At 43.6% G+C, this 105777-nt stretch overlaps 7 protein-coding genes across 10 annotated transcripts; 5 read left to right on the top strand and 2 right to left on the bottom strand.

The window, feature by feature from the left end:
* The first annotated feature begins 3597 nt into the window (after nucleotides 1-3597).
* On the top strand, nucleotides 3598-19032 carry s1pr2 (sphingosine-1-phosphate receptor 2). Its single transcript, XM_070848445.1, has 2 exons — nucleotides 3598-3755; nucleotides 15828-19032. Exon 2 carries the CDS (start codon nucleotides 15960-15962, stop codon nucleotides 17073-17075), a length of 1116 nt encoding a protein of 371 aa, XP_070704546.1. The 5' UTR covers nucleotides 3598-3755; nucleotides 15828-15959; the 3' UTR covers nucleotides 17076-19032.
* A 1531-nt stretch (nucleotides 19033-20563) lies between these two features.
* Nucleotides 20564-33871, top strand: dnmt1 (DNA (cytosine-5-)-methyltransferase 1). The gene is made up of 34 exons (XM_070847513.1): nucleotides 20564-20749; nucleotides 21194-21230; nucleotides 21850-21957; nucleotides 22050-22290; nucleotides 22394-22466; nucleotides 22552-22636; nucleotides 22739-22779; nucleotides 22858-22912; nucleotides 23015-23098; nucleotides 23740-23849; nucleotides 23940-24058; nucleotides 24161-24253; nucleotides 24356-24507; nucleotides 24765-24952; nucleotides 26626-26809; nucleotides 26935-27032; nucleotides 27328-27475; nucleotides 27562-27677; nucleotides 27760-27961; nucleotides 28280-28413; nucleotides 28502-28681; nucleotides 28776-29000; nucleotides 29090-29282; nucleotides 29627-29717; nucleotides 29815-29955; nucleotides 30080-30362; nucleotides 30469-30610; nucleotides 31522-31688; nucleotides 31807-31984; nucleotides 32095-32290; nucleotides 32386-32549; nucleotides 32683-32799; nucleotides 33408-33501; nucleotides 33585-33871. The coding sequence occupies exons 1-34, from the start codon at nucleotides 20703-20705 to the stop codon at nucleotides 33617-33619; spliced, it is 4521 nt and encodes a 1506-aa protein (XP_070703614.1). The 5' UTR covers nucleotides 20564-20702; the 3' UTR covers nucleotides 33620-33871.
* A 567-nt stretch (nucleotides 33872-34438) lies between these two features.
* eif3g (eukaryotic translation initiation factor 3, subunit G) lies at nucleotides 34439-37476 on the bottom strand. Of its 2 annotated transcripts, none has more exons than XM_070847659.1 (10): nucleotides 37395-37476; nucleotides 37258-37304; nucleotides 36546-36634; nucleotides 36194-36253; nucleotides 35995-36099; nucleotides 35289-35484; nucleotides 35081-35197; nucleotides 34853-34989; nucleotides 34634-34740; nucleotides 34439-34549 (listed from the first exon to the last, which is right to left on the bottom strand). In XM_070847659.1, exons 1-10 carry the CDS (start codon nucleotides 37415-37417, stop codon nucleotides 34534-34536), a joined length of 897 nt encoding a protein of 298 aa, XP_070703760.1. In that variant the 5' UTR covers nucleotides 37418-37476; the 3' UTR covers nucleotides 34439-34533. The 2 variants fall into 2 exon arrangements, with proteins under 2 accessions (XP_070703760.1, XP_070703761.1); XM_070847660.1 differs by having other exon boundaries at nucleotides 35087-35197.
* A 649-nt stretch (nucleotides 37477-38125) lies between these two features.
* On the bottom strand, nucleotides 38126-47492 carry LOC139216386 (suppressor of SWI4 1 homolog). Its single transcript, XM_070847479.1, has 13 exons — nucleotides 47315-47492; nucleotides 46855-47025; nucleotides 45851-45952; nucleotides 45697-45747; nucleotides 45347-45517; nucleotides 45056-45132; nucleotides 43920-44027; nucleotides 43523-43646; nucleotides 43364-43442; nucleotides 43035-43164; nucleotides 42785-42942; nucleotides 41763-42173; nucleotides 38126-39809 (listed from the first exon to the last, which is right to left on the bottom strand). Exons 1-13 carry the CDS (start codon nucleotides 47327-47329, stop codon nucleotides 38869-38871), a joined length of 2538 nt encoding a protein of 845 aa, XP_070703580.1. The 5' UTR covers nucleotides 47330-47492; the 3' UTR covers nucleotides 38126-38868.
* Nucleotides 47493-50830: 3338 nt separating this feature from the next.
* angptl6 (angiopoietin-like 6) lies at nucleotides 50831-53976 on the top strand. Its single transcript, XM_070848124.1, has 6 exons — nucleotides 50831-51301; nucleotides 51399-51536; nucleotides 51633-51834; nucleotides 52576-52769; nucleotides 53327-53597; nucleotides 53690-53976. Exons 1-6 carry the CDS (start codon nucleotides 50831-50833, stop codon nucleotides 53872-53874), a joined length of 1461 nt encoding a protein of 486 aa, XP_070704225.1. The 3' UTR covers nucleotides 53875-53976.
* Nucleotides 53977-54940: 964 nt separating this feature from the next.
* On the top strand, nucleotides 54941-64321 carry LOC139216723 (intercellular adhesion molecule 1). Its single transcript, XM_070847940.1, has 10 exons — nucleotides 54941-55095; nucleotides 56538-56834; nucleotides 56923-57249; nucleotides 57357-57662; nucleotides 57766-58020; nucleotides 58746-59072; nucleotides 60266-60502; nucleotides 60641-60865; nucleotides 61917-62180; nucleotides 62295-64321. Exons 1-10 carry the CDS (start codon nucleotides 55044-55046, stop codon nucleotides 62480-62482), a joined length of 2478 nt encoding a protein of 825 aa, XP_070704041.1. The 5' UTR covers nucleotides 54941-55043; the 3' UTR covers nucleotides 62483-64321.
* On the top strand, nucleotides 63337-80063 carry trip10a (thyroid hormone receptor interactor 10a). 3 transcript variants are annotated; one of them, XM_070847941.1, is made up of 15 exons: nucleotides 63337-63474; nucleotides 69050-69165; nucleotides 69719-69775; nucleotides 70059-70206; nucleotides 71223-71285; nucleotides 71699-71803; nucleotides 71887-72015; nucleotides 72256-72402; nucleotides 72533-72721; nucleotides 75558-75722; nucleotides 76654-76763; nucleotides 77018-77150; nucleotides 77666-77754; nucleotides 77831-77964; nucleotides 78540-80063. In XM_070847941.1, exons 1-15 carry the CDS (start codon nucleotides 63451-63453, stop codon nucleotides 78689-78691), a joined length of 1761 nt encoding a protein of 586 aa, XP_070704042.1. In that variant the 5' UTR covers nucleotides 63337-63450; the 3' UTR covers nucleotides 78692-80063. The 3 variants fall into 3 exon arrangements, with proteins under 3 accessions (XP_070704042.1, XP_070704044.1, XP_070704043.1); XM_070847943.1 differs by lacking the exon at nucleotides 75558-75722; XM_070847942.1 differs by lacking the exons at nucleotides 63337-63474; nucleotides 69050-69165 and adding an exon at nucleotides 69479-69542.
* Nucleotides 80064-105777: the final 25714 nt, after the last annotated feature.

The following is a 105777-nucleotide window of genomic DNA, read 5'->3' as shown; positions in this document are numbered from 1 at the left end:
GTATACAGAGTATTTAAAAGGAACCACAACATTAAAATGCTCTGACACGTTAGTGGTAAAACAGAGTAATTAAGCTTTCTATAATAATAAATAAAGTCATTCTGCTTACTGTTTACTTCACATGTTGCTGATCTTGAATAGAAGGATCTGAGAACATCCTTCACCTCCCTTTGACTTCACATTTGTTGTTGCTGTGCTTTTCCACACTTTTGCGGGGGATAAACAAACGAGACGCATTGTGTTAATTAGCTAATCTTCGAGGTGCTGACGGACAGATGTTATGTGACTGATTTCAGTAAACTGAGTTAATTGGCTGCTGCCTGACAGATGTGACATTATCAATCATGTCATCAACTCTTTGTGTTAAAAGTAACTCAAAATGTGTTATTGCCAAAATATTGCTCCTTGTTGAATGCACTTTGTCTATTCATGTCTGTGGATTTCCTAAATTCAGATCTTTAAAGGCCATTTTCTTTCACTTTTAGCCAAAAATCTCCACTTTGGCAACACGTTCATCCACCAAACGTCCCAGTTTTATTCATATATCATTCACAGCTTAAAGACTGGAAGGGAGATGAAATCTCAGTCACTAAATTCAACAACAAATTCCAACTTTCTACCTGATTTATTCCATTCAAGTTGTAGCAGCGGCTCATGAAACAATCTCATCCCACTGAGTTTATTTTGAGGGGCGTTGTGTGGCGCACATCCACCCGCACATGCTGTAATCCTCCTTGGGGGGGGGTGGTGGTGGTGTTGGTGGAGGGGGGTGGGTACAGGAGGTTGCTAATAACAGCTGCCAGATGTGCAGAGTCCCCCGAGCTTGTGCACATTCTCACAGACAAAGGAATGCTTGTGAGGAGCCTCAAACAGGAAGTGAGGTCAGGGCTCTTGACCCCTCCCCTAAAAGCTGAGTGGGAGACACAGCAGTGGGGCAGCTTCGGCTCCTGAAAAAGTCCCATCATAAACCCCGCTGATGGAGAGAAGTCAGTCCATAAAGCCCGTCTGCTACACACCCATCACACGCTGCTCAGACAACCTGCTGCACAAAGTGAGCAGGAGAACCTCTGCGGGTGAGCCGTTAAACCGCTACAGGATCATTGCAGGTTGACCAGAAGTATTGCAGTACTCACAAGTTGTTCTGCTTTTTATTTTTTTTTACTTTCCAATGAGTACTTTCCACATACCAGCTGCTGCTGCTGCTGCTGCTCTGCTGCTGCGGGGGCGGCAGGGATGAGTGCAGTGAGAGGGGATTGCACAAGCTTGAGCCTTTCTCCCCCAGTAAACCATCAGCAGACACGACATGAGTCAAAGCTGTTGAAACTGGTTTGCAGAGATCAGAGAAGTCAGGGAAGTGTGTTGGCGTGTTTCCATTGGGGATGTCTTATTGATTCAGGTAGATGTGTGACGAGCAGCGAGGTGCCGTCCCCGTGAGAGGGGGCTCAAAGATAAAAGCCTGCATATGTACGTTTCTGCTTCCTGGTCTTTGGACTGAGACACTACAGGCAGAAACATGAGGCTTTCATTCACTTTCTGCTTCCATAACATGTCTTCTTTCAGACAAGTGAGGAAAAAAAACATCCAATCTGCACATTTCAGTGTTTATCTTAGTGCACTTTGCCTTTTTGTGTCAGTAGAGTTTCCAAAATACGTCTCTTTAAAGGCTGTTTCTTTTTTCTATCAGCCAGAAATCAGATCCTGATTTATCTAAGATTTTTTTCCTAAAAACATGGCAGAGATGGGGTTTTTTTATTATTATGGCTGTTGACAGTATTTTCTGATAACAATCTGCTGTAACAGTCTTTGGCTCAACAAGATGAAACAAGAATTTTTTAATCTGGTTTTATCCGATGTTCAGATTCCTGTTCTGGAAATAAACGCAAATTGGAGCACATTTGTTTGTTTGTTTGTATGTGAGGAGACAATTCACATTAATCATGTTAACGTCACAGATTTAGTCTTACAGGCTCATTTTATAAACGTTGAGGGTGTTTGGTGCCATATGACGCATTGTCAGGTTTAATGTTAAAGAATCAATCAGGAATCAATCTGCAATCTGTCTTCATGTTATCGAGAGACGGCGTTAAAGAGGAAAACAACCACGGCGGACAGCGAGGTGGACTCAGGGGGGTTTCTGTGGGCGGGACAATCGACCTGCTGAAGGGCTGGAGGAGGTCACATGATCAACAGATCCCCTTGTGACATCATCAAAGGAGCCAAATCTAAACGAAGCGTTTTCACACACATTAACTGTGAGATAAGGAGACAAAGACTGAGGATGGTCTCTTCTCTACGCTGTGGGGTCACAATGGGAACACATGCTTATGTTATGTGTTTTGGGGACCTTTAAAAGACAACATACAAGCAAGAGCACATACGAACAAACAAAGGCACATAAACACAGACAGGATTTACATAAATGACTTTCACAGTGATATCTATTAGTTTGCCCTTAAGAGGAAAAGAACATGTCATAACATAAATCTGTGAATCATCTCACTCATCAGACTTTCATTTCCAATCTCACGACCATCTGCGTTTTCATTTCTCAAGCACTAACTGACAATTTCTGAAAAAAAGAAACAGGATAAACCTCTTTTATTACCAGAAGCCGAGGAGCTCCTAGATGTTTAGTAAGACGACTAAAACATACTATAACAACATTATCACAGACACATGACATCATAGCCGCTTGGGATGACTTGGCTTTCAGCGTAATGATTGTGAAGACATTATTACCTCCTCTGGGGCTGCACAGGGGCTGTTTGAGTGGAGCCAGCAGCTGCCCCACTGTGTGTCTGATGACTAACGAGCCCTGACTTACCTTCACCTCACCCTGCTCACTGCACCTATTCCCAAAAAAAAAAAAAAAACTAGAGCAATGACTCACCTGCAGCACCAAATACAACAATACAGTCTGGAGGAGAAATATCACAGGAGTAGAAGCAGGTTTGTTTGTTTGTCATGCGCCTTTAACGCTGGAGAGTGTGTCTATTTCAGTCTTTCAAGCTACAGATATGCATTTGGTCACTGGGAAACTGGGTTGAAAAGTGTGGACTGTGGTTCATGCAGGGAGAGGAAGTGAAGAGGTGGAACATCTGGACTTCATTTGTGCGCTCCGGAGTGGAGAAAAGCTCCAGAAATAGTCTTTTTTTTTGTAAAAAGAAAAAACTATTTTCCATATTAATTGCTCTCCATAAACCCGCATCATGGTTATATTTTGACACTGAGCGAATCGTGAAGCTTTACGGTCATATGACGTTTCCATACACTGTGTCGATCGTGTGTGTGTGTGGGTGTGTGTTTCTATGAGTGTGTGACCGCGTATTGTGTGCGCGCCTCCCTGACGCTCCACAGCCCCGTGGAGCTGTTGTTCCCAGAGAGCCGGAGGACAATCAGGCGGACTGCCGGACCAGAGCGGCGAAAGAGAAAGTGTGGTCTCTAATCTCTTTTTTTTTAAAAAAAAGTCTTCTCTTGCTTCCTCATTTTGTTTTTTTTGAGGGGTGGGGGATCTTCGCGCTTTTTGGTGATCTGTGGACGCTTTCCCCGGTGGCGCACACACCGGGATGGATTTACCACTGACCAGACAAGGCACGCCACCAAAGTTTTGATTGTCACCGCAGCCCCTCGACCCCGGAGCAGGGGCCCTCTGACGCAGCGCTTGGTGGAGAGACTGGGGGCCACATGTGAGGACGTTTGGAGACAAATATTTGTCGGAGCGTCTTTTCGCTGCTCTCCACCGTGTCTCTCATGGGGTAAGCACTGGCACCTTCTCAAACTGTTGTCAGCGTGACAGTCTGCATGTGCAGCAGCGGCATGACAAAAGGATCCGACGCGGCTCTCATTGTAAAATACAGTTTAAGGCGAAATGAGTAGATTTTTACGCGGTGGAAACAGAAAACACTTCCCTCGCGTGTGTAACCTCACTCCAGTGATTCACCCATGTGCGTCAGTTGTGAAATGAAAGTTTCCACTGACGATTAAATTCTCGAAATGTGCCATTTACTCTCAAAACACCTCTGACAGTGGGTTTTCCCACATGAGGTAACTTTTCACAGTGCAGCTCCCACAGTGGGTTTGAGGATCCGGCGTGACAGCTGCGATGTTCAAACACGTTACGTTTTTAATGAGTAACACTGTGTGGTGTTAAATATTAACACACAGGGCTACAGCTGTCGATCATACAAGTGTGTGTGTGTGTGTGTGTGAGAGAGAGAGAGAGAGAGAGAGTTGGTGGGGGTGTGGGGTGTGTGTGTGTGGGGGGTCACTGCAGTTTTCTGTATCATACACAGTCTGTATAGCTGTTGTTGGAGGCGCGTCCTCACAGGGGTTCCACACACACACACACACACACACACACACACACACACACACACACTGAGTTCCTCGGAGCCGTTGCACAGCCTGCTGTGCCCCCCCCCCCTGCTCTGACCCCTCCGATGCTGTTGAGGCTTGTTCATCCGTCACTCTAAGGAAGGCATTGTATTGAAAGGATGTATTAATAAGACAAAAGAGCCCATTATCCCCGTGTACCGGAGTTAATCTCGTGGGGTTGGTGATGTTCTCCCAGAGGAAGGAAGCACTGAGCCTTAATGAGAAAGGCCTTAGCAGACCACTGTATGCAGTTGTCAGAGATTTAATGATAATATCACATACGGTCGTATTAAAACACGATAACCGTGTTTGTCTCCTCAGGACTTCAGTCTGCGCCTTCTGTTTCAGGCCTTGTTGCATTTCCACATCCCCTTTATGAGGCCGCACTGACCGAGCAGCATGTTGTTTCCTCAAGTCAGAAGTGTAATTGCCGCAGAGAGGGATGCATAGGTGTCAGCGGTCCGGCCGCGTGGCATCCTGTGGTGGGAGAATCCTCAAATCACAGTGAGATAAGATGATAAAGGTGGAGGAGCTGATGTTTATTACACAGATAACAGCCCCCATCCATCTTCCTCTATCCTGTGCTTGGTCTGTTTCAGTCTACACGGCGTTGTGCTCATTAGTGGGCCGTCTGAGACTGCAAAGGCTGATTGTGGGATTATCTCAAGCCTCAGCTGAGGTTGCAGACTGAGAAACCGAAATCTCAAATGCGTGCGGATGCTGCAAAGCCTGTTAAATTAAGACTAGCAAACATCTCGCTGTGATAACATCAGGGGCAGGGGGTGAAGAGGAAGCACGCTCAGCAGCATTAGGAGAGGACTGTCGAGTGTTGAAGGCCCTGTCAGCAGCTTCATTGACGCTGGTGTTGTGTGAGGCCAGCTTGGTTTGTTTGGGGAGCGAACATCCACTTATGGACTCAGGTGCTGCTCCCAGCATGCCTTGGACCGGCTGAAGACGGGGCACGATACAGCCGGCCGGCCGTCTGCGTTTGCCCCATGTGACCACATGGCTCAATGCACCACGCCAGGCTGCCAGGCTCCTTCACACACTCCGCCATCCTCGGCCTGGGCGACAGTAACCCCAGGGTGCCCCGAACGGCGTCGACTTATTGGCCAGACGCTTTCACAGACGTGGAGCACACATGGTGTTAGTCTTACCAGCCTCTATAGAGGAGCTTTAAAATCTTTTATGTTCAGGCTCAGGCAGGCTGGCTCAGACCAGCAGCCCATGACATCATGAGTTCAGGATCTGCGTGCTGCCGACCCCGCTCGCTCGCTCGCTCGCTCGCTGCTCTCTGTGGCCCAGTTCTCCTGCTGTAATCGGACCCTTCTCAATGGGGACCGCTGGGGATAGCGTGAGAAATGACGACAGATAGATGAGGTGGATAAATAAATAGATGCATAAGTGCATGCACGGATAAATAAATGAATGGTAATCAGCGGTGGGAACTGGATTTGTGGGACTTTTTTTTTTTTTTAATGGAACAGGTCGCTAGGGGGTTGAATGTGGGGATGGGCGGTGGGTGGCGTCGATCCCTGACGGATGCTCGGGTTTCAGCTCAGGCCTGAGAGCAGCTCCCTTATAGGAAGCAGCAAGGGGGCTTTTCTTTAGGGAGCCCGACTTCTCTTTTGTTATCTACACTCACCACTTTATTCAGCCAGACAACACTGAGAGATCAGAGCCGCGACCTGCCGGAGGCACCCGGTCTCTTACCTGGTTAAGCGAAACCAGTCAGAGGTCAATACATAACTTTCAGAAAAGAATAGGAACTTTGGCAGATCGTAGGAGACAATGCATGGACACAATGCGTTTGCTTTTGGGCTCTTCTCTTTGATGTTAATAGAGTCCTGTGGACAGCCATCTGGGCTCTACAGGCTCGGAGTTCTTGCTGGTACTCCCCCTTAGCCTGAAAAACACTTTCCTTGGGTGTGGCAGCTGGAGCAAAATAAACGCCTTCTGTTCACGAGCTGCTGGAGCACAAGTCACAACACACAGCTGACAGCATGTAGCTTTATGATTCACAGCCAAGAGCTGGGAGTGTCTGAGATCAGAGAAATAAATATGGCGCCCTCTGCTTTCTGCCGTTTCGTAAACATAATGGAGACTAGGATGTCATTAAAGCCTTTGTTTGCTCTTCGTTGGCAGGTAGAGGAGCACACATGCACTCTCACTCGCTCCGTCTGCCTCTCCTTCTCAAAACAACCTTTCTGAGTTGCACCAAGATGCTGTCATTGCTGTTCTGATTATTACATAAACATTTACATAAGCTGATATTTGGTGGAGACAGAAGAAAAGGGGGCCGTGGCTATTTTAGGAAGGTGTTTCAACCTATGAAAGAATGCATTAGCTTTAAGGGCTCCTGTTACATTCCTTTTCCACATGAGGGACTTGGACAAACTATAAGACCCCCCCCCCCCCATGACCAGGCGCTGATGCTTGTAGCAGCATGCCAGGATTTCCTGACACTTTCTGGGGTGGGGATGAGGCTCTTCTTCTGCCAGATGCCACGCTTGGACCAACCGTTACTCCAAAATGATGCCAGAAACAGAGCTGCAGACCTCTGACAGGCATTTTTCACTGTGCAGCGTCGCTCCGCAGACAAGAACATCACACGTCTTTCAGAGACAATGACATGTAGATTGTATACAAGGTTTCTGGTTACCGCTGTGGCTTTGGATGGGATCAGCGGCACTTTGCAACCTCTCGGTAGGTTGCTCAGTGTGATTTATGAACTGGATGGGAAGAACGCTGTACTAGTGGCAGGCTTAATCAGTGTGGTCATGTCGTGGTTTTCCTGATTTCTGGTCATTCTCAGCGCTAGCTCGAGTGCAATCTCAGAGAGCAGGTAACCATGAAGATGCTGTGGTTTTGGAGGCCTCCTCCTCCTCCTCCTCCTCCTCCTTCTCCTCCTCCTCCTCCTCCTCTCTTCTTCTCTCTTGGACGCCTTTGTTATCCCGTCAGCTTTGTTTGTGCAGCTGGAAAACTCAACAGGAATACTTCAACACCCCACCTCCCCAGATGCAGAAGTAAGCTGGAGGACAGTTTTCTTGGATTTTGAGTTGCCTCATGCTGCCACAGCGAGAGTCTGCAGAAGTCATTCATTTTCTTTGGAAATGAAAGTTAACTTGGTCTGTCCTCCTGATCAGCCCTTTCAGATTTTCTAATGACTGACAGACTTTCAAAATAAGCCAAATAGCCAAATCTGATGGTCTGTTTTGTTAGAGAGAGTCATTAAGATTGTTTATCCTGCGAAGGCCTCAGTTTCAGTCGTTCCCGGCTTAAAGACGTGATGGAATTAACCTCCAGCCAAACACAAGCTGGGTCACGATGGAGGCCAGACCGTTCCTCCGCAGAGTGGAAGTGGAATCTGTTTACTTTAAACGAATATGACAACTGCTCAAACATGTCCGCTGCAGATGAGCCTCGTCTAGGTCAAAGTCAAGTAGCTGTTGTCTCGTTGCCTCTGAAGAGCCGAACACCACAGCAGCACTCGCTCTCCCCCCCTTTGGCAAGACGTTCTGCTGAAACCTTGCGTTCGGCTCAGTAAAGCTGCATAAAAGGCCAACTTTACTGTGGGGCCTTTTTCTTTTTTAAAATTTTTACTTGTGTAATGCTGCCAGGAAGTAAAACAGACATAGTATCCCTCCAGAAGTCTGTAACGTTATATGCCCCTGGGTCTCTTTCCATGCACGCATTCACTGGTCCTTAAATGCAGGTTGTAACTTTACTGGGTCTGCACAAATATTTTTTACAGTTTAAGATACGATGTCCTCATCCAGAGAGGCCAATTTATGTTGACATCACATGAGTTTAGTGAGAAATAAATTCGCTTTTCAAGGCAAAAAAAATATTAAATTGTGTAAAATACGGAGGAATAACTGTGGACTGTGTGGACACAACAACCTTCCCTCTCCAGGCAACCGTGTTTTCTCCAAAAACAGAGCTGCGTTTAATGGATCTGTGTTTGCCAGAGGAGTCTGGAGTGGTTTTCCTGTGCAGGGCCATGAGGACAGATGGAGGGCCTTCATCAATTTATCATCCTATCAGTGGGTACCAGGCAATCTTTGTGCCCCTATGAGTTGTAGATGCTATCATTTTCCATTGTGCAGTGCTTCGCTCTGTAGCCAGAGTCTTCTCTGCTGCTGTGTCTTTGACTTCGGCACGCTGTCCCGTGACTGTTTGCGATGGTGCTGAAAAAAATCACTGCAAAATCAGTATCACAGTCACAGCAGTCCTCCGTGCTGCTGCCACAACATACGCAATTGTGTGGATATAAGTTGTCATGTCTCATGTTCATTGGCACGCCACGCAACAAATAATCACAAGCTCTCTCACGGCAACCTCGCAGTTTCCCAACGCAGCAACAGAACATGAGAAGGGGTGGAGTTCAAGGTCTAGCAACAGAGTAGAATAGGAGCAGGGAGCCAGGACAAAGGAGACCTAAAAGAGGGTTCAAAGCCATTCATTAGTGGAGACCTCATTGTAAACACAAGAACATGGGAAGGTGTGAGAGGGGCAGAGGGGCTGAAACTTGAATCAAGCCTTCAGACCTGAGGTTTCTGATGCAGGCCAGCCAAAACCTGATCTAGCTTATCTTCCTGTATCACAGCAGCCAGTGTACATGTGCCCTGTGTCTGTATAAAGAGCACCATGTGGTTAACACTAACCTACTGATACAAAAGCAAACCTGACAGATTCACTGCTGTGCATTTTTACTTGTGGTGTACCGCTTGTTCGTGTCCGTGTAAAGGTTAAATTCTGAGAAAAGTTCACTGCGCTTTCATCACATCACATCAATGTTTGCACCGACGAGAGGATTTAGGATACAGACACAGTTGTGAGAAAGTAGTTCCTCTGTGCAGAGCTCCAGCGCTTTCTGAATCGAGAGCTGATTGCACAGTATGAGCTGTAATGAAGTCTTTAATAGGGGACTATAAGAACATGTCTGCCCCAGATGTGTGCTAAATAAATCCTTCTTGATGTGCATTTAATCACCTCTTTGTGGCCTTGTCTTTTGATCTCTGCGGTGAAGTTTAAAATATACGAGCGGAGGAGGGGGTGTTAGAGTGAGGACCAAGTGGCTCTGCAAATCAGGGGAGCAGCATGAAAGGGAAATATGCAAAAGAGAGCGATATAAAAACATGAATAATTTGGAAGCCAGTTACTTGAGTTGACAGGAATGGTCCGAGGGTGAAGGTATTACAGTAATTGCCTCTCAGGCGCCACTATTGGAGATCCCCCACCCCCAGCGGGGCAGACTGGGGGGGTGAGGGGGTTGTCGTCTGCCGGTCATGTGGGTTACGGCTCCTCAGGCTGTATGATGCCCTTCTTTACGCTGCTCTTTGTCTCCAGCTCCTCTCGCTGCCTCTCTAAGAGCCACAGCACACAAGCAGCTGCCTTAAATAACACATTGCAAAGTTGCAGAAACGAATAGACTGCAGAGAGGAACAGAAAACGAGACAAGTCGCGTCAGAACAGGAAAAAAAAAGCCACTTTTCGCTCCTGAGTGAACTGTGTTGACAGACTGGACCCCTCAGAAAAGGCTGAACCCAAACTGTCAAACTGTTTGACGAGCCAAAGGGTAATCCCTAATTATATGATGAAGCCTCGTGTATTGGGGACACACACTCCCCTAATATCAAGCAGCTTATACGCGGTTTTAATGAAGCATGACTGTGTTAGCATAATAACAGACAAAGACAGACAGACAGGTTTGCTTTTGGAGCTAAAATTAAACCTCAAACAGAGTGAAAAAACAAGAGCAAACTGCTCAGTCTGTCAGTGGAAAGGAACCGTTTTGCTCTTTGCCTCTCATCTACAGCGGTGATGAAGGTATTTTGACACGGATGCAAACTTCTGATATGTACTTCTGTATTTTTTCAGTCACAAAAAAGGATGTGATTCGTGTGCGTCTGCGACACAGATTACCAAGTTACGGTCGGTTCTTTGCCAAGTTTTTTTTTTTCTGTTACATTTGTTCCCCTAGTTGAGTTCCTCTGTGAGATACTGCAGGCCTCCATCTCATATCTCTCAGTCCGTTCTGTCTCTTGACTGTGCAAGTTACAGCGAGACACTGACACGGGCTTTCTTCTTTCTTGTTTGCTCGCCTTCTTCCCCTTAAAGCCCCCAGTTTTTATTTTCCTGGTGATTCTTTGAGCTGCCTGTGTTCCAAAACAACAGATCCGACCACTTATTTGCTTGTTTTTCACTCATCCATCTTCGGCCCACGCTTTTGTCCCGAGTGCAGGGCTACCAGTGTGTTAAATCACTGCCACAAAGTGCGTCAGTCTCAGGATTTTACTACTTTAATTTGAATTGTTTGGGAAATATCTGTAAATATCTGCTCAAGTAGTGAAGAAATAACAAAAGTGGCTGTATGATTACTGCTTGTTGTGTATTTAGTGCTTTGAATGTCTAGTAGTAGCTTGAGTCCTGAGGTCTTGAAGTAAATGTATTTCCATGCTACTGCTTTGCACCGCAGTGGGGAGGGGTATTTAACCTAGGCTGAGGTTGCTGAAGCTTTGGTGCAAAGTTTGAGCTCAAGCATGTACGTTTTTAAAATGTCGTCCTCGTGTGAGGAGGGTATCTTCATCATCACTGTGTAGGGCATCAGTTTTATCAGCGGGCTTGTCAGCAGCGTGACAGGCTAACTGAGATAACAGCGACAGCTTAAGATGAGCTCAGCCAGTCATGACTAAGGACAGAAGAGCTGCAAGTTTATTTTGACCTTGTTGCTGCTTATGAAGAGTCATCTAGTCTGCCGTGGCCAAGGTCGTCTGAAGGACCAGAACGCAGAATCCTCTTCATTGCAGCTACTGTGCTGCTGGAAACATTTACGCTTTTTCCTGATCGACTGCAGACAATCAATAGTGCTGCTGTGCCGATGTGAGTAGATCTCACTCACACAGCCCTGGTGCCCAGGGACGGACAGAGCAGCAGAGAGACGCTGCAGCCTCCCTCCCTCCGTGCTCCATGCTGCATCCCTGTGCTTTCTGTGGCTGCACAGCATGACCGCTTGAAGCTGCTCGACGCACAAAAGGCCGGCCGTAACGGGCCCACGCGTGCAGTGGTGAGCGACGGCTTAGAGGAGCGCCGAGCTGTCGGTGTAAAGACAAGAACGCACAGCGTGCCACAACTGATAAAGTTTAAGAAACAGAACAGTATAGAGAGCAACTGTGGGAGTTCTGTGAGCCACCGTCTTTCGGTTCAGTCATTTCCTTAGAATTGAAGCTCCTGTGGTAGCAGTGGTGAAACTTTGCGGTGGTAATAGTTTTTCTCCTGCCTGTCTGACATGTCAACACTTGACTGGGGAAATGTTCTGCACTGCTGTGCTCAGCATCTGGAATTTACCTCCTAGGAGTCATGGCTCTTCTTCTTTACCCGTCACTGTGTGCAGTCACACACACCCCTTAGTTTAGACTATATCCTCTTTTTTGTCTTTGTGTTTTTTTTTCTTTGTGTTTTTTGCCCTTGAAACCTGATTTTGTATTTATTTTTTGCTGTTGAGATCACAGTCTCCAACACTGCAGTGCCTCACACACAGCTTCTCTCTCCCTGAAATGCTTAAATGAGAACGAGAGTCATCATGGTTGACAGAGACGGCACCATTAACGGCTGTGAATCTAAACAGGAAAGCACAACTCACAGCTGCAGATGCTTTCTGTGTATACGTGATGGATCACCTTGTGGCTGTTCTTAAAAACCCGAGAGGAGATAAAATGTATTCCAGAAGAAAGGCCTGGTGTCTCATAGAGGGAGGAGGAAGTCATTAAATCTCCTTAAAATGGAAAATGTACATGATTAACGTTTTCATATCAGAGCCCAAAACAAAGAAGACCTTTCTGCTGTAGTCTCATGCTGCTTGGCCAAACAGAGGCCAGACCCGTGCTGTGTTGCCACTACAGCGGCTTGTGAGCAGGGAGCGTGAAAAGTAAACGGAGAAAGACGTGCTACAGGAAACATCAGACCACAAACTGCTTAGCAGCAAAACACGATCAGTTATTCCTCCAGGTAAACAAATAATATACACATTTCAATGCAAAGCAAGATAAGATGCAAATGCAAACTGTCCAAGCGCAGGGTTAGTCGCTGCCCTAGTCAGAATCAAAATGTTTGAGGGAGGTTGTAAGTGAAAGCGTGTGTGCGTAATGGAAATGCGGACATGCATGCTGTGTCAAAGGTGAGGAGCTCTGTTTTTCTTTGAAGTGCTGTCCCCCAGAGAAAGTGGAGCCAGGTTTAAGTGGAGTGTTTCAGGTAGCAGGTGGTGTCGTGGGCCTGCGTCGCCTTGGTTTTCGGAGAGCAGACGCTCTGCTAATTGGGGCTTATCAGGTGTTTCTGGGAAAAAACACCTGAGGCTTTTGTGCAGCCGTCAGTCCCATGAGGAAGACTGGATCTCTGTGTCTTGTTAGGTAAGGGAGGACACAAGAGTCAGCTTTCAGCAGCAGCCATCGCTCCCTTTTGAATCGTTTTTTGGATGTTGGGAGAATCAAGGCTCAGCTGTATATGCATCTGTTTGCAACTGCGTTTTCAGCATGTTTGCTCTGCTGTGTGCGGTTATGAAAAGTAGGCGTAGGTGTGAAAACCTTTAATACGCTTTAGGACACTGTTTTTATATGATGCCACAAAAGATTTGGTGATGAACTCAGACACTCTGATAAGATATCCTGTCTCAGGTGTCAAGTGGGACTTTCTTTGTCTATTTGGCGCTCGTTTTTATTCTCCTGTCTGCATTTGTTTCTTTCATCACTTTGTCTAACTGTCTGAGCTTCACTGTGAAATCCAGTCAGGATATTATGTTATTTATCTTTCTGTAACTTCTTTACATCACAGGATATGACATTTGTGCATGAAACCACAGAAATGCAACATTATCCACCAGTTCTGCTTCAGAAGTACTTAAAATAAACGTATTTACAACCTCTTATATTCTTTTATGTATGCAATTTATGGAACAACTGTACGCAACTGTTTTTATTTAGATATTTATTCATAAATGAAGAACTCAATGTTATGTCAAATTGAAATATTTTAAGTTTCACTGGAGAATTTGTATACGTTGTCCAAAGTAACACTTCAAAAGTCAAACTTTCTAGAGTTTGTGTCGCCGTTCCCTTGTGCTAGTAGTCTTGACAATGTGTTGTGTCTAGTGAGGAAATGTGATGAGATGTCTGGGTCGAACACAGGGCACAACTTTGGTCACAGGGAGGGAGGGAGGGAGCGACCAATCGCCGTGGAAACACCTGAAAAGCACACGGCAGGGAGAGGGGCGGGGCCGCGGTGAGGCGGAAACCAGCCCGTCAGGTTTCCCACACACATACAGCGAAATCCCTCGATGACAGACGCAGAGGACAGGAGGTGACAGGGCGACTGTCTACACGACACGGAAGAGAAGTGTCCAGAGAAAACAAGGCGGAGCTGAGAGAAAAACTGAGATGAGGCAAACCAGCAGGTTTCACTCATAGATGGGTGGAAACTGTGGGCACACAGAGATGATCTATATCGGCTTTTCCATTATTAAAATCATTATGGCCTGCAATAATGTAACCTAATGTAATTACACTGGTGCAGCTGGCACATGTGCTCAGCCTCCAGCCCCCTATTTGTGTCTATTAATGGAGTTAGAAAGGACTGGGGGAGGCAGGCTGTCCTGATACCGCAGGTCTGATAAGGCAGTGCTCAGCTGTAAATACATTTCTGCTATGATACATTTGCAGCAGCCAAATGGAAGTGTGCTGTCCCATTATGAAGGCTGAAGGGCAATGCTCTCCACACTGAAGGAGACTATTGTTCTTTGTTCCTGCTTGAGGAAACTGTGCTGGTTGTTGCTGGCAGCCAATAGCAGCTGTGTATGTGTGTGTGTGTCGAAGCGGCGTGTATGCAGGGGAATGCTTTGCTACACGGTGAAGACAGATTTCTGTGCACGTGCAGAGTAAAAGTCTGCGTGGCGCAACACGTCACACGGATGAATTTGGGTCCGTGGACGTCACGGTGATGTCTCGGATTCCTGCCTTTGTGTCCAGATGCCGTTCCACATGCATGCTCTCCGCCTGGCTTTGTCTCGTCCCCTCTCCATCCATCAGCCTCTCGGGTTTTGAGCCGAACAGAGAGGAGGTTCAGCCCCAGTTTCCACCAAAGGTTTCCAGTTCAGAGCTGCTGCAGCCGCTCAGACGAGCCGTGGAAGCATCAGTGTTCAATTACCTCTGGAGCTGCTCTGCAAACGGATCTTGTTACTTCTGACAGGTTTCAGACACCAGCTCCACCTCTAATTAGATTTCCAGAGCCTCCAACTTTCCTTTGTTTTCAGCATTGTAGCTACAGGCCTTTTTATTTCTTGTTTTGGTTTGTTTATAGGTTTCTCCTTGAAAAGAGTCATTTGAAGCCACCTGGTTCACAAGGTTTTTGTTAACTGTTTTGGTTGCATCATGATAAAACTTGAGGTCAAAGGTTAAGCTTGTTTGTGGCAGTGGACACACAAGAGCCCATAAAGCAGCATAAGACACAATATCATCATTATTCTGACCAGGCCTCAATATCAAACACACAATGTAGATACTCTGTAGTTTACTGAATACATAAAATTGCAATATATCATATGCAAATGGTGCATGATTCGCTTTTTTTCCCCCATAAACCCGGTGACTCCCCCACCTTTCTCCTCTCCGGTATCTATTTGATTTGCTGTCAGCGTTTGTGAACAGGTTTGAAAAGTGGGGGCGGGTGAGGGTGAAGAAGTCTGGCTGATCCACGAGATATGCCGAAGCTTCAAGAGGTAGCTCACTGGAGTGGAATGGTTCGCTTCCCACAACAATGCCGTGTGTTGACAGCCGAGTGCTCGGACAGGGTTGGAGGAATGTCCCGTTCAGACTGCGAGCGCAGCCCTTTGTCTCTGCCTCACAGAGTATTTAACCTTCTACCTGAAGATGAGCTCTGCCTGCACAGGTTCACCATCCAAAAAAGGTCTTTTGTTGTTTTTTTTGGGTTCCGTTTAACAGTGTGCACTCCTGTGAGTCACTGGATTATTACTTTCCACTCCTTTGAGACGGCAACAAGCTGCAACTGTTACCTGCGTGGGTGCAGTTTAGGATGTGACACGTGGCCACAGCGCAGTGTGTTCACTCACTCACTACATTCATTTATGCCACACGATTGTTGGGCTTTTTTAATGTAAATCTAAAGAGAGAGCAGCTCGAGGTCATTTCATAATAAAGGGTGTCCGTTTTGAAGCTCCCTGCACTCTTTAGCTTTTCTCTGATTACAACAGTCGTCTTTAAGAAAACTCTGGGTTTCTGCTGCACAGTCTGAGAAGCAGGTTGTTGCCTGGTTACGATGTTTTGCTAGAGGACTTTTTTGTGCAAACTGTGTGTTTGCTTTTGTCAGGCAGTTTATTTCATCAGTGCAACAAAATTTCCCTTGTCAGTAACCCAGGCTTTCTCTTCCTTTCTGTGTGTCTGCAGGTGACCCACATAGAGCTCCTTAGACGTCACTGTGGGACAGGCGGTCTCCCTCCCAGCCTGGGCCCTCTTCCTGTCCTTCCCTTAAAGGCAATGATTATCGGCTTGGACCCTCTGCACCGCTCCGCTGTGTGAATGAATCTTTGCCGTAAAGCCGCCGTGCTCTGCCACCCTGTCACCATGAAGAGCAAGTATTCCCAGTACTCCAACCGGAGTCTGATCCACTCCTACTACGCCTTTGCTAAGAACATGACGTCCCAGGAGCTGGACAGACATATTGAGAGTAAAAAACAGCTCACCACCCTCAACATTGTCATTGTGGTCCTCTGCACCATCATCATCCTGGAGAACCTGCTGGTCCTAATTGCTGTTTGCCGCAACAAGAAGTTCCACTCTGCTATGTTTTTCTTCATTGGCAACCTGGCGTTCTCTGACCTGCTGGCAGGCTCGGCCTACATCGCCAACATTTTCCTATCAGGGTCAAAGACCTTTGAGCTGGCGCCTGTGCAGTGGTTCATCCGGGAGGGCACGGCGTTCATCGCTCTGGCAGCGTCAGTCTTCAGCTTGCTGGCGATAGCTATAGAGCGCTACATCGCCATCACCAAGGTCAAGGTGTATGGCTCCACCAAAACGTGCCGCATGTTTCTTTTGATAGGAGCTTGCTGGGTGACCTCCATCCTGCTCGGAGGACTTCCCATCATCGGCTGGAACTGCATCTACAACCTCCCTGAATGCTCAGCTGTGTTGCCTCTCTATTCAAAGAAATACATCCTCTTTGTCTTCTCCATTTTCAGCCTCATACTGAGCTCCATTGTCATCCTCTATGTGAAGATCTATTTGATTGTACGCTCCAGCCACCAGGAAGCAACCAACTCACCAGCCTATGCCCTTTTGAAGACTGTCACCATAGTGCTGGGCGTCTTCATCATGTGCTGGCTGCCCGCTTTCACCATCCTCCTCCTAGATTCATCCTGCAGGATACAATTCTGCCCCATCCTCTCCAAAGCGGACATCTTTTTTGGCTTCGCCACTCTGAACTCAGCACTTAACCCAGTGATCTACACGCTGCGCAGCAAGGACATGAGAAAGGAGTTCCTGCGTGTGCTGTGCTGCTGGGGGGTGCTGCACAGTGGGCGGCCCACTGACCGGTGTCTGGTCCCTCTAAAGAGCTCCAGCTCTCTGGAACACTGCACCAACAAACACGAATACCAGACCACTCCCATCATGCAAGACTGCACCACCTGTGTCTGATAAGGTGCACACACCTGAGTGCTTCTGTGTGTGTGTGTGTGTGTGAGAGAGAGAGAGAGAGAGAGAGAGAGAGAGAGAGAGAGAGAGCATGTGTGTGTGTGTATGAGACCAAATAGAGAAGTGGAGAGGATGTGGTGAGATGGATAGATGTTAAAAATAAGCCAGCACACTCCTGGCAAGGCTGCGACGCGTCTGTCTGTCTGTCGAGACGCATTCTGCAATGCAGACTTTTCCTTATTTCAATCAAGAGTGTGTGACTTCACAATCAGCATTCAATCGATTCACCCACGCAGCAGGTGTAGAAGCACAATGTTTCGAGAGGGAACCAATCTCGCTGGTGAAAACTTTCAGAAATGTGAAAACAGCTTTTCCATGGGTACTCTCATTAATTCATATGGAGGTGCAAACCATTCTCATGTATATGATTGTCATCTTGCTTTTGTTTTTCTTCCTAAACTTATAAACTCCTATTAAAAGCCAAAAAATAGAAACATAACATTCATAATATCATAGTTATGGTGAGTTGTTTTGGGCCTTTCAAGAACTGCATCATTGCAAAGCTTTCTTCAGAGACTGTTCTCCTTTGTGAGGTTTAACCGCTGATCCATCACTCGCTCTTCACAGAGCAGTGGTCATCCTCACTCAGCACTGCACTCCACAGAAGCCAAATTACCGTGAGTTACCCTCAACAAAACCAGGGCTATATATTCCCTATATAACCTTGCTTAAACCATTTGATTAACTACAAAAAAAACGTACATAATCTGCATACATTTAATGCATGAAATTCTAATTTATTTGTAAGCGCTGATGTGTATGATATATTCCAGCTCCGGCTTCCATCACTAACACCCCTCCCTCATTTGTCCTCATAATCTGTCCCTCTAGCTTTTACTGTTGTCTTATGTATCTTAACAGTTTCCGTCGAGGAAGGCCTAATCAGAAAGCACATTTCCTGAAGTGAGTTGGCACTGATGAATCTCACTCGGTGACAGCTGTTCACCAGCTTGACCGGCGGCCCAAAGTCCTGACAGTGTTGTAGCAGCGTAGCATCAATGTGCCGACTCTGTTTGTGCCTTCCTCTTGGGGAATCAGGCTGAATGTATGTATGAAGTGTTTGGGGCAGGCGCTCCATTGTTTGACAGTATTATTGATTGTCATTTTGAATTACCATTGACGGGCAGAGAGTGGGATGAACGGGTTAGGCCACTCTCACTGTGAAGTCTTTAAAAAGCACCACGAACAAGAATTAGTTTTAAACATCCTGGTTTCATTTGCTAGCCATATGCCTCGTGCAGCTCACGTCGTAAACAGGTCTCATCTTTCAAAAGACCCCTCGCCTCCCCGACAAACTAGGAGAAGATCCGGTTTCAGATGCACCGGGGGCTGGGGGGGGGGGTCTGCCCTCCTGGGAGGTCAGCTTCATCCTCATTCTCTGACATCCTACAACACCAAACTTCCTCCTGCCATAGGAAGTCCTGTTTTTCATTGTCCGGTTCCTGTTGTTCAGGGTTAGACTAACCTTCTTCCTGTAGACACAAATTTAAAACTCTTCTCTCCCTCAGTGTTTTTTTTTTTTCTTGAAATATTGACAGTTTTTTACGTTTAGATGGCCAAGTAAAGATGGTGAAAAGCACTTTGGCAGCTTCAGTGATGTTTCCCCCAGTTTGTCTTCGGATGGAGAGGCGTTTTAACCTGTGTACCTATCACTTCATTTTGTTGCCTATGATTTTTTTTTAAAAAAGAAATACATAAATAAATATGTATGTTTGTAAGTATGTATGTATCTTTGTACAGTATGTATAATTTGTGTTGTATGAAATGTCTCGTGTGCAATAGCCTTGTGTGTCCAGTAGCACGCTGCCTGTGTTAAATCGGTACAATCTGAAACACTAATGTAGGTACATAAACGTTTTGTTAATTACATTCCCTTTTTATAAAATAAATGAAATGCTGAACGAACCTCAAAAAAATACTGAGTGTTTGAGTTTATTTCTGAGCTGTAAACAGATTTAATTGCAGCTACAGTTTATCTGCAGGTCCTGAGATGCCCCGCTGGTGCGCCAACACGTGAGAAGTATTCAAAAGTGCAGCATTTAATCCAAACATGCTCTGACAAGGTCAGAGGAACACTAGCTTCAACATGAAAGCCCCAAAATGTACATGCAAATGCTTCTTTGTCATTAATCACAGCTCTCTTACCTAATAAAATTGTTAAACTGCTTGAAGGCTAAAGCAAGACAGACGATGATGGGAAGCTGGGCAGGGGCAGGGAGGGTGAACACGGGGTGTGGAGAAGGAGAATGTCTATTTGTAAGAGAGTTTGTCTGAGAGAAGCATAAAGAAAGGTCCCAGGAGAGGTTTTCGGGTAAGGGGGAGCCTTGGGTTGAGGGGAGAGGCTGACTTATAGTGGCCTTGGGAGAGTTGGGCCTGTTTCCTGTCAGACGTCCAGGATTCCTGGGTGGGAACATTGGCTGAATCAGCCCCAGGAGGCTGCGCTGCTGGGATGTCTGCCAAGTCTTTCCAGTGCCCTGCAGGATATGACACCAGACTCAGAAACCTGTAGGTGAAGTTGTGTGCACAAAAACATTGAAGTCAGCACACTAAACACAAAAAAGATGTGGGTTTGTCCATGCAACACAGAACATTTGGAATATTTTTACAATTTATAGGCCTGCAACAGAAGTAAACATGCACATAAAAACAACACACTCGGATCATATATATACACAACACACATCGATAAAGCAGCCTAAAACTGATCACTGCTTATGTGAGCAAAGTGTTGGCACAGGTGGGATCTGCATGATTTGGCTGCATGACTCCTATTTTCAGGTTATCAATGACGTGGCGCCCCCTTGTGGTGAAATAGGCGCATAGCTGTTCATTTGAAAGGATTGTTTTATCAATGTTCTTCTTTTTTTTAAACTGCAAGTCAACCAAATAAAGTCACAGAAGCCACATACATTTACATCTACAACAGAGAGAGGAGACAGGATCTGGATCATAAACACACATCACAGTAAACAAGGAGATTGTATCATTTGCAGCTGCTGGCATCCACAAACAGAACTACTCTTTCATTCACTGCAACCACAGTGGCTCCCATTGAGTGCCTCCATTCAAAAGTGCAGATACAAAAACCTGGAAATGTAGATATTGATTGCTAATATTGCTTATTGGTAAACAACAGTTTGCTTCCGCTTGGTCAGATGTCTACAACATCTGGCGAACAGCGCGGGGAGGTCGAGTGAGCTCTTCGTGTCAGACAAATTATCAATTTAAATAAAGATAACCATACAACTATCATACGTGTGTTTTATAAACCGTATTTTAAGCGGAAATGTGGTTTCTCGTTCAAACAACGCATTCAGTAGTGCTATAACACATCCCACATTTTGAGTGTTTCCCCCGTGGATCACCGCAGTGGTACAGTCCACAACACCCGGGTTTCCGCGCGAAAAGACGGCCCGCGCGCCCGAATCGCTTATAGCATCCATTGCAAGAAACAGCACGCGAGGGGCAGTCGCTGTGGTAACCACCGGCGGGTTTAAACACGGTTTTAACGGGATTTTAAGGCGGTTTTATCTCTTTTCTCTTTTACGTTTAGCTAGCTGCTAGTCTGCCATGCCATCCAGGACTTCCCTGTGTCTGCCAGAGGATGTCAGGAAAAGGTAACGTTAGTAACGTGAATGCTAATAAACGTCCCTGAAGATGTTAGCCTGCTCGGCTCAGTCCCATGACAGCGACACCCGGGTTTAACTAGCTGCTCCAGGCGCGTCCTGGTGGTCGTGAGCTGGGCCGCTCACTTTACCTTTTACCTGTACTAGCAGCTGCAGCTAGCGTTAGCTTGTTGTCACTTGACAGTCGGGGCTGACGCCGCATACAGAGTTAACGCTAGCCCCCCTCCCTCCCTGTTAGCATCTTAGCCTGTCAATGGATGGAGCAGCGTGTGAGATTTGGCGCCACTCAGGAAGTTTTGCTGCCTCCTCCGCTGCTATCTCTCTGACACACTGCTTTAATTGCCACTGCCTCGGTGGGATAATGTGCTCGCTGATTGTTTGCTGTCATTGGTTCACTTAACGGTACCGCTGATTTGACATGTTCGCTGTTTGCAGGCTGCAGGTGCTGGATGAGGATGGATTTTCAGACGAGGTGGGTGCTGCTGGATCAACTCACTGCACTTCACAGCCTGCAAGTGATCCCCATAACGAGATGTGCCCCCTCCAGCTGCTTACTAATTACTGAGGCTCTTGGCTGTCCAGGCTGGGGGCCCCAAACACCAAAGAACATGCATCCATAAGCATGAGAGTAACGTTAGATTGTCAATATACTTTTTTAAAACTCCATTATCAATTGAATTTCACTTATCTAAAATCTATGATATTGTCTAGTTCAGTTATAATGACTAAGTGTCACAGCATGCATTAAAGAGTGCTGCTCTCTGAATGCCCCACAAGATATAAAATTAATTCAGCTTTAATGTCTGTTTAATTAAACAGTTAATCCCCAAAGTGCCATGATATTGTCAGTTTAAGTCTTGCTGCTGTCATCTTTTATGTAGTGCATGTAACTTCAGACACGTAATGTAAATTATTGTCAAGGATTTATTGGCTGGAGTAGCAAGTGTCCTTAAATGCAACACTCAAAAATCAAACATCATCATCATGATTTTACTGTAGCCTTTTTCTCTGTTTGACTTTCAAAATTCTCCCAAAATTGTGCCCAAGTTTCTTTTCTAGCTGGATCATCTTTTCTTAAAATGTGATTCCAGGATCATGTGAAGGAGAAGCTCAAGTTGGTGCAGGACTTCCTGCATGTCGACGCTCAGGACCAGCTGACCAGCCTGGAGGAAAAGATGAAGAGCTCAGAGATCTCAATGGTAGGTGCCCGTGCCACTATTAATCCTGGATTTTTATCGCTCATTATTTCTCCCGTCACGTGTGTGTGATGTGCGCTGTGTGCTTCCCTCAGGAGGTCTACATCTCTAAAGTAAAGGCCCTGCTGGGAAAAGAGCTTCATCTTGAAAACGGTTCACATGTTGATGGCGTGGAGCAGAATGGAAAGACAAACGGCTTCACGAACGGTTCCCACAAAGACGAGGACGGTGAAGACGTGACCATGGACGTACAGGAGGAAGAGGAGGCTGTCAAGTCACCAACTGCCCCCAAAGGGAAGGGTGGACGCAGGAGCAAGGCAAATCCTGACCCCAAAAGTAAGTTTTAGACGATTTCTCACTGTTTATCATGTAAAGGCTGCATTTCAAGATGATCCACAAGTGAAATGTTTTAAAGCAACAGTGTCTGTTCTCTCTGTAGAGTCTCCAGCCAGTACCAGGGTCACAAGAAACAGTGGAAAACAGCCAACCATCATGTCAATGTTCTCTAAAGTGTGCGTATGACCTTTTGTCAAGTTTTACATGTACACGCGTCTGTATCCTGTGTTTTTTTTTTCTTAAAGTAAATTTGTCTTGCAGTCAAAAGCGCAAGTCTGAAGACTTGAATGAAGAAGCTGCAAATGGACAAACTGAAGTGAAGAAGGAGGAAGACCAGGCCGAGGAGGTGAGGCATTTTCATGTGCCAGCGATGTTAGAACATCAAGAGTTGGTGCGATTTTTCAATGTCTGGTGTGTAACATCGGTCATACTTTGAAATCTGTTGTAGTCTCGGGAGGAGAAGCGTCTCAAAGTGGACTCCGATGAAAAGTAAGTCTCTTGCGGTCTAAACATTAATGATGGCGATGGAGCTCACAAGTGAACAAACTAATCCTTCTCTTTATGCAGTGCTGCGCCAGAAGAATCGAAAAGTGAGATTATTAAGCCGGTTTCTGCTGCAAAGGTAAAATATCTGGTGGTTCGGCTCAGTGTTGTAGCTTTATAATGTTTTGTCAGCATCAGTGCTTCGTACTAACAAACCTGGATAATCTTTCTTCTTCTTCAGACTCCTCCCCCCAAATGTCCAGACTGCAGACAATACCTGGATGACTCTGACCTCAAGTTCTTCCAAGGGGATCCTGATAATGCGGTAAGAACCTGTCAAGTTTGTCATTAAAAAGGTGTATTTATTGTGTATGATTGTTCTCAGTATTGTTTTACAGGATAACTCCAGTTTTAAACACTGGGCCCTATTTTTCCATGTTGGTTCCAAACTTTTGGAATTAGTTCAGTAGATTATGACTGATGGGCTTAGATTGTTATTTGAAGAGTTGGACAACATCACAGAAAGGACCTGTAAGATCCATTTTGATTAACTAAGAATAACCATTATATATCGCTCTGAAAGCCACCAGACTCCTCAGACAAGAGTGGCAATTTTAATCTGGACTTGCTGGCATACCGCTGTCTCAATCAGTTACTTTTATTTTTTTTATAGTCTTATTGCGTTAATGGTTCCTTCGGTTGCAACACTCTGTAACACAACACAAGCAGCCGCAGGAGACCAGCTACACTCGTGCTCTGCAGGGTAAAATTACTGTTTTTGTCAATGGAGTCAAGTGGATTTAAAAAGCACGCTACAGTGGCCGTTTCTTGTAAAACAAAACAGACCTTACAGATCTATATCTGTAGGGATCCTTTCTGGAGCCTAGGTTTAAATATAGCAGAGTTATTCTTGTATATTGCAGTGTTTTGTTTAGTGTCATGATGTCTGACTCTGCTCTTCGTCAGCTGGATGAACCAGAGATGTTAACAGATGAGCGCCTCTCGCTGTTTGACTCGAATGAAGATGGATTTGAGAGCTATGAGGATCTGCCACAGCACAAGATTACAAACTTCAGGTGTGCGACTCTCCATCAGTCCTCATTGTTTTCTGTGACTCCTGCCTTTTTATGGGCTTTAGTTACAGATGTAGTTCTGATGTCTTGCAGTGTTTATGACAAGCGTGGCCACCTTTGTCCCTTTGACTCGGGCCTGATTGAGAAGAACGTGGAGCTCTACTTCAGCTGTGTTGTCAAACCCATCTATGATGACAACCCTTGCTTGGATGGTATGGTGCACACATTTGAAAAACATTGCTTGTACATGTGTTTTTGTTTTTGTCTCGCTATCTGAAAATCTTATGATTACTGTGTGGGTTATTTTTCTTCAGGTGGCGTTCCTGCCAAGAAGCTTGGACCCATCAACGCCTGGTGGATCACCGGTTTTGATGGTGGCGAAAAGGCTTTAATTGGCTTCACTACAGGTAGCAACATTAAGACTTCTGCCCCATGTCTTACTTTATTTTACCACCTTTTATGCAGCATGATGTACTAATCCTTTTTTTTTTTTTTTTATCGTTATCCAGCTTTTGCTGATTACATCCTGATGCAGTCCAGTGAGGAGTACGCAGCCATCTTTGCACTGATGCAGGAGAAGATCTACATGAGCAAGATTGTGGTGGAATTTCTCCAGAAGAATCGAGACGCTACTTATGAGGACCTTCTCAACAAGATCGAGGTAAAGATTTGTATGAATGGAAAAAGCTTGTAAAGTAAACGTGTAACCTTTTGCTGGTTGGAGCCTCTGGCATGAAGAGAGGACACGTTAGTTTGCATATTTGAGGCTCTGCTGCCTTTTGATGGACGCCTTTCATTGTCTTTGACACTTTACCGATTAATGAATAGTCTTTACAATACTTGGAAAGTGTTGAGCCTTATGTGCAGGTCTTTAGCACGGCACACATTACCAGGAACTTCTGTTTCCCCTACCTGCAGACAACTGTGCCTCCTGCCGGGCTGAACTTCAACTGCTTCACCGAGGACACGCTGCTGCGCCACGCCCAGTTTGTGGTGGAGCAGGTGGAGAGCTATGACGAGGCCGGCGACTCGGACGAGCAGCCCATCATTGTCACGCCCTGCATGAGAGACCTGATCAAGCTTGCAGGAGTCACTCTGGGGAAGAGGTACAGCTGAAATTATGATGACTTGGATCCTTCTTACTGCGAAACTATGCCAAAGATCTCCAGAGCGCTGGCTTTCATTACGCAGCCTTTAAGGGAACAGTATGCAGGATTAGACTCCATATAAAAGTCAACTCCTCACTAACAATTAACATTGGGAAGAATGGTGTCTTTTAAATATAAACCTGCACATTCTTGGCCCTCCAGGGCAGTTAATCTGCTCTAATGTTGTCAATTTATTGTACCACACATGTAAATTTTCCATATCTACTGTCAAAAACAAACATGAGCAGCACACATGCTTCATGTTTACCTTAAATGAAACCTCCACATCCACCCACTTTTCTAGCTGCAGCTCCTTCCCAACACAAATGCCTCAGGATTTTGAAGTTATCCATTTTTCTTTTCATTTTTTTTGCTTATATTCCTGTATTTCTGCTCCTCGCTCCTTGTTCTCCCTAATGTCTAACGTTCCTTTGACATTTCCTAACGCAGCATGCTGCTGTACTGGTAGGTAGGCCTTGTTGTGAATGCATCCTGAGCTTTGTGGTGTGTTGGTGTGAAGCATTTACAAGCGCTATGGACCAAAAGAGCATTACACCAGAGTTCACGCTGGAAATTTTTATATTTTGGCTTTACAATGTGGTTTAATTTAGTTTGCCTGGCATTTTTATAATAATTCTGGCCTCATAACACAGTAACCAGTAGAGATTAAATGTAAAAACAAAGTTAAGGATTATCGTGTTTCACTTCATTCAATAGTAATGAAATTCTGTTCTTGTTCAAACATACAAAATTGCTTTTTTTTATGCTGCAGTTTTCATTACTTGAGATATTTTTAAAAAAGGTGCAATATAAAGTCCAGTTGGCTGGAGTGACTTTAGAGGCTAACTAGTAGATGAGGGAAGTCGTTTTCCAGTTCAAACTTGATCTTCATGCAGATTTTTTTATTTATTTATTTATTTTCCTCCAAGAAAAATCAGTTGAAGTGTTGAACTTCAGTGTCTTCTCAGGGGTTTTCTCACTGAGCTTAATGCATGCTACAATAAGACCTGGGCTGAACGGTCCTTTCACACCAACAAGTTTGAACGTGGGACATCCAAACTGCTACAATCACTGATGACACAAATATGCATTATGTAGATAAACTGCCCTGTTTGATGCTGATTTTATGACTCTTAAACTTGAGCTTAATGTATTATTCCCTGCATTAATTACATTAATACAAAAAGTTACACCCCGGCTTTCTGTAGGAGAGGGTTCTCTTTGTAACATTATTTTTAATGAGGCAAACGGCACGTCACAGACCAGTTCATCCTGTCTGAATCATTAGAGCAGCCCTAATTATGATTTACAGGACAGGGGAAAGAAACACATTTGTTGCCAGATGAGACCAAAGCGTTAAGAGACTAAACCTGTAATTGTAACTCTGCGCAGGCTGTTACGTTTGGCAAGAACTTAATTGGCCAGTTGTGTCTAACGGGAACTCTGCATCGTACATCTTTACTGTGTCTGTTTGGTTTTGTTTGCTTGTTTCTTATGTTGCATGGCCTGATGCTGTGGTGTGTTGACGGCCAGGGGCTTCATAGTGCCATCGCTCCACATATCATCAGGTGTTTTCGCCAAGCCAAAAGGGAACGCCCCCCCTCTGAACACAAACTTTACTCTATTGACAGGAGAGCCGCCAGAAGACAGGCCATCCGCCACCCGACAAAGATCGAGAAGGACAGCAAGGGGCCGACTAAAGCGACCACCACCAAGCTGGTGCACCAGATCTTTGACGCCTTCTTTGCTGATCAGATAGAGCAGAATGACAAAGAGAGTGGTGGAATCAAAAGACAGCGCTGTGGTGTCTGTGAGGTGAGCGGCCGTGAAAACAAAGCTCCGCTGTCAAAATACTAATTCAACAGGGTCTGGTGTGCGTCTGATTTGCCTCCTTTTGTTACTGTTAACAGTCGACGTCTGTTTTCTTTGTCTGTCTGCAGGTTTGCCAATCTCCTGACTGTGGCAAGTGTGTAGCTTGCAAGGACATGATAAAATTTGGAGGCAGTGGTAAAAGCAAGCAGGCTTGTAAGCAGAGGAGGTGAGTGTGTGCAGAGTAACGACCTCTGTACAGGGAGGACAGTCCTCTGGATGTATGTTAGCAATGGTTTTGCGCTTGGTGTCAGTTTAGTTGCTTGCTGTGTATTGAACACCTGCAAATGGAGCGTAACTGATACTGATGTATCGGTACCTTTTATTAGTGCTGGATTGTCAATCCAGATCAATGGATGAGGAAAAATGTTTGTTTCAGAAACTTTCAAGAATTATTCTTTTATGTAGTGTTACACTTGTCTGGTCCTTTAATTCCTCTTCTGTGAACACACAACTCTGTTTAGATGCCCAAACCTTGCTGTTAAGGAGGCTGAAGATGATGAGAACATCGAAGAGGAAGATGTTCCAGTGGAGAAGGCCAAAAAGGTTTCTCATGCTAAGAGGAAGAAGCAGTCCCAGTGCAAACTGACGTGGATCGGAGAGTCTGTTCAGGTACTTGTTTTTCCTCGTCCGTGGTTGTTACAAACATGAGTCATGCATGAGTTTGTTAGTTATTTTTTCCCTCCAACTCTGCTCAGACTGAGGGGAAGAAGCAGTACTACAGGAAGGTCTGTGTGAACGATGAGGTGCTGGAGGTGGGCGACTACGTCTCGGTTTCATCAGAGGATCCGAGCATTCCCCTCGATCTGGCAAGGTGTGACGTTTTTAGACTCTTAGACTCTTTTAGACTCTGTCGCTGTGGCTCGTATAAATCTAACAATGTGTTTCCTGCTCAGGATCACATCGCTGTGGGAGGACAACAATGGAAAGATGTTCCACGCTCACTGGTTCCGGCGTGGGATTCACACGGTGCTGGGAGAGTCCTCTGATCCGCTGGAGCTCGTCATCGTGGATGAGTGTGAAGACATGCACCTCAACTACGTGCAAGGCAAAGTTAACGTCACGTATAAGGCTCCATCTAACAACTGGTTTATGGAGGTGAGTTAAGTGGCATCCTGTTAACCTATACATACTTGTAGGGTTTATATGAAGTCTTGAAGGTCGGGAAATGCTTTAATTTTTTGTTGTCAAGGTTTGAGTATATGCAGATTCAAGCACTTTACATGTATTTCATTTACTCACATTTAAAACTTGGTAACCATTAAATAATCCTATACAGGTATCTTATGTTTCAGTTGTGACAATCAAGATGTGGAGATAAATTTCCAAACTCTTTGAGCCTTTTATTGCTTTAGTTACTTAAATGCTTGAATTTTACTCTTAAAGCCTTGTGAACCATGACTTCTTGTATTTCAGGGTGGCATGGATGTTGACCTGAAGGTGATCGAGGATGATGGGAAGAGTTTCTTCTATCAGTTCTGGTACGACACAGAGTTTGCTCGCTTTGAGACGCCTCCCAAGACCACTCAGTCAGAGGACAACAAGTTCAGGTACACACCGTCCCCACATTTATACTGCACACATGATCGTTCTTCTTTTTTTAACCATGTGGAAATGTTCCTTTTGTTTTGCTTCCAGGTTCTGTGGCAGCTGTGTTAGGACCACAGGGAGAGAGGAACAGGAAATTCCCTGTGTGTTGGAACCCCTGGTGGACAAAGACCACGACTCCAAGGCTCTGTATGCTGTGGCCTGCTATAAGCGGGGGCAGTTCAAGGTGGGAGACAGTGTCTACCTGCCCCCTGAGGCTTTTAATTTCAGGTGAGTGAAGAGATTCAAAATTTTTAATGTACTCAAACTTTTACAATAAAGAAAACTGTGCATGAGACTCGGTGCTTCTGTTTCTGGGTCTCAGCGTGAAGCCAGCCAGTCCAGTGAAACGCTCCCACAGGAAAGAGGATGTGGACGAGGAGCTGTATCCAGAATATTACAGGAAGTCCTCCGACTACATCAAAGGGTCAAACCTGGACGCTCCAGAGCCCTTCCGCATCGGACGCATCAAGGAGATCTTCTGTCTCAGGCGCAGCAACGGAAAACCTGACCTGTCAGAGGTCAAACTGCGACTCTACAAGTTCTACAGGTAAAGAAAACATCACAAATGAAACCAGTTGTCACTCAGAATGTAAAAATCTTGTTCAGAAATAACTTTTGTCTCGCTTTCATTCCCAGACCTGAGAATACTCACAAAGGTGTCAAAGCCAGTTACCACACAGACATCAATCAGCTGTACTGGAGTGATGAAGAAGTGACCGTCAGCATGACCGAGGTGCTCGGCCGCTGTCAAGTAGAATACGGAGAAGACCTGAACGAGTCGGTCCAGGACTATTCCAGCGGTGGACCTGACCGCTTCTATTTCCTGGAGGTACAGTAGTTAATGCTTTGGCATCTGCAGTAACTTCAGAGACTGTGGCTCTGTTTTCCTCCATATACAATCAAATGTACATGAATTCACAAAATATGTTAGACAAACATCTCTGCAGCTTGCACAAGCAAGTCCCATGTTCCCGTTTTATTCTGGTTATTTCCCTTTAAATTCTCATAAATACCAATGAAAGAATATTCCTGGAATTTTGCAACCCTAGTAGTAATGTACATCAAGCGTATGAAAAATCTACAATCTTTACAATTCAATAATATCTTAATAAGCAAAATGCCCACACTTGAACAAATCAGCATGTTTATTCTTACACATTCTTCCCCTCACAGGCCTATAATGCAAAATCAAAGGGCTTTGAAGACCCTCCAAATCACGCTCGCTCTGCTGTTCATAAAGGCAAAGGAAAGGGCAAAGGAAAAGGTGAAAATACAGACATACAATAACAACACTACTTTTATATAAAATCAGTTTTAAGCTCTCCAAAATGCTAATGCAATGATCCCATTATTCTTCTAAGGTAAAGGCAAAGGAAAGGCGTCTGCTGCACAGGAAGCACAGGACTCTCAGAACGAACCACAGAGTGTTAAAGTGCCCAAATATCGCACACTGGATGTGTTCTCCGGGTGCGGCGGACTTTCTGAAGGCTTCCACCAGGCTGGTAAGGCTTCGCTCTGCTTGGGAAATACATTTTAAATCCACAATAGATTTTATAGTACGAGCAGCTGCAGCTTTATCTTTGGGTGCAGTGCTGTAATCGTGACTGACCGCCGGGTTGCCTTCAGGTATCTCTGAGACTCTGTGGGCCATCGAGATGTGGGAGCCTGCAGCACAGGCCTTCAGGCTCAACAACCCCGGCACCACAGTGTTCACCGAGGACTGCAACGTCCTGCTGAAGCTGGTCATGTCTGGAGAGAAGACCAATTCCCTCGGCCAGAAGCTGCCTCAGAAGGGCGACGTGGAGATGCTGTGTGGAGGGCCTCCGTGCCAAGGGTTCAGTGGGATGAACCGCTTCAACTCTCGCACTTACTCTGCCTTCAAGAACTCACTGGTGGTCTCTTATCTCAGGTCGGTGTCTGAGAGCACGCTCTCATCTCGACACATGGGTTCACTTTAAACATGTTTCAAGTTCCCTGCAGCACGTTTTTTAAAACGTTTTTCTCTTCTTTTGCAGTTACTGTGATTACTACAGACCCAAGTTCTTCCTGCTGGAGAATGTGAGGAACTTTGTGTCGTTCAAAAACTCCATGGTGCTGAAGCTGACTCTACGCTGTCTGGTGCGCATGGGCTACCAGTGCACTTTTGGTGTCCTTCAGGTGGGTCTGATGCTGATGTCTGGGTGATATTTATTCCAAAGTGTGGTTTTTAAGCTTGGGATCAGGGTTACTGGCATTTTACCTCTGCACGTGTGAAGTTCAAGCCTCATCAGCAAGTAAAAATGCCCGGCAAAACATTTAAAGCCATGCGCTTCCTCCTGTAAAGTGTTTATATTCTCCCATTGTGAGCTTTTAGCAGCAGACTGGATAAAAGAAGTGGACGTAGCTTTTGTGTCTGAGAGGAGCCATAAACCTGCTTTCTTTCTAATGTCCAGCAGGGGGCGACACCACTGCCTCCAAACAGAAGTCTGATTCTATGAAAATGAGTTGACTTCTCACTCAATGTATTTCCTCCATACTCATTTTCCTAATGAGTTTATGGTCTTACTTGAGTCTTCCTCAATACAGAATGATGTTAATTTGGTAAACTGTGTAGAGTAAAATAGACAATAAAGCAGGGTGTGCTTTAGGGCGGGACTCCCTTGTACTTTCAGAGGCTCATTTTGCAAAGGCCCCCTCATCTGGTTAGTTACAAAGTGGCAACAGCTATAATGACAGACTCAAGGCTTTAAAGCAGCAGTCCTCAGACCAGCTGATGTCTCTGTGGCCATGTGCAGTCAAATTTGGAGAAAACATGGGGAGGGGGAAATGCAAATTATTTCAAAATCTGACCTTTACAAGTTCTTTAGGTTATAATTCCTACCTCCCATGTGATGTACATGCCTGTTCATTTATATTTAGAGCACGTTTCCTCCTGCAGCCCCGTGTCGGAGGTTGTATTTCCTTATGAGCTGTTTAACCACACCCCCTCAGATTGTTTAGTAAGAAATAGTCACGTGCTGGTGTTTTTATGTTGTCTGAAGTCGGCTTTACTAGACCACTAACATGCTCACCGCTGCCCCACTCATCAGGCTGGTCAGTACGGTGTTGCCCAGACCCGCCGCAGGGCAATCATCCTGGCTGCTGCTCCTGGGGAGGAGCTGCCTCGTTATCCTGAGCCTCTGCATGTGTTTGCTCCCAGAGCTTGCTCTCTGAGTGTGGCGGTGGACGACAAGAAATACGTCAGTAACGTCACACGGTAATGAAAACGTCCTCTGCTGTACTTTTTTTATCGGTCTGTAACTCTCAAACCTGCACAGCTCAACTAGAAAATGTAGTGAAATTACACTGAGGCATCGTTCTGATCTGTTCAACAGAGGAAATGGAGGAATCTACAGAACCATCACTGTCAGAGACACCATGTCTGACCTGCCAGAGATTCGCAACGGTGCAGCCGCGTTGGAGATTTCCTACAACGGGGAGCCTCAGTCCTGGTTCCAGAGGCAGATCAGAGGCACGCAGTATCAGCCAATCCTCAGAGATCATATCTGCAAGGTGAGCTGGATCACACCTGCTTTCTGTTGTCAATAGCACAGTATTGCAACATTACATCAGCCCGACAAGTCGACCACGGAGTCTATAACAAAAGGTCTCTGCGCCCTCAGGACATGAGCGCCCTGGTTGAGGGTCGGATGCGCCACATCCCGTTGGCTCCAGGCTCCGACTGGAGGGACCTGCCCAACATCGAGGTCCGGCTGAGAGACGGCACCATGACCAAGAAACTGCGTTACACCCACCCTGACAAAAAGAACGGCCGCAGCAGCACTGGTGCACTCAGGGGTGTTTGCACTTGTGCAGGAGGTGTGTAGCTCGAGTTTTCTACTCGAATGAAGTGACAGAGCTCACATGTCTAATGTGGAGACATCTGAGGTTGTGTGTGTGTGTGTGTGTTTCAGGGAAGCCATGCGACCCTGCGGACAGGCAGTTTAACACCCTGATCCCGTGGTGTCTGCCCCACACTGGAAACCGCCACAATCACTGGGCCGGACTCTACGGCAGGCTGGAGTGGGACGGCTTCTTCAGCACCACCGTCACCAACCCTGAGCCCATGGGCAAGCAGGTACATCAACATGGACAAAACCACTAACGGTCAAAATGTTTCTAGGGCCCATCTTTGCTACCATACTGTGAAACTGCCCTTCTGTTAAAACTCCGATGGGATTGGATTTTAATCGGAGTGTTTTTACTTGCAGGGCCGCGTGCTGCATCCTGAGCAGCACCGAGTGGTCAGCGTGAGGGAGTGTGCGCGCTCTCAGGGATTCCCCGACACCTACCGCTTCTTTGGAAACATCCTGGACAAACACAGACAGGTAACATCCCAGGTGTTTGGGGGGGGGGTGTTAGTGCTGTTTCACTACCTGCACTCACAGCAGTCAGATGTCAGATTCTCCACTATGTTCACTGTCTTTAAATGTTTCTGACGGTGATTATATTCTCCAAAGAAATTAGTTGAGACTAAAAATAGACTTTACTGTACTTGGCTTCATCAAGTGTCTTTTTTTTTTTTTTTTTTTAAATCTTTTGAATTTTATAGGTATCAAAGTATATCCACTAAAATAGAACAATCTGAGTCTGTCAGTGGCAAAAAGAATGATATACTAAGTGTAACAACTCCATTGACAAAATCGGCAGGTCTCCCACTGCACTGACCAGTTAGTGTGATTGTTGTGGTTTTGAGTTGTTTGTTCAGATCCAACAGTGTTTTTGTCAGTTTGGTGACTTTTAACCGAGCAATGTAATGGCTGGTTTTGGTTAAACAAAAGATCTTCCAGGCCAAACTATGAAGGAATCTTTTCCATAATGTTGTCAGAAACATGACAAGCATTTGTAGCTCATCAGCTGTCCAGATGACACTTATTGTTAAACTGTCAGCTTTTTGCCATCACAGACCATCATGTAATTTCTTCCTGATTTTCAGGTTGGAAACGCTGTGCCCCCCCCACTCTCCAGGGCCATCGGCCTGGAGATAAAGAAGTGCGTCATGGAGAGAATGAAGGAAGAACAGGCATCAGGTGACTCACAGCTCTAATTACACTTTTCCTGACACTCAACACTTGATCAGATTCTCACACAGATGTATTTTTTCCTCCCACAGAGATCAAACAGGAGAAGATGGAGGTCTCTGACTAGTCCCTGGTTCCTTTCCCAGCAAGAATCGGTTCCACAAATCCTGACGCCGACGCGCCAGGCAATCATTTCTTTTAAATAAGCTGGCTTTCAACTGTGTCACGTGGCCACGGACATTCTGTGCAGTGCCATTCCATGTTTGAGTTTTAAATGTGCTTTTAATCATGTTGTTGGTGGGAATTGTTAACCCCATGTGGGAAAATTGTATGTAGTTTTTATATGTGTAATGTTTCAAATAAAGCTCTTATGAAATTATTTGACACGATGTGCTGAAATTGGCTCTGAGGTGGTAGTTTAGTATTTAAGGGCTGCCATTTCTATTTCACCTGGTCACACAGCTGGATTTAAACAAAGCAAAGACTTAAACTGCTGTTCAAATTGGAGATATGAGCTATTTCTTCAGTATCTTAATGCTGTTGGGCAGAACTGCTTCCAAAGGCTTTTTTTTTTTTTTTTTGCAAACATCTTGGTGAGACATTAGTCTCTTTGTGATCACTGAGCAATTTAGCTTCCTAATGGGTTTTTTCAGACTAGTAGAATGAAAACATCACTTTTCATAATCAGTTGACTAAAGTTGTAAAAGACATTTTGCATCCTGGAAACACTTTTTTTTTTTTTAGCTAAATGCTAAAAGATATCTGCTCAGGTACTGTTGAGGTTTAGCACTTAGCACTAAAATGTGGTTTGGCCAGAATTCAATGAGTCGTTCCTGCGTTTAGCAGTCTACTTTATCTCAGTTGGCACTTAACAGGATTTAAAAAGTCATCTAATATAAATAAAAAATTGTCTAAAGCTACACGAACTGAGAAACTGACAAGGAAATTGTAGCAACATGTTTGTCTTTATTTAGGTAACTGCCATATTTAACCACAACTATAAATTCTGGCATCATCCTCTGGTATATTCTGGTCGACTCCTCAGTTGTTTGACGGCCTGCAAAGAGAATTAAATACAGTTGGCAGCAAGAACTTAATACATTTTAAAAAAAGCTTCAACACTTAACCGACAGTCACTCACTTGGCCCATTCAACGTTGAGAATAAGATGATCATATCCAAATCCTGACACTCCTGCGATGGCTCTCGCTGCGTCCTCCCGGCGGTGGAAACTGATGAAGGCAAATCCCTGCAGGACACATGCATGATCGGTATTAACGGATGAGACAACCAGACCTTGTTGTGCTTCCTCCTTTCCTTTATTCATGCCTTAAACTGAAGCATTAAAGCCGAGCACTGACCTTTGACTGTCCCGTGTTCTTGTCCTTGGCCAGATAGATCCTGGAAATGGAGCCAAATGGTCTGAAGAGCTCCTGCAGGTCCGTCTCACGGGTGTCCTCAGACAGGTTGGTCACACGGATGGTGGCGTTGTCGTCAGCTGTGAGGTACAAACAAATATTTAGCCACGGTCTTGCTGCTGTACAGTTAATTCATGTGTAGTGCGTAGAGGAAGAAGGATGGCAACTTACACCCACCTCTGCGGTTGGGCTGCATGGACTCCCCTCTCCTCGTCCCTCCATCCCTCAGGCTGGGGGGCACATACTTCCCAGTCTTGCTCTGTGCCGGCTGAGCAGGTTCTGGTTCCGCTGGTGACAGAGAGGAAAAGCAGACAACACGTCTAACAGCAGATCACGAATAAACAAAATGCGATGATGATGCGTGGTGTGCCGATGGTACCAGAGCCAGCAGGCTTCTCCTTGTCTGCGGTGGAAAGGCCGAGCTGCTCAGCCAGCTCCTTCTGCATGGGGCCCAGGGTGTCCTTGTACGGACAGCGGGTGGTCCAGTGGTCGCCTTTGCAAATACGACAAGACACAATCTTCTGTCCTTTCAGTTTGTTCATAGGATCCTCATCCTGGTCTTGAGCATTCAAGTCCTGCAAGAGGAAAGACGAGATACTAAGTCACAGGCCACACCGAGTAAAGTACCGACCAATAACACAGTTGAAAGAATAACTTATTCTTAAAACTAGACCCCATTTCCTTTTTTTTTTAGGGTTAGGGTTTTTTTTTTTACTTATTCTGGATAAATATAAACACATTTGGCATTGGTCCGGTAGATCGCCTCTGTCGGCAGCAAACAGACTATCTGAGACAGCGTTAACTCCCATGTAAAATTACTGTTTTTGTCAGTGGAGTCTGGTGTGTGTGCAGAGAGCGACATAACGGCTGTTTGTGGTTAAACCAAAAGGATCTTCCAGGTCCGTCTCTGTAGGGATCCTTTATATAATCAAGCACTTTTAGTGGCTCTTGTAGCTCGTTCACCTACTGGACCAATTCCAAAGGCTTTTGTTTTATCCTATAAATAGTGTTTGCGTGCATTACACAGACTGCTTAACAACAGTGAACAGCAGCACAGAATGTTAAAGCTGAAGATGGATGCTCACCTCTTTGCTGGAAATGAATGTCATGAAGACATCGTCACTGACGGTGGTCGTGGCGACATTAGGACCCGGTGCATCAAACTCCGAGTTGCCAAATTTCTTCCAGTTCTGTAATGAGAGAGCAAAACAACAAATGACACCCGATTCACCCAAGTCTTGTTCATTTCAAAGTGCTTGAGCTTAGTTCAATTTAAAAGCAGACCTTTCTCCTGGCAACTGCTTTAGAGGCTTTTCTTGTCTCGATCTTGAAGGTCCGCACGATCTGGAGGAGAAAAATGCAAAAACTTTAACTACCAACAATCAACACGTAGAAAAGCATTCAGACCATTCAAAGCTGGTGTTGCCACCTTATGGGTTTTTTTAGTGGTCAAATTTATCAATGAATATTCATTTCAAGAGTGGCAGAGAACCGATGATGCATAAATCTATTGCTTTTGGGGTTTTACAGGCTCAGAGGCAACTGATGTTTAATGAGATTCTCTCAGTGCCTCTGTATTAATGTTGTTCTCATAGCTCGGGACAGTGAAGGTGCATCATAATAACATTCAGCGTACCTTGAACTTCTTTCCATCTTCATCTATTTTATATTCCGTGATAGTTTTAATGTTTCCTTTGATGGTTTCCTTGGGGGGTGGTAGTGTGCCTGACAAAAGAAAACACAGTTAAAGAGGAGCAAGCTAGAAAAGCAACATAAACTGTTCTTCCTGCCTCGTTTCTTGGAGGGTTTTCATTGTGTAGATGTGATGTTTAAACACTAAAAACGTTGGTAGAAAGAAGTTAATTTGGCCACCAAACCTTTTTACTGTCAACACTGTCAACAGGACAGCCCCAGTGATTAGCATCTCTAGGTCACATCTCCAGGTCTGAATTGATCAACTACTCACTTCACAGCTTGCAAGTGTGAAAACAGAAGCATCTAAGTTTCCTACACAATAGATCATTGTTATAATTAATAATTTATTATGTTTGAGGCTGATTAGAGTCAGTAGCTTGTTAGCTCTTAGCTAACACCACTGATCATAGCACACGTCGACTTAACACATTTCCATTCATAAAACCCTCAGTTTATGTCAGACACTCAAACGCATGGCTGGCCTCTTTTACAACATTAAATATCCAAAACATCACAGGTGAGTATATATTTCTAGCTCCAGTAATTCGCTCGACAACCACGTGGAAGTGGAAGCCGCCTAGCCGGCCCCCTCCTCCGGGCACCAGGCTACAGGAGACGTGCTAGCTTCTTCAGCTAACAAGTTAGCTCCTCACCTTCGTCTACTTCTTCCTCGACTTGGTCGGCCCAGCTGGGCTTGGAGCTGGAGGGGAGACATTAATGTGGGATATTAGATCGATAACATGCCCGCAAATACAAGCAGAACGTGTTAAATGTTTACAGAGACACTCACTCGTCGTATTCAGTCGACGGCATCCTCTTAGCTAGCTTAGCTTCAGGACCGCAGAGACCGGAAAAGCCCGAGCAGAGCCGAGGCGCCACCAAGCACATTTCCGGGACACAAACTTCACACTAAAAGCACGACGTTTGTTTAGCTTTCACAATAAGAGTCATGTATTCTGTGTCTTAGCATTGGTTTCAAACTAAATTTTACTGGTGAGAGGATGAAAATAATGTGTAATCTATAATATTTTCGCTTTGTATTACTGTCATTGTAGATTACAGAGTTAACATCATCGTGTATGTATGACGTTATTGTATAATTTGCCATTTTAAATGTATCTGCTGTATCTCTGCAATTAATAAAGTATTCTATCTATCTAACGTTTGATGTTTGACATATGAGGACGTAGGAGAAAGGCAAAGTGACGGAGTCAGTGGTAACAGTGTTTATGCATCAGAGCACATTCATGTTTCCTCACATTTCTAAAAAAAACAACAACAAAAAAACAGAAGTGAGAAAAGCTTTGTTGCCACACTTGACTTTTCAAGACGATAGGTCATTTTAGGTCTCGCTTTTTCAAATCTTATTTGATCGTGTCCTATCGAATATGATTATGTTTGTGCTTTCATAGACAAAATATATGATGTTATATGATTTTTGTGACAGTGAGGAAGAGCAAAATACCGGTGATTACACACCCTCTACCCAAATGTGGATATTGGATCATAATCAAAGCTTAGTCAATGGAAATACAGTGATTTATTGTATTTATTTTGTTACACCTTCGCAGAGAGAGCATGTACAATACAGAAAAGTCAGACAACGGACAAAAACATCAAACAAGAGAAGTGCACAGTCCATCTCAGGCTAAAGTTATTTAACATTTCCTTCAGGGCAGTTTTTTAAAAAATATCCTTAAAAGTATTCAAATGAAACAGTGTTTTTAGGTAATGGCACTTTGCAGCTCATTCAGTGCCCTAGAAGAAAGCCCTGCATGCACTCTGGGGACATTTAAAAGGATGTGGTGAGCAGATCTAGTGCTTTAGCCGCTGGAGATAAAAGCAGGTACTTCTCCTAACAATGTCCTGACATTAAATAGCAACACGTGGATTTTTCTCCTCTGATACCCAGACGACCATCCTGAGGATTCATATAAGAGAGTAACACAGGGTGATGCACAGAAACCAGCTTTTTAAAGTAGGGATCAAGTTGCATGCATGTAAATGACGTCACTCTAATGCAAACTCAAGGCCTCAAAACCAAAATTGTGGTGCACAAACCAACGGGTGACACTGCAACGGCTTCTCACATCCAGTTTGTGATGCAGACTGGCTCAGACAGGAAGTTCATCAGAAGCGTGTACAATTCAAAGCACACAACAGCAGTGAGGGAATCTTTATCACAGGCAGTTATGTTTCTACTATAGAAACTACTACTACTAGAAATCAGATCCAGTTTTACAGCATGAAACAATGCAGAGGCTCTACTTCCCCGTCAATCTCCTGCTGTTGTCTTCGGGGCTCTTCCCACAACAAGCCACTCTTATGCTGTCAAACACGGCCATGTAGAGGACCGGATGGATGCACATGTTCAGAGTTGCCAGCCCCTTGGACACTTGGTACATTTTGTAGACCCAGCAGACGGTGTTGTGGGGATTGTGGACTTTCAGATGCAGGTGATAGTTCTGGAAGACGTGGTAAGGCACGAAGGAAATGGCGTACAGCACCAGCACCGATGAGACCAGCAGGGCCACCTTGCGTTTCTCCAGCGTGGTTATACTCTTATTTTTCCACACCACCCAAATGACCACACAGTAGGACGTTAAGGTGACCAGGAAGGGAACGAGACACCCGAACACAGCCAGAAACATTTTATAAGTAACATGAGGGCTTTCGTCCCTGTGAGTCCTGACACAGAAGGACACGCACAGAGTGCTGGTGTCCGTGTCACAAGTGGAGGCAAAGTTCAACACGGGGCAGGAAATGACTCCTACAATGATCCAGATGATGACACTGATGACCTTGGCGTGGGCAGGCCTTACATAGGATCTGGTGAAGAAGGGACAGGCGAGGGCCACGCATCGGTTCACGCTTATGGCCATGATGAAGAAGATGCTCGCGTGCAGGTTGCAGGTGAAAAGGAACCTTTCGATTTTACACGCAGCGTTTCCAAACACCCAGTGTTTGTCCCGTGAGTAGTAGACGATGAGCAGAGGCAGGGTCAGGATGTACAGCAGGTCGCTGATCACCAGGTTACAAGACAGGACGACTCCCGTGTGCCAGTTTCTTCTCTCTCTGGCCAACAGCAGCCACAAGGCGAACAGGTTTCCTGCCAGGGCCACAATGAACTCAACTCCGTACACCGAGGGCAGCAGGGCTTTCTGAAAGCTCTCACACTCAGAGAAATTGTGGGTCATCCTGCTTCCTGCTTAGGGTTATTTTATTATGCAACTGCTTCCACACAGTTTGTACTGTCCAACACCTGCAAATCAAAGTAGGTTGATTCAAAAAATTCCATAATTTTGAGCAAAAGTCGTAATTTTCTTTCTGTAGTTTTTAACGGGAAGTTAAGAACCCCCTCCAGAGAAAGCATCGTTTAAAGAGGTTAAAGAGTTTAAAGAGTTTAAAGAGTTTAAAGAATGTGCCCTCACTATGCAGAAAAACAGAAATCAAAATGTGTCCACTTACCGACCGGAAGATTCACAGCACACTGAGCTGTCTCAACCTCAGAGCTCATGTGTTGCATCTGCACAGAAAGTGTGAAAAGTCACTAAATCACCTCGGCAAATTATCTCAACACAAAGCCGAAAGTCACTTCCTCTTACTCTCTGCCTGCATTGCACAACCCGAAGAAGGAAAACTCGTGCCATGCGTGCGTTAAACACACATCGGCTATCAGCAGCCCCTGGTTTCACAGAACTGATTAAGTGCATCATTATCAGGCATGTTGATGTATTTTATAGATCAGATGAGGACGGTGGTGATGCTGCTGCTTATCAGAAGTCATTTCAGAGAACCAGCGAAGGCCTTTTTATCTCATTTAAAAATCAAACAGTATCAGAAGTGTAATAACACCATGCTGGCCTCATATTCTACTCCTTAATTACACAAGGACCTCAAGCCTTCTCTTCATGACTGAGGGAGTGATGACTAAGTACATTTACTCCAGTACTGTGCTTAAGTACAGTTTCATGGTTACTGTACTTTGAGTATTTCCATTTTAAGCAACTATATATTTAATTTCAACATCTCAGAGGGAAATGTTGCACTTGCTACTCAGCTGCATTCATTTGAAGGCTTCAGTTACTTATCAGATAAAGATTTGACACAACAGATTTAAACTACAACACGTTGATTAAACCAGTGCTTTCCAGCTCTTTTGGCTTTTGACGTCATACAAAAAGCAGTGTGTGTAGACGGGGTCCTCTTCCAGACGTCTTGTATGTATTTTCAAACATATTTCAGATTTGAAATGACTGATACATAAACTTTTGGAGTGAGTCCAGTAGATTGACTCCACTCACAGCAAAGAATAGCGTCTGACAACATCATGTAATTGATTCCTACAAAAGATAGACCAACTAGAAACAGCCTTAACAGGCGATTCAAACCCACCAGACTCCACTGACAAAAACAGTAATTTAACCTCACTGAACGCAGGAGCGGCTGGTCTACTGCTGCCTTGATTGGTCAGTTTGTGTTATGCACACTAACCAATCGAGTTTGTGTTGTACAAACTAACCCTCAAAACACCAAAGGTAACATGATAACACAAAGACTGAGACAGCGGTAGACCAGCAACTCCCATGTAAAATTATCGTTTTTGTCAATGGAGGCTGGTGGCTTTGAACTGAGTGATATATTGGCTGCTTGTGGTTTAAGAAAATGGATCTTCCAGGTCCGTCTCTGTAATGTTGTCAAACATTAATGAGCCTGTCTTTGTCAAAACAAAAACAGTAGTCCTACTTTGATCAGGATTACATTACAGCCACTGAAGCTTATTCTCCGCCTGCTCTCATCATTTCAAATTCTAAACACATAAAGACAGGCCCCAGGCTTCAAAACAGCAGAGTTCTCCTTTAAATTCCAATTAGAGAAGTAAAGCCGTTCACAGGAAAGTTCATCCTAAGCAACCGACCGCTCTGACAGGAATAAAGTCATCCACTAAATCTCAAACATCATTTATTGAACACATACATTTCAGTGAAAATAAAGTGAAAGTGTGAAAATAAAGCACTTTTGCTCTCTTCTGTCCCTCTGCTGATTTTCAGCAATTACCAGCCTTGCAGGCGTTGATGGCGAATGGATCCCTGCTGCCATCTGGTGCAGCAGCAGAACAACACATTCAGTGTCCAGGAGGCAGGAGGAGGAGTTCAGCCTTTTCCCTTCCTCTGTTTAAAGCCTTTCTTTGCTCCTGCACTCTTCTTGAAGCCCGGCTTTCCTTTCTGACCTTTAGGTTTGAATGAATTGTCCTTGTTTTTCTTTCCAAATGTTTTATTTCCCTCAAATTTCTTCTTCCCACCAAATTTCTTCTCCCTATCTCCAGCTTTCTTTCCTCCTACCGTCTTTCCTCCTGCCATTATTTTCTTTCTAAACGGTTTCTCTCCATCCCTGGAGTTTTTCCATCCTTTTCCTGCTTTGTCTCCGTGCCGTCCTTCTGGAGCTTTTCTCTTTGGCGATTTGGATTCTCTGTCTTGTCTTGGCGGTTTGCCGGGGGACATCTTCCTCTTCTTGGCAGGTCGATGAGCCTTTTCTGAGCCCCATCTCTTCTTGGCAGCAGGGAACATGTCTGCATGAATTAAAAAAAAAAAAAAGCAAAAGTCTCCTTTGATGAATGAATTCAAAACCAGACCCAGGAGGTCGGGTTGGACCAGCATTTGTCAATTTGAGACATTCTGGCCAATTAAGAAGTCGGCTGCACCAGCAACCTGTGCCAACGCCACTAAATCTAACTTTTCTTTTTTTTTTTTAAAAAGAAATAAAAAAATATGACAAAGTGTTTAATGTAATGTTACATTTGTTTTAGGAGCCACAAGTGTCTGAGTAAAGTTAGTGATCCTTGTTTTTAGCATCTGGTGTGTGTACACAGCGTTTAATGTCTGGTCCAATAAAACCAGAGAATTAAATCACTGAAGCTGACAGACAGACAGACAGACAGACCAGAGGGACGGAGCTCTGAATGAGTTATCCGAGGCTAAAAACAAAGACAGACGCCAGCTGGTAACTTTAGCTTTCCTGCTCTGGGCCTTATTTCTTTACATATTCAATATCATCTTTTATTTTGATATCAAACTTTAGAAGAAGAAAGGTGAATAGTAGTTCAGTATGTTCCACTGTGGAGCAGCTCGCTCACATACGACACCTAGTGGTAAACTCCGGTATTACATGAGTTGTAGTCACCTTCATCTGGCTCCTCGCCAACCGCCTGCCTGTAGTACTCCGCCTCATCGTCAGATTCAACAGCAGCCGGCTGGTCGCCCTGCGTCCCGGGATCCTCCACGTCGCTGTCCTCCTCGGCCTCAGCGTGCTTCCTCTTTATGCCATCCAGACTCTTCTTCCTGTTCGGAGGGACAACAGCTGTTTCATGCTTCAACCAAATGAAAACGTGCTCATGGCAGGAGGAGTCAAACGATCCACAAGAGCAAATTACTTGTTCTCCTCTCGTTTCACTTTCTTCTGGGCAACGTTCTGCTCCTGCTGTTTCCGACGACCATCTTTCTCCTTCAGCTGGGCCTCCTTCCTGTCCAGGATCTCCTGGATTTCCTCCTCCGTCTTGGAGACTGGCAAACAGAGAACATGTCGACTTACAATTAAAAAGTGATCTGCACCAGGCAGAGCTACATTAAAAGCTAATCTTTTGGGGTGTATCAGTAAGCGTTTACTTTTAGAGAGAAATCAGAGAATTCATACAGATTTTTTCATCACGTACACCAGAATATATCAGGCAGAGAGATAGATGGTGGAGAGGCGTGCACTCACTGATGCTGTGATAGAGGACGCTTCCTTCTCCCATTCCCTCTTGAATCTTCATCAGCTGCAGAGTCATGCGAGGGCCGATCTGAGGTGAAACAGTGCAACAACTCAGGTGCCATCGAAGCATCGCCCTCACATTTTCTTTTTAAAAAACTGCACCCTCACCTCGGTCAGGCGGACGGCACTCTGTTGGGACGCCATGTTGCCTCGGCCAGAGTAGACCTGTGGCAGTTCAGTGATGTTGTGCTCCCCGTCCTGCTCTGCTTCGCTTTCTGAGAGGTTCGCCCCCCTGAGGGTTGAAAGACAGCACAAATAGTCCATCACGTACTACAGCGAGCGTTCAGAAGCAGAGCGGTTCGCCTGGCTGACTGGTTTACTTGCTCTTGATTTATTGATTTGGTCATTCTTCCTTGATTTGGGTCCAACGTGAGCAAACAGGCTACATTTATTATAGATATTATATTTGCCATGTTGTGCTGTAGCCTACAGACAGCAGGCTAAAATGTTTTTCTGTTTCTATGTCTGATGCACTGAAAGAGTTGTACCGTCCCGAGAACCTTACTTCATCAGCAGCTCACTGATGTCCTCCAACTTGCTCATGTTGGGGAACTTCTCCTGCATCAGCTTCTTGACTCCGCGGCTCATGCCGACAGGGACGACCTTCAGGCTGCTGCAGGTTGGGAACAAGATCATGTGGGTCAGTGGGAAGTTTAAAAAATTATATATCTCTGACTTAAATCTGGTTACAGCATGGAGGCTCATCAGTGCGTTTACTTTGAACAAACATCACTGAACAGTCAAGTCACAAAGCGTCATCATCTGAGCCTCATGCATAGTTTTTACAAACAGTTGAAGATGAACAAGAAGAAAATCCTTTTCAAGCATGTAAAAAAGCTTTTGTACAGTTTAAGAGTAACATTCAAGTCCTTTCACTAAGTTCCAGGTAACTGATGTCCACACTCATGGATCATCACATCTACATTTTTACTGTAAATGCAACTGTAAAAAATAAAGTCCAGATTTTCTTTTCACCTGTTGGACTTTTGTCTCACAATAAACTGTTCGTTTCCTTTCAAATATCAAGAGAGTTCTGGTTTACATGAGTTTGGATAAAACCGATCATTTTCATCATCTATTAATCCACTGCTTATTCTCCCGATAGAATATCTTGGTCTAGGAAATGTCTTTCCGTTTCCCAGAGCTGAAGATGACGTCTGCAAACGTCTTGTTTCGTTTGACTGAAAGTCCAAAACTCGAAGACATTCAATCTACAACAATATTTAAAAAAAGAAAAGCAGCAAGTCTTTATTTTAGAAGCTGAAACCAGCTGTTTTGGCTTTTTTTAAAAAATTGCTCCAGATTAATTTTCTACCAATAAACTAATCAAGTGATCGACTAATTGTTTCAGCTGTGGATGAAACACCAGATTAGGAGAATAAATTAATTCAAACATATTGCTCACTGTTGAAATGAAGCATTTTCTAAACGTTCAATGACTCGTATGAAGCTACAAGTCACAGCTGTTCACGTCAATCATTTTAATCACTGTGGTGTGTGTGTGTGTGTGTGTGTGTGTTTATCGTACTTTGTCACCAGACGGCAGCTGTGCAGCTCTTTTCTAACCTCCTAAATATTCACACTAGCAAACACAGAGAAGACGACGACTATCTGAATGTTGACCAGATGTTTTTAACTTACTAATGTCGAAATTCTATTTCCTGGGTCGCTGGGTTGTAGTTCAGCAGCACACACCTCTTGATGTTGTTGAGGCTTACCTGGAAAACAACAACATCCTCTTTTGTTTTTTTTTGTTTCACTACAACTGAACATTAAACGTTTTAAAATGCAGAATGACTTCAAGGATTCAGAGATCAGAAAGCGTTTACTTTTCAGAAATCTTCACAGATTATCTCAGCAGACTATACTTTCATCATTTCACCCAGAGTCCACTAAAGTGAGAGTACGGTAGCTCTGCTGGATGACGCCTACCTTGTGCACGTTAATGGAAGGAAACATGTTCTGAAACATGGTGGCCATGAGCTTGATGTGCATGCCGTCAGACCCAAAGTTATTAAGGATGAGCAGTGGGTGATGTGTGAACTGCTGGTCGTGCATCCTGTGCTTCTTCAGGGATGAAACCACATCTTTGACGAGGGAGTACTGCAAGAAAATAAAGAGTCCTCGTAAATTTATGGGAAAAAAGGTTAGGATTTATAACAAGAGTTTGGCAGTTTGGGCACATCAGCGCGTTTACTTTGAAATCATCACTAACAGTCACATGTTAAAATGTCATCACCTGCACCCATCGATCTGTTTCATGTTTGAGTTCATATATTTACCTTGAGCACCTTGAAATTGAGCATGGGCCCTTTGGGGAGTCGAGCAAGTCTCTGAAAGCACAGCAAACACGTTCTTAGATGAATACTGGAACAAGTGAACCTGCGAGTCCTCCATAGCAGAGAACGGTGTGGTTATGGCGTGATGTGGTCTCACCATGTTGATGCTGCTGGGAGTCTTGCTGAAAATCATGAAGTGTGTCACTCCCAGTGGTCCTGCGACGGCCACGAAGTCTTTCAGGACATTCTTTTTCCTGATCTGGTAGAAAAACAAACAGGTCAGACATCACAATGTATAGCAACACTTGATATTTTACTAAAACTACTGAACGTAAATCATTTAAAGCAACTAAGAGAGTTGACAAAACACTTATTCCTTAAAGGATAACTCTGGCATTTTCAAATCTGCTCCCCATTTTTTACATATTTAGGCTCAAAATGACTGGGAGTTACACAAACGTTTGGAATTGGTTCAGTAAATCGCCTCAACCAGCAGCATCAATAGCTGTAATGGTTGCAATGTGATCCTTTGTGCTTGTTTTTGCGACTGACAGGCTCAGATTATTATTCTAAGTGTCTGACAGCATTAAACAAAGGATCCCTAAAAGGACAGACCTTTAACTCAAAACAGCTTTTATATAAATATGTTCAAAACCACCAGACTCCTTTGAGAAAAACAGTAATTTTACATGATAGCTGCTGTCGCAGACGCTGACATGTATTTGTTTGTGATTGACTGTGTGACTCTGGTGTTTTAAAAAGGTTAGTTCAGAACCAAAACAATATTTGTGTAACACTAATAATACAAACAATCTAACCACCTGAGGCTGCAGTAGAACAGCCAGTTCTGCAAAGTAAAATTACAGTTTTTGTCAATGGAGTCTGGTGGGTTTGAATATCACGATACAAAAGCCCTTTCTGGTTAAACAAAAAGGATCTTACAGGTTTGTCTCTGTAGGAATAACAATCTGAGACTGTGAGGAGCAAAAACAAGCACTTTTACTGGACATAAATTGAGATTTACGAATCCCTCGAGTCATTTTGAAGCCAGAATATGTAAAAACAGAGTCCAGTCACCCTTTAAAACAAGCAGCATGGCCTCATCCAGCAGTTAACTTGAGGTGTGTGCGGTCAGATCAGCTTTCAGTGTCACACACGGACCTTGAGGGACTCCGCGGTGTACGGCTCCATCACCCTCCGCATGTCATCGATGAGCTGAGCCACGTTTCTCCCGACCTGACCCCGGTGGAACACGAAGGAGTGCGGCACGGACCCGTAGGTCTCCTCGGCCACATGGTTGGCGTTCGCTCGGGACTTCTTCTGGTTCTTGGTCTGTAAACACAATATTCACCACCATGAAGAAGAAAAAAAAAAAGCTGCGTAGTTTTGCAACAAATTAAAGCTCAGCTAGCCTTTTTAAGCTAATTAGCCTAATTAAGCTAACGCAACAGGACGTTACCAACATACTATTACACACAAATTCTCCACCAGATGCGGTTCAACTACAGGTTTACCATTTAATATACGGAACAACATTTAAATTCTTGCAGAGCCACCTGAATAACAAGGTTAAACAAGCTAATTCTCTGCAGATGAAGCTAACCTGCTAGCCGGGACTCACCTTTGATTTGCCCATTTTTCAGCGTGAGTTCAGTCAACAAACTAGCATGAAGTTTACACACACTGTATTTACACTTCCCGCACAAAATACGTTCATTATGGACGTAAAATTTAAGTTAAACAGTTTCAAACTCGACTACGAAGTCAACACAGCGTCTTCCACATGGTTCCACGACGGGGTGTCACACTCAAATGTGTCCGTGTTGCTCACATGTCTGGGAATAGTTCCGGGGTGGAAAAAAGTAACGACCTACCTCTACTCAAGTAGATGTGCTTGTCTTTTACTTACTTTTTTAGTTGTATTTCACTTCACTACATTAATCAGACAGCTTAATAAGTTCATTTTCATGCTTATAATTCAAGATCTAGTAAACTATAACAACTATAACAATACAAACTAAGCAAGTTATAACAATCTAAAATTTAAATAAAGGGTCTAAATACATATAAGTGAGCATAATAATAGTAATACAAAATATAAGACAAGAAAAACATGTATTTATTATATACGCACATTGTTAGGTAGAGTAATTACAGGTGAAAAGGAGCACAGATGAGGAGTATTTCCTTTGACTGCTCCATTGTGACCACTAGAGGTCCGCAAACACACGTGACTGTAACCCTCCTGCAGACTAACCAACATGGAGGAACAAACCTCCTCTGACGCTGCAGGTAAAACCTAGTGATGTTACCATTATCAAAGAAAAACAATGAACAGTAAATGTGTTTGCATTAGGCTGCAAGCTCGAGTAAAGACTTTATGCAGGTGTGGCAGCAGAGAGAGAAGTAACACTGGAACATTTGTTTTATTTTAGTGAACAGGGGGAATTGAAAGTGTTCACACAGTGTTGCCACACTTTGGCAGTAGTGATGGGGATTTCGGCTCTTTTTAGAGATCCAGTTCTTTTGGCTTGGCTCCCTAAAAAGAGCCGGTTCTTTCGGCTCCCAAGTGGCTCCTCAGATTTTTTTTTTGCTTCAATAAATTCACCAAATTATGTGTAAAATGAATTACTAATGTAAAAAAAAACACATTATATAGAATATTTATTGTTTACATTGCTTTATTAATTTTAAATTATTTAATTTTACTGGGGTCATGGAGCTCTGGGCTGCAGGTCTTGGTGTCTGTGGTGTTGTCCTGGATGATGCTGTAGACATTGTAGGAGCTGTAGACACACTGGCACCTTCATTAACAGCAGCTTCCCTTGCTTGTCTTTCCTCCTCTAACTGAATTGATGGGTGAACAGTATACACATGCCTGTGCAGGTTGTTTGTGGAGCCTGATATGACATTTTAATGGTGCAAAGTCTGCACTCTGCACTCGAACTATCAATTATTTTAAAATGTGTCCAAATTTTTCTACATTTTCTGTCGCTCATGTTTCTCACCTGTCCTGCCTGCAGTCTGACTATGTAGCAGTGCTCTCTCGCTCTCTCGCTCTCTTGTCTCTCCCTCACTCCAGTTCATGTGCTCACTGTACTGTGTGTCTGCAGAGATAAACTCCTTTAAACTTTCTGTTTAAATAGACAAACGAGGCATATCCAGAGCAGAAATCTGAATATTGGATAAAGCCAGGTTCAAAGCTCTTGTTTTATTTTGTTGACATATGAGAGCCAAATGTTTTTACTGAGGAAACATTGCAAACAGTTTTTATATCACTCCATAAATCAGAAAATACTGCCAACAGCCATTAAAGAACTAATTTCCCCATGTTTTTAGGGATAAAGTGTCACATAATTCAGGATATATTAACAACCCCCCCTGTAAAAACCTTTAGAGGGGAATAAAAGTTTGGTGTATAGAAGTCCTTTTGAAATAGATTAAAAAAGATTTATGGCCCAGAGTGAGAAAAAAAACCAACTAATTTTGAGAAAACAGCCTCAAAGATATGAATTTAGCAGAAATCCAGAGATGCAAACAGACAACGTTTAGTGAGATAAAGAACTGAATGTGTGTTCTGGATGTTTTCTTTCCTCTAGTAAAAGATGTTTTTGCAGCCTCACATAAAAGATGAACACATGTGAGGCCTCAGCAGAATATTAGTCCCCATAATAACATTTGTTTTTTGTTTGTCTGCCTGTTTGAAGTTTTGTAAGATGTAGAAACGACTCCTCAGCGTTTGAACAGCACCAGTTCTGTGGGGGCCGGAGCATGTCGGTGGCAGAGGGAGGAGGAATGCTGGGATTCCTTCTCCGAGCTCAACAACTGGGCGGCGGCGTCACTTGGATGGTTTGTAATTAGTTGTCTCCTTCCTCAGAGATCCTGAGACTGAACCCCGGGAGAGGAGGAGGAGGTCGTCCAGCCGCCTTCAGAGCCATTTAGTTTGGAGGAAGCGGCGTCTTCATGAGACTCTTGAAGATGTGATTTTCTTTTTTTAATGCATCGGTCTTTCGTTGACACCTGAGCATCCTGGGAGCTGCACACAAGAACAAAGACGTCCTGAACACATCTCAGCCGTTTCGGTGAGTTCTGAGCTGTGAGGGTCCACATGATGGTCCAGATCTACACTTCACTCTGCTGCCCCCCCCCCATATGAGCCAGAGCCTGCTGCAGGATCAGTGACGTCCTTTAAATCACTTCTCTAAACATGTCTTGTTAAAAAAAACCTTTATTTATTCTAGCACATTGTTTTATTGCCAATTGTTTTGTCTGTTTTATTGTTGTTGGGGCTTTTATTCCTTTTTATTTCTGTGTTTTAGTCCTGAAACATTTTAATCCTGGTTCAACCATGTGAAGCACTTCAGAAAAGTGCTGTTTATTATTATTATTATTATTATTATTATCATTACATTATTAAGAATGGTCAAAGAAACATAGTCAGATCGATGTTATAATATTATTATTTATTTGTTTATTGCATTAACGTGCTCATCACCTTATTGTTGCAGCTGGTAAAGGTGAAGCTTATTTTAATTACTTTACATAAGTGGTATTGATGTCATATCACTATTGATTTGTTGATTATATCTTGTATTATCAGTCTAAGTATGCAGAGTGACTTGTGGTTGTCTTCGAGTAAAAACTACAATATTTCTCTTAATTAAGATACAAGTGGTGTTTAAGATACGTTTAATGTCGACTCAAATGCACTTACCTTATATATTAACATTAATTTGACGGAAAAATGTATTCTTTAGGTCAGAATGAAGAATTTGTTCAGAGACGTATACATTTGCTGCCAGTGGAGGTCATAGAGGAGTTTGTTGTGTCAGACGTCAATATTGACCCGTTTGGATTCATGTGTTTATGGTGTTGACCCTGGTTGTTGCGGTGGGATGGGGGGGCTGGCTCCTCTGTTGACCGTGACATGGAGGTGTGTTGATTCTGGCCGGTTGGTGTTAACTGTTGTCCCCTCCAGTGTTGACCTGGTGGTAAATACCAGCCGGGGGAGAAAAGTGTGTGGAAACATCTGGCCAGCAGTCACACAGGGTTTCTTTAAATACAAAGTTAATGATCAGGTGTTATTAACTCCTCCTCTCCTCGTCCACCAGGGCGTCCTCAGAGGTCGAACACATTCATGGAGAAGGTGCTCACACTCAGTCTGACTCTTTTCTTGACGCTCTGTCTGGACGTCCCGCAAGCTGGAGGACGGAAGGAGGCCTCCAATGAGGAGAACACTCAGAAACGCTCGTCGAGATCTTCGGATGCAAAGGGAGGTCGTTGCTCCTACACCTTCATCGTTCCGCAGCAAAAACTCACCGGCGCGCTGTGCTTGAACACCCAGTCTGCTGCTGCCAACCGCTCTGAGGTGGCAGCGCTGCAGGCGGAGCTCCGGCGGCAGCAGGAGCAGCTGGAGAGGCTCCGGGGCCAACTGGAGCAGGAGGGGTCCCTCGCCATGGAGGTGAGAGCCCTGCGCAAAGAGAGCAACAGCATGAATTCTCGCATCACTCAGCTCTATGCCCAGCTGCTGCAGGAGGTCATACACAAGAAGGACCAGGCTCTGGAGCAGCGGAGGGTGGAGAACCTCCTGCTGAATGCTACAACACAGGTGAGTGGAGAGCTTGTTGATTCAAACCATCATCATTACCAAACTCATCCCTGTGTCTGCTCTGGGTGTGTGGTGGTGGTGGTGGGGGTCATCTCAGGCGCTGCAGGTGTCCAGTAACTACAGGGAGCTGGAGAGGAAGTACGGAGCCCTCACCTCCATGATGAGCTCGCAGAACCACTTCATAGCTCGTCTGGAGAAGCAGTGCCAGTGCAGCGACTCCACCCCGTCCTCCCTGGTAGGGAACAAACTCTGGTCCCCGTGCTGCAAAGTCACTCCGGCTCTTCACACAGGGACTGAGGGTGGTGTGTTGTTTCTGTCTCCGTCTGCACAGGTGACGACAGAGCCCCCAAAAAGCCAGCCTAACGTGCATCCAAATTACAGCACTGACGCCAACGAAATGACCAATGATGTTCAAAGGGACCAAAGTGCTTCTTCAGTGCAGCAGGAAAACACAGTTCACTCCCTCCCCAGCACTACAGCCAACACCCCTACAGACCCTCCGTTCATTAGTTTCCCTGTCACAAGGACTCCAGGTACATGTCTTTAAATGTTGTCTCATAGCAGAAGCACCTGATTCGACTTAAACCGGCGTGTAAAAGCGTATAAATCTTCTGTCAGAGTTGTTTAGCTGTTTAGATAACAGAAGCCGCTGGAGTCAGTGACCTGCTGGTAGCAGCTCTATCTCTCTGGGAACGCCTAAACAATGTGAGAAACAGCAGCCGTTATCAGAACAGAGACGACTTGTGCGTAATGAAGACACTCGCACACTTGCACAACTGGAGTGTGCAAATTACAAAGTGGAGGACTTGAGCAGCCAGTCAGCAAAGAAGCAAAGCGACTCCTTCTTCCTAAAAGGGGCTGATGAAAAACCGCACGTTGCCACATCTCGTCCGTTAAAATATGACTCATGTGAGTGTTGTCAGCGAGGACCATTAGGCATTATCACTTAGCATGTATACATTTCCTCCACACGGATTCCTACGCTCATCTTATCTCTGTGGCATGAGACACTGACCATGTGTGGGAACATTTCTTCAGGTTTAAATAAAGATAAGCTGGAGCTGCTGTGGATCTGTGATCTTCCTGACACTAAAACAAACCAGCACTCTTTTGTGTTTTCTAAATTTGCCACTACAGATTTTACGCTTCTGTAAAAGCTGCAGCCTCAGGAGTCAGTAATGAAAAATTATATCCTCTATTATTATTATTATTATTATTATATCCCTCACATACTTATAACATAACTTATACTGTACGTCCTTCTCGTGTCTCAGGGCCGTGGCGGGACTGCCAACATGCGCTGGAATCGGGTGAGACCACCAGTGGGATCTACCTGCTGCGCCCACAGAGCGCCAACCGCCTCCTGCAGGCCTGGTGTGAGCAGGGTCGGGATCAGGGAGGCTGGACGGTCATCCAGAGGAGACAGGATGGGTCGGTCAACTTCTTCCGAACTTGGGAGCAGTATAAGGTGATTCCCCACAACTACAGGTGTCCATGTGCTAACTCTAATATCTTTAAACCTGGGGCCTATTTTCTTTTCTTTTTTGTTTTTTTTAATACCTGTTTTGCGTTCAAAATGTCTGGTAGGTACAAAATGTTTAGGAACTGGACCAGTATATCACCTCTGCTGGCAGCCAAGACCAGGCAGTGTACGGGGCAACGTAATCCTTCAAGCAACTGGGCCTGATCGAAGTACATCTACTAAAAGTGCTTGTTTTTGCCACTGACAGTCTCTGACAATATTCTGAAAAGGATCCAAACAGACCTTTAAGATCCTTTTGGTTTAATCAGAAATAGCGCCAGATCCCATTGACAAAAACAGTAATTTTACCTTAAATGGCTACAGTCTAAAGCTAAATACCAAGCGGGAAAGTGAGAGGATCAATTGTGAAAATATTTCAGTGTGGACCAAAGTGGTGGAAGAACAAAAACACCTGGAGGTGTTGCTAAACATGGAGCAATTCATGGAAAACAACATAAAAAGACTTTATTCTCAGATTAAACTGCTGTGTCGGTATTTTACAGCAAGGCTTTGGGAACCTAGACGGAGAGTACTGGCTGGGCCTGGAGCACCTCTACTGGTTGACCAAACAGGCCCAGTATAAGCTGCGGGTGGCTCTGGAGGACTGGCAGGGCCGGCAGGTGTTTGCCGAGTATGACAGCTTCAGCCTGGAACCGGAGACTGACTGGTACCGGCTGCGTTTAGGACAGTACCACGGCACCGCGGGGGACTCCCTGTCGTGGCACAACAACAAGGCGTTCACCACCCTGGATCGAGACAAGGACAGCTACACGGGTCTGCTCCCCCTCTGGTCCTGTTTGTCAGCTCTCTGTTGGTCTGTTTCTGTTAGTAACACTCTCCCTCCTCCTCCTCCTCTTCCTCCTCAGGTAACTGCGCTCATTACCAAAAAGGAGGCTGGTGGTACCACATGTGCGCCCACTCCAACCTGAACGGCGTGTGGTACCGGGGCGGACACTATCGCAGCCGCTACCAGGATGGAGTCTACTGGGCAGAGTTCCACGGAGGGTCCTACTCTCTCAAACGAGTCTCCATGATGATCAAACCCACATAACACACGGACCGGTTTAATGGACAGGAAGAGATGATGAACTCACGTAGACGTATGCAGAGATGATACATCAGTGTGAAACCTGTACAGCAGCCATTCACTTTCTTCTGGGGAGTTTTTACATGAATTAATGTTCTTTTCCATGTTTACTGACATTAATGCATCTACTATTATTATCTCGAATAGGTAAATGAGTAAACTTAAACACATGTTAAATACTTTGGAGGCAAGTAAATGCATTTAGGCTGCATTATCTAATTTTGTATTTGTACTTTGTTAATCCAGAAGTGCATTTAGCAATAAATCCATCTATAAAGAGAAATAATTAGAATAAAATAACATAAGTAGAGCACATCACAGTGTTGCAAACAAAACTGCAGCAACAACATGCCAACATTATTAATCCACAGTGACAGCAGTTGGAATAAAAACGCCACAGAAACTCAAAACAATCAAAGAATACAGTTTGTATAAGTGCAGTTAACAGCTCTGGGTTTCCCTCCCATCACTAACAATACCCACATTTTAAAAGATTATATGAATATAGATACTAAAGAGCTTCCTCATGTGGCGCAAAAGTGCACTGCAGAAATAAATGCTGAAATTAAAGACATAAAAAGAAGTAGTGGAAATGTATTTGGTGACCAGATCAAATCTTCTGCTGCTGTACGGTGTCGAGTCTTTACACGGCTCGTCAGTGATGTATAATGTTTGTGAATCATCAGATTGTGACATGAGCTGAGATCACATGTTTCCACATTGTGTTGCCATTTCCTGACAAAATTTGAATTTGCCCAATTTGCAATGTGCTTTTAAATAAAATGATGCCAAGTTAGCTCCTGTATGACCTTTTCTTTTTTCAAAATACTTAAGAAAAAGTGAAGACATATGGAATTATTGCACAAAATATGGGAGGAGGGGAGTAAATGGTGCACAGTGGCTCATACTGAGCTGGTTGTGGTGTCATATTTCCGTTTTACAGACAGTTTCCTGTTCAACGAGGTGATAAATTTCCTTTGCACAGTGTCTTTCTTTTCCCTCCTAACCACATGTAGCTGTTGGTAGCAGGTCGCCATCGTCAGGATTAATCTCACTCGAGCTGGACTTCTTCTGGAGGGTCCTGAAACTGAGCTCAGCTCGTCCATCCTCGTTCGTCCTCGTGCTGCTCTGACATGCTGCTTCTCAGGATGCTGGGCGCTCTGGTGCTCATGTTTGCACTGCGTGGTGAGTGATAATGATGCTCTGTAACGGATCTTAAATGTTATAAATTATTTCATTCATTATTTTGTTATCTATTCTTTATCTTTTTATTAATCTGGCTTGGGATAAAAAAGTTTTAAAAACTCTTGCTTGCTTCTAGTTTCTATATCTCCACATGCTGTCTGTGCTAGGAACTGTCAAAAGAAACTGAAAAATATATACTAGGTAATTATATTTCATACAATAAATAATTTCCTTTTAGTGAGATTATTCATAGTTGAGAGGTAGACAAGAAAGATGTGTGTAGCATTTGACTTTTTAGCAGAATAAACATGAACCAGAATGTTAGAAATGGGAGGGTGAGGTGTTATAATGTTTGTGGTTCAAACTTCCATTGCATTTCGTGTGACTTGTGTAAACCGCGCTGTACAGAGGATACGTTGGGTGGAGTCCATTTTGAAAATAAAAAGTATTACAAACGTTCTCATAGTCCCTCATAGTGTGAACACAGCACACATGGTGCACAGACATGAAACAGAAACTCTGCCTGAAAAGTACTTAAAAACATTTCTACATATGAGCTGTGCTGTTTTATCACAAACCTTTAGTTTGACCGTTTCAATATAATTCATATTATATATTTTATTATATATATATATATATACATCTTGTTTGTTATGTTTAAAATTGGAATTTTCCTGCAAGTAACAAAGTACATTTCTGAGGTACTTGTACTTTACTGGAGTATTTCCATGTGTACTACATCACTTGTCAGAGGGAAAGACTTCACAAGCTGGCCATCAGTATGTAAAGTAATTAAATCAATAAATTAAAGTGATGAATACATTAATGCACCAATAATCCAATAATGTAATTTATATCATTCTTGATCATGAGTTTTACTTTTGGTACTTTAAGAATATTTTGATGCTAATACTTGTTGTACTTCTTTGACTGCAGGACTTTTGCCTGTAAGCAGGTATTTCTACACTGTGGAGTTACTGCTTTTAGTCAAGTGAAAGATCAGAGTACTTCCTCCACCACTGGTATCCTCTGAACACTTTATTCCTCAGCTATGAGGCTCTACGTGCATAATGTGTCTTCCTTTTTATCAAAGTTATCATGATCACAATGACACAGTGACTTTGCACTGAAACATTACAAACTGCAGTGAGCAAGAATTCAGCCTTACACACTTCAAACTAACTGAGTTACAAAATGTCTCACATGGTTAAATTAAAAACATTTAAGAGCACGAGGTGAATCACGTCAGACAGTTAAAATGATACAGAATAAAGGAATATAATACCCAGTAATAAAGATAAGAACAATAACGATAATAATAAAATTGAAGACATGTTGGCAGCGTTGATAAAAGATGGTCAGTGATGTGCACACAGCAGCCACCAGAGTGCAGCAAAGTCTCCTGTTACAGTCCAGTAACAATATCACCTTTGGTCCATCAGCAGACTCAGGCAGCTCGTGCCCCCCTGAGCTCAACCCCCTCACCCTGGACGTCCCTATGGTGATTGGAAGACATGGAGAGGATGTCTTGGTAAACTGCACCAGCACAGAGGAGGATCATGATGGGATATACTGGAGCATTAGAAACACAACAGGGACGTATGACACTGGCATTGAAGATGAGAAGAGATTTAACTTATTGCTGTTGTCTCTGTCAGACTGGAATTTAACAGCTGAGTGCAAAATAAAGCTGAGAAGCTCTTATGAATGCAGCGAAAACCTTGAAATCATCGTATATGGTGAGTGGAATTTCAAATGAATATAATACATTGGAAGAAAGATCAAAAACATCTAAATAACTCCATCATGTTGTTTTTGTTTTGACAGAGAATCCAGTCGTTAACACGTTTCCTGTACGCCATGAGAGCTCAGTGGTGGAAGGGTCACTGTACGAGCTGCAGTGTGATGTCCTCGAAGCTGCTCCTGTTCAGAACATCACTGTGAGGTGGTACAAGGACAACAACATCATCCAAACAGACTTTTTCTACAACCACACAGAAAAAGCACCAAAGGAAGTGTCCTCTACTCTGATAGTCAACATGAGCAGAGGAGACAGCGGAGCTCAGCTGAGATGTGAAGCTCAGCTGGACTTTGGGCTGAATCACCCTCCACTTCCTGTTGATTTTGCTGAGCAGCGCCTGGTTCCTGTGCACTGTAAGTAGCCACCCTGTGTTTCCAGACTAACAGAACTTATTTTTTGCATCTCTCATCATTGATTTTTAAATATTTGAATGGATAAAACCCTGTGTTTGCCTCTTCAGACGCTCCTGAGCTCAAGAACCAAGCGGTTGACTTTATCCATGTGAACGAGGGGGATGATGTCAGTCTGAGCTGTGGAGCCGAGGGGAGGCCGCCTCCTGTCTTTCAATGGGCCTGTGATGGGGTGAATGTGTCGCAGGACACAGATAATGTCAACGTCACATTTGTGAGCGCCAACACAACCTGCAGCTGCAACGCCACCAACTATGTGGGAAGCATAGTCAAGCAAATCCATATTAGTGTCACAAAAACAACCAGGATGGCGGCCCCTGCAGCCATGACGACGCCTAAGGCATCAACACCAAGAGGTATACGCACTGTACATTAGTTTAGATATAGAATATGTTTCATTTATGTCTATTGTGCACCTAAATGCAGCTCTGATTGAATATGCTTGCTTTTGAACCGCAGATTGCCCCTTAACACTGACACCTGCTGAAATCATGGTGAGGTTTGGAGATCCGGTTTCAATCAACTGCAGCACATCAGCTGCAGATGCTGCTGGAATGGGCTGGGAGGCTGTGATCGGAGGCAAAGCGTTAGAAACTTCTCGTTCTGTCACCTGGATGGTTGAAAAAGTGGAAGACTGGACCCTAAAACCTGAATGCTACATTAATCTGGAAGATGGTCGCCAGTGCACTGTGATACCAACCATCACTCTTTACAGTGAGTACAAGTGTGTGGACGTCTGTCTTCATCAGGAGAGGATCATCCTGCAAAGGGTGTAACACGAGGACGTAAAGTAATGGCACTGAAACGGTGCACATGTGGAAGAGGTGTGTTACAGACACACCCCTGATACCCACACTGAAAAGAACACATAGTCTATTTAAAGCCGCGTTAAAGGCATTAAGGTTAATCACGCACAAATAATCAGGACAGGCGTATCAAAATATTTAAGAGATCTCTTGACATTTGAATGAAAGTGAGATTACGCTATACATTGTGACAGAGAGGAAGCCGGGGGTGGATTAGTGAGGCCCAAGGGCACAGGGGGGTCTAAACCAGACCAACTTCTTTATCATTTTTAATCAAAGATCAAGAGCTTAGTTTGTCATGTCAGCAACAGAGCCACAAAATAATCCCAGTGAAAAACTGAAGGAGCAGACAAAGTCTCCATCGTGATTCATTTGTTAATATCAGAGGTGGCTCACACTTCTCTTAAATGTGACTGAAACCAGAGTATTTATGTCTCATTATGGTGCTGGTGGGGTAAAACGCTAAAACACTAAAGGCTGCTCATGCTTTGTGAATCCTTGAAGCAAAGATCTGAATATGCTTGTTGATACTAACGCTGCTGTTGATGTGCAGCTCTTTACAACAGTGGTCACAATTTGAGGAATATCTGTACATTCGTCTTTTCCTACTCTTTCCCTTTGCTTCACCTACAGAGACTCCCGACACCGTGTCGGTGTCTACGGTGAATCCCGGCCCGATGGTGCAGGGCACAGAGTACCTGCTGACCTGTGAGGTCATCAACGTGGCTCCTGTGCAGGGGCTCATGGTGAAGTGGTACCGAGGAAACCAACTCGTGCACACAGAAAAAGATTATCTCATCACTGAGGTGCCCTTCAACAAGTCTTATTCTCTGAAAGTCACTCCTCACAGAGATGACAACGGAGCAATTTATACATGTGACACTGAGCTGCGACTTGGACCAAAAGGCCCGGACGTGAATCTAACTACAACCTCGCCACCGTTCACTGCTGTTGTACTCTGTGAGTTTTCCACTCATCTTCTCATTCTTGTGTTTTCTTTATTTGATGGAGCGACAGCTGCTGTTTGGCTGCTTACACCTGGTCCAGTGACACAGTATAAAGAACCATAAATGCATATTCAAATGAATGTGTGTGTGTGTGTGTGGAGGCTGAGCGGTTTGGTTGTGGATTTTTCACTCAGGAGAATCGAATGTGAAATAAACAGTAAATGACACAAAATCATTTGTAAACTTAGTTAAATAATATACACTACTCACTAAAAGTTAGGGATATTCGACTTTCAGGTGAAATATATGGAAAATGTAAAAAGTGAATGCTACAGTGATATTATATCATGAAAGTAGGGCATTTAAGTAGAAGCATGCACTGGTGATTTTATTCATCTTAAACAATTTATTTGAAGAAAATCTACCAACAGTGGTAGGTATACCACAACAAAACATGTTCAGTGTCTCAATAAATTGGGACGTGGCCAAAGGACGTCCACTCCTCTCCTTTCTGTGACTCTTCCAGTCTCTGTATCACTGTTCCAACCTCCTGATGACACTCTGTGACCCTCTAAGCTCAGTGAACACCTCCGTCTGAGGACTTCCTGTTTGAAGCCTCCAGTGTTGAGGTGCTGCTGATCAACTGTTAGGTGTCGTCTTGGTCTCATGATGTCAGAATGTGAACAGCAGGATGAGGAGGACTGTTTAAATACCAATTCTAACTGAAGCAGGAAATGTATTGGTGGATTCATGGATCAAACCTGTTGGGAATGTTGCTGTTAAAACACTGAAACACTGAACAGTTGGACATGTGCATTCAAAGGTTTTAGAGAAGGTCACATTAAGTTCACCTGGAAAGGTTAGAATGCATTTTAGGTTCATCCTGAAATTTCACCTGAAAGCCGAATATCCCTAACTTTTTGTGAGTAGTGTGTATCAGTTTTCGTTTATTATCATCAGCTTGGTTAGGTTTAGGCACCAAAACTATTTGGTTAGGTTTAGGAAAAGAACAAATACAAATATAAATGGCACAACATAAATATCTGCTTTCCAACATACACCTTGAGGAGCTAGCCAGGTGTAAATAGTCTTATTGACTACTGACACCTGGGTGCAAATAGCATCTGCCTTTTTTTAAACTTGCTAAACACACCAAACATATAACATACACCATTTTGACTAATTCCCTCTGGTGTTTAATTGCAGATGAGCCAGTGATCCAGGCCTGCCCGGGACGTTACTCTGGTCTGGAACATGAGTTCAGTTTGGACATGGTGCCCTGTGGAGCTGATGGGAACCCTCCACCCAGCGTTCAGTGGTCCTACCAGGGGGAGTCCATCAACGCGTCTAAGCATCTCACCAAGACTCACTCAGGGAAGCACACAGCTGAATTCGTAAACAGCCTCGGCAGGATCACCACCTCTGTCGACATCACGATCGAATGTGAGAGCACCAGACTTTCATCGACATATAGACGCACATAACTCTCCATGACTCCCCTGAAGATAAAGTGTTGATCAGTTTGTGTTTCTTCTGCCATTGTTATCCATTCTGACCTGTATTCTGATCCAATGTTCACAGACCCTCCAGTGGCCTGTCATAAGCACTGTGAGGTCAAAGAAGACAGTGAGCTCCCAACCAGGTGTAAACCAGAGGGAGTACCTGAGCCCATCGTCACCTTGTTTAAAGACAGCAAAGCCATGGCCGCCGCACAGCGCTGGACAAAACATCACAGCGGAAGCTACTCACTCAGAGCCACCAACACACACGGAACAGCCAACTGCGAAATATATCTGGATGTTTTATGTGAGTTTTGATGTTTCAAACTACAAAAACAGTCCCTGGATGTTGTTTTGTTGCTTTGACGGTGATTATAAATGATTCGGGCTCCTTGCATCAATAGAATATGGACTTAAGATGAGACACTATGGGCAAAAACACAGTTCTTTCATGCATTGGTCAACATGTCCTCTTTCAGACTAGTGGAAGGAAAATGTCCAAAATATACATGTATGTGTTTATCTTACTTCACTCCCAAGGCTGTTTTCTCAAAATGATTCCTCCCTATATTCTGAAGGCTTTTACAGTGAGGTTTGTTCATATATCGTTCATTTATAGCATATTTTATTACTAAAAAACAAACAAAAAACAGACAAAAATTGTGTTTTGATGGCTATTGACAGTATTTTCTGATCTACGCAGTGATAAAAACACACATCCAACATTTCTGCTGTGAACCCCTTTGGCTCTAAAGAAGAATGAAACAAGAATTTTAAACCTGAGTGCATTTTTAATTTGATAATGCCTCATTTGCATATTTACACATACATTTTCAGAACACCTGTAATACAAAAATATTCTTCATAGTCTAAGTAACCAGCTGGTTGTGTTAAACTAATGGTTGTCTATCAGTGGGCAAACACAAGTGATGCATCATCAATAGAAAGGAAAAGGAAAGAGAACGATGAGGGATGGCGAGGGAAGGAGAGGAGGAGAGAGTGTAAATGTTAAATATATGATAAATAAAAGGACCTGATGCTTTCCTTCAGTACACAGAATAAATGAACAGAAAATCAAAGGCTTAAAATACAAAAGTCTGTTTCATCAATTGAATCTGAAGTTTGTCATCGATTAAGATCCAAAAGATCTCGATCTTGATCCTCTAGTTATTCTCACTTCTAATATTTTTCACAATCATTATCACTTATTATATCATAACTTGTTTAGTATTTCTAACACTCTGTATCTTATAGTTGCCGTGTTTCCACAAACTGTAATGCTACTGCCTGATCCATAATGATGTGGGAGTCTGAATGCACTGATCAATACTGAATAATGTATTATGTCCTGTCCACAGACGCCCCCGTGTTCGATGAGGGGAATCACAGCAGGGAGCTGACCCCTGGTGAGAATGTGACTCTGGTCTGCCGTGCTGAGGGCAACCCTCCTCCTCAGGTCCGCTGGAGCTACCCCTCTGCAGCCAATGTGAAGGTGACCTCTGGGGGGCGCCACGAGACCATCATCATCACAGGAGCCACGTCTACCAACACTGGGGTTTACAACTGTGCTGCCACGAATAAAGTTGGGAGAGTGACAAGATCTGTCACGCTGATGATGAAAGGTATCTGCTGAGCACTTGTGGAGGATGTTCACAGCGAAGTCATCGCTGGTGAGGCTGCTGAAAAGTGAGAAGCATAATTTCACTCTCTGCTGTTTTCTCTTGTTTCTCTCACAGATAAAACCAGTGGGATCTCTTTAGTACTCATTTGTGGCTTGTTAATTCTTCTGGCTCTGGTCATCCTCATCCTCATCATCTTCCATAAACAGAGGAAGAGCCACGGACAGTACAGTTTCGTCCAGGGCAGTGCCAAGGATGGCTCAGATATCCCCATGACCCCTCAGTCTGGCAGCATGCAAGCTTAGGATGTGTATGACCTGCTGAATAAGAACAATCAAATGAGCCTGAGGACTGAAAACTAATTTAGATAATTGGATGAGTCATTTGTGTTGCGTGGCAACATATAAACCTGTAAATATTTTGTGCAAAGGTGGAAGGTATCTGAATTATAGAACTCTTCTTATTAGTCTAACCTTTTTCTAATTCCTAAATAATGACAAACTCCAGTGTTAATGTTTTTACTGTATAGACTTGACACTGATCATCTTTTTATGTTTTTATTTTCTCCTTTCTGCCATCACAGTGCAGCCTGGGTTGATTTTTCATCTCTGATCCCTTTTGTGTGTGTGAAATAAACATAAAATGTTTAAAGGTCATATATATATATATATATATATATATATATATATATATATATATATATATATATATATAAAGCATTGTTGTACAGCTACATGATAAACTGGGGGAAAACATCACAGGGGTGATTGATGGGTCATTATTAATGAATGTTGTTAAGTCTCTCCAGCATCAGTCAGTGTGTTACAGCATCACTTTCAGACATAAAGTATCCTGTGATGATGATGATGATGATGATGATGATGGTGATGGTGATGCTGTCAGGTGAAAGGCCACCACAGGTTATATTATCAGGTGAGACAGCTCACAGTGTCGGACGCAGCTCGGAGCGCGCTGCCCCTTTAAGATTTAGGATTTGGGAGTGACGCGGATGTGAGAGCGAGTTTATCCCTCTTTCCTTCGCTATGAAAAATATTTGGACAAACTAGAGCAGAGGCTGCCAGCTCCAGATGATCGGCTCATTATGATGCTGGTGTTCGTTATTTGTTGAGGGAAGCTAAACCGGAGTGCGCAGTGGTTACGACTGATTTATCACCTCGGGATTATCGGGCCGCCCTCCTCCGAGCTGCTGGGATAACTTTGGAGAAGTTCTTTGTATTCGGGACAGTCAGACAGCTTGGCCAGCAAGCTGAACATGGACTGGGGCACGGAGCTTTGGGTGAGTCCGGCCTCTGGCTCGCTTTGGTGCTAATAGCTACTGTCCGGATGGCGATCGTGCGTTTTGTTTGGTAGTTTGACGCCAGTTAATGAGGAATAAATGTCTGGAGAAAGACGCGGCTGCAGCTTCGGCTCCGTGGCTGCAGGCTCGAGCTTGCACGGCGGTGCGTTCACGAACCTGGTTCCATTTTCGGACAGGCTACTGTAGCGTTTAGTGGTTGAGACAAAGAGTTTCAGTTAATCACGCACGGACTAGATGTTTGGCTTTGGGTTTGTAACCTGCAGGACTGGTGTCTACAGTGCACGAAGCAAACAGCTGTGAAAGTTACTTAGATTCAAAAGTAGTTTCCTCTAATTTCAGACATAAATCACCTACAGGTGATCAAATCTAGAGGCACTAAATTAAAAACAACTTTTCCATATATTTCTACATATTATATCACCAAGATGACTGAGAGTCTTATGGGACACATTCTTAACTTTATAATAAAAGTTGGTCTCAGGCTGAAAGTGTTGTTTATTCTGCACACAGAGTTTTTAGGTGGGTTGTTCCCAGCGGGGGGGGGGTTCACTGTTGACAGTCTGGCACTCCTTGCATCCATAGAGATGAAATCATTTGCCCTGACAACAACAAGCTTCATCACTGATGGAGTGCCTCATGTGCCCACCTGAGAGGATTATTTGTTCAACAAACAGTGAGCTGATTTCAAGAGATTTTCCAATAATGTGTGACAGCACTGAGTGTGTGTGTAAATAGATTACTTAGGACATGATTTTTTTTTTTTTATTGGACTCAGTTGATATATATGTATATCGTGTATATATAGCAATAAAAATGAATTGCTTCAGCGGGTCATTTTAAATGATGAGGGCTGTTTCACGGCCAAAACAAATCAAGGTGCTGCCGTCTGTTAGCTGATAGACTGTCGGCCACTTCCTGCACATAAACAGTGGTAACACTACCCAGAATCTAAACAAACCCTCACCGTGTATCACACTACCCTGACTTTTGTGCCAGCCCACACATTTGCAAACACTCACACATGCACCTTCTCCGGGAACCTGAATATGTAAAATGGAGCATTGCAAAGATGAGGATAGGGAGGTTGTGACCTCATTACATCTCCCCCTAGGCCTCCTGCCTCGTCCCTTTTCCATCCTACGTGCTGGTGCAACAGCCTAATTAGTTTTGCCCTACTTTGATTGAGTCAGAGAAACATCCGCACCCCAGTATTAATCAGAGGCTCCATCTCTGTATAGGAGTTACTCCTGCGTGAAGCTGTTTCACTGGTTTTAAAGGAAACCACCCACACAAAGCCAGTGTTCTGTTTCCACACAGTGTGAAATACAAATGATTACGTGCCGCTGATGTTTTTGTACAATAGGCTCATTTGACTCTAGCCTCACCTGTTTGGTTAGACAAAGCCCTGCAGGCATAATTGGCTCTGTTAATGTTTGGCTGGAGAGTCATCCCTTGGGACAAGTCAGCTCTGTGGCATCTGTCCCCTGATTGTCGGTAATCCAACGGCTATTTTAAGGCACAAGTTTGCAGAGTGCGAGATCAGCGTGCAGGCATTAGCTGTGATAGTGAGTGCTACCAGGGCAGTCCTCAGAGCTGCAGTGGGGCAGGGCTGGTCGGCCCAGGCCCCTAATTTTCTAGAAGACAGGGTGAGTCAGGGCTGAAATATCCACCATGTAGGTCTGTGACTCTCAGGGTGACTCCTGTAGAAGTTATGTAGCATTCATTTGATGCCAGTCCTCGCTCTGGTATTACTGGAAGTGCTGGAAGGTGAAGTGTAAAGGACATGCTGGATGCTTGCTAGGTTCAGATAAGACCTTTTAAGGCCTCGACATGAAGCATTTCATTTCATCTCCTACCCTAAATCTGTGCCATGAAAAGAGGACGTGGCTTTACTAATTTAGAACAGAAATCCAGTGTTTAGCTTACCCATCAAAATTGGCAGCAGGGAAGCTACTGGATGCTGTGATGCTGTTAAATGTTCCTGAAGAATGCAACACAACATGTAAACATGACTCAAAGTCATCATAAAGACATGGAAGGAAGGCTGGAGTGATCAGTGAAGTAGCCTGGATTGAAGCCATAGTTCAACCACAAACATGACATTTGCTGTTCAGTCAAAAGCGCGACAGGAGTACTTTCATACACAAACTGTTGATGATTTATGAAAATCAGTTCAGTGCAAACCCAGCCTACAGGGACCTATAAAGATAATTGTGACTGCGGCTTTGGATGGTTATAAATCGCAGTTGTCTGAAAGTCACTGGAGTTTGACGAGACGATGATTATGATTATGTCTTTGTAAGCTATTTTGATGGATTTTAAGAGAGTTTTAATGAGGCTGGTTTTCTTCTAATCGGGGCACTCTTGTTTTGAATCAAGCCATCACAGTTAATTAACAGAGATTAGCAGATGCTATTTTTTTCTGTCATCTGTAAAAGAGCGCATAGTGAAGCTCATCATGCCGCACTTAACCTGAGAGACATGCCATTTATATCTAGAATCATACACTCATGTCTAGCCTGACTGGATCCTTGAAATAAAATCAGTTTACTCCAATAATTTGGTCTTTTTGACATAAGAACACACAAAACAACAGAGTTTATTGTGTAGACTCCAGTCACTCAGCTACTTCCAGCATTTTAAATGTATTTAAGATGCTACTTTACTATATAAACAAGAAGCAATAGGGGGAAAAAGTAAAATATGTTGTTTATTCCCTGGTGTGAAAACTGTAGACTCAACAAAGGGTGAAAAATAGTGTTTTGTTTTTTTTTTTGTTGGCACCACGCCAGGACACAACTTCCTCCCAATATTCCTGACGGCACGAACGCTCGAACAGCATGAACAGCTCTAATGAGTTACATCATGCTATGATACATATGACTGAATGATATAACTCTAGGTTTATTGCCAAGTAAGTTTTACAAAGGATTTGTGTTTATATATTGCTGCATAATCAAGAAACACAAGTATAACGCATAGAATAGAGATACAATACAGAATATGAGAAATATTACAATTCAAAAAAGGCATTAAAGAAAAGATCTATTCGTCACAGCTGGGATGAGTCGACACTGTTTTATAAAGGCTGTTAAAGCTGTGATGCGTTTTATATCTCAGTGATGCACAACTGCTGGGCTGTCGAGCCGTCTCACCTGAACCTGGTAAGTTTTGTCAACACTGTTAGTTATGCAATGTGCAGCTGTGCAGCAGAAAAGTGTAAATGCTGGGATGAGATTCAGTATTATCAGTGGAGTGGGAGACAAAACGCTGTTGTTTGGGCACCTCCCCAGTGTCCAACCTACACAGACGGTACACTGACTACAGCTTCCTCCCCACCAGTCTCCACAGTCCATGACCTTCTGTTGCTCACGCTGCCACAGCCCAGCCAGCAGTCACACAACTGAATATGCAAATAATAGATTCATCTATGCAAATGGCTCCTGGATCAGGAGATGAGATCAGTTTCTGCTATGATAGATTTTCCATGATATGATGCAGTTACACTCCTCTTTGTCAAAACTTTAGGTACCAAAAGTTTCATCCTTCCCAGAGACAACGCCACAGGGTTTGGCCATGAATCTACAACTCTGTAAAGCCTCAGCTTCCATTTAACTGCTTCTCTTCTTTCATATTCCTCTACCACATCCTGCTGTGTCACTCTGGGGTTGTATAAAAGCTTCTGAGAGGCTGGCAGCAGCAGCAGCAGGCCTCGACCACCAGGCACCGCATGTTACCACCTGCTCTTCTTCAGGCTTACACAGTTTTTTATATCTATAAAGTGTGTTTGGGGTTTCTGGGTAAATCCAAACAGGGTCAGCGGCAGCATATTAACCTTTAATCAGTGATGACTCTTATTGTGTTTTATGTGCTGTATAGATAACTTTACTTTTCTCTTCTGTTCCTGTGGTGAGTTGATACTGGACTGATGCTCACATTCAGTTCGTTCGTGAATAAATTAATTCTTACACTTGAAGACGGCTGCATTCAAACCCTAAAATCCTTCCTGCTATTCCTTCTCTTCCGTCTCTACCTGCAAGTCAAACACAAGTCGATTAGTTTCCACATCTAAGGAGAAAATCTGCTGTTAACACAAGCACCCCAGGAAATTGGAAAATCTGTAGTTGTATTGACCATCATTACTTCTGTTCCGTAATTAATGACGCTAAATGAAACCCCTGACGCCGTCTATTGGTTAGACGTCGCTGTGGTGATGGATTGCAGGCCCCTGTCTCAACCTTTAACTGTGCTCCGCGATTAGGCTAAACGTCTCGTCATTTATCTGGGTTTTGTCTCCTGTGTTTTACCTGAAGGGACGGACGGGTAGAGAAGAACATGGCCCAGCTTGTCAGGAATCCCCTTTCAACATGCTGAGAAAGCTTGAGGGAATTGTTTGGAGTTTAGAGTTTCGAGAGAAGGTTGGCACAGATATCGTCTCTCACTCCAATCAGACCTGTCTGAGCTTGAAGGTGTCATAAAGTGCTCCACCAAAGGAGGAACACAAAACACCTCCTTCATGCTGACAAAATATCCAAAGGCAAAGTCAGCAAATGGAGTTACACTGCATCAGATGTCTGTGAATGTGACACTAGACATGAAATAGCCTCCAAACACCCGGCAGTTCATTTTAGTCCTGTGTGTGTGTGTGTGTGTGTGTGTGGGGGCATGAGAGTGAGAGCTGTAAGTCTAGCACTATTTATGTGAACTATCTGAGTCCTGCTGCTCTGTCAAGATGACATCTGGGGCTTTCTAGTGATGTGAAAAGACAAGATGAGAGGGAGATGTGCTCAGTTGGCTCGTCACAACTGTGGGAATTTCCAGAACATGTCTTTTTTTTTTTTGACAGTGAAGCAGTTAAGTGATCAAATGTATGAAGATATAATGTCTCTGTTCTTCATTTATAGTTAATGTAACTATTTTAGAGGTGTATGCTAATTCTAAGCTTCTTCTTCTTCTTCTTCTCCATCAGGAAATGAAGCGCTGATTGAGGCAGGAAAGATTTAGTTAAGAATTACTGAAGGAGTGTCAGACTGTGATATTTGTTTTCTCTTACATCCCAATTACTTAACTTGAGTAATTTTCTTTCTTCTTGGTCTCAGGAGGTCAGACAGCTTTATTAATAAGCTGCTCATTTAATGATGTTTATGGTCTGTCACATTGTTGTCTAGATTACCACCCCGAAACACTTCACTGCACAAAGTACAGCAGGATATCAGCAGAGCGCCTCCTTTTTCCTGCCCGTGGCCCCGTGTCCTCTAGCTGTCCCCTCTCCTGAACAACATGGACGCCGCATGATTTAAAGCCTGCCGGAAGTTTAGAGACCGTTGCCAAGATTTTGTGCACATGTGGAGGGCGTTTGTGGAATCCAGAGCGCAGGAACAAACGCTCATGTGTTCAGTTTATTACCCTTCATTCAAAATTAATTTAGATGACCTCAAACTCAAGCGGAGGAGCATCCCTCTTATTACCCACGAGTTAACACATGTTCCGTATCCGCATGTGAGCGCTGGCTTCATATCTTTTCCTTATTTGTCTCTCGTGCTCCTTCCTCCAGGACCAATATGACATCATTGAGAAGCACACACAGTCTGGCCTGGAGCTGGTGGAGAAGTATGTGAAATTTGTGAAGGAGAGGACGGAGATTGAGCAAAACTATGCCAAACAACTGAGGTAGGCCTCGCTCTCGTCGGCGCTCTCCCCTGCTGTCTGCTTTTAATGCTTGTGTGCGAGTGTGTTGCTCAAATCAGCTTGTACCAGTGTGAGCGTGTGTGTGTGTGTGTGTGTGTTTGCAAGGATGCACGTTTAAAAGGCTTGTTTATGAAATGTTTGTGGGGTCTTATGACTACTTTGGGACAGAATCTAACTTGTCTCGGAAACACTGGCCTCATTCTCCAGCGGCAGTGCGCTCGCTCTCTTTCTCCCTTCGTCTGCGTTGCTCCCTCTCCCAGTTGTCTCCCAGTCTGCATGCCCACATGTGCTGGTAGTGCTGAGCTCTGCTGTAGGGGAGAGGAAGTGGGAGCAGACTGGCACATGATAGACAGGATGTGGTCAGAAGGAGAATAAAAGAAGGAAGAACTGCTACTTTAATAAGTTCATAGTGGACTGTTGTTTTTAATGCTATTGTGCAAGAACAGTTAAATTTAGTGAGATTTCTTTGAATGCCATCAAGAAGTTGTTACGTATTTGTCTAACCATTCGTTTGATGTGCTTTCACTGCCCACAGGAACCTTTCAAAGAAATATAACCTAAAACGGACCAACAAAGATGAACCAGAGTGCAGGTGAGCCTTTGTGGGTTTGGTAGCAAAGCCTTTGTTAAAAGAAAACTTAAAGAAGCAAAGAAACTGAAGCAAATGAGTTTCAAACTGTCAGCAAGTGTGTTGTCATTAGTGGTATCCTGCTGTTGGAGCCATTTAAATGCCCCTAGAAGGAAGCAGGAACAAGGAAGTCATGAGCTTCTTATTACGATTTGGCTTCTCTTTGAGCCTGTATCATCTTATCAGCGGTCCCATCGCTGTGCTCTTATCTCCCCACCCTTTCCTTTCTCCTCCTCTTAAATGGTAGGTTGTCCAGCTACCAGGCGTTTTTGGACATCCTGAATGAGATGAACGACTACGCGGGGCAGAGGGAGCTAATAGCCGAGAACATGATGATGAACATTTGCATCGACCTCACTAAGTACCTGCAAGAGCTCAAGCAGGAACGAAAGATGGTGAGCTGGACTGTGTCAGGCCAAGGAAACACCAGATAAATCAAATTTAGCATGTTTTCACAGGTAAAATGGTTTTAAATCAGAAATCCTGCTTCAGATACACAGGATCCTTAAAAGGCAACTTTCCAGCAAAACAATGGTTCCCACAGTCTTGTTGTTTACCCTCTGATACACCTTCATCTGTGGCCTGTCAGCTATGTTGTAACGGGCTTTGGGCCATTTTTGCTTTATGTTTATAGAGTGTGAATATTTGAATAGTTTACTTAATCCCTCTGCAAACTCCTTCATCTGGTATGGATGACAGAAATGAGAACACATAGTTCAAGGTCACTTTATTGGAAGTCTTGTTTTGACCGACCTTCAGCTCTAAAAAGAAATTATATTCAATTTATTATAATAAGAGTTGCACATTTCTCACGTTAGGACCTGGAACAGGTCTTTTTGCCATTTTTGGTTAAAGAATTACTGAAATGACAAGTTAATTATCATAATAGCAGGTAGATAAATAAATTAGTTGCTTGCTTGACTAATTATTGGAGCTCCTCCGGAGTGTGTGCAGACTAGTGCAGCACCACATTCAACAACAATAGGCCAAATGAGATTTTAAGTTTGCAGCACACATGCTGCTGAGGAGGAGTATAGATACAGGAGATGGACAGAGGGAGATTTAAAGGGGGAGTGGAGATGTGGAGATCTCAGTGTTGTGGCAGGGAGAAGCCTTACTGGGTGTCTCCGGGGGGAGCCATGGTCTGAGCGGTGGTGTGTCATTTTTCTATGAGGAATGCATTGGCCCCGTCCCATTGGACGGCAGAACAGTGCAGCCGTGTACAAGCTCTCGCTGCAGACGTGATGTCTCAAACAGACACACTGGTATTTGTTTTCTTGTCTGTTATGCTGTGTGGCTTTTGGAGGTCATTGTTTATTCTGTGTCTGTTCCCCTGCACATGGCTGTCTCTCTCTGTCATCTGACCCGCCTCCCCTCCTCTCACTCGGTCTATTTTTATGAATGTCTGCAGTATCTGATGGAGGCCAAGAAGGCCCAGCAGAGTTTGGAGAGCACCTACAAGCAGCTCGACAGTGTAAGTCTAACAGAGGCGTCAGTCATTTATCTTGTTTCATGACCACATTTTCTACTGTGATAAGCAAAGCTGCGACATGTTTGTCCCTCTTTTAGTTTGTTGTTGGGTTTACTGTGAAAGATCTGTAAGCAAATGGCTCCACATGCACTGTGGCTGGCCAGGTGGCTATATTTGTCTGCAGTAAAAACAGATGGACTTAGTGGAAAGCAGTTCCCCATTTTAGACTCCCGTCATCACTCCAAGACCTATTTAGTTGTGACTGGGGATGTTACGATCCCAACGGCTCCCACCCTCCCACATCCATCTTTTTTAGAAAAACTCTGCTCAATACGGTAAAACCTCCTCAGACTTCATTCAGGTAAATACCTCACTTAGCTGAATGAACTTTTTTTCTTTTTCTCTCTGCTCACCAGAGTAAAAAGCGCTTTGAGAGGGAATGGAGAGAAGCGGAGCGTGCAGCGCAGTACGCAGAGAAGACTGATCAAGACATCAATGCCACAAAGGCAGACGTTGAAAAAGTAACGGGCGCGAGAGATCTACATTTTAAAGACTGTTTATCAGATGCACTTGACTAACCTGTTTTCTCTCCGTGTGTTTCTAGGCCAAACAGCAGGCTCATATGAGAGCGCACGTAGCGGAGGAGTGTAAGAACGACTACGCTGCTCAGCTGCAGAATTTCAACAAGGAGCAGAATCAGTTCTATTTTAATGATATGCCACTCATTTTCAATGTAAGTGAATCAGATGGGAATATTCCAGCCCTCAGCGTTTACTTGGGTTGTTAATATTTCCGAAAGTGAGAACTGGTTTGAGTTGCCAAAATATTGTTTCGCATGCTGAAGTTGTGGCATTGAAGCCGGAGCGGTAACAAGTATGTTTTATATGCGTAAATGACTAAACTTGTATTCTTTTTTTTTGTCTCAAGCTTAAATAATCAAGTGTCTGAGCAACTGTTGTTATGTGTCCACCAGAAATTACAGGATCTGGATGAGAGGCGGGTACAGAAGTTGGCTCAAGGCTACATCTTGTTCTCAGACACAGAGAAGCATGTGATGCCTATCATTGGCAAGTGCCTGGAAGGCATTACTAAAGCTGGCACTAATGTTAATGAGAGGAATGTGAGTTGGTCTCAGAAATTGCTAAATGGATTTTAATGTTCAGCATGTCTTTGTGCAGCCCATTTGTTTTAACTGCTCTTCTGTTTGAAAACAACTCTTGATTGCTCTTTTCTGTAATTGTCTATTGCAGGACTCCATGGTTGTAATAGAGCAGAACAAGTCGGGCTTTGAGCGTCCCGGAGATTTAGAGTTTGAAGACTACAGTCAGGGCATCAACCGAGCCTCATCTGACAGCAGCCTGGGGACGCCCAAAGGCCCCATGGACCTTCTGGGAAAGAACCGGAGCAAAAACTTTTGGCTTTTCAGCAAAAGGAGTAAGGTAGGACATTCCACGCTAGTGGAGCACATCAGGCTGATTTAACCTCACGCTAGAAGATTTAGCATTATGCTTATAGATGCATTAGCAGCCTCCCCTCCTCATCAATGATGAACAGCAGCAGGTTTGGGTAGTGCGGGTGGGCAGTGGGTGGCTCAAGGGTTAGCGTTTGAGCTGCAGAGCCAGGAAATCCCCTCTGCAGAGAGCACTCAGGATGGACCTGTGGTTGTGGCCACACACACACACACACACACACACACACACACACACACACACACACACACACACACACCACATATATATACGCAACCTCATCTCTAAAGCTCAGTATGATAATGCATGAACTCACTCACACACACTCCAGCACCTCTGGAACAGGTCCTTTGCATGACTCTGTCCCTGGCTGTGACTGAATACCCCCCCCCGAACACACACACACACACACACACACACACACACACACACACACATGCCCCCTCCCTCTTTCTGCAGCATGGTTTCCAATAGGTCGACTAGCAGTCAGCATTCTGCTGTGCTTGTGCTTTTATCAGCACGGGGCCCAAACAACATTGAATTTTCCTCTACAGGCATCCACAAACACACTGCTCCCATTATACTGCCCAGAACCTGCCATTATGTCTCTCATCACAATAAAATCTTTGTACCAACAGTGGGGATGACACCAGGTCTGCCAGGTCAGAAAACTGGATCAGGTCCAACCACACATTCATGCTATAGATGTTGAGAGTCTATTTGGGTCAGTAGAGCTTCACTACACTGTAAATCATGGGTCTTATCTCAAAGGAGCTGAGCTCCAAAATTTAACTGAGTAGCTGACCACTAACCAGCTCACACCCCCTCGCCCTCCTCCTCCTCCTCCTCCTCCTCCTCCTCCTCCTCCTCCTCCTCCTCCTGCACTAAGCGATCCCTTCTTTCTACCCTGCAGTGTTTGCTTGTTCAGCGCCTCTCTCCTCTCTGCATGTCTTACTGGCTGTGCACTCTCCCTGTTCTGTGTATGTGTGTGGCACCCTGCTCTGTGTCACCAGTCATGCTCTCCCAATTAGGCCTCCAGGAGTTCGAATAGGAGGCAGATTATATTGGCCTGAGTGAGCTTTTGGTTTACGTCTGCCCCCTAAACATTCCCAATCTTAGCCGCTCCTGTACTTTGACTCCCATAACTCTCGGGAAAAGTAGCACCTACCCAGTAGAAGCTCACATAATAATAGTGCTGTAATTCCAGCTCTCAGTATTTGCACAAGGGACGCTGTTGAAGGGCGTTTTAGACGTTCACTATTGAAGACCTCCTGTGTGGTTTAGCTAATAGATCCCACCCCCACCTTTCCACATAAATAAACACTGGGGGGTTTCACTGTAGGTCACTGCAGACATGTTTTCAAGTTAACCTCTTTCTGAGGGGTCACACAGGGCATTCATCAAGCACCAAAAATCTATACACACAATAGACACTGTGGTAGTAAAGCAGGCTATTTATAACAGCCGCGCTGATATATAATTGATATTTATCTATGTGGGTCAGACTCTGATTGAGACGGCTAATTAGGCAAATTCAGAGTGCTGTAACCAAGCTAGATGGCTTTAAATAGCTTTGCTAGCTCTCAGAACTGTCATATATAAATAAATACAAATAAAAAGTTTTAAATAAGCCCACTTTTACCCAATTTGGAAGTGAAAATCCAGATTAATGCTCTCAATTATCTGTTCTGTTCATCATATGCTTTGTGAAATGTGTCCTCTCTGAACTGTGGAATGAGTGGCTGCTCCAAGCTGAACCACAAAGTAGCTCTTCAGTGTTGTTAATGTTTATTTTCAACTGTTTGATCGGTTTCACTCCAGTTAAGTTCAGATAGCTGGGCTGTGATGTGACGCCCTCCTAAATGAGCTGTAAAGTTGTGTCTTTGCCATAGACCGTATAAAAGAAGTGGACGTAGCCTCCCTGATGTCGCCCATCGGTTTGTTCACCGCTGTTTTGAGGCCTTCAGTCTGGCTTTATCAGAGGCGCCATCTTGGTTTTTTTGGAGCCACAAGTTCGTCAGCAGGTAGCCCCGCCCTAAAGCTCCCCCCCCGCCCCTCTTCCTGGTCTATTTTCCACTAAATGGGACCGAAATTTACTAAATGAACCTCTAAACAAGCGACTGAGACCATAAATTAATTTGTTCATTTGGCTCATTTTCTCATTGACTTCCATCCAATCAGACTTCTGTTTGTTTGGAGCCAGTGGAGTCGCCCCCTGCTGGACATTAGAGAGAACGCAGTGCTAAGGCTCCTCAGCAACGTCTTCACTTCTTTTATACGGTCGATGGTCTTTGCAGTGTCACTGTATCTCTACAGCGAGGCTGGAGTGACATATTGTCACCTGTGACGGGTGAAACTATGACGATAAGAACCAACCTGAACGAAATGAAAATGTCTGTAATCTATTTAAGCTCTTAAGCTCGCTCCACCCTTCAGGCCAGCTGGAGCTGGCTGCAGGTGTTGGGCAGCTGTGGCGCACCGGTGTGGGAGCTGATGTTGGTTTTGTCTTGTCTTTGAATTTGAGGTTTATTGTGTTAAATGTGCGTGTTGATGCCAAAGAGACAGAAGTGTGTCTGTGCTGCCGAGCTCTCTGGGCTCGTGTGTTGTCTTCCTGGCTTTTTGGTGTGCTTTAAGGTGTTGATGGTGTCTTTTTCTTTCCCTTTTCACCTTGTTGGTTTTGTCTTTCCCGCCTTCCCTCATTTTCCATCCTTCCACCCCCCCCCCCCCCATCTCCCCCATACCGCCCATCTGCCTGCATACCTCATGCTCGGGTGCTGGTACTTTGGTCTCGCCCCGCCCGCCCCAGCTCTCTCCCTCCACGCTCCAACCTTTCTCCACACCCCCCGCCCCCTCGCCCGCTAACGGACCCCCTTCCCCAAAGTTTGGCCGGGACACCCTGTCGTACTGTTTGAAGGAGATCAATAAGACAGTCAAACCCAGAATCTCTTCCTTCCGGACGCTCAGGAGATCGGTGAGTCCCCAGAGGAGAAGGTTTGGGTGCCAGGAGGCCTCCGCTCATCAGGGCTGGCACATCATCCTGTGTTCCTGCCTCTGCAAAAATAATAAGACATGAATGCAACTATTAACATGTAGCACAGATCGTACTGCTCACAGTGACTCTTCTGCTATTTTATTGATATCTATATGTGTTATGAATATTTAAGAACGTCTTTTTAGGATGTTATGAGACTTATCTGTGCATACGCTGTTTCTTTTTCCCCTCAGAAGTTTACTCCAGAGAGGATCACGGTAATACGGACAACAGTGTTGGTGTGGGGGGGGGGTCTCAGCTGTGTGACACATAAAAAAGGCCACCTCTCCATTACAACAGCTAATTTAATAATAATAATTATTATCATTATTTGGTAATTATTACTCTGCAGGAGTTTTCGTGTGTGAACATTCAGCTTCCAGGATCCTGTCATGTGTCGTGAGGCTCGTCCTCCAGAGTTTGTGTTGGAGAGGTGGCCACCTGGTGGTGGAGCGCGGGAGGAACGCCTGGTAGCACAAGAGGAAACTGAGAAACTCGTAACCTAATTTCGAAACAGCCTTAATCGTCTCTGCACTTTCTTTAAGTCACCTTTTCCGTCCAAGATCTTATTTGCTAAAAAGAAATCTCCCAATCTGAAGTAATCGGGCCGTGCTGTGTTATATTTGTTGGTCCATGGGTGGTGGTTTTGGGTTCAGCTCACTGTTGCACATGAAGTTTTACATGAATTTGGAGCCTAACAAATGTGTAATCAGGAGATCTGACACTAATGTTTTGTCGGTTAAACCTTTGAGCTGAACTCAAACCGCAGGCTTGGTGTTCCTCCCTCTGTTTGTTTTCCTGTGGTTATGAAACTGCATGAGTTAAGTGTTAAGTTGAGAGTTAACCCACCCTCCGTGTGACCTTTTTGTAGACTGCAGCGACAGAGGACTTTGCCCATCTTCCCCCAGAGCAGCGCAGGAAGAGGTTACAACAGAAACTAGAGGAAATTTGCAAAGAGTTGCAAAAGGAAGCAGATCAGAGGTGTGTTTGTGTGTATGTGTGGGTATCTTTCCACATATTAATAACCCTCCTTGTTAGAACTCCTCTGGTGGGAGTGTGGATATAATATTCATGCAGTGCACATCAGTGTGTAGAACTCTGTGGTGTCTGTGTGAATGTTTGAATTGTTTACTCAGCCCTCAGGTCTGCAGGGAACCAATTTCTACTGAAAGTCACTTTCCCCTCTTCCTTCCTCATCCCTCTCTCCCCCTCTCTCCCTCTCCCTCCTCCCCCAGTGAGGCCCTGGGGAAGATGAAAGATGTTTATGAGAAAAATCCTCAGATGGGAGACCCTGCTAGTCTGGCATCCCAGATCAGCCAGACATCCCAAAATATAGAGCGGCTCAGAGGAGAGCTCAACAAGTATGAGGTAACCCCCGACCGCATGTTGTTTATTCATATCGTAAGATCATCCATTTCATTTCCAGGCCTAAGTTTTCCTAAGTTGTTAACATATACACACTACAAGGTCATAAGGCTCTTTAGGATTTTATTCTAACTTCAATAATGACGATCTCAACTGTCCATTTAATATATTTTGAGGTAATCAGATTCCTTGTTGTTCACTGTAGTATTTTAATATTTCACAAGGGGCTCTTTAGTTCCACAGTGTTAATTTTAACTACTGATTAGGTCATTTAGTGCTGAACCAACCTTTTACCTGTTAAAACTGTTATTTAACTTCTGTAATCAGATTTATCTGTCATGTGCTTTGGTTTTCTTTGTTTTCCTCTGGTTTGGGAGCTCCTACCAATGTGGGGTGTGTGTGTGTGTGTGTGTGAGTGACTGGACTGTATGAATAAACATGACTTGAGTGATCTTTCTTGAATAACAGACAGGATTTAAGACGTGTTCTCTCCTCTCCACTGTGGCTCTCTGATGTAGACGTGGCTGGCGGAGGCGGGAGGTCGAGGGGACACACTGCGCTATAAAACTCACACGTTCAACAACAACGGAGCTCATGATGTGCACAGGTAGCACGAAGTTCTACTGATCATGTTGTCTGATCTGCGCAGGAGACGTATGTTTTGTTTTTTGTTTTCTCTCCAGCCCCGACGGCGCTCACTCCGACGAGACCACTCCCGATCCCTCCCAGGCCATCTACGCCGAGTTTGATGATGACTTTGAGGACGAAGAACTAACCGCTCCCATTGGGAAATGCACCGCCATGTACAACTTCCCTGGTACGTCTCGGGCTGTTTTAGCCGACTGCTTTAATCCCCGCTGTCGAGGAGCTCATGTCCATGAGGGCGAGGACGTGTGAAAAATTGCTCAAATGTCACGATGAAAGGTTCCTCTGAACTTCAGCCGTGTTCCTGGAAATCAGCGACCTTCCCATAAATGTGACTTGTGAAGTTTAGTACTGTTGGTGTTATCTAGGTAAAGAACCTTTGGGTTCTCTCGGTTACAGGAGCGTTTTTATGAAGCTTTCACCTTTTCAGTGAAAAGTTAGGGAGTTAGGGCGGTGTTTGGTAGTAACAAGTGCATGGAGTGTGTTTTTAAAAGATCCTATATTATGCAAAATGCACTTTTTATAGTCTTTTCAACATAAATATGTGCCCCCAGGGTGTCTAGAGTCCACTAAACTAAAAAGACCATCCGCTCTGTTTTCGCATGCTCCATCTTTCAGTAAACGCCTGAAAACACACAGTTTGTGTGTGTACGGAAACTGGAACATGACTCGTTGTTGGAGGCAAATAATTTTCTGTATGTATTAACGGGCACAGGCATATTTTCTACCATGTAGTTTGTGTTTCAGGTGCCAGTGAAGGCACCATCTCCATGCAGGAGGGGGAGGTGCTGGCCGTGGTCGAGGAGGACAAAGGGGATGGTTGGACCCGTGTCCGAAGGACCAATGGAGATGAAGGCTACATACCTACATCCTACGTCACCATCAGCCTGAACAAATGATCGACGTATGAGGAACAAGAGAAGAAGAAAGGATCCCTTCATCAAACTGTATGCAGTTCTTCCAATGGGACCAATCGTAAAGAAGCCACAGCACTATGGGCGGGACCACTGGCGTATCCAGCCGGGGATCCAAATAAGGTGCTTTGATTTCTTGAGCGAGGCGCAGAGCAATGGTGCTGACGGAGAGTCCCTCATGGCGTACATTACTTTATCGTAACCCCAGTTAGCTAAGCCACCTAAACCTCCAGGTTATTTTACTTTATGATATCATGTCACAATAATTTTTTGGATTGGTTTAAAAGTGTTGCATGGATCTTGGGCACCATCACGGTACGAGCGCCCGCCTCGACCCACAGCCTAATACGGCATTACCTTCTGAATGTGAGAGGAAGAAGAGAAAGAGGAGGAGGAAGATGAGTGCTGCTGCCATCTGTACACTGAGTGTTAATACCAGTTATACTTAAGAGGAAGTTACCTCACCGGTTTACCTTTTCCAGCGTAAAAAGTGACCAGCTCTGACCCACGGCGGCCCCCTCCACCGCTGAACCTACAATATCTGGCCTGTTATTTCAAGCGTGACACTTTTCTAGCTTTACTAGCACTGGGAAGACGCTTGGCACCGTCGCTTTGCTCACGGTTGGACTTGAGATCTGGAGTGTGACGGTTTTTTACGGGCTCCGCTTTTGGGCTTCAGTAATTTTATAAGACCGAAGGCGTGGACGGCTCTGTCGTCACGGCAACGGCCGCTCAAACACTCCACAGTGTGCAGACAATCACAGCCATATCATCATTTAGGCTCATTTCCAACCTAGAGCAGTAACAAGAATCTAGCCGATGTTTTCTAATAGCTACAACCTGAAAATTGTACTAAGGATAATTTATTACAAATGTGTTTGTTCTATAAATAAAAATTTCAAGTTTGACAGAAGTCGTACTTTGTATTAAGGATGTTCTCACGTTGTTCTTTCCCCCTTGCACACATAGTGGATAGTCTGTAGCCACAAAAGGGAGAAATAATGCACAAGTAAGATGTGCTACATTAAGACTATTGTATTTATGTAATAAATAATATATATTTTAGCTATCACAACACCACTATTGTCTTATTAGCTTTTTAACCATTCAAATAAAGGTTGTTGCATTGTGAGAGAAAACAAAACGTCTATAAATATGTTGCTAAAACTCATTTGTTTGGATTTCTGTCACATCTTGATCCACATTTTGTTTGTTTTTTTCATGTTATGGAAGCAGTAACTGCTCATGTGTCCTCAGTGCCTTTCTGGTCAAAAGCATTGTGTAAATACCATTTTTTTTTTTGCATGTAAGACATTTTGTTTTTCCAAGACTTAATAAATGTTAAACACATTTAAAAGTTAGATGTGGTTATTTCATTTCTGGACTTGGAGAATAAATTTGAAACATGGTGTGTGTTGGTAAAATTTGTACGATTTCTTCATTGTTTTTTTTTATTTGAAGTCTATAAAGTAATTTAAAGGGTATTGACAGCCATTTTAACGGTTTTGTCCCCTGGAAACTGGGGAACTTGAGTTTATGGTTTAATAGGAATAAAAATGCGACTCCATATATTAAGATTTAAGATTTTGCCGGTCAGAGAAAGTTCACTGTAAATTCTGCAGATATTTGATAGACTTCTCTTACGTCCGTAAACAATAATTGATCATTCATTTCATATCGATGGGCTTGATCTGTTGAATGCACAGAAATAACACGGCCCTCAGGAAACCACAATGTTTTATCTAGTACGGTGTGACACTCCACCCACACCCACCCATTCCTGCTGCACTGCAGCTCAAATGTTCATTTAAAGGTTTAAAGGCTAAAGTCAAATCTGTCCTCATGTATGACTTTGTGGCACCCAACCATAACCTGAACATTTCTCACAGCTCATCACATTTCATAACTGAATTTCAAAATATCACAAGTGAGGCGGGTGTCATTTGGCAGCCTAATAAAATCAATTATTGTATTTTTAAAGTGTATTTTTAAAAATCCTCTTAAGTGGTATTTAAGAGAATAGAATGTAAAATGTGGTAATCCTTTTGTTTTTCTTTATATGTGTATATGTAATGGAAGATGTGTGTGTTGTAAAGTACTAGTGTCATGTAATCACATGTGGGATGGACGAGAAGTGGCACGACACATATAATTAAACTAAATGACACGACATTTTAATTAGTCAGTGTTTTGGCTGCCTGCTTGATGAATTTAAATTGCATTGCAGTAATGAGAGCGTAGCTTCCTTCTCTTAAGGCTGCCACTGTCTCGGGGGTGAAAGGTCCTTATAATGAAGCCTCTGACAGCTGAAGACAAACCTCCACTACCTTGGTCTCATAATGACAGAAGCTGAGCCAGATGCAGCTCCCTTTCAGTAGGTGGCACTGTTGCATCATTTCTTAGGGAAGCGTCATAAATCTGCCTTCAACTCCCCTCTCTGCATAATTGTGTTTTCAATATAGGCCATGCATTTGCATACCTGATGAAATTGCGCTAGCTTCAAAACCATACTGTTTATGATGACTAATTAAATAACCTCAAATTAGCATGCGCCCCACTTTCATACTCACCTTATTCGCAACAGCAGACAAGTGAGGAGGAAGACACTGAAAGTGAACTTGGTCAAACACAAGATTTGAACTGAATACTGCACCATGTCTGGGGGAAATTAAAAATCATCGAGGGGGAGAGATGATGGAGCCCCGCACAGCCGAGGGAGCGTCCATCAGTGCTGTGCTGTGGCAGTGACTGACTGGTCAGATGGGTGAGGAGTCGGATCATCATTTGTATGCACAGCCAATAGTCTGAAGATGCATTAAAGGTCAGCCTTTCAAAAAGGCTACTGGACCAGCCAACATCCTGCGCCTGCCTACAGCTGGGAGACAACACTGCATCAGAGCACCTCAGCTCAGCCTGGTGGGGACATTAAAGAAGGAAACCCACAGTGAAAACCATAAAGAAGAGAGTAAAACATCTGCTGCAGTGCCTGCTGTGAGTTAATACTTTAAGTATGATGCTCTCCTGGCCACACGCCCATCAGCTGCAACAACACCTGCTGTAACATCATGACGGGGAAGTCAACAGAAAAACAACATGCTTGGAGGTTTGAACCCACATCGAGAGGCACAACAGCAGTTTGTGAATCATTAAAGATTTACCCTTTTAAAATAGACAAGAGAGTTAATTTCACCTTGGCTGTCCCAGTTCAACATACCTGTCAAAAACATCTTTCATCTCTCACCCGATGACGGGGATTAGACTGGAGCTGCTCCAGTGGTTTGGAACAAACATCCTGCAGACGGATCTGTGGAGATGCTTTGGCTGTGTACCATAGTTGTACAAAATCTCATGTGTTTTCTCCACATTTTACAGGGGATTAAGATGTTTAATATGACCAGTGTTGCTCTATATAATCTAATCTAAAAACACATGATGCTTTCTTCTACTGTGCAAGAAAAAGAATATACTTTAACATATTTTTTTTAGCACGAATACTCGACATTGAGACATTTTGAAACGTGAACATGAACACGTATTTCAAACAGGAGTGGAAATGCGTTTTTTTTTTTTTCTATCCATGCAAAATCAGCATGTTTGTCTGTGAGCTGGTGTAACAAACGTTACATCACGTCTCACTGCAGAGTCAGAGGTGGAAACATAATCTGACTAACAGGTGACGGTAGGTGGCTTCTGGTGGATAAACAGCACCTGTGACGTGTCTGCAGCCCCGAAGACAAACCTGGACGCTGGGTGGAAATGTCTGCCTTTAGTTTTACTGGTTTAGGCACTTCTTTCTTTTATTTTAGTGAAACCAAAGCTATTACAATCCACTGACCTAGTTTCAAGGCTCATCAAGTTGTCAGTGTGTCTGATCCACTAATGAGCAACAACCTGATGATCATTAGCGATCCTTTTAGGTCAGCTGAATGTCATGGTAATATTGACATTAAAGCTGGACCGTGAACAATCATCTTCTGGCAGGAATTCAGCATCTGTATCTATTAGTGACGTATTATGCCCCTTTTCTTATGGCGGCTGCTGCTGCTGTTACAAATAAGCAATTATTTCTCTGCCTACTGCACCACAGGTGATTAAAGATTTAAGAACTCGATCTTCCAGCAGTTGCTGCAGGGGAAAAAAAAGCAGAGGTGGAAGGAAACCTTTAAGCTTTTCAGCAGCTCTGTGTGGCCTAATGGCATATGATGATCTCACTATACCACTAAACCGTTTAAAAACAGGAATAATTAATATCTCAGGTTCAGAGTTTGTGTGGCACCTACTCAACGGCTTTGTGATATGTATAATGAAATTCATGAATAAACAACCAACTTTTGCAACTGCTTTGTAAAGTCTTTTCATGTAACTTTATTGTAGACTTATAAATAAAAGTCCCTCAGATTAATCACTGCCTCATGTTCATTCCTGCGGCACAGCTTGAGGCCGAGTTTCTGTCTGTTTACTACTTCTGTCTTCTCACAGGCGCTCTGCCGAAGCTTGTTACCGCCACACTGGTGGCATTCTGCATATGTGAATCCAACGAGCCCACAATCAAAAGTATTTTAATACCACCATCAAGCCTGTATTCAGCCCCGACGGAGCCAAGAGTAATCCAACACTGTTACAGACTCAGCTGCCGTCTCTCACACATAAATCATCAACATAACCAGTAATAACCAGTAAATAATGATCAGTGTAAAGTTGAGTCATCACACAAAATAGAAAATTGATTTTCAGATTATTGCCAAATGTAACAAATCCCATCAGAGCTGATCAGTGTGCTGCTGGTCTTTACAGCAACAGTCCCACTCCTGGTTCTTATTCTGGCTTCGTGGGCAAAACAGGTGGATGTAATAAAATGCCTTAATTTCACTTTGCTCCTTTGTGAAACAGAAAAATGCAAGAAAACAAATGAAGGTGCACCTGTTTCTGCTCAGTGTTTTTTTTGGAAACCGCATGCTGTCAAAAGATGCAAAAATCTGTTTAGGATTTGGCAAGAGTGCCCTAAAAAGGAGAATGCAGGCATATATTATTCTTATTTATCAAGTTTTAATAATTATGTTTAGGTTTAAATGTGGTCTGGGTAGGGTTGCGGTTTTATGTGGTCAGGATTAAGAGACTAATCTCTCTCTGCCTGTAAAAACAAGGGATTTAAACATGTTTGTGGATTTCTGTTGTTATTTTACCATTAAAACAATCCTAATCTCTGTAACTGCTGGTGTAGATTATATTGTTAAAAGAGAACTTCAGTATTGTTTAAAACTGGGCCTTAAATGACTGGTAGATACAAAAGTTTTGGAATTGGTGCAGTATCGCCTCCACTGGCAGTAAATGGGCTATAAGGGCTGCAATGTAATCCTATGGGTGCCATTGTGACAGACCAAAGAATGTCTTCTGAAAGTGCTTGTTTTTACCGCTGACAGTTTGAGATTGTTATTCAAAGTGTCTGACAAGATATTGGAGAAGGATCCCTACAGAGACAGACCTGAAAGTTCCCTTTTGTTTAACCAGAAACAGCAGTAACATTGTTATGTACAAAGCCACCAGACTCCATTGACAAAAACAGTAATTTTACATGCGAGTTGCTGGTCTACCTCTGTCTGAATCAATGACTTTCTTTGTGTTATTGTATGACTTTGGTGTTTTCAAGAGTTAGTTTGGATCCAACACAATATTTCTGTAAAGCACAATAACACAAACAAACTAACCGATCGAGGCACCTGTGGACCAGCAATTCCTGCATTCTGCGACGTAAAATTACTGTTTTTATCAATGGAGTCTGGTGGGTTTTAACAGTGGGTTACAACGGCTAAATGGTTAAACAAAAAAGGATCCTACAGGTCTGTAAGGATCCTTGTCAGACATTTCAATTAACAATCTGAGCCTGTCAGTGGTACTGGTAAGAACTAGGAACTTTTAGTGGATGGCTTTGATTGACATTACAGCCACCACAGCCCATTGCCGACCATTCAACGCTGCTGAGGCAATTTATTGGACCAATTCCTACATTTTTCGTGCCTTCTAGTCATTTCACACCCAAAATATGTAAAAACAGGGCCCAGGTTTAAAAATACTGGAGCTATCCTTCAACCTTCTTGATAAAAATTAATAATGTGCTGCTCTCCATGAGAATCTGCCCAAGGCTTTTTATTTTATTATGTGAATTGATTCGATGTTTCATGATTCCATCGATTTATCTGGCCGAGATAAGTCTTTATAATAGATTCAAATGAAGCCCCTGATGCCAGAAGTGTGCCGCAGTGTCTCCATGTGTGGTGATAAAGCCATTTATCGGTGCGATCGGCAATTCTCCAGGTTGCTGTCGACCTTATGATGACCTTGCAGCCTAATTCAGATTATTTTTTTACACAGAAAACACAAAAAAGAAAAATCATTATAAAACCCATATATGCCTTTTGTGTCCACATCCCACATATTCCACACACAGCATTTATCACTTGAACATGACACTCTGGTGGACTTTTTCTCTTCTATCTATGACTGGAGATAGCTTTAACTGTATTTTAAAGGTTTTCCAAATTGAAATAATACTGAACATCTTTCTTAAATTCCAAATAAGTGACTGCAGCACCAGATCACAGCATAGATTTGTTTAAAAAAAGGATGTGTGAGGATTTCGGAATAAATAAATCTTAGTGTTACCAAAACATGAAAGCTTTTCAAAAACAGTTGAGGTTATGCACTTTTGAGGCTCCGTGCTACAAATTATTCATTTTATTTAAACTGAAACAGAAAAGCTGAATTTCAAACGGGCACATAGACGTTTGGTTTTTTAAAATTCACATTTGCGCTAGTTTAAAAGGTATCATTTCATCACAAATTCAAATCACAATTTCAATCCAAGCCATTTGTTTGAAAACCTCAACGCATCTTAGTATAACTACGATCTTACAAAGCTTTTTGCAATTGTCTAATTATCTACAAGTGGAAGAATTTAAAGGCAAAGAAAGACTAATCCATGATAGCATCACTACATTATGATAACATTAGATAGATTAGATAGATTGTCACATTTTACCACATAGAGAGTTTCAGTTTAAAGTGGAGGTTCAGTTACGTGCTCAGACGTCCACTGAAGCAGGTCATGCTTGCTGTAATCATTCCTCATGCTCATACTATCCATTAAGAGATCCCTTCCTGGTGCGCTTTTAACGTTCAGGTTTATCTGAGGTTAATACGAACCTTCAGCAGTCTGAATTAGTTAGATCAAGTGGGTATCTTCCAGAGTTAGTGTCATTAAGTGGGGTTGGTAGTCGGCAGCAGAAAGATGAAGGACCCAAACTCAGAGCAAAGCAGAGTCTTGGAAGAGTTTAATGTGAGAAACAAGCTACAAAATTAGTCAGACACAGGTGAGAATCCAAAAAACACAGAAACCAACCAAACACTGAAGAAACACTGATGATGCAATGATGACGAACTAGCGAAGAACAAAGGATCAGGGCTGGTATGTAGAGGGAGGGCTGATGAGGGGGGGCGGGGACGACAGGTGAAGCAAACAAGGAACAGGAGCAGACAAGGGAAGTACAAATTAAGACGGAGGGCCATAAAATACCAAACAGGGGAAGTGAGAAACTACTCAAAAGAAAGATAAGAGAGGTGTCCTTGTGCTGACTCTTGACACAGGAGCACTGAAGGATGCAGCATAAGGCACTTTTATCCAGATCTTTTGATATTATCAACATTGTTTGAAGCTTTATATCCTCTCCTTGAGCCACCCAGCCCCCCCCGGCCCCACCTCTGGTGCTTGACTTTACAGAATAAAAGCCCTCCAGTCATTGCTGTTATCGCTGCTTCAGATTCAAGAAGCTTTCGAGTTTGTACACACTCGTTCGTCTCATTTACTGTTGTTCTTAATTGAGCTATGGGACGTACAAAAGGGGCCGCCCTATTTCACATATTTGTGTAATGGAGGCGATTCAGTTTAATAGCTCCTCAGTCAAATTGCCAGGTACTTAATGGATAAGTGTGTGCAGAGTTCAGATTTTGCATTCAAATAGGAGTGATTAACTGAAGAGGGCAAATTGGCTGCCAAGACATTTGAGTAACGACCGACACGTTCGTAAACTGAATGGACCTGCAGTGGAAAAGTGAAGTAAAAGACTAATTTACATCAACTTCAGTTTGGTTTTGTGTTCCTAGTTTTTGCCATCATGAAACCTGATTGTGTTTCTAACTGTGGCTTCAGTCCTCCATGGATATTCATCTGTAAGATATTATAAGACCAATGCAACTTTAATACGCTCAATCAGAATCGAGTGGAAGCAATAACGCTGCCTAAAGAACGTTATTGTTTCTCTGCCTGGCTCTTGTGGTTTGTAAGCAGACTAAATCGAAGTCTGGAGCAGCAGGAATTTCTAAATGCACTCACTGGAATACATGTGTTGGTGATAAGCAGCTTTGGAGCGTTAGATAAAGTAAAGGGAGCTCTTTAGATTTAGAGGAAGTGTTTCCTTCCCGAGGTGATCCCTTCAGGTGGTGTGCCTGCAGGCCCCCGAAAAGGTGCAACTAATTACATGGTTATATTTGATTTAGGATTGGAATGATCAGGGTTGTGGCTGTGTTTACGGTCTGGGGTCCTAATCCCGGTGAAGGAGGTGGGATTTGTATTCAGCATAAGTGGGAGTTCTGTCTGGGAAGCGCAATTGAGGGCAAAAAAAGCTAATGAGCTCTTTTCACTGAAAGAAACCACAGGCTGCCAAAATGCTTCCCCTCCCTCTGTATCCCACAAAGTTTGGACCACGATGAAATGCTTCTGTGGGTTCAGGGAAATTCTGATGGAGATACGAGATTTTACACGACACCAGACGTGGCGAGGTCGTCATATCTCATTATCTTCTTTCTCTCGTTCCTTTATTTTGGCACGGGCTTTTTCTCATTTCCCTCCTTCAATACAGAGAACTGAAAATGTCAACTCAATACACAATTTGTCCAAAGCAGTGTTTTCTGATCTGATGTTAGGAACAATAAGTACTTTGTTAACGTTGGGAAAACATTGAAATGGTTTAAAATGACTACTTTAGAAAGGCGATGGGACCTTTGCTGTCATTGTTACAATAATAAACAATTACGACTTTTTGTTATTGTTATAATGGTCACGTCAATGTAAATGTGCAGTCTCACAAATCATGCATAAACCAGGTGAGTCAAGCAAACAAGTTAAAAATATACGTAGTAATTAGTATAAAAAAAGTAGATAAATGTGACACTCATGGACGGACAGCATGGAAACATTTCCAGTGACAAAAATCTCTTCATAAAGCCTAAAATATATAAACCACATATCAAAAAGTAATAACAACACGTAGTCTGTGTGACCTTACCTCTGTACTCATATAATAAGTAATTCACTTGTCTTGGTTATTTGTCGTGAAACATTCATCCATAATAATTACACTACATATAAAAAGGCAATAAATGTGATCCAAAATATTTTTATGACAAAGAAGATGCGTATTCTTTGTCAGTCTGGTGCAGCTATAATTGTGACAGCTGCTTACGGTAGCTGTGCAAAGAAAGCAGCGATGCCAAAGGGCAGCCGAGAGAAAAGGTAAATCAGAGCAAAGATGTGCACTTTATCTCCTCTCTCATCAGCGTGCTTCCCGCCATTGGGGATGAATGGGCCTCTTTAAATAGCTCTGATTAATTAGGGGTTTTAATTGGAAGGGTGTTGCTGGCAGTCGCTCTCTCTCTCTCTCTCTCTCTTGTCTCTCAACCAGTCATTAAGCGGAGTGGTGCCCATGTCAAAAGGACACCTGGCACTGGCTGACACTGTAAGATCAACACTACGAAAGCCTTCACCGCCACTGCGTCCTCTTTGTGTAGGTGTCGCTGACATGCAACAGAGTTCGCTGTAGGTGCCTGCACTCGTCTCTCAAACTGTAGCTTCACTTTTCTCCCCCTTTTTGCTCTTTCTCCTCTGTTGCATCACCCCCCACCCCCCTTTCCTCTGTGCTCTGAGGTGATTAACGCCCGCCCCATACTCTCAGCTCTCTCATTGTTCCTTGCATTGTTTTGCGTCACCGTGTGTGTCGCTCACGCAGTTTATCAATCATCTCTTGTTTCCCCTCAAAAGATCATCAATAAATTATGCAGATTCAAAGATCATCAATAAGTGATGTGCTCGAACGACTTTCTAGTGAATTGTTGGATATGACAGCAACACGAGCCAACGTGGGCTTTCTATTACGACCCTCTCGTCTGTCTGTCTGTCTGAAGATTGATCACAAACACCAGTAGAAAGTATTTGTTTCTGAACATACTTTAAATGACACAGAGTAAATTAGTCATACATGTGCACAGAGAAGCTCTGTGTTGAAGAACTTCATGTAGGATGTAGTTTTTTCCCCCTTTTCCTCATTTCCAGATGAAGTCAGTTATTTCTACCTGTACAAGTGCAAAACGGATATTTCCTTGACTTGTTTAAAGTAGACATGTTTCTTTTTTTTTTTACCATTCTGTAAGTACCTTCTTGGCCTAGGGAGTGACATTGCTTGGCCTTTCCCTCTTTCTGCAGCCTGCTTGGGTATGCACAGTAGCCCTTGGTGATTGATGAGTGGGCAAAGGGAGAAGAAATCTATCCCCAGGTTACAGCGCGGCCCTGGTGATGGATGGCTCCTCAGAGGTCTCAGCAGAACTGATGGGTCATGGGCCTCAGAGAGCCCCGAGCTGGAAGTAAGAAGACGGATCAGGGTGGGAAGGAAGAGGATGCGCAGACAATAGTGGGAAAGCGGAAAGAAACAAAATGCACGACACAATCTGGATATTTCCGTCCTTGAATACTTTTTCTGAGTTAACACAGGACACAGACTGATGTTTCTTATCAGCTGACTTAATTTCTCAGAGTTGAGTCTTTCCGGGAAAAACTTTCTCTCAGGCTACAAATCTTCCACCTGATCATAACCCCCCGTAACTTTAACCTGTTTATGACTTTGATGGGTGGAGATTAAAAATCACTTGTATATGTTCAGGAATAAAGATGTTGTCTCTTTCACGTGGACAGAAAGGAATCAAGTAACATGTCAGCGTGTTATGTTGGCGAAATGCTGCTCGTGCTCCTTGTTGTTTTGCATTCTCCCCAGGTATCCACACATCAGTGAGAATAAAGTCAATGAGCTTTTTCAGTGTGTGACAGCTTGAATGTCAACATCACCCTAAACAGGGTTTGTATGGAAAACAGACTGCAGCGCTTGTAATCTGCTGGTGTACCACCTTTCTGGGACACATATTTGATCATCCTCCTGCAGTGAATTAACTGGGAATCAATCACGATGATGCACACGGAGCGTGGAGAAACTGACAGAAAATAATATAATCTGTGTTTTTATTATCACAGGAGATGCAGGAGACGCTCCTGAGGGCTGGCGATGATTCGGAGAAAATATCATGTCTGACAGGTTTCGCCCTGTGTGCGCAGACAGCTCCTGTTAGGCTCCGCTTGTTGATATGAGCTTCTTTCATAAACAAGTAATGAATACTTCTACATTGGCCTTATGCACTTAAAGCAAAAGTGATCATCAACTATTCTCTCAATGCAGCAAATATGGTAATGAATCTCTCCAGAAACTTTGTAATGTTCTTTTCCTCCCTGGGCTATTGAAGAGATTCATGACTATATCTCTGCACAACAGCAAACTTGGCCAGCTTCCATGCAGCCATAAAAGGTATAAACAATGGCTTCCTTTATGACCATCCCCTATTTTTCATGAGCAAGCTCATCTCACACCTCTAAGCAACACATGCAGGCCCCGATGCACACACACAGAAAGAAATGAAAGGAAAAGCACCTGTCATTTGCTCTATGTCTGTGCCAGAGGTCCATTCTCAGGCAATATACCACCCAGTAGTATCCACTGTGGTGGGCTGCAGTAGTGATAAATTGGCATGGATTAAATGTCAACCCTGGGGCAGATTCACCCTCACTGGAGCTACAGTGAATCTCTTCATATGAGAGCAGGTCAGAGAAATTAGTGCAGGCTCTTTCCTCAGCACATAATCTTGTGGGGAGACAATTTAACAGTGACACAAGTCAGATATGAAGGTACACAGATGGACTCAAGGCGAGACTGGTTTAAGGCACCGGGTCCATCCGTTAGAATAAACTCTGCTGTTGAGGTTTTACACCATCTCATGCAGTTTTAGTTGGCACAGAGCATTGGGAAAATATGACTGCCTAATGCGATCCTTAAAATAGAAACATGACTATTTTTAAAATGGTACTAAACTTGCTGTTTACCAACACAACACAGTTGCCAGTTGCAGCACAAAGAGACATGCAGTTCCAGAGAGGAAACAACCGTCTGCATTCAAGCACAACAGCGTGGTAAATAGAATTTAGACCACTGCTGTCAGACCTCTGTTTTCATTTAATCTGGCCCCCACTTGGAATTCATTGTGCAGATCCAGTGGCTTAGATGTTGGCCTTTGGCTAAACGTCCTCCTCGCATCATGCCCAACATTGTCGTCTTTCTCCAGTCTCAATATATCTCGATGATGCGCTCACACCAGCAGGAGCGGCCGCGTGGCATTCAGAAAATAAAGGACAATTAGATTAAATACTGTTTGGATTACAGGAATTCATTTCCTCCTGGGCTATGTTTCAACCACATCAGAAAGCTGAGAGAGAGCTGGATAGCTCACCAGCATGAGAGCACGAGGGTGTGAATTCTGTGTGTGTGTGTGTGTGTGTGTGTGCGTGTCTGCAGAATTTCGAGAGCGCTGTTCATGCTCATTCGCCCAAGGGCTGAGTGATTTCCCATGCGAACGGCAATTAAACAAAAGTCTCTCGTGAAGGAATCAGATCAAATCCCACAATGTGAGAACTTAAATTGTGCCATGTTTTTATAACCTTAGGCTAGTATCGTAGGTGTCTCTTCCTTTATAAAACTTTTTTAATATTGCTTTGCGCCTTGTCTTCTGTCTGATTGCTAAAAGTAGCTGTGATGTGATTCACAAGCACTCTGGTCCCCTTTTGGCAAGTTCGCATTTGTATTTTAATTTAACAGAGACCTCTGCACCGTGCCGCTTCAACAAGCAACTGCTGAAATTGCTAATTGGCTTCACTGTTAGTATATACTATGCTCTCCCACCTCTAGCCAGACTCCCAGACATGCTGCTCTTTCATTATCATGCTCATGCATGGGTATGCAGGGACGCATGACACATACAGAGAGCGCAAGATGTGTGTTTGCCCAGAGGCCCAAAGAACCATTACTTCTCTGTTCTAAAAAACATTGAAACCAACTTAGCATAAATGTGTGAGCACTGAGCCATCAATCATTTACCTCCCTACACAGTCCAGCTGCCTCATACATTACAGATTTGTAATATCTTCAACCCCTCTTTTTTCGCCCGGCTTGGACTCCATCAAAGGTTGTGGCAGTGACAAAATGTCCTGCTGCAGATATAGTTTGCAGAAGCGATGAAATGGAAAACAGGGCTCACTAGCCAGACGTTTTTAACAGCTGAAGAGGACAGACCAGCACGTGTCTTGGGACTGCTGGTTTGCCTGGCAGGCAACCAGACAAGAGATGAGGGCTTGGGATGTAGCAAGCTGGACAAAATGGCTGTACTTGTCCTCCCATCCCGCTCTCTCACTCGCTTGGACTCCGATGGACGACTGCCCAGAACTAAGTTGTTTCCGGGAATCGGGGGTTTGGAGTAAGAGCACCATGCTTTTTCAAATCAAGGGGTCTGGTGAGGATTTCTTTTTTTTTTCTCCTCCCTAATGAACACATAAATCAATCCTAAAACACAAACTGCTTGGCAAGCTGGATGCTGAAAATGCCTCAAAACCTTATCATTACTGTTACTGAAGGCAAAATGTGAAACCAGTGAGCTGCGTCCCACTCCGGTTCGCAGACTGTTGTCAGTTTTCTCTCTCACCATTTGAGATGGCAGCAGCACCTGTCAACAGCTACTTAGTTCCTTTGGATGGGCAGCAGATTTATAACACACCTGCCTTCTCAGCACTGCCTGCTTGACTTCTATGATGTGAAGTAGACGAAGCACTCATTTGGCAGTAAAGCAGTAAAGGTACTGCAGTGGCAGAGTTGCTCCATTGAGGTGGCTGATAATTGATGTATGGCTTCAGCCATGTGAGGGCTGCGTGGTGGAGAGGAGGGAAGCAATTTGTGGCTCGGCTAGGGGCCCTCTCAGCAGCTTCAGTAAGCACTCCAATTTCCCTTTCATTCTGCCCGGTGCTTTTGTCTGAGGATGAACGGCAAGCTGTGAATTTCCACGGATCACGTGGGCGCTCTGTTACTCACTCACACTCGTGGATGGATTGGGCTTTTTGGCCTCTTCAAAAGAATGTTTTCAAGGCAGAGTGAATACGAGCGGGTTCCTTACTTGAGATGCGTGAGCAGGACGCACGACGTACACACAGCGGAGGAAGAATCGGGAGTGTTTGGGTTTTTAGCGGAGGATTGATTGAAGGGCTGTTTGGGCTGACAGAATAAGGGAGGAGAATGAGCTGGTTGCATTTTTGGCTTTCAGCTACGTACTGAAGTGCTCCCATGTGTGCTTCTGTATAAATATTCATCTTCCTCAGTGTTCTGCATCAACAGCTGAAACACTTTCATCTATCTACATTTTCAGTTTCAGAAAATAGATCACTCCTGGGCAGCACAACAGCGTTAGCAGAAGGATTAACTTTGTTAGGATCAACTCTGAAGTGGATATTATTTCCTGCATCGTTTAACACACTCACTGTTAATTGAAAGGAAATCCAGGGATGAAAGAAAAATGGAGGACAAGTTTAACTGTTTGATCTCTGTCACTTTATAGGTAACGTCTTTGCTTCAGCACCACGACATGTTTTACTGAAGTTCAAAGCTGCCATTCTTCAAGTGAAAATGCAGATTAGTTTCTCATATGTGCAAATAATGTAAGGCAGCATGAAAATTAGAATTTAATGGGCCAATTTTAATCTTCATTCATATGTTAAAAATGCAACCAAACAGAGGACAACAGGAGTTGGTTGTCACAGTGATTATTATCAGAGCCAAACAAGGGGGCGCTGTTTCATCGTGTTGATGTCAAACATCTGAGACACGCAAAACACTGAGGTTAAGAGAAATGTTGTGTTTTTAATGGCTCAGAGTAGTTTTCATGTTGCTGTTAGTTCTGTAATAAAAGTTTGTGATGATTGGGCATTTCATAACCTAACATTTATCAAAAAGGAGGAAGGTAACGGCTTTAATTTAGTCTATTTTTCAGCTACCTGCTAAACACATGTGGTAGCAGGATGAAACCTGTCAGGAGGTGAGGAGGGGCTGGATGTCTCACCTGTGATGTCCATTAGATGTTTCATTCATAATGACATGTTATGAAAGTACAGCTTTAATAAAACGCAGTTTATCCACTTACTTTAAATTTTTTATAAAACATATGAAATGTAACTGTATAATTTTGTGAATACATTTACAGTGTGTAAATGTGAGTGTGTTGTGTTTCCTCCACTGCTGCTGCATCTGATGGTTCATCATAAACATTTACTGCTGATGAAAATCCTGGTCAGTGTTTATCCACTATGTTCAATTTTCAGTTATTGCAAGGAAATTAAACACGCCTGTCAGTTTGTGTTTCCACTGAGGTCCATCATGTCATGACAAACGTGGTGGGACATTTTTCACACAGACACACACACACACACACACACACACACACACACACACACACACACACACACACACACACACACACACACATTCCTCATTTCTCCTTGCTGCAATTATTATTCTCCCCCTCAGTTCCTCAATACAAACATCCTTTTCCCCAGACTGTTCTTGTGCCTCATGGATTTCAAGAAGGAACTATGATGATATTAATAGTAACAATAATAGTAATAATGATAAGAGAAAAAAAAACTTCACAATGACTAAAATACTCAAAAACATACCTAGAACTTGGGTATCATGAAAGCTTTTACTTTATGCTTTTATGCTTTTTAAAAAATATATTTATATATATCAGCTGCCGTTTTGCATAATGACTTCATTTTCTGCTCCCATGGTGATACTTTCCCATCCCAGCTGACTGTGGTCTCTGTGGTGATGCCGTTCTTCTCTGTGCTCACTCAGAAATATACAAGCTTATGTTGAATTTAGTAAGAACGGCGGCTCAGGGGACTGGGACCGCCGTCTAAATGGTCCGACTGAAATGATGTGAATTATTGTAGTTCATCTGAAAAACCTCTTGACATTAATTAAACAACCCTGTGCTGAAAGTAACTCCTGATTATCACATAAATTAATCCATAAACTCTTATGCAAATTCTTCACTTCGAGCATTCGTTTTCTTAACTGCTTTTGCAGATGGTTTAGAGAACCCGTCGCCCTCCTTTACATCATTCATAATGCATGAGCCAGATCTTATCGGTTGGTGATCAAAATTCCTGTTTTTCTGCTCTCTTTCTTCAACGTCCATATTTCTTCTATTATTCTCATCTATTCTCCAACACACACACACACACACACACACACACGGCCTTTCCTTAAAACAGATTAAATGTAGCATATAGCTATTTTTCCTTTTTTATTTCCAGAAGTTATTACAAATTTCGTGAATACGCTCGGCCTTTTCATACTCTGTTATTGTGCCAATCTTCCATTCAACAGGACTAACACTGACAGCCTATGCATTCAACAAAGACTGCAAAAAGCACAGTGTCATAATCTAAATATAGAAACCTCCCTCTGGTTCAGAAAAGCTACGATGGGGTGGCAGTAATGTACAGTGGGCAGAAACATTTTTACGATGTGGCTCAGTTAACGGACTCTGAACAGCAGTTTTTGGCCACTGCAGTGTCCCTCCGACGACAGGCTCTAAACTATGAGACCTCATTTGGATCTTTTCCCTCAGCTCTCACCATGTCTGGAGTTCAGGAGTCACTTAGTCGTCGGAGGTGTCCATGTCAGATTTGCCCACCCACTGCTCTTGCCCTCCTTTATTATGGGTCTCCTGAATATGCAGGGGCTGTTAAGCAGACTTGTACCTCTTGTAACCACACAGCCCAAGAGCTGCTCAGGGAGTCATAAAGGACCAAGCGGGAGGAGACGCTGAATAGCAATGGATGTGAAAGTGCAGCAAAGGGACCTCTGAGCCAGTGCATGTGTGTGTCTGTCTGCCTGTGTGTGTGTGTGTGTGTGTCGACTATTGTGATGTGAATAATAACTCCCTTCGCTCACCACTGGCCCTGAGTGTCTGAGAAGTCACCGCAAATCCTCATTTTTGCAGACAAAGCACAATGCCAAGGGGGAAGAAATGAGTTTTATTTTAAAGATTTGTCTCATTCAACAGATTACATTCCCCTCCATCTTAGGTGACTGCACTCAGCCCGGTTATCTAGCTGCACTGACAATATGTGGAGACTGTCGCCCAATTTTACAGCCTGACTTATAATGCAGGGCTGTTACAGTGGCAATTTACTCAAACTCGGAGTCTGTGCTTGGGGTTATTGTGTATATATCGCCTGGACCAAAGTGGCTCCATATTATATCCATATTTTTATCCAGTCAACCTAAACTTTGAAATAGCATTGCTATGCCTCAATGCAATCTATTATTCTGACGAAACTTAATCCCACTATTTTTACTTCCTGTTCTCCTCCAAAAGCCTCTTATGCTTTGCTCGGAGCTCTTGCTAATTGAGCTTTTTTTAAGTTCTATTTACATTTTTAAACATGGCAGCGATTTATATATTTATTTTCAAGCATGCGTCCTCTTATTCCCACTGCAGCTATAATGCCATTATAGAAGGAAAACCTGAAATGCATGCATTCCCCCCAAGTCCGAACAATCCCTTCTTGTGCTGTTTGAATTTCCTCAGTATCTCACCCCCCACCCCTCTCTCCTGCAAGAATTCTGTCACATTTCAGCACTGGTCTCTAAATTAATGGCTTTTATAAGAGGCAAGGAGGTTTTTGTGAGACTTGCCGTATTTTCTGCAGATGGGAGGCAAGGGCACAAACTCTTGAAAACACTCAAGGCAAACGTAGCAGGTCAATATGAGCAGCCACTTTGTCTGAAATTGTAGAAATTAGAATTTACAGAGGACCGTTTTTTTCGTCCCTTTGTACCTGTGATGGTTTCTTTTGGAATAAGAAAATTAAAAATCCTCAAAATAAAAAAATTGCTGTGAAAAGCAGCAGCTCAATCACAACGGGGGTGCCAGGCATTCCTAGGGTGTAATTGGGTGGTGAACATGAGTCAGCGATTTAGCTGGCTCTCACCGTTAACAATTTACAGCGATTCTTTTCTGCTGGCTCTCACTTTCTCCCTCTCCTCTCGTCCCCCTCTCCCATGCACATAGATGCACGGATTACCTGCTAAGTCATGCACACTGACACAGCTCACACATGTGCAATTGATTCGTGCATTAAACAAACTCGCCTCTCTCACACATGCAGCACCCATTAGAATCGGCATATCGTCATTGTTCAGCCTGTCACCAGCATCTGTAATGGCATGAATGGCTTGTGTGGAGACATAAAGGAAGAACCCTTCCTCCTCCTCATCCTCCAGGACAAACAGTGTTGCAGCAGAGCTTTGCCAGCTCCAGGGAGCCCAAATCCTTTGTGTTGCTTTTCATCCTGTGTTTACCTGATATTTGTTCACATTACTGACTGAAAGGACAAGAGCTGATTTTTCAGGCTTCGAATTCCTGCATGAAATCCAAAACGACTGGTGCCTTTTTGACGTGACTACTTGTCAAACGATGTCATTTAAGTACAAGAGGGTCAGTAATGCCATCTTGGCACTCTTGACACAATCTGAACTGTGCTTGACCTTCGATGGAATCTCACAGCGGTGCATCTTTCCCGGCTGGTTGGGTTTTTACCATAATGCGAAGAGCGGAGTCAATGTGCTTACAGGAGTTCAGCTGTACGATTTCAAAGTAGTGACAGAGTGCATGCGAGGCGCTACACAAACAACCAAATGAACTATGCGGGAGACCACCACAGTCACACTACCAGCCAGGCTGCTGGGGGTCATCCAGTTAAACAAAAACCTAAATCAGACGCAGATGTGTAATGTATCAAGCCACTGCAATGTGGATTAAATGACCAAGTGTGATCACAGTGAGGTCAGTTTTAAAGGTTAATGAACCGGCCTGAAGTGCAGTTTGACATGTTGTGGTGTTTAGTTTTTTCACTTGGCTTGAACTTGTCCTAAACATGTTCTCATTGAGACTTTTTACATGTGTTTTATGTCTTGTTTTGGGCCCTCGGTAGTGGCAGCAAACGGTGATCCGACTAAAGAATGAAGAATACACCATTAATCTTTCTACAGATCGGTACAGTGTATACTTATTTTGTATATTTTCCTGCAGAGGCTGTTGGGCAACATGTCCCACTCTCCTCTGTTGATGTGGCGTAAACAGAAATGAATCGATATGTGCTCTGCTTTAAAGCAAACAGTTAAAGAGTAATTGAATGAGTGCCCCTCAGACTGAGACAAATGACTCTCATCTATGAGTGAGTGGACTTGTTGCTGCCGTGCCCTTCGCTACCATACATTCCTCACTCCCTCCTTTCTTATTGCTTTCCTCCATGCCAAATTGAAATTCAAATGAGCCTTAGTGGCTCAACAAACAACAAACAATGTGTGTCTGCCAAATCATCTTGTAGACATCTTTGAGGCAAACATCAGAGCAGTCAGGATGAGATAAAAATCAAAGTTTAACACCACATATCCAAAGTTTTTGTTTGAACATTCAGGTGTTTTTCTGCTAAATTATCCCCCTATTCCCTGTTGACATCACAGCTGATGCCGGCATAAATTGCTTCAGCGAGAGTCTGGCAGTCCAGCGCTCCACAACTGAGAGAGAAATGGATACAGAGTCCAATTATAGATATAGATGTCTGGTTTTATTTTTAACAATATAGCTTGAAAACTGGATAAGTGGTCTTCGCTTTGCTTCATTGCCGTAGATATCTTGGATAGCTCTCACTTTGTACTTGCACAGACAGGACACCCTTTTTTCTATTTCATCCACGTATGGTCTGGTTTTGTGGCCAAAGAGACGAACAGTCATGTAAGAGCTTGTTCCTCATTGACAGGTGTGAAGAGCCTTTGTATTCATTTCAATTGCATCATCCAAAAGCAAAATTTCAAAGTTTGATTTAATTAATATTCATGTCTACATTTAAATAAGATTCTCAGGTGATTTTTTTGTAACGGTGTGATCTTTCTGGACACTTCTTAAAAAAATTTTCCCTCTTCTAATATTTCTGTTGCAATCTCTTTGAGATTAACGATAAAGAAAAACACATTTATTTAAATAATTTATGCACATTTTATGTCATATTATGTCTCTGAAAATGATGTGTTTTACTGGCATGCATCGCCGCACAATGCTTGGGCTGAGCTGATGTGCGGGAGGGAAACAGGACAGCTGGGAGGTTAATTAAATCTGTGGCGTCCTATGAAGTACAGATCACAACTACAGAAGCACCTGCTTGCTTATTTCTCTCTGGGCTGCATGAGTGTGTTCCTGCATACTTACATAAGAAACACTATATCATACGTGCAGAAAGTGGAACAAAAGCTATTTAAAGACACCATGTTATTCACAAGCACAGTCTATAATTAGAAATCACTGACCTTTGCGCTAAGCCACTCCCTAAAACGGTCACTGTCTAATCCCTGTGTTAACAACCCGAGTGAGGCGCGGGATTCCTGTCAAGCTTTCAGGAGTTTTTCACCTCATTTTAGTGGCTGAAAGGTTTCAGAAGAAGGTAGAAATGCTGTTTGAATCTACAGATCTGAGAGCAGATGTCCTTGAAGTTTGGATTAGAGGAAGGAATCAGAGAAGGGGGTTGCATTTCTTTTGCAAGAGCAGAGATGTTAGTGTGGAGCTACCTGTTGCCTGAATTTGGCACTTTTTCCATAATATTCCACAAAAATTCCTCATTAGCTACTTGTATAAATGATTGTATAATTTAGGTAACAGTGTTTAAGTTAAGTCTAACTTTTGACCTTTCTAACCGAATATCATTTTAAACATTTACTCCGTCTTTACCAACTTTGGCTAAAGGATGCTATCGCCGGTGCTTCAGCCGTGTTTCATGAGTCAAACACCAGAATTTCTTCACTGTAAACACTGAGCACTGCTCATTTCACTGCTTTATTGGTTTATCATAATTGAATGGATGTTATGAATGCATACTGCAGTCCCTTCTATTTACTTCTCATTGATATTTAATATTTAGTTATTATTCCAGAAATGAGTTATAATTCTCTTTGGAATACCTCTCACAGATAACCAATAGTAACCGTGACGTAGCGAAGGGTCAGTTACTGCGACAATCCAGTTGAAAAGTCCCACACGCGGACATTAAAGATCAAAAACTAGTTTTTTCACCTCGTTGTGCACGGGATTGTTTAGGAAGGTCTTTGTTTTTTCTTCTTTTTGAAACCTGCCCCAATAATGTCACTGTCTCTTTTTAAATATTTGTTGCCGATAAAGTGGTGATTAAATAACTAGTTTCTCTTCATGAAGCGGCAGCCTCCTCCATCTGTAAAAAAAAAAAAAAAAAAATCAGGATGCAGGATGACCTCAATCTCTCACTCATCATGAGCACTCCCCATTCACTATTTCCCTTTTCCACATCACTCACATGTGTGCTCACATCTCCCTCACCATATGGATACGATACATTCCCCCGTATACTTAAAGGGCACGTTTAAATGTTTGATAGTCCTCACGCCTCTCATGATTTCCCTAACATGCACACACACACTCAAACAAGCAGTCACAAGATTGTGTCAGTTTCAAATAACGTCAAACAAAACGTAATGCAAATTATATCTTAATGACAGCAGCATATTAATTATACATCACGTTTGCAGACTGCTCCGCTCACGTTAGCAGCTGTAAACCTTATTTCATGCATGGATGTGCACATGCAAGACATATGCACAGGAAACATGTCTGCTGTCTGCTCCTCTGCTCTGCCTCCTGCTGTGGACTCTGTCAGCTGCTGTCAGGTAGCCAGGTAGTTTTGGTGCCATGGAAGGTTGTAAAAGAGTGGGGACCCGCTGTGGTTGTGTATAAGTATTCTCTTACTGGCCGTCTTTCTTCTCTTTTTGTGAAGCCCTCTGAATGGCAGGTCCTCTGTGAGACTCACGACTTCTCTCCCCCTGTTCTGCCCCCCCTCCCCATGTCTCGCCTGTCTCTCTATATCCTCCCCTCCTGTTGGGCATGAAAGAGCCCCATATATTTCTCTACTTCCCATTTCGGCCTTATTTCCCCTTCTGTCAGGCAGTGAGATTCAAGTTCGGCCTCAAAGCAGTGACCCGCAGAAGGGTTGCTGCATTTTCAACAACGTTAGAGGGCCAATAAGGCAGTCAGCCAGAGGGAAGGCCAAGCAGGGGTGAGGAAGGGTGTTGGGAGGCCCATATATATGGGAGAGATGACAAGATGAGCATGGAGGATTGGGAGGTGTGGGGTGCAAGGAAGGTAGATTAGAGAAACCTGTACAGCATGTTTGCCTCCACATGGTTGAGTTGTTCCTGTTCAAGTCTGGTAATAAAGCTCCAGGAATTCTCTTCAGAGATGTTCGTAGAGATTACCGGCTCTCTCCTGTCTTCCTCTTCTCTCTCTCTCTCTTATAGTAGCACACTACACTGAGTAATTATCATCATTTCATGTCCTACAGGATTCACAGTAGTGTTGTTAGTGAGTGGGACAAACTGTAGGCCAATGGGAGAGATATTTCCACATCACCTTATATGATCTTGAACAGGTAAACCAGCCAGTTACATGTTATTGAAGCCATAAACGCATATTAAATACATTAGAAATGAGACCTAATAATTCATTTAGGTGGAGATTATCTCACTTTTTTAATTTCCTCACATCACTAAAACAATGAGGCCGACACATTGTTCAGATGTTATGAATGAGACTAAATAAGTGCATTTAGGAGCAGCTAACAGACACTCGTTTACAGAATGGCGGCCACAGAAAGTGTGAAGTGAATCAATCAATCTTTATTTATAAGCACCAGCTCATAACAGCTGTTATCTCATGACGGTTTCCATAAGGAGCAGGTCTGCACCAAACTTTAATTAACACAGACACCCAACGATTCAGGAATTCAAGAATCCCCACATGAGCAGGCATCAGGTATTAGGCAACAGTGACAGGAACCCCCCCCCCTTTAATGGGAAGAACCCAGATTGACAGGTGGGGGGTCGGGGTCCGTGTTGAGAGAGAGAGAGAGAGAAAGTGCAAGTAGTGAAAAATAAGTGCCAGTGTAAATGTAGTTCTCCCTCATACGGATCAAAAGCGCACTGCAGAGAAGAAATCTTATATAATTTTGATGAAATTCTGGAAATCTATTTTGTGACCCAAATGAAGTCTCCTGTGACTCATGTGTGGGCCGCAGCCTCGTCCCTGAGAATGACTTATCTATGTAGCATCTCCATAGAAAGGGTTGGCCTTGAGCTTCCCCCTGCTCTTCGGTGCACAAACACATGACCAAAAGAAAAAAAAAAAGTGAATTTGAGACAGAAGGACAGAACACAGGATGTGAGTCCACTGATGGAGGGCAACAGATTGTTCAGATAAATGTCCTTGCAGATTTCCACCGCTAGAGGCTGAGTTTTTTGAATCAGTCTAAATAAGCAGATTGCATTTGCTTCCATGGCCTTTGATTGTGAGCCCATATCTTGCCGTTCTCTACCTCTGAGCACTCTAATCATTTCATCAGCCGCTCTTCTTCTTCTCAGCTGCTCATCACACCCTCTTCATCCCCTCTCATCTCTGGCTCTGCATTTTCAGTGCTGGTGAATTTGCTGCTTCAACAAAAGGAGCTGTTTACATTCTCTCAGCATCTGGTTTTTTCATTGCAACTTTCTTTTCAGCCAGCCACTTGTGCGAACTCCTTGTCTGTGCTGTCTGACAAAGTCTCACAAACTGCTGATTTGCCGACCGCAGAATTAGCCTTAGCTGCATGATTTATGAAGTGACAAATTAGCAGGGGAGCATCTGTTCAGGGTCTCCAGTATATTTGCATTCTCACCGAAATTCTTCTGTTAAGAGCGGCAGAGTTGATAACTTGTCTCTGGAACGTTTTCTGGGTGGATTGTTGATTAAAATGCTTTTACATTTAATGCACACTGCAGCAACAAAAGTGATCAGTTTTTAATCCACTTCACACGTCTTTTCCAACCCAGTGCACACAGAGAGAAACATATTTAGCCAGGCACTAAAAATATAGCCACAGAAAACAAACAAAAACACACACAGTATATCTTTATGTACATGAAAACACACTATAAAATGCACACATATACAAACACATATAAATAAACTGAGGGTGAGGCAGTGAAAAAAACACCCACTTTGTTAATTCTTCTTGTCCAAAGTAATGACTGTGTCACCTCAACAGTGTTTTACACAGCAGACATTTAAACGCTGGACTGGATTCTTTAAGTCTTCAGTGAAATGTGATGGATCAGGCAGAGAAATGCCTCCAACTCTCTTTGTTAAAGAGTTAAATCTATTAGAAAATGTGGTTAAAAGGTAACTCTTGCCCTATTTTTTCCCATGTTTTTCGAAATGACTGCTCAGCAAGCTACAATGACCTGAAAGATCCTTTTTGTTTAACTGGAAGCAGCCGTATACTCACACTGCCAGGCTCAAAGCCACCAGACTCCATTTACAAAAACAACGATTTTACGAGGGAAGTTGCTGGCTCCATTAGTTAGTCTGTCTGGGTTATTGTGTGACTTTTAAAGGGTTAGTCCAGAACACAATATTTGTGTGCTGCGCTATAACACAATGAAACTAACTGATCGAGACGACAGTAGACCAGCTGCTCCTGTGTTCTGTGAAATTGCTGTATTTTTTTCTGGTGGGTTTGAATAGCACAATACGACAGCCTTTTCTGGTTAAACAAAAAAGGATCTTACAGGTCTATCCCTGCAGGGATCCTTTCTGTAATGTTGGCAGACACTTCAAAAAAACAATCTTGCCTGTCGGTGAAAAAAACAGGTACTGCTAGTGGACGTACTTTGATTGGGCACAATTGTCCTAAAAGACTTAATTGCGGCCATTACAGTCCGTTCACCAGCCGCTCTCGGCTTCCAGCGGAGGCGATCTACAGGACGGCCTCCAAAGGTTTTTGTATCTGTTAGTCATAAAGTAAAAGTAAGTAAGGAACATTTTCCACAGAGTGTCAGTGCGTTCATCAGGTCTGGTCCTCCACTGTGTCTTCACTCAGCGAAACAAGAGCCTGAACAATAGTCTGAACAACATCGGTTTAATCATGTTCCTGTCACTTTGCACCACTGCTGCTGAAGCTCCGGCTTGATTGAGTCATAATGGCGGCCCTAATAGTAATCCCATCCGAGGGATCATTAGTAGGGATCAAATGAGCCCAAAAGGTTTGAACTTTGTGTGACCATTTGCTCTCATTAAGAATTTGGTCTAAAATTAGGAGATTCAAAACGAGCCCACTACTTGACTATATTTGTTCTAAGTAGGCAGAGGATGCAAACTTTAAATCTTTTGTTTTGTTCCAGGTCCGTGGGTGTCCACAGGCGTCCTAAAGTCTCCAGTCAATTATAGATCGCTGCTTTATATACTTCCCCGTCCTTCCCTCAGCTCTCCCCATTCATCCTCCAATCTTTTTCTGTGCATCAGAGGGTGGTTCAGCTTCTTTGTCGCTGGTTCCTCTGTTGCAGTCGGCGCGGAGTTTGATCCACTGGGTGGCCTGTATGTGTGCTGCTCCCACTCTCTTCTGAAAGTCAAGCACACACTGATATGAATAATTAAAGCGCTGGGGAGAGGCTGATTCTTCTCTTTTACAGAACCCGACATCCCGACAGTGTTTGCCTGTTTGTCTGAGCGCTAAAGCTTTACTGGATCTGTTTGTGAATGTGTTCTCTGATGTTCTTCGCCTTGCTCCCTCTTGAGATGAGCTGAAGCTTAATCACTGGTTACAATAACACTGTCAGGAAATTAAGATTTTCTGGGCCACTGCAGTAACCTTCAAAGTTCCCACCCCCCTCTGACAACTATCGCCTGACACCCTCCCTCTCGTCACGCCTCTTTAAGCTGCGGCCGGAGGGACTGTGTTTTTGGGTTGTCCGTCCGTCTGTCCCGTTCTCGTGAACGCGATATTTCAGGAACACCTTGAGGGATTTTCTTCAAATTTGGTCCAAACGTCCACTTGGACTGAAGGGTGACCTGATTAGAGTTTAGAGGTCAAAGGTCATTTTATATCCAAAAGGTAAAAGGTAAATGGTCCATCCACATTCATCCATTCACACATCATACTTACTTACACCTTTGACCTCTGTGTGAAAGAATAATCTCTATTCTTTCACACAGAGGTCAAAGGTCAACTTCACTGTAACATTATAACGTGTTATTCAACCCCAGAACAGAAGCAGACGTTATGACTATATTTCACATTTGGTTTGATACCGACTTGGTGCCCAACTTGGTGAAAACTGTGGTGACGGTCTAGATCCTCTGTGGTTGAAGATACGTGTGACTTACCATCCGGACTGCTGCTGTAAAATAGCAGTTTTGCTCAAACCTGGCACAATACATCTCTTCATTCATTCATTCAAGCATCCATGTTTTAGAATGTGTAGCTTCTTTGCAGCATTAAACATACTTGAAGTATTGTTCACTGCCACGGCTGCAACTTCAGAATCAGTTTTATTGGCCAAACGTGTGAACACATACAAGAGATTTCTTCTTGATGATAATACATTTTTTAGTTTTCGCTTTTACAACAAGTGGAAGAAGATGAATACATTATAAAATCCTCAAGAGAGAAAAAAAAATATACAAAAGACCAAGCAATGAACACAAACAAAACAAAATACCATCAGTTGTGGTTCATACAAACAACAATAGAGGTTAAAATGAGAACGTGCAGTAAAAACAATCAAGAAATTCCCTGCAGCATGATGGCAGAGACTCCAGGATCTGTGTTGTCTACCTTTTAAAGAATTTCTCTAAAGTCTTCACTACATTTATAATATGAGACTGGATGTAAACTTGACTGGTTAGCAGAGGAATACAACTGC

Source organism: Pempheris klunzingeri, chromosome 17 (genome assembly GCF_042242105.1).
Source record: "Pempheris klunzingeri isolate RE-2024b chromosome 17, fPemKlu1.hap1, whole genome shotgun sequence".
NCBI classification, from domain to species: domain Eukaryota; kingdom Metazoa; phylum Chordata; class Actinopteri; order Acropomatiformes; family Pempheridae; genus Pempheris; species Pempheris klunzingeri.
Note: the sequence above shows the minus strand (reverse complement) of the source record. Positions and strands in the feature narration are given on the sequence as shown.

Excerpts from the sequence above, each read along its gene's own strand:
- s1pr2 (XM_070848445.1), top strand. The coding sequence starts at position 15,960 with ATGAATCTTTGCCGTAAAGCCGCCGTGCTCTGCCACCCTGTCACCATG.
- dnmt1 (XM_070847513.1), top strand. The coding sequence starts at position 20,703 with ATGCCATCCAGGACTTCCCTGTGTCTGCCAGAGGATGTCAGGAAAAG. Across the intron at positions 21,231-21,849 it reads AGGATGGATTTTCAGACGAG|GATCATGTGAAGGAGAAGCT; the intron begins GTGGGTGCTGCT and ends ATGTGATTCCAG. Across the intron at positions 22,467-22,551 it reads ATGTCAATGTTCTCTAAAGT|TCAAAAGCGCAAGTCTGAAG; the intron begins GTGCGTATGACC and ends TTTGTCTTGCAG.
- eif3g (XM_070847659.1), bottom strand. The coding sequence starts at position 37,417 with ATGCCGTCGACTGAATACGACGA. Across the intron at positions 36,254-36,545 it reads AAGATGGAAAGAAGTTCAAG|ATCGTGCGGACCTTCAAGAT; the intron begins GTACGCTGAATG and ends TTTCTCCTCCAG. Across the intron at positions 34,741-34,852 it reads AGAACACGGGACAGTCAAAG|GGATTTGCCTTCATCAGTTT; the intron begins GTCAGTGCTCGG and ends TGTGTCCTGCAG.
- LOC139216386 (XM_070847479.1), bottom strand. Across the intron at positions 44,028-45,055 it reads GAAATAGAATTTCGACATTA|CAGCCTGAAGGTCGTCCCTG; the intron begins GTAAGTTAAAAA and ends CCCAACCTGCAG. Across the intron at positions 43,165-43,363 it reads CGTCCTCTATCACAGCATCA|TCTCCAAGACGGAGGAGGAA; the intron begins GTGAGTGCACGC and ends TCTGTTTGCCAG.
- angptl6 (XM_070848124.1), top strand. The coding sequence starts at position 50,831 with ATGGAGAAGGTGCTCACACTCAGTCTGACTCTTTTCTTGACGCTCTGT. Across the intron at positions 52,770-53,326 it reads GAACTTGGGAGCAGTATAAG|CAAGGCTTTGGGAACCTAGA; the intron begins GTGATTCCCCAC and ends GGTATTTTACAG. Across the intron at positions 53,598-53,689 it reads AGACAAGGACAGCTACACGG|GTAACTGCGCTCATTACCAA; the intron begins GTCTGCTCCCCC and ends CTTCCTCCTCAG.
- LOC139216723 (XM_070847940.1), top strand. The coding sequence starts at position 55,044 with ATGCTGCTTCTCAGGATGCTGGGCGCTCTGGTGCTCATGTTTGCACTG. Across the intron at positions 56,835-56,922 it reads CCTTGAAATCATCGTATATG|AGAATCCAGTCGTTAACACG; the intron begins GTGAGTGGAATT and ends TTGTTTTGACAG. Across the intron at positions 59,073-60,265 it reads GTTCACTGCTGTTGTACTCT|ATGAGCCAGTGATCCAGGCC; the intron begins GTGAGTTTTCCA and ends GTTTAATTGCAG.
- trip10a (XM_070847941.1), top strand. The coding sequence starts at position 63,451 with ATGGACTGGGGCACGGAGCTTTGG. Across the intron at positions 63,475-69,049 it reads ACTGGGGCACGGAGCTTTGG|GACCAATATGACATCATTGA; the intron begins GTGAGTCCGGCC and ends TCCTTCCTCCAG. Across the intron at positions 71,804-71,886 it reads CAAAGGCAGACGTTGAAAAA|GCCAAACAGCAGGCTCATAT; the intron begins GTAACGGGCGCG and ends GTGTGTTTCTAG.